Source organism: Narcine bancroftii, chromosome 6 (assembly GCF_036971445.1).
Source record: "Narcine bancroftii isolate sNarBan1 chromosome 6, sNarBan1.hap1, whole genome shotgun sequence".
In the NCBI taxonomy this organism is placed as follows: domain Eukaryota; kingdom Metazoa; phylum Chordata; class Chondrichthyes; order Torpediniformes; family Narcinidae; genus Narcine; species Narcine bancroftii.
The window spans coordinates 144,260,511-144,404,689 of NC_091474.1; the positions used below are offsets into that span (position 1 = coordinate 144,260,511).

Here is a 144,179-nt window from a genome sequence, read left to right on the forward strand (position 1 = left end):
TGAAGCAGTTATTGGACAAATAGGCTTAATTTTAAATTTTGATCCAGATAATTGTGGAGATCATAATGCAGGCATTGGATTGAATGTTCTGAAACTAACCTCAACTTCAATAGGACATCAGAGCAAATTTTCTGCTTCTGAAAGATGAGCACTTGCCGAGGAACATATCATTCACTTCTGCAGAGCCCCTGTGGATTTTGTCCATGCAAAGAGATTCACAGGTTGGGGGGTCAACAAATCTTCATGTAACATCTTGCATGAATGCTGAAGTTGAAAATTTATCCTATCCCCAATCTATGAAAGCCAGCTCGGTAATTAATTCTCTGGTTATGTGACTTTGCACAGCCAAGGTTAGAAAAGCACTTTTGAGGGTCCTGCCTTTCCAGTTCTTTCACTTACGCAGCCCTGTCCTCCCCCCTCCCCTTAGTACTGTTGTCCCCTCCCTCCCTTCTCCACCCATCATCTCCTGTCCTGCCACTCCCTTCCCCCTCCCACTTTTTTAGTCTGACGTTCACCAGCATTTTCTCATACCTTGCTGAAGGGCTCAAGCTCGAAATGTAGGTTATGCATCTTTGCCTTTGCTACATAAAGGACACTGTTTGACCTATTGAGTTTCTCCAGCATTTTGTGTTTTTACTTCAACCATGGTGTCCACAGAATTCTGTGTTTTACTTTTGGATGGTCAGTGTATTTCAAAATACTTCGGATTTGTTGATCAGTAATGAGCTTGTGCCATAAAGAGCCATAGAGCATGGAAATAAGCCCTTAGCCCAACTTTCCCAGCTGACCAAAATGTCCCACCTACACATTGCATTTGGCAATATCCCTCTAAACCTATCCTAACCATGAATAATCTGTTCACATTTTTCAAATGTTGCAATAGAATCTGCCTCTGCCATCTCCCCCATCAGCCCATTCTGTGCATTCACCACCCTTTGTGTAACAAAATTATTCCTCGAGCTCCTACCAAATCTCTCCCCTCCTTGCCTTAATGCAATGTCCTCTGGTTACCAATTCCCGTACACTGGGCAAAAGACTACCTGCATTCACCCAATCTAATTCTCCACGAGATCATCCATCATCCATCTGTGATACAAGGAATAAAGCCCAGCCTGCTCAACCTCTTCTTCTAGCTCAGGTACCGAGTCCTTGCAACATTCTTGTACGTCTTCTCTGCATCTTCTCCAGCTTGACATCTTTCCTGTAGCCCAGTGATCAAACTGAACAAAACGCTCCAAATCGGGCTCACGAATATCTTAGGCAACAGCAACATGGCTCACCCCTTTTTATTTTTCAGGGGTTGGCCTGATTTACAGCACTCCAAAAGAAAGGCTCAAACCTAAAATATTGACTGCCTTTTACTTTCGATGAATGCTGCGTGACCTGCTGAGTTTTTACAGCAGTTCTGTGCACTGCACTAGACTCCAGCATCTGCTGCTAAGAACATTCTTAAATGTTCTTGTGCACATCCTTTTGTCTATTCCACGGTGAAGATGCCTTCCTTGAATGACCCCCAACTTATATCTCAATTCTTTGATTGATGAAGGCCAATGTGCCAAAAGCCTTTTTGACCACCCTATCTACCTGTGTTGTGACTTTCTTCTAGATCCTTCTGCTTTACAACATCATCCAGATTCCTACCCTTCACTGTGTAAGTCCTACCTATGTTAGATTTCCCAAAGTGAAACATCTCACATTTCCCTGTATTAAATTTGATCAACCATTCCTCTGCCCACCTACACAATCAATCAACATCCTGCTGCAAATTTGGCCAACCATCCCATACCAGTTCAGTTTGACATTTAATCATCCATAAATGAAGCAATTCAAAAGCAATAGGAACTTGCATCAAATGAATAGAGTAGCGAAAAACAATACTTAAAAGACTATTTGTTGATTCCTCCACATCATTAAGGAAGACCAGACAAGGCTTCTCTATAGCCAAATGTAAACCATCCAGGAGCCCTGGGAATTGCTCTGGGAATGCCTGGTGTCGATAATAAAATAGAGGCTACTTATTAATATCAAACTTTCATGTTTGATCCTTTTATTGCCATGTAATACATTAAAAATGTAACATCCTCGATAACTTTTGCCTGCCCGAAGGCAGATAAAGAGTTGCCATTAGAATTGGCTGGGGCCCCTTACAGCACGAGAGAACCAAAAGAGAGTCCCTTCAGTGTCACTGAGTAAACGGAACTGGTTGATAACACCCTCTGCTCAGAATAATACCAGTGCAAAATGGGCTGAATTAAGAAGACAGGCTGTGCAGAAATATTTGTTTTCCCCTGAATGTAACAGAAATATGGACATTGAAAAAGATGTCTTTAAGATGAATAAATAATGCAATAAGTTTGGTGGAGACAAAGTGCTCCATCAGGTGAACGTGCTGAGGATAAAGAAGGGCAGCCTTATAGTAGAATCAGGCCGCTAAATGATGTCAGGAAGTGTTATACACTCAGAAGCTTTTATTGCTTGCTTCTCATTCAGTTGAAAGCTGAAACTTGAATGCTAAGACTGATAGATTTGTTTTTCATTGAAGTTATTATAATGCATTTAGAACCCAAGGCTGATATTTTTAATATTCTCAAGCAAGGCATGAGAATATTATGCCTATTTGAAAGGCAAAATATTTGAGGGCCTACTAAAGTTTGTTTGCTTTCTAATTTAATGAATATCTGTTTGATTATAATAAAATACTTTGTGCCATATATGTCCAGCTGGTGACTCATACATAACCATGCAGCCATTATTGTCAGTTAATTATATAAAACCATTAATGCTTGAGAACTCTCCAGCAGCTGAGGTTCCTCAGAGATGGTCCTCATTCGTCATGACCCATTGTAGGCCTAGTTCTGGGAGTTGAGCGAAGGGGCAGAAGGTAGAATAGCTACCACACTTGCACAAGATGACAGATGATATACAGCTAAATTAGGTCATGGCATTACCGTTACAATCTCGATGTCGCATCAAAATGATTATTTGACATCAAAAGGGTTGTTTTTATCTAAGGTAGATTCAAAGTTCTAAAATTCAATTTATAGATTTGAAAGCTCTCGATGAAGCTTCATTGTCAACTTCTGATGGAAGTGAGATCATGTGCCCCAATTTAACAGCCTCCACCTTCTTGGCAATCATCAACCAGAATTCTCTTCAGCACACTTTGATGCAGAACATCCCTTTGATGCAGAATAGATCCAGAATTGGTGGTTCTGATTAGAAAAGACTAAGCATTAGTATGCCAAATTTGCATATAATTTAGGAAAAAATGAAATAAAATGGATTTAAAAGTCAGCGATAATATAATTCCATTTTATAAAAATCATCTGATTTGTAAGTATTGGCAGAAGAATGCCTTGCCACTTTTCCAGCAATTTAAGGAATGTTTCTGAAGGAATATCTTATTAAAATAATTCCCTAAATCTGCTTCATTCCTCATATTATTTGATTGATGTGACTCTTCAAAGAATATCAGAGAGTCTGCAGCAAAAAGCCCGGGGGCAACATTTAGAGCCCCATTAACATGATGTTCTTTTTCAAAATTAAATGAGCTAAAATCTCATTACCTTGTCCAGGTAATGTTGCCATCAAAAAAATGTGAAACCCACAAATGCAATATTCTTCAGACCTAAATCCTGGATTTAGCTGAACCCATCAGGCGAGAATAGGAACTCTTCCACTGAGGATTCATTGATAGTTCCAGAAAAATATGGAAAAAAAAATTTTTTCCTACATTGGCCACAAAGAGGTGCCACCAACACGGTACCCCTGTCAAGACAGAGGAGAAACAAGTGAAAATCCCTTCAGAGACACTGAGTATCCATAGATCCCATCACTTCCTCTGATGCCGCTGGCTCCTGTGCAGCCCAGCGGGGATTGATCTCGAGGCATCCATCACCCTCTTTGGCCCCTTGTTCGAATTCCCTGAGCTGATTAGGAAGCTGGCAGTGCCAGAGGCTCCTGATGAGCCTTGTTTGCCATCGCTTCCCTGGCGAATCGCAGTCCCGACTCTGGTTTCCAGAAGCTGGTTGCCAGCAGCCTGCTGTGAGCTGGAGCCTTGTCCACTACTGTCATTAACTACTCTCCTTCTCGGGGGATGGAGGTGAGAGTGGGGGGGGGCATGGTGGAGGTGTTCTCATGCTCTGGTGCCTTATGCTAATCCACATCTTCCTTAGAGTCTGTGACTTTCAAAGTCAGGGCTGATGAATGTGGGCGCCACCATTATTGGCACCAGACCTCCACAGACCTCAATGTAAAAACCATCTCCAGCCTCATTATACTGGAAATTTAAATCACAGAGGTTGTCTGGTGGGAAGGCCAGTACAGTAGGACCCTGAGAAGAAGCATTAACTGTTGCCCCACTGCCTGCCCTTTGTGCCTTTGTGGATCCACACCAGTGGCACCCCTGCTGTAAGAGCAGCTACAGCTGTGTTCTCATCTTCAATGGCAAAGTTAATGGAGCATACAAATGTACTGGGTATAAATCAGGCAACTGACTCTAAACTCTTTCTGTTTTTACTAGGCAAAGTTAAAATCAAGAACTTAAATTCTTCACTTGATAATGGAACACCTTTAAAGTCCTTTAATGTCATGGCTTTAGGTTAAGTCCTAGATTGACAAGTGAAAAGGCTTCGACAGACAAGCAGAGTTCTGGGCCACTTGAAGAAGTGTGCCAATAGTACTTGCATTATTGCAACTGACAGACACGAGAATTGAACTTTTTCCTTGGCAGATAGTTTTGAACATTTCTCTCCCACTGGTTAACACCCTGTGGTGATACGCCACTAGCCTACTGCAGAGGGCGACCTCTGTACCTGCAGAAGAGCACGGGAAGACAAGGCAACACCTGGCTGGATGTCAAACAGCCGACCTGAATGGACCAAGCCCCACCCGGTTGGCTGTGAATCACCCTCTGGGATATAAGCTAGATCCGGCCCTTTGAAACCAGTCTCAGAGCTTGCAACACCATTCTCTCTGGAAGTTTATGCTGAACCTAACATAGGCGTGTATTTGCTTCCGTTCAATAGCGCACCTCAATTTATTCAACATAAAATTGGAAGCTGCTATAGAGAAGCTCCTGAGCGCCGGGAGCCTCGAAATTGACCCACGTCATCTGGAAGCGCAAGCACGCTTCAAGATCTGGAAGCACATGGTCAAAGCAATCAGTGAGGCTCACGCCGATGACAGAAAAAGGCTTATTTTACTCCGATAGAAGCTGGGTCCCCGAGCCTTCCAGGCACTCAAGGACTGCACCGGGTACTCGGAAGCGATGATCACCCTTGAGACCATGTATAAACCTCCCACAAACGTGGTCTTCTTCACAAGGTACCCTTCTAAGTATCCGTGCCCAGCTGCCCGGAGAGCTAGCTGAGTCCTACCTAGGAGCCCTGCATGAGTTAGCCCGACCGTGTCTGGCAGAAGCCGGAGTGAATGAAAGGGAGCGCGAGAGACTGATCAGAGTCACCGACATTCGGGGGCTACATGCGAGAACCGTCAGGCAGAAGCTGCTAGAGGACAATATCTACTCCCTGGCCAAAACAGTGGAAGTAGTCCGAACCTTGGAGGCAGCTGCCCTGCACACCGAAGCCTTCGACTCCAGGCTTCCCCAGGCCTCCGTGTGGTCAGCACAGACAGCAGCTGTGGCCCAAGACCAGACGGTGGACGAAAACATTGCTGCTGCGGGCGCCCAGTGCCCTTGTAAGTACTGTGGGTCCTGGTGTGGGTCAGATCGTCAATCGCGCCAAAACTGCCTGGCCAGAAACCAGTACTGTTTAAGATGTGGAAAGAAAGGGCACTTTGCCAAAGTATGCCTTTCAAAGCCTGCTGGCAATTCAGTGGCCATCTGCGACCGGCCCCCCTCCTTCTCGGTCCCCACCACGTACGATTGCCGGGCGATGCCCTTGCCCTTGCAGCTACTTCCGGCATCCCCAACCTCAGCGGCCCAACTTCTGGCCTCGCTGGCAATGATTGCCATGTGCACGCCATGCGCCCGGACCAACCCTCACCCCCGCAGACTACAACGACATCACTTCCGGTCCATTGAGTGATGTCACTTTCGCTGCCTGCGATGTCGTCACCCGCACCAAAGGCACGACGTCACTTCCCCCAGCGTAACCAGTGCAGCTGGGGATGAAGGCCAGCCATGCCACCGCCTCGCACTCCCACGCGGTGCCACCATCTTCGGCCAGTCAAGTGCAGGCGCCATCGCCTTCTGGGCCCTTCCAGGCCTACAACGAAGACGATACCAATGACGATGACGACGTGGTCAACACGGGCACCCTATGCCTCTGAACACCGCCAATCGCCTCCCACCACATCCCATGTCTACAGAGAACACCACTGGTTGACACTCACTTCTCACGACATCTACAACTCGCCTCCACCATCGGGGAATGGCGACTCGGACCCCGAGATGGTCCTAGCAGCCACCATTCTGACCAGGAACATCCCTCACGGCCTCGGGCGCTCCATGATAGACGTCAAAATCAACAGGCAGGAAATCGGCGATGGGATCATCTCTCCCAGCATGGGTCATGTCCCTGGGACCGGTGCTCCTGCATAGACATGTGCAGGCACACAAGGCCAAACCCCTAGTCCAGCAGGTGTTCCTCCTACACACAAACCACAACTACGCCTATGTTAGGTTCAGCAGCGGCAGAGAGGATACCGTCTCAACCAGGGACCTGGCAGCAAAAGGAGCACCCACCACAACACACCAGCATTCTTCATCTCAGCACCATGCTGGCCTGACACACTCCCCCTGTCCTGGACAGCTATGGGACACTCAAGACCTCCCCAGGCACCAAGGACTCACACCAACCGTGGGGGACGAACCTGCTCCCCTGCCCATACAATGCGACACACACATCTCAACCCCGGCCCCACCCCCCCAGCTACCCCACCGAGCTACACCACACTAGCTGCTCCGACCCCTGCCTCCAGCCCCCACTTACCCTGACCGACCGACTTGTGACCAGGAGCCAACCCTGCTACGATCGCAGAGACACCAACGGCCACCGGACCGTCTAAACCTGTAAATAATGTATATATGTTTTGGTGCTCTGGTAGATCATGAACTGCAACCTCCCACCCACTCCCCCCCTCCCAGGACAATTTTAAAGAAGTGGGTGAATGTGGTGGTACACCACTAGCCTACTGCAGGGCCGACCTCTGTGCCTGCAGAAGAGCACAGGGCAAGACCTGGCCGGGTGTCAATCACCCTCTGGGATATAAGCTAGATCAGGCAAGTCTCAGAGCTTGCAACAGCATTCTCACAGCCAGCTCTGTGGAAGTTTATGTTGAATAAAGCCTGTAGAACAGACTTTGTTTTGTGAGTGTTTTGCTTCTGTTTGATAGCGCACCACAAACCCTGTGGCCACTAAAAGACGTTTGTGAACTTCTGACTTCACCATCAAGCACATCCATTTCTTAAGTTTTCCCTTTAGGTTGATCCAAGCAAATAAGGCCAAAGTATGTCCAGATTGATCGTTAATTGTGCTCTGATGCAAGCACGCAGACTGCAAAATATTGAATTAAAAAAAATAAAATGCACCCAAATGCTGTTTCTGTAATATGTGTTCAAAACATGAAAATGATATCGTTGCCTTAGAGCCTGCCCAGTGACTAGCAGCAGCCAATTATTATAGTGTGAGGACAGAATGAAGTGTTCAGAGAAAGTGTTGCATAACTTGTTGATTATTTTTGCAATTCATAAGCTGTCCCAATAAGTACTGGTATTTATTTCTTGATCTAGAAGTTCTTTGACTCACCTGGAATGATTCTAAACAGTCTGAAGCCACTATATGTGGTGAATGCCGATGACATGATGTAGACCACAATTTCCCAATGTTGCAAAGGCGCTAAGATTGTTCGTGTCAGGAAGGGGACATTCGAACAGGAATCCTGCAGAAGGTGCGAGCAGGACATATTCTTGGAACAGAACAGAAACCATGAGCTTATCTTGTGACATGTTGTCATGTCAGATTTGCCACAAGCTCCTCAGGTGTTTAATCCATAGCACAAATGCTGACCACTGCAGTTACGAAATTATTAGCAAATGTAGCAATATTGTTGCAACTGTACAAACTTGTTCCAAAATGTGGTTGCATTTTATGGTCCATGCTTTCATGCCTGCTGACAGGAAGCAAGTTTTGCTTGGAAGGGTCAAAATGTCTGTTAATTTTATTGGTGCAGCAAACATTTAATACTCTCGGAAAGGTATAGATGAACTGTTTGCCTGAACTCCTGTAGTTAGAATAGTGAAAGTTCTTCCATCCCATCTTTAGGTGAGCAATTCCAATATTTGTTTCAACAATGATAAAGAAACTGTGTTATATTTCCAAATTAGTATAACATGTGACAGAGTGAAATATATATATAAATATATCTAATGCTTCCTTCTATTCCTCTTGTCCTTCTCAATTGCAGAGGTGAAAAATGAGCTGTAACAGTCTTGTGGTCAATTGTACACATGGTTACATTTCATCATTGATCTCTCCCTTCATTGAGAGGTGTATTCCAGGATAGAGGAAAGCAGTTCATGTTTCCCAGTATTTTGTTAACATGTTGAACACCACACTCTGGAAATAGCCATTCTTTCTCGACCTCCACTGTGCAAGAGGCAAGAGCTTACCCAGTGGAAAGAGGGAATATTCAAGGACATACCCAAAGCTTCCTAATTTGTCATCGACCACTGTTGTCACATATAAAAGCAGAATACTTACAATTACCAGCAGTTTTGTAGACTGAGTACATGGTGACAACCAAAGCAATTCCTGAACATAGTGGGACATAAATCTTGGAATTGGTCTGCCCACTTCAGTGTTCAGCGGGCTCTCGTGATTGCAAATCCACTGCAGTGATTGCATGGTCACTGAAGCTGGCTCCTGATTGGTGGGACACTGCAGAGTACAAGGTCTTTGCCCATCCCTCAGAAATGCCACTCATTTCCCAGACTGAAGTCTGAGTAACTTTGACACTTGCAATTATTTTAAAGAAAAGTTATTCAAATGAACAATATTAAAACGATTAGAACACGTGAAACATTTAGAAAGCAGAACAATCACAACTGTGTAGCAGCCGGGCAGCGGGCCGAGCAGGCGCGGTTCTTCGGCAGGTGTGTGGAGCCATAAGACAGCTGGGTACTCACCCATCTAATGGACTGCACACGCGCGGTGCTGCATGCCGAGTAATGGCACGTTGATACACGGTGTCTCCTGCCGGAAGGCACAGGATTCTCACAGGGCTTAATTTAAACTTGTTGGTCCCGTGGATTGGCAGCAAACTCATAATGATGTCCCACCTTGTCCTGTGGAGCCCGGGATGCGAGGCATATAAAAGAAGCCTGTAAAGTCTAAAAAAACAATCTTGTGTTGACTAACCTGGTGTGTGTATATTACTTTAGTAGCTCTACCGAAATAGCCACTACAACTGTTTATATTAACTCAATTAATTTATGCGCATAATTTCACAGCACTTTGTATCTCCTTTGGAGCAATTCTTATCCACTTGAAGTGGAGCCATGTTTAACCTGGTGCAGGTTCAGTGCCCAGATTTTCCAATGTAATAGCCATGAAAAAAGTTATTGCGCTCACACACGGAGTTCGACATCAGGGTGCGGTGAAATTGACGATGGACCCCTCATGAAATTCAGGTGTTCCGTTTTTAAAAAAAGAGAAATGATAAATATCCTCAATCTGGCCTATTCCACAAAATAATGTTTATGTAGTACATTCTTTGGGCAATCCAAAGTTTGGTTCAGACAGTGATGATATTAATTTGTCCACCCACCCAGTTCCTGCTGTGTAGGCTTTGGCTGCAAGAGCCGATTGTTAAACATGGCTGGTTACACAGCCTCATTTATTCTAGACACAATTAAATAACATTCAGATGTGGTACTAATACAAAATAAATCAAATGCTTGCAAACATGTAATCCAATATTTTGGTAAATGATGAAATGCAGAGTTCATTGTCTGTTGTGTAACTTAAACATCTGGTGAACTTCATCCCCCTCTGCCAATTGGATGATGTAGTCATTTTCAATTGGTAGATCAGTGCAAGAAATAACAAACATTTAAGCAATCTGTTGCTTTGTTAACAGCAAAATAAAATGAATAAACAAGCTGTAAAACACAAAAATCTGCAGACAGTGTGGCTGAAGTAAAAACACAAAGCTGGAGAAATTCGGCAGGTCAAGCAGTGTCTAAAATATGCTATCTTTTGGTTGTCACCAGAACTGCTGGTAATTGAAAGTATTCTGCTTTTATATATGACAACAGTGGTCGATGATGAATTAGGGAGCTTTGCGTATGTCCTTGAATAGTTTCCTCCATCCACTGGGTAAACATGCTATCTTGTCAAAACCAGAAGTTTTTTTTTACTCACTTAGCTGATGATTATTCTTCAGGGACTTCTGCTTCCCCATCATCTCAGGTGGTTTCCTCTAAATGCAGTTGTTGGATAATTCTGTGATGACGCAATAAAATTTGTACTCTTTATTTCCTTTACATCTACAGCATAATATGAACTTATTGTGGTAAACCACTGTTGTACTGTGATTGGCTGCTAGTGACTGGACACGTCTACCAATAGTCCCTTGCAGACCACCCTTTTACGTTTGCTCTGATCAGTCAGGGAGGTGGACAATTATTTGATAGTGTTCCTGTCTTTAGCTAGTAAAAGCCTAATTGTTTCACTATTCAGACTTTTATGAATCATTGATGATACACCACTTATGTCAATAGTAAATGGTCAAAACGTGCTGCTTAAATAATTTTATGTAAAATCTCAAAGTGAAATTCAAATTCCTAACTTGTTTAATATTCAGTCAACAGTTTGCAGTTGAATTGTCATTTTACATAACTTCATGGAAATCTATTTCTTCATATGTCTCACTAAACTAACAAAAAAAAAACAGTTTTACTTTGGTCCCACCATTCTTCCACAACCAGGCATCTTAATTGTTTAATCTTTTCCACTTCAAAGTATTCCTTGTTTTGCAAAACACTAGCCTTTGCATGGAAAAGGGGTGAGGACATATTTGCTATTTTTCCCTGCAGTGGACTTGCTTTTTGCTATTGAAAAGAAAATGTCATACACTTCGACAAATAGAAGGATTGCATCTGAAAAAGATCCTAATACTTCCAGACTGAAAGATATTGGAGTGATTTCTTTCCAAACGTGATGCAAGCTGAAGCTTTAGGATCTTTTTGTTCATCAACCCTCATTCTCTGAACATAGATAAGGTTGGACAGAATCGTTTTTTGTGGCTGTGTGGTTTTACATTTGCAGTATTTCAGCTGCTGAACTACCTTTGATCAACTTAGTCAACATAAACCAACAAGTGCATAGAAAGAGTAAGAGGGGTGTAGTGAGCTAATTGCAGAGCAGGAGTCTAGGTAGTTGAAGGCACAGCTGACTTTTCAGCTAATTGCTCACTGGCCCACAAATGAAGGCAATGAAAATATATTTTACATATAGTAGGGATTTCATTTTCATTCTTCATTCTAATGTTTTTTTATTTCCTAGTTTGCAAGAGTGCGTGCTCTTGTGAATTTTATTTTAAGGAGGATGATAAAGTTTTAATGTAATCAGATTGCAAAGTAAACTTCGCTCACCTGAGAGTTGCGATAGGGATGGGAGGTTGCATGTGGCCAAGCTACTGTCAAACTGTAGTGAAATGGGATTCATTAGAAGTGTGCTGTACTGGTCCTATCTCCTGGCTCCTCCCCCTGGGGCCTGTATATAACCCTGGTTTCCTGCCTAAACCCAGAACCCCTCTGAAACCTGTTGATGAACCCTACCTGTGTTGTAAGCTAATAAAAGCATTTGTTCTCCATCCAGTTGAGTGGGAGCTTTTATTTATGCTACACATACTCTGGTTGACTAGGCAGGAGTAGAGGTACATTGTGTGTATCCTCACGAGGATCCAATCCTCATCGAAGGCTCAATTGTGGAGAGGGTCAAGAACTTCAAATTCCTGGACATCAACATCTCCAAGGAATTATCCTGGAGCCTTGATGCAATCATGAAGAAGGCTTGCCAGCGGCTATACTTTGTGAGGTGTTTGAGGTGATTCAGCATGTCCCCGAAGATTCTCATAAACTTCTACAGGGGTACCGTGGAGAGCATTCTGGATGGTTGCATCCCTGCCTGGTATGAAGGAGCCAACTCTCAGGACAAGAATAAACTCCAGAGAGATGTTAACTCGGCCTGTGACATCACAGGTGCCAGACTTCACTCCATCAAGGACATCTATTTGAGGCAGTGTCTTAAAAAAGCAGCCTCTATCCTCAAAGACCCCCACCACCCAGGCCATGCCCTCTTCACTCTGCTACCTTTGGGGGAAATGTACAGGAGCCTAAAGATGAGCACTCAATGGCACAAGGACTACTTCTTCCCTGCTGCCATCAGATTCCTGAATAATCAATGAACCAAAGATACTGCCTTACTTTTAGTGCATTTTTTTATTATATAGTAATGTTGTTAGATGGCTCTAATATGAATGTTTGCTCTACGATGCTGCCGCGAAACACTGAATTTCATGACTTGTTCATGACAATAAATCCTGATTCTGATGCTGTATTGTTCAGGGCAGAAATCCACTTCAAAACAAAGCACAAATTGTGCATTCCAGTAGTACACCAAAAAAACTAATTTCTCTGTAAAAACTATTTCCAAACAACAAATTGGATCGTAGCCATTTTGGCCATTAAGGGGACCCTGTGTTTTCTCCTAATGCCAAATCGATTATTATGAAAAAAAATGCAGACGTAGGTCATCCAACATTTTAAGAAGTCACCAATATGGTTTACTTCCATGTACAAGCATTAGAGGCATACTCACAATTGCTTGCCAAATTTTTAGCGACTGACTGCTATTCCTTAACATATGAAAAAATTGAGACTGGAGTTTCTCCCTTTTAAATTTTTTTAATGTTAATATTTTTTAGCGATGCAGTATGGGTTACGCCTTTCCAGACTATGAGCATGTGACACCCAAAGACACCAATTAGTTTACAAGCCCTGTTTGTTTTTGAAGGGTGGTGGGAATCTGAAGCACCCAGAAGAAACCCACGCAGTTACAGGGAGTGCTGGATTTGAACCCAGGTCACTTGCCCTGTAATGTCACTGCACTAACTGTGCTGCCCTGGGAAGTTTATTTATTTTCTTTGCTGAATGTACATGTCTGCAGACATAACCCTTACAGAGATCAACCAAAATGACATCTGACAATAATCTAATCAGCGATACAAGTTAAGCTGCCAGAAATATCGTGATCTAGAAGAGATCAACAATCAATAACGTAGATTTGTTTTCTGCAATTAGATTTCCTGCATTAGCCAAGCACATGCAGCCACTCCCTCCCCCTAGCCCACTAAGCTAATTCAATTTTATTTAATGAAACACAAGATACACTGGAACTCGCTGATGGTGTGTCTGACCTCTTTTGCTGTATACTGCCTGATTTCTACAGTACTGGAGACACAAGCAACTTCAGTTGCTGAAGAGACTCAGGCAGCTCCCATGGAGGGAAATGGACAGTCAATATGTCAAGTCAAAAACCTGCTTTGTCCACCATCCTTCATTCTTCATCAGTTCTCCTATCACCTACTGATCCCTCCTTTTTTCCTCTTTAATACTGCCCATCTTCCCTCGCCTCTCTCCGTCCTGAAACAAGGATATGACTTGAAACATCAATGGCTCATTTCCCTCCATGGGTGCTGCCTGACCTACTGATTTCTGCCAGAGGATGTTTTTTATTCATAGCACTTAAAGGCATAAAGCTCAGATGATCATCATTAGACCCTGTGTTCCTTTCTAGAAGCCACGAGGAGATGTCTGAAGTCATCTGCATTTCCATGACATTTACCTGTTTTGAAAACAGTTTTGTAAATGATGCCCAGCTTTAAATTTGTGGAGAAACTGAGGTGCTGGCTTTAGTTCATGAAACAAGGAAATCAGGGCTTAATGATCTGAGCAAATAGTGAATTAATGTCTCGAAATGTTCAACATGACAGATAAACCTTCTTTGTCCAAAAATATATTTTTTCTGTACAGCTGTCACTATTCTGGACATAAATCTGAAGAGTTTCAAACACATTCTCCCTGAGAAGCTTGTCACCTTCTCTTCACTTCTGATTTCATTGCATAGCATTCTATTGTTGGCTTGAAGAACTGTGGTAAAGTTTTAGGATAAACCTACATTTTGACTCCAATATGCTCAGCTTACCTTTGAAAATCTTTTGATGTCTCCTTTGCATCTCCTGGAATGTTGTGACTCTGTTAGGTGGAGTATTCCAAAAGATTTAAACTCACTTAATCAGAGGGTCAGAATTTGCCCATGTAAACATGTGATTAAATGGAGCTGGATAGGAATCTGGTGCCTATTTTCCCTGATGCTCTGATGTTTGAGTGTGCATTGTGTATGAGTACTATGGAGGAGCCAATCTCAATATATGTTCCTGTTGGTCCATATCCCACAAACACGAGCCTCTGCCTACTGCTTAGACTGGAGATTAACTCCTTGGGGAGATAGGCTCTTCTGGCCAGCTCCCTTCTTCCCCTCCTTCTCTAGGCATCAAAGGTACTTTATACTTCCTGTGACCTGCCCTCTGCAGCTTGTTGATTATCCAGCAGGATCAAAATGAAAGCACCCATAATAAGGATCTTAGGAAGCCCCATCCATGCTCATTGTAAGACTCGCCTTCTTGGAATTATGGAACTTCCCTCCTGCAAGTGGTGATCCTTGAATGGTGCTGACATCCCCACTACTAAGGCATGCTATTCTAAGTATGGCTCACGCTAGGTGTTAATTACATATTCAAGTTCAAGTTGACATTTATATCATCTGATTGTACAAGTACAACTGGACAAAACACGTTCTTCGGTCCTTGGTGCAAAAATATGCAAACACACATCCAGACATAAGATACATACAGACAAGTGATGCATATGCAGTATATATATATAATTTAATAAGTAGTAAAGTCTCATTGATTCAAGTTCACAGCGAAGCTGCCAACTGGGTGTTGGACATGGATTGACAGCTTTCATGATGCAGCAGATTATTGAAGATGAAGTTATGTGCTCGAATCCTGTATGATCATAATTTTCTGATCCTACGTTAATTGCACAGCACTTAAAATGAAATGTGCAATGCGATTGGATTTCAAGGCACAGCAACATCGTTGACTGCTGAATGCCCAAGTTGCTTCTGGAACTTCTGAATGAAGTCTGGGATTTATTCCAGTTTTATTGGCTAAATTTGACAGCTTGGGACTCAACAAACATCAGCCAAGTTGATCAAATAGGTTTGGTCTGTGGTGAATTGAGTTGATATAACCTCAGTTTTAAAAAGGATTTGGATGATGAGGTGCCAGGTTTGTGTCATGTGAGCTTTACAGTGGCACTCAGTGGTACTTTTCTGGTTGACAATTACATTCTATTGTTATACGGTTACAACATAATCTTATGGTCTCATAAAATAATAATACTGAAGGTCCAATGAAAATGCAGAAGTATCTGTCTAGCTACGTAAAAAGGATCTGACCCCAATAATTAACTTAATTAGTATTTTGGACAACTTTTAGCATACTTTAACAGGTCAATGAAACATTGCATGTAAAACAAGCTGTTGTAATAATCACTATGTATATGATTGGTGCCAGTAACAGCATTCAGCAATCATTTGTTAATGAACAGAACTATAACTGCATACTTAGTGGTTTTGCAATGAAAATCTTCCTTCAAAGCTGCAAACAAATTTGTCACGGTAAATGGTTTTAATCAATTTTAATTTGGATCCTGGCAAGGAACTAATTCACAGACAGACTAAAATATTAAGAATAATTTAATGGTAACAATTTTGTTGGATAAGAAAGGGCAATAAAGTCAGAAAATTTTACCTGAAGTGCATCAAGTAACAATATGGGAGGTGTTCAGAACATAACGTGGTTACTGATATTTCATTGTATTTCAGATACTGTTCAGGATAGTACTTTTAATGTCATCACTGATAATTTCACCATTCTTGGATAAGTTTGGAGTCCCGGAGATTATCAGTCTATAATCAAAGCCTTTTCTCTTATTGCTGAAAGGTGGGAGTTTGAGTGAGTTTCTGTTGTATTAAGTATTTGAGTTAATTGAGGAAGAGATAGAGAAGCATCTACAGTGACAGCTCACTTAGTTTCTATTTGAAACAAATCCAGGTCCTTTGTGGACATCAAGAACAGAGTATTCACAAAGAAATTGAGTTGTGAACATTTATTTATTATTATGGAATTAATGGTTCATTATATTTGTCATAAAGTTAATGCCAAAAAGTTGGATTGAAGGAGAGAAAATGATTGCAAAGGATGGTGGGACTTCCAAAAACTGGGTTTTTTTGCCTAGTCAACCACAGTTCGCAGATGGAAGACTGTGAAATCCAGGGAGAAACAGCAGAGACCTCCATTTAATAAATATCTCCTGCAGTTTTTCTCTGATTATGGATGGAGATGGGTGATTGCAGATGAAATAGAAACCAAGGATGTATAAACATAAAATTTCTTCCTGTGTCAGCTATTGATTGCAGCGCATTACTCCTTGCTTGTTTCAAAATTGGGTTGGTGGTATAATTAGATCTTCAGTGTTCATCACAAAACCAATAGTTTTGTGCAACTTGCTATATCAACACATGGAGAACTCCTGGCATTGCAAGGTTAGGATGGGAATTTGATTAGTTCCCTCCATACACTGGAAAATAACTTTTAGACAGAAATGTGAAATAATTGATACCAGCCCTCAGAGCTACACTGGAGTAATTGCTGTCCTGTACTACCCTCATACAACATCTCTCCATTGTCATGGGCAAGCTAGAACTATTTTGGTGTGATTCTATTAAGTATCTAAATGTGGAGATAGGACCACCTTTCCAATCCTTCTTTGTTTCCGTGTTCATCAAGGATATTTTTTCTTGGTCTTGATTTATATCCACATTCTGTCTCTCATATCAGAGCAATAAATATTACAAAGTTGGTGTCATACTTAATACTAAGATGAGCTTCAGATAACATATCTTCTTCACGATTAAGGTTACCCTATATCCATTTCCTTAACACCACTCAACACTCTTTGAGCCTGAGATGTGATGTTGATATCACCCTCTATGATGATGCTGCCCCTAGACTTGACTATTCCAGCATGTCCCTTACTAGTTAAGATTGCTCTCCCCTTCATAAACTCAAGGTCATCCAAACTTCTGCTCCCTTTGTCCCAACTTGCATCAAATCCCATTCATCAGTATTCAACTGCTCACTTCCCTAAATAATACTGACATCCTTGCTTTCAACTCCCTTTATGTCTCCTCTCCCTAATTTTGTACGTGTCTTTCACCCTCCCAACCCTACCATGTAAAAACAGAAAAGACTGAAACCTCTCAATTGAATATCAGTGGAGGGAGAATGCAAAATTAACATTTCAGGTTGCAATCTTTCATCACACCTTACTGATGAAAGACCATTTGCCTGAAACATGAATGCTACTTATCTATTTACTGAATGCATGGATCTATTAAGAATCCAGTATTTTCTGTTTTTATTTCTTATTTTCAGCATTTGTAGATTTTTGCTTCTCCTACACCACCAGGTTACTCCAGCAATTCTGACTGCTTGAACATGTCTGATTTTAATGACTCCTTCTGTAGTATTGTGTCACTGGCTACCATATTGACTACTGATGCCAATTACTCCACAGTTGGTGGCAGAATCACAAATGGCAATGAGGAAGCATACAGGAAGGAGATAGATCAGCTCGTTGAATGGTGTCACGCCAAAAACCTTGCGCTCAGTGTCAGCAAAAACAAGGAGATGACTGTGGCTTAAGGAGGAAGTCATGGGAACATGACCCAGTCCTCATTGAAGGCTCAGTAGTAGAGAGGGTCAAGAACTTCAACTTCAAATTCCTGAGTATCAATATCTCCAAGCATCTGTCCTGGAGCTTCCATGTTGATGCAATCATGAAGAAGGCTCGCCTTCTTTCAAGGTGTTTGAGGAGATTCGATATGTCACTGAAGACTCTTGAAAACTTCTATAGGTGTACCGTGGAGAGCATCACTGCCTGGTATAGAGGCACAAAATCCCAGAAAAAGAAAAAAATCCAGAGGGTTGTTAACTCGTCCTGCGATATAACAGGCACCAGACTTCACTCCATCAATGACATCTACATGAGACAGTGTCTTAAAAAAGCAGACTCTATCCTCAAAGACCCCCTATCACCCAGGCCACGTCCTCTTCACTCTGCTACCATCAGGAAAAAGGTATAGGGGCATAAAGACGAGCACTCAAATGCACAAGGACAGCTTCTTCCCCACTGCCATCAGACTCCTGAATAATCAATAAACCAAAGACACTGCCTTATTTTTCGTGCACTTTTAAAATATATTTATTGTTGTAAGATGGTTATAATATGGATGTTTGCACTGTGGTACTGCCGCAAAACACGGAATTTTGTGACTTGTTCATGACAATAAATTCTGATTCTGATTCTAAACTCAGGTTCTGGAGTCCTCTTCCTAAACTCCTCCACCTTTCCACATCTCTTTCTTCCAAACTACATGTTAAAATTGTTCCATGTCATCTTCCCTCATCTCCTTGCGGGGCTCAGTGTCAGAATTCTTTTTGATAATGCTGTGAAATATATTCAGCTATCTGACTACAAGTACAGTAAAAGGTGCTACAAGTTGTGGTTGTTGAATCTGTCTTTGTTGTGGTTCAGTATGAAGTGACTGTGATGACTGCTGCAAGATAAATAACTCTGCACTGAGCCGTTGCAAAGAAGCCACATAACCAAAGGATTTTGACCCACTTGACTGAAACCTGTGCTTAATTTCCATGCGATTCTGGTCATCAGCAAGTTTAATCTTTGTATTATGACTGGCTAACAATATGCAAACCCTAGTCCTTGATCTTTATCTTCTTATCTTGGCCACAGTTGGTCATGGCCGACCATGGGTACTGTGCCTCTGGTAGTCACAGTGGAGTGGCCTTCCCATTGGCACAAGCCATGGCAGAGTTTATATGGTGATCTGTCTGTAGGACCCCCCTCTCCATGCTAATGACAGGTCCAAAGGAACGACAAAGATCGATACAGTTGGTGACAGCAGCATCGAAGGAGTTTCCAAGCAGTCACCCTCCTTCTGGACTCCGACTCCGGATTTTCCCTTGGAGTTTACTCCCAAAGCCTCTCCCATGTGCGGGTACAGTCACAAGGCAATGGAGGTTTGAAATCGGAATTTTCCCTCTCCTAGATGAGCTACCATCTGTGGTTAATGAGCCCCATCTGCCCAGAGCTACTGATTTCAAGGCTTTGCCCCTTCACCTGTCAGTGAGAACGACTCAGCCAGACATAAGAACTATGCCACACGTGAAGGCTAAGAATTGGATGTTGATCATGTTGACCATTACTATGTTACAGCAGGGTTTGGAGGGGATATGGACCACATGTAGGGAGATGGGATTAGTTTAACTTAACATTATTATCGGCACAGGGGTTCTGGGCCTGTTCCTGTGTTGTTCTATGTTTCATAATTATAGCTTTGGCTGGTGCCATCCACAGAGTGTTGCAACCATTTCCCATTGCAAAATTAAATGGTAAATTCCAAAAACTATTCTCAGTTGTTTAGACTCAAAACATAGACAATTGACCCTGATTAAGGCATGTGATTCAACTAATTGCTAAACAAGGGCAGAGAACAGAGAACATAGAACACTACTGCATAGTATAGGCCCCTCATTGCATGATGTTGTGCTGATCTAGGTAAACTAATTTTTCTTGACTGTCCATCCATAACCTTATATCCACACACCCATCCAAGAGTCCTTTGAATGTCTCTATAGTACCAGCTTCCACCACCACCCATGGAAGGAACAGATACAGTCCTTGATGGGTATTTGGAAAGATGCTACAATGTTATATAGTAGTTCAGGTCGAGGAAAAGTGATTATATCAGAGTCTGATCAAATAGTGGCTGTCAACATTCAGATTTCCTTACACCACCAGATTTTATTTAGGCTCAGTGACAGTGAACACTGTTTCAATGAAAACAATTAATAAAATGATCAGCTGTATTATGAGTACCCCATCATTGTCCCTTTAAGTTACAAATTGATTGCAAAACACCTGCTTGGAACAAGGAAATGCTGCAGGAACTCAGCAGCTCAGACAACATCATGGATAGAAATGGTCGGTCGATGTTTCAGGTCAGGAGCCGTAAGGGAGACTAAAGCAGGAGGAGAAGATCTGAAGCAGGTAAAGGGGAGGGGAGCAGGGAAAAATTGGGGAAGGGCAAAAAGGTGATAGGATATTGGATCGAAGGAGGTAGGACAGATGAAGAGACAGATTGAAGAAGAGACCACTGGGGAATGGGGTGGATAGGTTAGAGAGAAAAGTAAGAACAGGAGCAGTAAAAAAAAAAAGAGATGGAGATCATGGAACCAGATAGAGGTGGGTGGGGGTGGGGTTACCTAAAATTGGAATATTCAATGTTCATGCATTTAAGGCTGTCCTGGAGCACTATGAGATGTTGTTCCTCAGGTTTACCTTTAGCCTCCCTTAGGCAACAGATGAGGCTGAGGGCAGACAGGAATGGTAAGAGGAGTTAAGATGGCGAGCAACTGGGAGTTATAGCTTGGACACATAGAAAGAGTCCAAGTACTCTGCTAAGTGGTCGCTCAATCTGTATTTGGTCTCACCAATGAAGAGGAGACCACACTAAATGCACAGAATGCTGCAGATTAGAGTGGATGAGGTGCATGTGAAACCCTGTCTTACCTGGAAGGTCCTTTTGTGGCTCTGGATGGGAGTGAGGGGGGAGGTGTTTCATTTTCTGTGGTTACAGCAAGAAGTTTCCTAAGGAAGTGGAAGGATGGGAGCAGAGGGGAGAGAGGATCATGGAGTCATAGAGAGGCTCACTCCTGTGAAAAGCAGATGGGAGCTGATAGGGGGCTGGTGGTGGGATCTTGTTAAGGTTGCGGAAGTGTTGGATGTGGAGCCTGATCCCATTCAAGGTACCCCTTCCCATTTCTTTCTCTGTTACATCAGCAACTGCCTTCGTGTTGCCACTTGTACCTGCATGGCACTCATCAGTTTCTTAAATTTAGCGGGACTGTTTCTGACCCCTTTCTTGCCTCTCTGGATGAGGCCTTCCACTCGAGGATACCTGAAATTGTCCCTCTTATCAAGGAACATGCCTTTTTCCTGCTGGCTGACAAAGCCCTTATCCACATCTCTATTTCTTACATTTCAGCTCTCATCTCTCCTCCCAAAGCAAAACAAGGGCAGATTCCCTCTGGTCCTCCACCCTCTACATCTGACAGGCTATCCTTTGATACTTCTGCCAATTTCAACAACATTCCAGCACCAGGCACACCTTCCCCTCCCCAGCCCTATCTGCTTCTCGTAGGGTTGTCTCTCCACAATTCCCATGTCCGTTCTTCCCTCCATAGTCACCCTTCCCCACCCCAGTAGGCACTTCCCACTTTAACTACAGAAAGTGCAAAAGAGGTAAAAAAGAAAGCATAAATTAAAAATAAATATTCAGCCAAACCTAAAATATTATTACATTCTGGCAAGATGGCTGTTTTTAAGTTATACAGAGTACACAATGCTGATAACTGAGGGCAAGTACTGAAAATTGCATATTCAATGTCTGTGATTGGGAATCACAACTAATTCACTGGTGAAAATGGCAGGTGATACAAAATTAGTACAAATGCTGATGTGATGTTATTTCCTGCTGTACTCCCATTCTCATCCATTAAATCAGTTCAAAATAGGTTAAATTGGTGATTTTTTTTAAATAGCTGACTATGTTATTTACTATGTGTGGTGCACTGTTGGACAGAATCAGATATACACAAGGTAAAGACTGTACAACAGGCTTTAATCCACAAAGACTTCCACAGAGCCAGGCTGGCTGTGGCTGCAGCAACTCAGTGTGAGGCCTCAGGAGGCCGGCGCAGGCTTATAACCCAGAGGGTGATTGACATCCGACCGGGTGGGGCTTGATCCATTCAGGCCGACTGATTGGCAGCCGGCCAGGTGTTGTCCTGTGCCCTTACACTCCTGCAGGTACAGAGGTTTCCCCCTGCAGTAGGCCAGTGGTGTACCACCACATTCACTCCCTTCTTTAAAATTGTCCCGGGTGGGGGGCACAGTAACAAGGAATCGCACCCACTATGTACGTACAATATTTACAGGTTGAGATGATTCAGGGGCCACCAGGGTCTCTGTGACCGTTGTAGAACTGGCTGCTGGTCACTGGTCAGAGGGGAAGTGGGGGGGGCCGGCGGCAGGGGTGTGTGTGGTTGGTGTGGTGTCACGCGAAGGGGTGGCCGGGGGGCCGGGGTCGAAGTATGCAGGTCGTATTAGATGGGTGGGGGGGGCGGGTTCAACTCCTAAGGCTGAAGTGGGCCCCTGGTGCTCAAGGGGGCCCTGCGTGCCCCATAGCTGCATGGGGATGGGGATGTATGCCCGGTCATCGTTGTCCTTGGTTGGAGGGTAGTGTGGTGTGGTGGTTGCGCCTGCTGGTGCCAGCTCCATGATTGAGACGGTGTCCTCCCTGCCAATGGCGAACCTAAAGTAAACGTTGTTATGGTTTGCATGGAGGAGGAAAACCTGCTCCACCAGGGCATCGGCCTTGTGTGTCCGTACATGCTTACGCAGAAGCACCGGTACTGGGGACATGAGCCATGCTGGGAGTGACATTCCAGTCACTGACCTCCTGGGGAATGAAAACAGACGTTCGTGAGGGGTCTCGTTGGTAGCCGTGCACAGCAGTGACCGAATGGCATGGAGCGCCTCGGGCAGGGTGCCCTGCCAGAACTCAACAGCCCACCCTTTTGACCTGAGATCCAGGAGGACTCCCTTCCAGACCACCCCATTCTCGCGTTCCACTTGCCCGTTGCCTCTTGGGTTATAGCTTGTCATGTGACTGGTCGCGATACCCCTTGCCGTCAGGTACTGGCACAGCTCGTCGTTCATGAAACTAGACCCCCAGTCACTGTGGATGAAGGCGGGGTAGCCAAACATGGTGAAAATCTGCCCCAAGGCCCTGATGACGGTGGCCGTGGAGGTGTCTGGACAAGGGACGGCGAAAGGGAAGCTTGAATACTTGTTCACTACCGTGAGGAAGTAGACATTTAGGTTTGTGGAAGGCTGAAGCCCTTTGAAGTCCACGCTGAGATGCTCGAAAGGCCAAGTAGCCTTTACATCGTGGGTCGGGGGGGGGGTCGGTGGCGGAAGAAATGGGATTTACACTCCGCACGGACCCAACAGGCCTCAGTCATTTCCTTGACATCCTTGATGGTGCACGGCAGATTTCAGGACTTAACGAAATGGTACAACCGGATGACACCCAGATGGCAGAGGGACTCTTGCAACGCCTGCAACCTGTCATCATGCATAGACGTGCAGGTGCGAGAGAGGGCATCAGGGGAGTCGTTAAACTTCCCAGGGCAGTACTGGATGTTGTAGCTGTAGGTTGCCAGCTCGACTCTCCAGCGCAGGATCTTGTCGTTCTTTATCTTGCTCTTGTGGGTAGTGTTAAACATGAACGCCATGGCCCGTTGGTCCGTGAGGAGCGTGAATCTCCTGCCGGCAAGCTAGTGGCGCCAGTGGCGGACCGCTTTCACAATCGCCTGGGCCTCCTTTTCAATGGCGGAGTGCCCTAGCTCAGAGCCGTGGAGGGTCTTGGAGAAGAAGGCAACGGGGCACCCCCCTTGTTTGATGGTAGCAGCGAGGGCCACCTCGGAGGCATCACTCTCCACCTGGAAGGGGGAGTCCTCATCCACAGCCTGCATCATGGATTCCGCGATATCTTGCCTAATGTGGGTGAAGGCTGCCTATGCCTCAGGTGGGAGAGGAAAAGTTGTGGCTTGGGCCAGTGGGTGGACCTTGTCCGAGAAGTGAGGGACCCACTGCGAGTAATAAGAGAACAGGCCCACGCACCTATGGAGGGCCTTTCGTGTTGGGGGAAGGGGTAACTCCATTAATGGGCGCGTCCTTTCCGGATCTGGGCCGACGACTCCATGGGCCACGATATACCCCAGGATGGCGAGGCGGGTGGTGCTGAACATACACTTCTCCTTATTGTAAGTGAGGTTCAGCACCACAGCTGTCTGTAGGAATTTTTCCAGGTTAGCATCGTGGTCCTGCTGGACACGGCCGCAGATAGTGACGTTATCCAGATATGGGAACGTTGTCTTCAGCTTGTGCCGGTCTACCATGCAATCCATCTCCCGATGGAAGATGGAGACCCCGTTCGTGACCCCAAAAGGAACCCGGCGGAACTGGTACAGGTACCCGTCCGCCTCAAAGGCAGTGTAGGGCTTGTCCTTCTGGTGGATAGGGATTTGGTGATACGCTGACTCCAGATCAATCATGGAGAAAACCCAGTAGTGGGCAATCTCATTGACCATGTTGGCGATCCTCCGCAGGGGGTAGGCATCCAGCTGGGCGTACCGATTAATGATCTGGCTGTAATCCATGACCATCCTTGGCTTACTTCCCCCTTTGACCACCAGGACTTGGGCTCTCCAAGGGCTGTTACTGGGCTCTATAACGCCTTTCTCCAGGAGTCGCCGTACCTCCGCCTTGATGAAGTCCCTGTCTGCAGTGCAATAGCATCTACTTCTGGCAGCGATCGGCTTGCAGCCTAGCGCAAGATGTGGAAAGAGCGCTGGTGGGGTGATGCGCAGTGTGGAGAGGCCATAGGTTGGCCGGGGCTGGTAGGTTAGCATGCTGTGCAATGTGAGTGGAGGTTGGGGCCCCCCAAAGGCAAGGATGACATTCTGCAGATGGCACTAGAAATCCAGGCCCAGGAGAAGTGGTGCGCAGAGTTTGGGCATGACCAGGAGCCTGAATCCTGTGTAAGTCTCCCCTCCCACCGTTATATCGACCGAGAAGCGCCCGAGGGTACCAACATTCTTATCCTTGGTGGTAAGGGCGATCGAGCAGGTGGTGGGGTGGACCTTTAACCTTAGGGAGTGGGCCATGCTCGGGTGAATGAAGCTCTCGGTGCTGCCACTGTCCAACAGGCACTTTGTTACCTGCCCGTTGACTCGCACGTCCATCATCGAACGCCCAAGATCATGGGGAATGTCCCTGGTCCACGTGGTGGTGGCCAGGACCATCTCGGAGTCGGAGTCGTCGCTATCCGGAGGGATGGGGAGTATTGATAAGGTGGCCTGGTCATCACCCATGTTGACCACGTCGATGTCGGACGTGAGGTGCAGCATGTGGTAGCCGATGGCCTCTGGAGGCATGGGGAGCATCATTAGGGTGGCCTGATCATTGCCCGTGTTGACCACGTCGTTCTCAACGTTGTCGGGTGCCCTCAGTGTCGGGCGCTGCCTGGCCCTAGATGGCGGCGGCACGTGGGGAGCTGCTGTGTGGCTGGCCTCCTTCCCCAGCCGTGTCCACTGCGCCGAGGGAAGTGACGTCATCATTGCCGGCGGCAGTGACGTCGTTATGTCAGCCGGAAGTGAAGTCACGTCGTGAACCAGAAGTGCCGTCACTGTAGTTCTCAGTGAGCGGTGAGGGCGAGGGCCGGTGCAGATGCTTGGCGCACACGCTGCGACAGTTGCTTGCGGGCCCGGATGTTGCGCAGTCGAAGTCTGATAAGTGTTAGGTCTGCTTTGTTCATGAATGAGTGAGACAAACACCAGACTGAGTCGAAATCAGGGTTCTTTGTTCTTTATTACCGGATTGTAACACTTGCGACTAACAATGTTAGTCGGAGAATGCATTCTGCCGTTATCAGCAAAATGGTGATTTTTTTATACCCTTGGATACATGCTTAGAACATCATCATATCATTACTTGTCCAATGACTAAAACTGTTGCTATCCTTTCCCTGCTAGCTTCCTGCCTCTCAATCCATCAATGTCTCTCTTATCTTGTAAGTACAAGGATGCATTCACATCTTGTTACAGCCCTGTACAGGGTAACTCCTTACACATTCCCATCTCATGATGTTTTACCTTACATAAGGCAGAAGTCGTTGCGGGGACAATAGTGCCGCCCGGCACGCGCACGTGGGGGGGTCCGCGGGGGAGGTAGGGAGGTCATAGAGGGCTGCTGAGCTACCAGCAGGTTTAGAGAGGCACATTTTTGCAAAGTGGCCTTTCTTGCCGCATCGGGAACAATACTGGTTCCTAGCTGGGCAGTTTTGAAACGATCGTTGATCTGACCCACACCAGGACCCACAGTAATTACAGGGGTGCCGGCTGCCTGCCACAGCAACATTCTCCTCTCCAGCTCCGCCTGGGACGGCAGCTGCAATGTGAGAGGCCCACGAGGGAGCCTGGGGGAACCTGGAATCAAAGGCTTCGACATGCAGAGCTGCTGCTTCCAGGGTTTGGACCGCTTCCACAGTCCTGGTTAGGGCATAGATGTTGTCTTCCAGCAGCTTCTGCCAGATGGCCCTCGAGCGTAGCCCTCGTACGAAGGCGTCCCAGATCAGCCTCTTGTCCTCCTCTACACCTACCCCGGGTTCAGTCAGACATGGTCAGGCTAACTCTCGCAAGTATCCCAGTAAGATTCAGCTGCCTCCCCGGGTTTTTGGGCTCAGGTGTTGAGGAGGTACCTTACACAGACCACATTCATGGGGGGCTTGTACAAGTTCTCAAGAGTGTCCATTGCGCTCTTGTACGTGGAGCAGCCTTTGGCTACCTGGAAGGCGCGGGGACCCTGCTTTGACCGGAGTAGGACCAACCTCTTCCAATCAGAGTCCAGGATGTCGCCCTTGTGTGCCTCGATGATTGCCTCAACCATATGCTGCCAGATGTTGAAGCGTATCTGGGCTTCTGGGTGGCATGGGTTGACCTCGAGGCTCCTTGCGCTCAGGTGTTTTTCCATGGCAGCCGTGGGAAAATTTTGTGGATTAAATTATGGTGCGCTGTTAGACAGAATCAGACACACACAAGGTAAAGACTGTACAACAGGCTTTAATCCACAAAGACTCCCACAGAACCAGGCTGGCTGTGGCTGCAGCAACTCAGTGTGAGACCTCGGGAGGCCGGCGCAGGCTGATATCCCGGAGGGTGATTGACACCCAACTGGGTGGGGCTGATCCATTCAGACCGACTGATTGGCAGCCGGCCAGGTGTTGTCCTGTCCCCTTACACTCCTGCAGGTACAGAGGTTGCCCCCTGCAGTAGGCCGGTGGTATACCACCACATGTTAGATAATGTAAGAGAACCTGAGAGAATTTTTTGGCTAGGCACTGACAGGCTACTTCCTCAGCCTGGAGTATCTAGAACTAGGAGACATATTGTTAGGGGAAGAGATTAAAAATTTGGAGCTAATGTTTTGTGAGTAAGGATATAAATCTTTGTAATTATAGGGCGGCACAGTTGGCGTAGCGGTTAGTGCAATCCCCTTACAGCGCCAGCGATCGGGACCCGGGTTCAAATCCCGCACTGTCTGTAAGGAGTTTGTACTTTCTCCCTGTGTTTTCTCTGGGGGCTTTAGTTTCCTCAAACCCTTCGAAACGTATCAGATAGGTTAATTGGGTGTAAATTGGGCAGCACGGACTTGTGGGCTGCAATGGCCTGTTACTGTGCTGTATGTCTAAATTTTTTAAAATTAAAAATTAGAATGATCTACCATCAAGAGCTGTGGATGCTTAGTTTCCGATTCCAGCAATGTTCAGAGATTAATTAACTTCTGCATACAAGCAGAATTGGAGCATTTGAAGACGTGTGGAGATCCCTCACCTGACTGAAAGATAGACCAGGTGTGTGGGACATGTGGCCTATTTCTGGTCCATTTTCTCATGTTCTTTTTTGAGTCTGTGACTACCATTCCCTGACGATTCAAGAAATTCTAAGAGAGTAAAATCTCACCAGCTGATAAGCTAAGTCAACTTTCAGATATGGGGAAATAGTTTGTGTGCTGTAGCTGTTTTCCCACTTATCCATAAATTCTTCTTGTGTTTATCAGGGCAGAATATTTTACCTTGTCTGATCTTTTCAAAATCATTCAGACTCATATTTTGCATATCTTCCAAAGTGTTATCAAACTTCAGGAAAAAAAAGCAAATAAGTTTGAATCAAGAGTGTTCTTGCATGTTGTAATTTGGGTTCTCTGTCTATTATCCAGTGTATGTTACAGCCACATTTTGTTAATGATACAACCAAAGGAATGGAACAGGCTTATAAAATAATCCATAAGGATTAGGCCCCTAATTGGGAATGTCGAATCATAGAATCATTGTCGCACAGATGTCTACTCATTCATGGTGTTTGTGTTGCTTTCTTTTCGTGGTGATTCCTTTATCCCATTCCCCAGCTCCATACCCATAGCAATGCAATATTCTTCGAGCTTTTATCCAAATCTTTTCTGAAAGTTGTGATTTGAAAGTGCTTCTCTTTCCCTTTAAGGCAGTGCATCCCAGATCTGACTTGTTGTGTGGAAAAGTCTTTTCCTCATATCTTCTGCCGATAACCTTCATTACTTTGTCTCCAAACTGATTCTGACTCTTTTCCCCTCAGTTAAAAAAAAATATTCTTAGAGTCATAGGATCAAAGCACAGAAACAGGGACTTTGGCCCAGGTCGTCCATGCTGGTCATGTTGCACATCCTAACTCGTCTTATTTGCCTGTGCTTGGCACATGCTCCTTTGACTCTTTCCTACCTGTGGAAAACCACTGTTATGCCATGATTGGCTGCAGCTGGCTGGACACACCCTGAGACCGATCCTACCCATAACCCCTTTCATGCTCCCCCTTTCTCTTTGCTTCAATCAGTCAATGAGGTAGATAGTTGTTCCATTCTTTAGTTAATAAAACCTGATAGTTTTGCACTTCAGCTTTTTGTGATTATTGATGGTACATCAATTTTATTAACTAAGCATTTCAAAAAAAGCATGGAATAATACCTGAAACCTGAGAAGCTTGGCATCAACCCTCAGTCGTCGGACATCCAAACACGTTTGAACTTTCTGCTTTGAAAACTTCCTGGACACCAGCACTATGGATGTTAACCAACTGAGACTACTCCTCCTGCATATCAGGCTCCAAGTGTTCCTGATGATCAGCGATGCCAGCTCATACCAAGCAGCTATGGAGACCCTCAAGACTCAATATCACAGGAAGATTAATGAGGTCTATGCCAGAGACCTCCTGGCCATCAGAAAACAGTGACCTGGTGAGTCGAGTGCCGAGTTCCTGCGGGTCCTCCAGATCCTGTGCAGAGTGTGTGATTGTAAGGCCGTGTCGGCTGCTTAGAAGGTATGTGTCCAGTATCGGCTCCAGGTACATATGGCAATGACTACTAGAACAAAAAGTACTCTATCTGAAAATGGCGGTTGAACTTACATACACACTGGCAGTGGCCCTCCAGAGCTCAGATGATTACTCGGCCACTTGGTCGCCATGGGTGCCGCTATCCTGCAACGGGGCATCATTCCGCCCCGTGAGTGACTGGTCCGCTACACCGTCCCACTACTCTAGTACACAGAGCTTGGCCACCGTTGCGGATGATCTCTTCTTCAGACAGGGTGCTCCAGGTGCCAGAAAAAGAGGCATTATGCCCAAGTTTGCCAGTCTGCGAAAGCTACCAGTGCCATGTGCAGAGAATCGTCACTCCAAGCAGCACAATCATCTTCCCTGCACCCTAGTGATGCCATGTGCGAATCCTGCGGGCTGCCATTTTGGACTGCGCGCCAAACGCTATCTTCACAGGCGTATGATACTACGAGGGGTTGAGGCTGGCCATCTTGGGGCTGAGGGCAGGCATCTCGGGCATGTGAGCACTCATCAGACTTGGACAATGAATCTATATTGGCCTCCATCATTCTGAACCAGGAGGCCCTGTATGAATTCACCAGGTTCATGATGGATGTCCAGGTAAATGGGGGCGGTATCAACTGTTTATTCGATAGCAAGAATACAGAAAGCTTTATCCACCCCGATACCACTAAACGACTGTCCCTTAAAGTACAACATGCCAAGCACAGGATATCACTTTTGTTCAAATCATTCATGGTAGCCACCCATGGGTCCTGTGTGGTGACCTTGACTGTTGAAGGAGTAGTGTACAAACACTTCAGACTGCTCATTATGCCTCAAGTCTGTGCCCCCTTGCTACTGGGGCTGGATTTCCAGTGCCAACTTCAAAAGGTCACTCTGCAATTTGATGGGCCTCTCTCCCTTCACTGTCTGCAATGAACAGTTCACAGAGGGCCCCCTGCATACAACGTGTGGTCTCTTGACCATCAAGGTTGACCCCCCTCAAGGTTGACCAGCCTCACCCCAGATTGCAAGCTGGTGGCCACCAGGAGTAGATGATATTGTGATATTGTGTGGCTCACAGAGCATTCATTAAGGTAGAGGTTCAATGCTTATTGGGCAAGGGTATCATCGAGGCCAGTAATAGTCCTTGGATGGTCCAGGTGGTCGTGGTAAAAAATGGGGATAAGAATAGGATGGTCATAGACGACAACTAGACCACCAACTGGTGCACACATCTCAACATGTACCCCCTTCCTGCATATCCAAAATGGTCAACCAGATTGCACAATACCGGGTATTCTCCATGATTGACCTGAAGTCAGTATATCACCAGGTCCTGATCTGTTCAGAGAACTGCCAGTGTACAGGGTTCGAGGCGGATGGCCGCCTCTACCACTTCCTTCAGAACCTTTTGGTGTCACAAATGGTGTTGCCACCTAGATAATGTAACTGTTTGCAACCATAACCTGCAGGATCAGGATGTGAACCTCCACAAATTTCTCCAGGAAACTAAATGCATAAACCTCACTTTTAACGAGGATAAGTGTGTGTTCCAGACAGCACGACTAGCCATACTTGGCTGTGTGGTCAAGAACGGCGTCATTTGCCCCGACCCAAACCGCATGCATCTGCTGATTGAGCTATCCCTCTCACATACCCTCAAAACTCTGGTGATGCCTTGGGTTTTTCTCATATTACGCTCAATGTGTCCCCAACTATGCGGACAAGTTTCACTCATTTCCCCTGTTAGCAGAAGCACAAGCTGCATTCAACTGTATCAAAGATGACATCGCCAAGGTGACCATGCATGCCATAGACGTGTCCACACCATTCCAAGTAGAGTGTAATGTGTTTGGCATTGATCTGGCTGCCACATTCAAACAAGCAGGCAGACCCGTCACCTTTTTCTCACACACCCTCCAAGGCCCTGAAGTTCACCACTTCTCCGTCGAGAAAGAGGCCTAGGTCATTGTGGAGGCTGTACGCTACTGGAGGCACCTTCTCTCCAGGAAACGATTCACTCTCCTCATATATCAGTGAACAGTCACATTCATGTTTAATAATAAGCAAGTATGATAATATCCTCAGGGGGAGAATTGAACTGTCCACTTACAAGTATGACATTCTCAACTGGCCTAGCAAACTTAATGAGCCCCTGGACGTTCTTTCCTGAGGAACCTGTGCTAATGTTCAGTTTGACAGACTGCAGGCTCTCCACAATGACCTTTGCCACCCCGGAGTTACGAGGTTTTTCCATTTTATCAAATCTCAGAATCTACCATACATCATTGAGGAAGTCTGGTCTAAAAACTGCCAGTTTTGTGCCAAAGGCAAACCTCAATTCTACTGGCCAGACAAAGTGCATCTGATCAAGGCTACCCATCCCTTCGAGCACTTTAGCATTGATTTCAAGGGACCCTTTCTCTCCTCTAACTGAAATATCTACTTCCTTACAATCAGTGATGAACAATCCTGTTTCCCCTTTGCCATACCTTGCCCAGATATAACCACGGCTACAGTTATTAAGACCCTCCATAATATCTTCACACTCTTTGGGTAACCGGCTTCATTAACAGCGACTGAGGGACATCATTCATGAGGGATGAGCTGCGGCTGTACCCGCTGGCCAGGGGCACCACCACGAGCAGGATCACCAGCTGCAAATCGAGGGGAGAATGCCATGGTATGGATGACTATCCTCCTGGCTCTGAGGTCATGGGGGTCTACCCGTCTCCCAATGACAAGAAGTCCTCCCAGAAGCATTCCACTCTGTCCAGTCACTTTTCTGTACAGCAGCAAAAACACATCTCACAAACGGATGTTTGCTTTCCCGAGGAAGTCTGCACCAGTGAATACGCTGCCTACCAGGCTTACCTCCCCTGGACCAGTACTGCTCTGGAAGCACATCAGGCAATCTAAGACCGACCCACTTAGATTGCCTTCTCCACATGAACTCTCAGTATATCGACATTGCCTTCCCGCATGGGCGCGAAGACATGGTCTCAATCCAGGACTTTGGTGCATCAGGGGCCTACCCAACCACCATTGACTTTCAAAAGACACCCCCCGAACCTCACCTTTAGGGGTCCTTAAACCTGCAACTGACCATCCCCTTCCCCTGGCCTTCTTATTCTCTCTGTTGCTGTGGACCCTGAACACCATGCCCACTCTACTGGCCTCTAAAATCTGTCTGACTGTCAGAATATTGAGCAACAGAATCATTTAAAAAAATGGGACACCAGGAGTTAGAATGTGGTGAAATATCTCAACATGGCAGCCACCAAAGCCAGCTCTCACTAGAGGTTGGACACCAGCCAACATGGCTTCCACCAAGGCCAGCTCTCATGAGAGGTTGGTCACCAGCCAATATGGTGGCCACTAAGGCCAGCTTTTGTGAGAGGTTGGAGACCAGCCAACATGGCGGCCACCATAGATAGAGCTGATTTTCACCATAATTTTTAAATATTTGGATGTAAGTGGCATAGGCCACAAGTTGGGGAGTACCTGTAGTTGCATTATATTTCATTGGGGAGTACCTGTAGTTGCATTATATTTCATTGATCTTAAGTGCGAGAATGCCTTTGTTTTTGGAATCTCAAATGTAAAAAAAATGTACATTTTAAAAATCAATTTTTAATTTTTTCCACGGGGCAAGCATCATTCATAGCCAGTAACACTTGGTGGCCTGAATCTTGGACAGTGCATCAACAGTGTCAAAATTGTTCTGCATTGATACAAGATCTTGGCTCTACTGTGCCTCATCAAAGTGCAAGGGGTCTTCACGTGGTAATGAATGAATAGACAGCGTAGCCCCGGGACAGGGAGCCAGAGATTTCAGGGCAATGGAAGATAGATTAGGCCAATAATATATTTACAAGATAAAGGACACTGTTTGACCTGCTGAGTTCCTCCAGCATTGTGTATTTTTATATATTTACAATACTTTAGTAGTACAAGTGACCATGCACTTTAATCATTTTTTACATCGGGCATTGCTGAGTCAGAGAAGTTTCTGTTTCTACATGGAAGAAGATGTTATGATTTATTACAACATTACTGATGAAGTTTAATGCTCTCCAGTGTTAAGAGAAAAAAAAGTTTATGCTTTCAGTTTTTCCCTGAGTTTGGAGAAGAGAGAGCAAGAATTATTTTTGTCACTAAAATTTCATATGTAATGATGAAGTGTTGAAGTGTTGTGAGAGGCTGGTGCTGAAGTATATCAGCACCTGTCTGAGCGGCAGCATGGATCCGTTCCAATTTGCTTGCGGTAGCAACAGGTCTGTGGCAGATGCCATCTCTGGCTCTACGCTAAAACCCGGAACACCTGAGCAGCAAAGATGCTGCAAAGCATCAGGATGCACTTCATTGTCAACAGTTTGGCATTTAACACCATCATCCCCTCAAAACTGATCACCAAACACCAAGACCAGGGCCTCAATACACCACTGTGCAATTGGATCCTGGGTTTCCTCACCTCCAGACCCCAATCTCCTCCACAATCTCCATCAGCACCATAGGGCTGAATAATTAGCCCGCTGCTCTACTCACTCTACACCTGCGACTGCATGGCTCTGAATGACAACACCATTTACAAATTTGTGGGCTGCGCAAAAAGGGGCGATGAGGGAGATCGAAAGCTTTGCTGAATAGTGTTCCAACAGCAACCTCTCACTCAATGGCACCAAAACCAAGGAGCTGGTTGTAGACTCTAGGAAGGGAAAAGCAGAGGTGTATGATCAGTGACCATTGGGGGAAATCAGAGATGGAGCGAATGAGCAAATTTAAATTCCCAGGAGTCACTATTGTGGAGGTTCTTTCCTGGACCTAAATACTAATATCATGAGAAAAGCACATCAGCAACTCTACTTCCTCAGGAGTTTGTGGAGGTTCATTATGGCATTGAAAACCTTGGCAAACTTCTACAGGTGTGTAGAGGTAAGTGTGCTGACTAGTTGCATCATAGCCTGATATGGGGGCACCAATACCACTGAGTAGAAACCCCTGCCCAGTGCATCACAGGCAAAACTCTTCCCACCTTCAAGAAAATGCATGTGGGACACTGCCATCAGAATGCAGCAGAATCATCAAGGATCCACACCACTCAGGACACGCTCTATTCTCGCTACTGCCACCAGGAAAAAGGTATAGGTGCCACAAGACTCGTACCACCAGGTTCAGAAACAGTTGCTACCTCTCTACTATCAGACTCCTAAACAATACTCAGAGACTCTTTTTAGGTCTCTTACTTTGAACATTATTTATTACTGAATATTTTTTTTCTGTATTTGCACACTCAGTTTATTAACATTTTTTCTTGGTTTGCATTTCTCTTTTATCTTTTCCTTGAGTACACCTTATGCTCCCAATATGTGGTAATTCTGTCAGGCCCATGGGATAAAGAATCTCAGTGATGTATGTGATGTCATGTGTGTACTCTGACAATAAATTTTTCTTGAATTTAAGTATCAAGGAAGATGTCATAACTTTGTAAAATCTAACAAATCTCCCCTAAGCCTCTTTTGCTCCAAGTAAATGCGGGGAGTTTTTTTCCCCAAATATAACATCTTAAAGGAAATATGGGAGATTCCAAGATAGCAAATTTTCTGATTACTGCTAACCATTTTAAAATCTACACTGGGATTGAGGGTGATGCATAAGGCTTGTAACAATTATCTTTTAATTATATGATCATAGACTGCATCTGCATTTTCTAATTTATTAAAACCTTTCAATTGGCTGTGAAACTTTTTGGGACATTCTGAAACCCTTCTCAATGGTGGTAGGTAAGTTCAATTTCCTGCTTTGCAGGCTGGAGACTATTTAGTCATCACAAATCAACAAATACCAAAAATAATTAGGAAAATAAGCGAATGTTAGTCAAAGAGCAGAGAAAGCTAGAAATACTCAGCAGGTCAGGCAACAACTACAGGAGAGAAGCAAAGTTAATTGCTTCTTTTAAACTGCAGCACCTGGGTAGCCCTCCTGGGACCCGAGTGCGATTACTGGGACAAAGATGCTAGAAGCACCTTTTAAATTGCAGGGGGGGGGGGGGGGGGATCCCGCCCCTGCAAATTACATGTCACCTATTCACCGGAAGTACTGCCAGATATTTGGATGCTGGCTGCCTGGTTATGCACGCACGCAAGTGCTGACGTCACCAAAATAAGCGGGTCAGCCATTTTTGTTTTCAAATCGCCTGTGGACGTGACCTAGATAAGTTTAACTAGGCTCCCTGACTACGTCAGAGGTAGGTCAGGGACCCGGTTGGATTCTGACGGGGTTGACTGGGTCAGACTCTTTCTAACTGCTGCATAACTGGGGTGCTAACCAGGCAAATTGACCGATTAACCCCATTTTACATGGCAGTTTGTAAGGGCCTAATGTTGCAGGTCCAGGGTCTCCATCAGAACTGGGGTAAAGTGGGGGAAAAACAAGTTAATCTTCAGTTGCAGAGAAGGTTTAACAGGAATGTGCATAGGGCATTTCTCTGATAGGTTCGGGTCAAATGGGGAAATGGTAACAGGGAAACAGAAACATATCAAGCTCCTTAGTCTACGTAAAGTGTTTGTAATATTATAACCCTAACCCTGTTAAATTCAAGAGTTGAGAGTTTAAGGAGATTTTAGTCCAACACTGTTGTCCTGTGATGAAGCTTGAATTGATACTTTGTTTAATTTGAAGGCCTTGCCTCAACCGAAATCAAAAGCCTTATTTAAAATGGGTAAAATAGTCAAATTGAGAAAGGACAACAGATGATTTAAAAAATATATAGTTGTCAAAGCAGCAGTGTCTTAAAGAAGAGGTGTTTTATCACAATATTATGTACAAATGATAGAGTGAAAGCAGTCAAGGTGATTTATGTTATTGCATTTTCAAGCTCCTTTGAGAGGCAATGCTCCTTTCGTATCATTTGGTATAATGCAAGAAAGCGAGGCAATGAGGCCCCAGACAAAGAATTTCCAGGGATTTTTGCTCAGGCCACCAGGGGGGCTAAAAAATGCCACTAAACTACAAAGAGATAGGACAGAGACTAACCCAAATCTGATGGAGAATCAGGCAGAGATTCTTGACATTGGTTGCAAATCATCAAGAAAGAAAGGTTACTCCATCAAACGTTATCTATGCATGCTGCAAGATTTCATATTAATTAAATATATCAAGCTAACGAAAGGAGACATTTATAAGCACCTTTCTTTTATTTTCACACATACAACAGAAATGAACTGTAATTCTGAATATTTGACATGGGCTAAGGTTAAAAAATTTAAGCTCAAGCAGCCATTATTGGGATCCATTAGAAGCCAAGCACTCTGACACAGATACAAACCTAATTAGCCCCAGGAAAATCTGTATTAATGTGATTTGGATGTAGATCAATTAGGCTTGAGAGTTCTAGAAAGCTGTCTTCAAAAAAATATAATTTTCCTAATGTTTAATGCATTGACAAAAAGCATAGAAGCACATTATTGATATTCCCAAAGCCTTTAATAAACGTTATAGCATGAAAGCTGACTTATATTTCTTTATTATATTATATTTCTAATTTCTTGCTTTCAAGAAATTAGATTATCTTTGTATCGCTGGCACCGCAATATCAATATCAGCTTGAAAGTTCCCACAGTGCAAAACTATAATTCAGCCAGAGTTATCGAATCCAGAACAAGGAGACAACAATGTTGAACACAGTACATGGAAGTGCTGGAGAAACTCAGCAGGTTATGCAGCATCAATAGAAAGCATAAGGCAGTCATTGTTTCAGGCCTGAGCCCTTCTTCAGGACCGAAAGTAGCGTAAGCTTACAGGCAGTAGGTGGATACAGGTGCCGGGGGTTGGGGGGGGGGGGGGTGGGGGGCACGGCAAGAGGAGAAAAAAGATGAGAAATTATAGAGGCCAGAAGCCTTGTGCTCTCTATAGATTCTGCATGACCTGCTGAGTTTCTCTAATACATTTGTGTACTGCACTGAACCCCAGCATATGCAGATTTCTTGTTAAACAATGTTGAATATTTCATTTCATTTTGCTGTCTTTTTAAATGATACCAGGTGTCTGAGGGATCAGCATTGAAAGTTAGAATCACCTCATGGGCTGATAAATTCAGACAAGCAACCATCGAGTTGTCAAGATAATAAATGTTGTAACATTCCTCAATCCAGTTGATGCAGTTTTTGATGGGGGTGGGGTGTGGGGGTGGGTGGTGGGGAGTGAGGGGTTGGGGTGGGGATTCAAGCAAACTTTCAAGACCCAGTTGCATTTTCTTTAGAGGAGTATGGAAATCATTAAGTATAAATAAATTAAGATGCAGCATTCACTGTGTTTCTGACGTATTTTGATGAGAAAGCAATACAAAATATTGGTCATTTGACATCTCTTTATCAACACAATTTAAATTAAGGGAATGGAATGCTTTAAGTTATAGGAATGTATTCAAATTTCCATGCACGTAAAAATAGACGATGATTAGTCATATATCACTTTTGAAAATATACTAAGGATATTTTAGTATATAGAGGATTAGCCTTGATGTTAGCGCTATGCTGTTACAGCACCAGTGATCAGAAGCTGTGTTTGAATCCCGTGCTGTCTATAAGAAGTTTGTATGTTCTCCCATGTTTGGGTGGGTTTCCCCCTGAGCCTTTGGCTTCCTCCCACTATTCAAAAAGTAACGGGGATTGTCAGTCAATTGGGTGAAATTGGGCGGCACGGTCTTGTGGGCTGATCTTATCTTGCTGTATGCCTAACCCAACCCCAACCAACCAATTTTCCCCTGCAACCGCTGCAACCGTGTCTGCCTGTCCCGCATCGGACTTGTCAGCCACAAACGAGCCTGCAGCTGACGTGGACTTTTTACCCCCTCCATAAATCTTCGTCCGCGAAGCCAAGCCAAAGAAAAAGAATGCCTAAATAAAAAATAAATGAGGGATTTGAGTGCTCTAAGTAAAGTGTTCACGTAATGTTCAATTTGTTAGATTAAGTATTTTTTTATCAAGTTCAGACCAACTGGCTATGTTGGTAAGAACAGGTTTTGTCTTGAAAATTTTTTTAACAACAAATGTTGAGACTTTCATCTAAACACTGGAGTAAAGCATGCTGAGGAATCCAATCTCTAAGGTTCCTGACCTCTCCCACTTGACCTTGTCATCCATTAGATTTGGACACATAGTTAGATAACTGTCTCTTTGTAAGCCTGGTCTTCTTTAATGTGTGTAAAAGTACTTAAACTCAGATTTCTCCTTCCTATCCGGAGAGGTTTGGACTAAACTTTGTTCAAGTAGCTGAAGATGACTCAAGATTGAATATTCTCTTGCAAGGTGTTTTCTTTAACTGAGGTTATGGATTTATGATTAAATAATTAACTGTCCTTTAATTTACAAGTTTTAATGTTTAATAATGTTAGTATTTCTGAATGTAAATTGTTCAGTAAGCCTGGATGTTTACAAAAATTAATTTTACTGCTTGTATACCATTTGTGGTAATACATTTACCACCCAGAGTGCGAAGAGTTTTGACTGCCCTATATTTTTCCATTTTCTGCCCAGGTAAATTAAAAAAGTGACCATGATGGTGCAAGCCTTTCTTTCTAAGACCATCTCTGCACCACATAAGCTCCCTCATTGGTAGTAGTTACGATAATGCTATATATATATATATATATATATATCCAGTACTATTATCAAGTACCAGTGCACTTAGGGAGAGATTACATAATGCATTTACCCAAGAAAAGTATTATAATAAAACTTCAACAAATCCTTATTTGATAATCTAATTTTATATAAATTCCCAGAGGCAACTATAGCATTTAATTATAAATGGTAATTAAATGGGAGGTTGAAGGGAGCATGAAAGGATAATGAAGATGCTCGCTGATTGGTAGAATGTGGCAAGTGGATTTCCTCAGGGATCTGCAGAGTGTTTCAACATTTTACCATACAGATTAATAATGTATTGGATAAGGAACAGTATGTTGTCAATCTGAGTTTGTAAATGAGTTATTAATCAGAGAAAAGTGTACAGGTGCAGAGGGGAAAGTTAGAAAGGATCATAGAGAGATTAAAGGAATGGGGAAAACTATGGCAGTCAGTGTTGAGGAGTGGGAAAGTGTAGTCATCAATTTTCGATCCAAGTAAAATAAAATAATCTTATTAATATTAAGAGACAAAAAAGTGCAGAGAAATTAGTGAATCCATAAACAGAGATCAGTAGACAGCGAAGGACAGATATAAAAAAAACTCAAAAGGGCTGATGCAATGTTGTGCCATCTCAAAAGTTGTGGAATTAATTCTTCAAACCAGATCATCCATCAGAAGGCATCTGGAGTCTTGCATCGAATTTGAAATAAGATATCATGAATCCCAAATATCTGTTTCTCAGGCTAGCAGAGAGTACAATAGATTCAGCAATGTGGTGCAGAGACTTAAAAGATCAAGTTAGTAAATTGAAAATTAATGAACAGATTGTAAAACGTGTTTTCCATTGTTGTAAATTCAGAAGGTCAAGGATGGTCTAATTGAATTCATGCAGAGAAGACTCTTGGCTCATACAGGAAATCCAGAACCAAGGTGGAAAGGTTTTTAAATTGTAGCTGAGCCATTTAGGATTGAAATTTTTTCTATGGAGATCTGGAAAACTACTCCAAAATGCTGTGGCTGCTCAGCCAAATGGTAAATTCATACCTGAGACTGTCAGACTTTTATTAGCACTTGGTACTTAATGATGTGGCCCAAAGGCAGTATATACTGTAGGTTTGAGTGAACTGAGCCCTGATCAATGGGAAACTCCTTTTTATCTGACAAAATCTCTTAGAATATTAAGCAATTTCATAAAATATGTGATTAGTATGAGCATGAGAGTTTATTATCATCGATATAAGTACAACAATAGAATTAATTAAATTGTCATAATGCACCATGAGACAGAAAGAGACATCATAAATATAAAAGGAGAATATAAATAAAGTTGCATTTAGCGCAAAAAAGTGATGCTTCGTTAGTGCAGGCAGTTCTTTTGCTGGTGCCAGACTAATTTATCGTTAAGTTTACAGTTGTTTGGTGAGATCTAAAGCCTGAGAGCAGTTGTAGAAAACTTGTTTTGAACCCATGGGACCTAGAGTATGGGCTTCTGTACCCATAGCCTGAAGGACCAGAGAGGTAACATGACCAGGGTGACGAGGATCCTTTGCTGCCTTCTTGAGCCAGTGCTTTATGCAGATGTCTTAAATGGTTGTTTCCCATGATGGTCTTGACTAATTTTGCCGCATTCTACAAATTACTGTGTTCCTGCTGAATGGAGTTTCCAAACATGGTCAAACAGTGAATTTTATGACAAAGTGCATGTTAAGAGACATGTATCTTGATACACATTTCAATTAAAAATTTAATTCAGTGAGTTTTTATGTTTTTTTACATGAAGGCAATGTATTGGTAGGTTGATCAGCAACAATATCCTCTTTGCAGATTTGTTACTTCATACATGATAAGCATTTAATGCAGTTTTGCTGTAGTTTACGTTAAATACAATTTATCAAACTGTAGAATTGCAAAAACTCTTATTTACCAGGGCAGCAAGATCACATATACTTTGGCAATTTGTTTGTAAGTTTTTCCAAAGAATGCTACTGTATGACAAGCAGTAACTTCTTGAGCAGTTGATAATGATACTGATGATGAGTTTATTGTCATATACATTATGCAATGTGCATATGCACCAAAATCTTTATTTGGTGAAGCTGAGCAGGTATTTGTAAAAGAAAACTATTATAGTAAACTTAATTGAATTTTTAAAAAAGGTGAGAAAATCATAAGGTAGATAAGTAATAAATATTCATAGTAATTCTTGTGCAATAAAAATAGTGACTTGCCAACAGTTCTTTTGTGCTTTGGAGCAGTCCCTGATTACTGTAACAAGGGAGATTCAAGGGTGACAGCTCTTGAACCTAGAGATGCTGGACTTCAGGCTTCTATTCCTTCCACCTGAAGATACCAGTGAGAAGAGGGTGTGGCCAGGGTGATGGAGCTCCTTTATGATGTTGGCTGCCTTCCTGAGGTAGCGCCTCAGATGGATGCATTTAGTGGATGGAAGGTCAGAGCCTGTGATGGATCTGGTTATTTTTGCTACCTTCAGCATTCCACGGCCAAGCAGTAATTTCTTGAGCAGTTGATAATGATTCTGATGATGAGTTTATTGTCATATACATTATGCAATGTGCATATGCACCAAAATCTTTATTTGGTGCAGCTGAGCAGGTATTTCCAGCCAGTCAGTATCCTTTTCACAGTACACCTGTGGAAGTTTGATTAAAGTATTCAATGACATGTCAAATTTCTTCAGATGCCCTAGAAAATTGAAACATTAATATGCTGACTCTAGGAATGGTCTTCTGAAGCATAGAGTCTCAGGAACTTGAAGCTTCTGACCCTCTCCACCTTTGTCCCATCAAAGGAGACAGGTGTGTGGTCCTTTGGCTTTCATTCAGCCATCATATCCATTCAACTGGCACCCCTATTCATCATGCATACCGATAGCTGAGAATATACTATGCATGTGTAGAGGAAGAAACTCAAATGGCCTATTCTAGATTCAATATTTTTTGCATAAAGGAGCATTAATTTTACAGTTAGAGATTCCTTTGTTGTTTTTATCATGATGGCATCCTGTATTGTGAATTTCAGTATAGTTTGCTTCATTCTGACATTTGTTTGAAAGCAAATTTTTAATTGTGCTGTGTCAAGTGTTGTTTTGTGAAAATAACTGCTTCGTCATTGAAAATTTATGTTAACTGTGGAATAATCAAATTCTTAACTGCATATAGAATAAACAAATGGAAAATATAAGCTAAAACATAAATCCTGAAAATTGTGCCCTAAAACAAAACCAGAAGTTGCGAGTATCTAAATACATCATTCTTGTAAAAGCTTGAAAAAAAAATGAAATTGATATTCCATGTGGAGCTGCTAAGCCTCCCTTATGAACACAGGAGAAAAAAAAATGATTGCAAGGAACAGAATCACAATGGGAGGTAAAGCAAAATCATTTATAAATGGTAAATCCTGTCATAAAATGGGGTTCAGTGCACAAGGTTGCAGGTGTGATTTATGAGACACTAAACTGGTCATAAATCAAGCCATGTGTTCCAAAAACAGTATTGTTTAAACATGATATATCAGCTTACGTGAAGAAAGCAACATGAAGAATGGTAAATTACACAATATACCTCAACTCCCCAACTTGGATTTGAGCAAGGTGTTTGACCCAGTGTTGGAAATACCTTTGTGTCCTCTTACCTAGATATTTTTCAAATGAAATTTTGTTTTTGAATATTATAATTTACCATATCATGGACTGAATGTTTAGAACTAGAAATTCTATCAATTGCTTGTTCAATTATAATGAATTTTATTAAACCAATATAATTTGTAATCTGATATGTTTTATGGATATATTGATTTTATATGGTCTCATTGTTTTTTAATGGAAGAACGTTCACATACAAATTTGGATTGAATGGTTCTGTCTCATTGTAAAATGTATAATAAATTAACTTTCAGGCAGTAGTTGTAATAATGTCCACATATTTGCATCCATTTACTTCAATGGAATCAAATGTGTCTAAGTACAACTGAAAGATTATATTGTCTTAACATTTAATTCAGAAAGATCTTATTGCATAATAATATTTAATCATTCAGAGAAAGTGATACCCAACAATCAGCAGTCCAAAGCACTCAATGCTGACATGAGAATGAGGAGCTGCAAAGTTATTTGGCTCCTTGTGCCAGCTCCTTATTTAGTAAGATCAATGTAATTTTCATTTGCAAGTTCACTTTCTCATCCGATCCCCATGCTCCTTAATTTCCATGAAGCCCAAAACTGGATGGCACAGTTGGCTTAGTGGTTAGTGCAAAGCTTTTACAGCACCAGTGATCGGGACAGGGGTGTCTGTAAGGAGTTAGTACATTCTCCTTGTGTCTGTGTGGGTTTTCCCCGGGGCCTCCAGTTTTCTCCCACCCTTTGAATCGTACCGGGGGTATAGATTAATGTGGTGTAAATTGGCCATGGACTCGTGGGCCAAAATGCCCTGTTACCGTGCTATGTCTAAATTTAAAAAAAATACAATTTAACTCAGACTTTAATATACTTAGAGTATCAATCCTTTTTGTGTGAAAGGTTAAAAGATTTACAAACCCTAGAAGGTATTTCTTCTCAATTGGAAATTGCTGACCTTTATCCTTACATTATATCTCGCAGTTCCAAACTCCCCAGTCAGAGGAAACAGCTTCCCAACAACCATTCCATTAAAGCCTCTTTCTTTTACGTTCTGATGAGTGTAGTAGTACAGCTTTCTTAACACCTAAAGAATCATAGTTATAGGCCCTCCTGCAGTAGGAATCCCTTTTACTAAATGACCTGTGAACTTCTAACTGCAGTTCAATGTCAAAATCTTGTTTCACTAAACTTTAAGGCTGTTAATAGGTGCTGTAATCTGCAGTGTGAACGGTAAAGGTTCCATTCCCGTCATGTAATTCTACATTTAGAATGTAACATATATGAAATTCTTTAACGATGTCTACCGCAAGGCAGACAGAGAGTTTCCACTTTGTCCAGTGCCCCTCACTTGAAATGAGGCTCCAGTGAGGAACGAACTCGCAACTCCTGGTTTACAAGACTAATGCTCTAACCACCAATCTATCGGAGCCTCAAATGAGTCAAATGAAATAAATTGAAGCAAAGGACTGAGTGGGTACAATAGTTGAGGCTGGCATTTGGCTGGAAAATTATTAGCTGCTAAAATTTTGAAGCTTTGCACCAAAGTTGTTTTTTTTTATATATAGGAAGGCATTCTACTTGCATTTTTGCTGGAGGCTACTGACTACATAAACATTTAAGCCTTATATTTAAGACTAATGGACATTTGGACTGACAGATTGAAATATTATGGCTACAATTCGACTACGGCTGATACTTAGTTCAAATATTGCAGAATTAGTGTGCCATAGGTGCAGCCTCATTAAATTGCTTGCCTGTGAATCTGACCTTTCAGTAATTTAAAGAGAGAGCTCTGTACAAAACACACAGATAGACCCACTCCGAGCTTGTAAACGACGAGAGTGTAAATGGGCAGAAAAAGTGCCCCAGTGTCTCTCCATTTGAATTAACTCCGAGAAGCTGTTAAATAGACTAGTTCAGTTTTCTTTTGATGAGATGAGGTTAAAATGATTGGAGTTAGGCCAGTTTTTTCTCAGATCTTCCACTGGTTCTCTGTAGCTGGGGAAATGAATTATACTTTCATTTTTGCATTGGTGAAGAACTAGCACTGTTTTAACAAGGCAGTGGCTCTTCAAACCATGCCTCTTTGAAGTACCTAACCTTTGTCTTTCAATTGTTGACGTGTGTTTTCTTCACTCCAGTGAGTCAAAGCACAAAGTAGACTTGGCACCCATTGTGTTCCCTCCCTCCCTTACCCCCTTTCTCATTTTGCATCTGCCATCTCTCTTCAGACCACAAATCTGCTTCTATCTGATTAGGAAGCTGAGCAGAATTGTGCAAACACCTGGTGTGGAGGGACCTTGCCACCAGCTCTAGATGTCTGCTTGTCCTAGACACCTAGAGCTGTTCAACTACCCTGATGTCTGGTGCTTATTCAGCTGCTGCCCTGATATCTGGTGCTTCCTGTCTGTATGGCCAAAGTTACAATGGGCCTGGAATTTCAGGTCTTCAGTATAAGCATTGAAGAACAATCCTACTATGTACACTCAATATGAAAGGCCATACCTTTTTCCTTGAGCTGATAGGATCCTTGCTTAATTTATGCATGCCTGCTTTTGTTGCAAGGAGAGAATTGGACATGGTGTCTTTGCACATTAAAACTCCAGTGTGAAATCAGCGTACTATTAGTGAATTCACAATGTCCAGTGTGGAGATCATGAAGGGAAGGGAATTTCAAGACAAATTAAAAGATTTGGAACAACCATTTTTAAGCAGAAGTGCTCTTCTAACACATCTAAAATTTGCATATTTTAGAAGCCTTTTTAGAACTACAAGTGCTGTGAGGTTTTCTTGCCTTGGACTTTCCCTGGGGACAGAAGAGGACTTGCTTCTACTCCTGTTTTGTGGGTTCTGAGGTGGTGAATGAAACCACTGTGGGAACCACAGATTCTTCCACAGATGGGGCTGGTGTTTTGGGTGGCTGGATAGGTTGTGAGGTGGTCTGCTCCTTCCACTGTATCTGCAGGGCTTCTGTGTGGTCCTGATCCAGGATTAGAGGCTTTCAGGGTTATTTTGAATGCTGCTTCTCACACTCTGTAGTCATGGGACAGATTCAATGGGATGTTGCGCACCTTCAAGGAGACTTTTGTGTGTATCCTTTTGAGTGGACAGTCAGACTTTTTCTCTAACTGTCTGGTCATCTCTTCCCACGAGTCAGAATAGAATGTCTGTTTTAGAAGCTCAAATGGAAGACCAGTCTATTTGATACTTTAGGATCCACCATTACAGAGTGGGTAGTGGAAGTTTTGTCTTCAGAAGGCTGTGGTCAGAGTGAATGCAAATGTCAACACCGCAGAGAATAAGACAGAAGAGCAAATGCTTTTGGCAATTATAAAAACATGTCTCAGTCATTCTAGCAATCATTTCACTTCAGCATTTCAAAAGTACTTCCTTGAACCGAAGATTTTTCAAAAAAATTACTTAAAATAGGACTAATTAATAAGAATCTATGGTACTCAAAACATTCCCTAAATGATTATTATTATTAATTAGCCCTATTTTAGGTAATTTCTTCCTTTTATCGTCGGTTCAAGACATCATTGGTCAAATTTAGGTGTAAAATCCTTTGTTTATATTTTTACTGACCAAAATCATGCCTCTTTTGAACAATTATCCACCAAATGTATAATACCTAGACATTAGTTTTTTTTCATTATTTACAAGTTAGGAGCTTTTTGAATTCTTTAATTTTGAAGCCCCTGAAGACATAGAACCTAATATGATGGGGATGATTTATAATTTTCAACCTAATTATAAAGGGGTGGTATCTGGCCTTTATTAATTACTTCTTAATTCTAGGGACAGTTCCCTAGACAGAATTTTTTTAAAAAAACTATGGGAACAAGATTTTCCACAGCCATTTTCTGAAACTACATGGAATTCTATTCTGAAATGAGTGCATTCATCCTCTCTTTGTGCTAGACACTCATTAATACAGTTTAAGGCAGTACACCGGCTCCACTATTCCAAAATCCATTTGGTTAAATTCTATTCTAATCTCTCTTCTAAATGTGATAAATGTATAACTGAAGAAGGTACTTTTATTATATGTTCTGGTTATGTCCGTCTCTTTCCAATTTTTGGGAAGGGGTATTTCATAGCTTGTCTTTAGTTCTTAATATTAATTTGACTCCAAATCCTTTTATTGCTCTCTTTGGAATGAGTGGGCCAATAGGTTTGATATCGAATCCATCACAATCCCATGTCGTTGCCCTTGCTTCCCTTATTGCAAGAAGGGCCATGATGACGAGATGGAAAGATACTATCCCTCCCACTCATACTCAGTGCTTGTCCGATACCATGGCATGTCTGGCTTTGGGAAAAATTAGATGTTCTACTGCTGAAATGAATCTTAACTTTTTTTTTATGGGGTTCCTTTCTTAATTATTTTCAAAATGTATAAGTTTAATTAGTTTCTGATTTTTGACCCCATTGTTTACATTTTTAGCAGACTGCTTGTGTTTAGCCAGTAGCCTCTGAAGGGATGGGATCGATAATGATTATAGTGGGGTTTTTAAAACTTTTTTTCAATGTCACATAGGTTTCAATATTATTTTATTGCTATATAAGATTTGTTAATATTTTAATTTATTGTCATGTATCTACGTGACATTTATTTATGAAACGAATGAAAATATTGAAAAAGAAAAGTATTTTCTTTCAACACATTTTGCACCATCTTTGATCGTGTGCATAAAATTTATATCGATTTAGGTCGAAGTACACAACCAAAAGCAGGCCATTTATTCTTATCATTAATTCCTGGAATTCACGTCAATCTTGAATCACGTTTCAGCCTTCCTCTTCAATCAGCTTTGGTTCATTCCTGAATTTTCATCCTATCTGTTATTCACCTAAAACTGCATGTAGGATCCAGTTCTACTTTCTCACCACTGATTTGAATAAAGGTGTTCCTTCTGAATTCCTACTTCATCTCTTGGTTGTGATTTATTCTGATCTCTGTCTATTCCATGAAAAAAAATCATTAAGACTTGTATGCCGCTGCACCCCTTCTCTTTTCAAAAGAAATCCAAACTATTTAGCTTTCTTCATGGTTGACTTTCATATTTCAGGCACTATCCAAATGGGGGAATAAAGTATCTGCATCTAAACCAATAGTTCAGTGTTTTTTTTTAAATCTAAGGTGTATCTGTTGAATGCAGTATGTCAGCTAGCAAAGTATACGCCTGGCCACTGAGTGAACAAAACCATTTTACTGTGAAAACTGGTGAAACCGTACTTACGATAGAAACTATAGCAAATCCTTCTGAAAAACTGAGATGTCTCTCAATGAGTATATTGAGTGGAGACCATATGCATATACAAGCTCTCCCTGAGAAAAACACTCCATGTGAAAGGGTGAGCAGGGATGTAATGTGGAAAGGTGCCATCTGGGTTGCACTATCAAACTGGTACAGTGCAGTGGTCTAAGTGTGTAACGCGGGCACAGCTTGGTCATTCTTTACCTTGCATTCAATGTTCCTGATTCAGATTCATCTGACAAGCTCTTCAAGTCCAGAAAAGATTTTGTGCATTCCAAAAATCCTGGCACCACAAGAAAATGCCATTCTGAGTGATATGTCATGTCAAAGAAATGCAAGAACTACAGATGCTGAGATCTTGAGCAAACAAAGCTGGAGGGACTCAACAGGACAGGCAGCATCCATGGAGGGAAATGGTCAGCCGATGTTGCATGTCAGGACCAAACATTTGGAAAATGACCCCACTTCTACCATTTTCATCTGTCCTTTACCTGTTCCCATTTTCATTTTTCTCTCAAACCTCCACCACTCCTCACCTTGTGGTCTCTGATGTACCATCAATAATCACAAAAGGCTGGTGATGCGAAACTATCAGGCTTTTATTAGCTAAAGCCAGGAATGACCTACAACCTCATCAGCTGATGGCAGCAAAGAGAAAGGGGAACATGCAAGGGCTTATGGGTAGGATCAGTCTTGGGAGGCATGTCCAGATGGCAGCAGCTAATCATGACATAACAGTGATTTACCACATTCACTCCTTTTTAAGAAGAGTCCTGCAGGTGAGGATAAAAGGAGAAGGTGAAATAACTCTACATATACACATTTTACAGTTAAGTCTATCAGGGGTCTCCTCTGTCGCAGCGAGTGATATAGCAATAGTTGGGGGGGGGGTGTGCCCTAGCATCCTGAGCAGCTTGTGAGGTGGATCTGTTAACTATTTGTCATGGGGTGGTGGGGGAGTGTGGACCTGGTGCATCATTGGTGACAACAGTGGCCTGGGGTAGGGGGTGGTCAGCTGCAGGCTCTGGGACCCCCTAAGTTTGAAATGCGGAGGGTTGTCTGTTGAAAGTCAACGGTGGTTGGGGAGGCCTCAATGGAGCAAGGTCCCAGATTGAGACCCTGTCTTTGCGTCCGTCAGCAAAGGCAATGCAGGCATACTGGGGATTCGTGTGGAGAAGGCAGACCATCTTGACCCAATGGGTTAGTCTTAGATTGCCTGACATGCTTCCATAGCAGGACCAGTCCTGAGGAGGTAAGCCAGGTTGGCAGTGTCGTCCCTGATGCAGACTTCCTAGGGAAAACAAACATCTATTCGTAAAGAGTATTGTTGGTGGCACACATAGGAGTGACCAGACAGAGTGAAGTGTGTCTGGGAGAACTTCCTGCCATTGGGAGACAAAGACCCTGTGACCTCAGTGCCAGGAGGATGGTCTTCCACACTATGATGTATTCCCTTTCTACTTGCCTGCTATGCCTAGGATTGTAGCTAGTGGTTCTGCTCATGGCTATGGCCCTGGCTAGTAGGTATTGCCTCAACTCATCACTCATGAATGAGGTCCCCTGGTTGCTGTGAATAATGAAGCCAGGGCATCCAAAGAGTGTAAAGATATTACGGAGGGCCTTGATAACTGTGGCTGTGGTGATGTCGTGGCAAGGTACGGCAAAGGAGAAATGGGAGTATTCATCAGTGATGATAAGGAAGTAGACATTCCGGTTGGAGGAGGGGAGGAATCCCTTGAAATCAATGCTAAAGTGCTCGAAGGGGCAGGTAGCCTTGATCAGATGTGCTTTGTCTGGCTGCTAGAGTTGAGGTTTGCATTCGGTACAGACCTGACAGTTTTTCATTATAGTCTGGACTTTCTCAACAGAGTATGGTGAATTCTGAGATTTGATCAAATGGAAAAAATGAAAAATACGGGAGCAGCAATGGTCATTGTGGAGAAGCTGAAGTCTGTCCAATTCAACACTAGCACAGGTTCCTTGGGAAAGAGCATCTGGAGGCTTGTTAAGTTTGCCCGACCGGTTGAGAATGTCATAGTTGTAAGTGAACAGTTCAATTCTTCATCTGAGGATCTGACCACTCATGATTTTGCCCCTTTGCTTGTTATTAAACATGAATGTGACCGGTCGCTGATCTGTGAGGAGAGTGAACCATTTCCCTGTGAGATAGTGCTTCCAATAGCGTACAACCTCCACAATGGCCTGGGCCGCCTCCTTGATGGAGGAGTGGCAAATTTCAGGGCCTTGGAGGATGCGTGAGGAAAAGGCGACGGGTCTGCCCATTTGATTGAGTAGCCAAGGCAAAATCAGACACATCACTCTCCATTTGGACCAGTGTGGACTCGTCAAAGGCATGCATGGTTGCCTTGGTGATGTCATCTTTGATGCTGTTGAAGGCAGTTTGAGCTTCTGCAAACAGAGAAAACATGGTAGTTTTGACCAATAGGCAAATCTTGTCCACATAGTTTGGGACCCATTGAGTGCAGTGTGAGAAAAACCTAAGGCATCTCTTCAGAAATATGAGGGTATTTGGGAGGGGTAACTCCATCAGCAGATGCGGTTCGGGTCGGGGCCAATGACGGTGTTCTCTTTTTTTTGTAACTTTTATTTATCAACACACATATTCCATTGTACATATTCCAAAAGAAAAAATATATATTTTTTTAAACCCCCCAAAAGAAAACTATCAAATAGTTCAGATTTTAATTTATTAAGTTTTGGGGGAGTTAAATATAAGTGGTGCAGGCAATTATACAGAACCATTCTATATCAAACATTAATAATGCCTTAAATACTATCAAAACATATCTTGGTCCAGTTTTTCAATGATGCCATTCTCAACCATGCAGCCAAGAATGGCTAGTTGTGCTGTCTGGAAGACACACTTATCCTTGTTTTAAGGGAGGTTCATGCATTTAGCTGCCCATAGGAACATGTGGAGGTTCGCATCCTGATCCTGCAGGTCATGGCTGCAGAAATGGGAAGGTGGCCTGTAGATTGCAGTGGTCCACCATGCGGTCCATCTCCCATTGGAAAATGGAGATCCTGTTTGTAATGCTGAAAGGGACCCAGAAGAAGTGGTACAGGTGGCCAACCACCTCGAATGCCGTATGTTGGGAGCTGGCTTCAAGTCAATTGTGGAGAATACCCAAAATTGTGCAATCTGGTTGACTATATTGGATGTTCAGGGAACGGGGTAAGCATCGAGCTGCGTGTACCAATTGATGATCTGGCTGTAGTCTATTACCATCTCATTCTTATTCCTATTATTTACCATGACCACCTTGGACCTCCAAGAGCTATTACTGGCCTCAATGATACCCTTGCCCAATAAGCATTGAACCTCTACTTTAATGAATGCTCTGTCATCCTCACAACCCAGCTTGCTATCTGGGGTGAGGTTGGTGAACAGTGAAGGGGGGAGGGTTAACCTTGAGGGTCGAAAGACCACAGGTCACCTGCAGGGGGCCTCTGTGAACTGTTCATTGCAGATGTTGAGGAGGGGGGAGGATCCCATCAAGTTGCAGTGTGACTTTCTGAAGTTGTCAATGGAAATCCAGCCCCAGTAGCAAGGGGGCACAGACGTGGTATGACGAGTAGTCTAAAGTGTTTGTACACTATGCTTCCAACAGTGAGGGTCACTACACAGGACCCCAGGGTGACTGCCGTGTATGATTTGGATGTGAGTGATATCCTTGTGCTTGGCAGGTTGTACCTTAAGGCGAATAAAGCTTTCTGTACTCCCACTATCGAATAAACAGTTGGTATCGTGCCTTTTTACCTGGATGTCCATCATGGACTTGGTGAGTTTGTGCGGTGTGTCCGGTTCAAGGTAATGGACACCAGTATTGATTCATTGTCCAAGTCTGATTGGTACTCCTGTGCCCGAGATGACTGCCCTCTGGCCCAAGATGGCTGGCCTCGATTCCTTGAAGTATCGTATGCCTGAGAAGATGGCATTTGACATGCAGACCAAAATGATGGCTTGCAGGATTCGCTCATGATGTTGCTAGAGTGCAGGGAAGATGGCGCCGAATGTGCTGCCTGGAGTGGTTACTGTCTGCACATGGTGCTGCTAAACCTCGCGAATGGTTTGGACTGGCCATCTTTGGTGTAATGCCCCTTTTTCCAGCACCTGAAACACACTGCATCCTTAGCAGGGCAGCATTTCTCGGATGCTGACCTTATCCACAAAGGTAGCACTTGGAGAGATGCCCCGCAGTGACAGACGAGGTCAGATCACTAGAATAGTGGGAAGGTGTAGGGGTGGGATGAAGCCCCGTCCCAGGATAGTGACGCCAAAGTAGCCGAGTAATCATCTGAGTTCTGGAGGGGTACCTCCAGTGTCTCTGTAAGTTCAACCACCCTTTGCAAATCAAGAACTTTTCACTCCGATAGCCATTGCCGTATGTACCCAGAGGTCCTCTGCCTTCTGAATGGCCAAGATAACCTTACAGTCACACGCCCTTCACATGATCTGAGGCGTCCGCAGATATTCGGCAGTTGGCTCACCAGGTTGTTGTTTTCTAGTGACCAGGAGATGCCTGGCGTATACCTCATTAATCTTCCTGCAATACTGGGCCTTGAGGGTCTCCATAGCTGCTTGGTACGAGTTGGCGTCACTGATCAACGGGAACACTTGGGGCCCGACACACGAGGAGCCATCTCAGTTGCTTAGTGTTCATGGTGATGGTATCCGAGGCTGCCACCAAGAAATTTTTGAAGCAGTGTAGGCACAGTTTGAACATATTTGGGGTGTCCAGAGACTGAGGGTCAATGTCGAGCTTCTCAGGTTTCAGATACTATTCCATTTTTTTTGAAAATTTTAGTTAATAAAATTGATGTACCATCAATAATTATAAAAGGCTAATATTGATAAACTATCAGGTTTTTATTAACTAAAGTTAGGAACTACCTACATCCTCATAAATTGATCAAAGCAAAGAGAAATGGAAACCTGCAAAGGACTATGGGTAGGATCAGTCTCAGGTGGTGTGTCCAGCCAGCAGCAGCCAATCATGACACAACAGTGCTTCACCACAGTCTCCTCCCCTACCTCTCTCCACCCCTCCCACCTTCATTTGTCCACTATCCTATCACCTCTTGACCCCTGCCTTTGTCTTCACCACTCACTTTTATTTTTATTTGCTTCTAGCAAATCTTCCCATTTTAAGTTTGAGAAAAGTTCCTCTCCCTGGATACACGCCAATTCTTTCCAGCTTCTCGTTGTTTACTATATATATATATATTTTTTTTTTAAATTATATATATATATTTATATATATATATTTATATATATATATATATATATATTTATATATATGTATATATTTATATATATATATATATATATATGTATATATTTATATATATATATATATATATTTATTTATATATATACAGGTATGTATATCATATTAGCGCTGGGACAAAATTATGTCCCTTGGTTTCCTCCATTTGCTGCTTCAAATATATATTCAATTCACTTCAAATACTTTTGATTGAATCTGCTTTGTCTCCTGATCATGACGGTGGATTTTAAGTTACAATTTCCTGCATAAAAAGCAACTGCATATCTTTGCTAGGATATTTGGCCCTACCCTCCATTGTCGTTGTCCAATCCCTTCTCATAACCTTTGTGCTTCACCACCAAGGCCTTCTCATCCCTCCTAAGAACAACACAAATTAATTGTTCCTTTACAAGTTTTATGTGGCCTGTGAGGAGGAAGGCGTTTTTTTCCCCCCATATCATCTTCGAATGTGGGAACATTTATTCAATTTCATAGTTGTGTGTTCACTCCACTGGCTGGGTGCTAAATGTCTCTGATCTGTTATTTCTCTGCCAACTCCTTTACTCAGCATGTAACAGAAACAAAAGTTGATATTCCATGTTAAATGTGGCAGACTGTGAACAACTGCCGCACTTTTCCTCCCCCCTTGGGGGGGGGGGGGGGGGAGTTGCTCCCCGAGAAGGGAGAATATTTAAGTTAAAAACTGCAGAAGTTGGAAGACAGAGAATCGATAAAGGCTCCAAACTGAAACAATGACTGACCTTTCCTACCCATGGATGCTGCCTAATCCCCTTGAGTCCCTCCAGCTTCTCATTGCTTGCTGCAGAATATTTAATTTGCCTGATTCCATTCTGACAGTTGAGTCCAGCAGCCGAGCTGACTGCAAGGGCATGCACAGCAGCAAGGAGTGTGTGGCCTACTTCCCAACTGGTTGGTGACTTTGGACTTTGTTCTTGTCAAAGTCATTCATTTCCTTCCGATGAACCAGTGACAGAGGATGTAATTAACCTGGGCCATCCCCTGCAGTTGCATGCTTCCCTCAGGGACTCCTATGCAACAAATTCGTTTGAGGTTCACAGAAAGCGTACCACTACAGAGAGTTTAAGTACAAATGTGATGGAGAAATCAACAGGTCATACAGCATCCATAAAAAGCAAAGGATAACCAACATTTCAGGCCTGAGATATGTAAAAGTACACTCTGGCTTCCATTACTGTATTTCCCTTTCCTTGGATTTCCCTTGTTTTGTTTACATGCTCACTGGGAATATTGCTCACTTGCTCACCAGGACTACTGAGGTTCCTTCACTGGGAGCACCAAAGATCCTTCACAGGGACCATCGGACCCATTCACCATGACCGCTGAACCCCTTCACCAGGACCACTGATTAGAAGCAATGAAGAATCTGCACCAAGAACTTTGTGCAGAACCTTAAATATTTTCTAAATTTTTTAAAATATTGCATTTAACTTATTAATATTCCATTTTCATTACCTTAAAACCTCTGTGCTATTTAAACAATCCTTGCAATTTGTGGTGTTATATAATTAAACTTGTTTCCAGCTGACTGGAACTGCCAGAGCGCTAAGGGAGTTGATGGAATAGAACTCCTTTGGTGTGTCCAGGCAAATTTCTGTAATTAGGATGTATGGCCTGACTAGAGAGAGGGGAATGCTCAATCCCTCTTGTGAAATGAGGCTGGTGTAGTGACTGAAGTGTCAATGGGGGAACTGCTGGAAACAGTGACCATGATACTATCATTTTTTAAAAGAGTTAGGACTGGTTCACAAATCTTAAATTGGGGGAGCATTAATTATGATGGCATTGGATAGGAATTTGCTGTTTGATTATGAGCCTATATCAAAGGGAAAGGGATGACTGGAGGGGAGAGGCTTTAAAAAGTGAGATGGTGAGATTTTCTCAACGTGTTCCTGTCAGAGTAAAGGGCAAGGCTGCTTGCATTTGGGGAAACAGGCTGAAGAGACTCAGATCAAGTGAGTCTCTGGAGGAGAACAAGGGATGAAGCAGACACCTAAGTAGGAAATCAAGAGGGGAAAAAAAGAGAACTGGAGATAGTTTTTGGCAGTCAAAGTAAAAGAGAATCCTAAGAGATTCCAGAAGTATATTAAAGAAAAAAGATAGCTAGGAATTAATCCCCATATGGATCAGCGTGGTCATCTGTGTGTGGAACCACAGGAGATGGACAAGGTCTTAAATAAAAATGCCTCTTTTGTATTTATGGTGGTGAAGCTGGTGGAAGATGGGGAATCCTGGGAAGAGAACAGTGAATGTCCTGAAACAGTCAGTATTATGAAAGAGGAGGTGATGGCGATCTTGCAGTAAATAAAGGTTGATAAATCTCCTGGGCCTGACCAAGTGTATCTTAGAACATGTGGAAAGCAAGGGAAGAAATTACAGTAGCCTGGCAGAGATTTTTGTATCTTCTCCAGCCACAGTTGAGATATAGTCACACTGCTCTCCAAGTCCCTCTCCCCTTCTCCACCAACCCATGACCCACATACCACTCCCACTGTATTGCCTCCCCTTTGTTCCCTCCAAACCTCCCTTATTTAGTTCCACCTATCTCCTTCCTTCAGCAGCTGCCTGCACCTTCAACCTCCCCTCCCCATTCCCCCACCCTCTCTTTTTCCATTTGCCTGCTTCCACCTATCACTGACTCCCAACTCTGCCCCCACTTGGATCCCCATCAGTCCATCGTCCTTCACCACTCCTTGTTTCACCTATCACCCAATGAGTCTTAATTCGGATGAGTGCAAAGAGATGCATTTTGGGGACTTTAAACTATGGCAGGACATACATAGTATGGGCCTGGATTGTATTTTAGAACAGGGAGACCTAGGGGTACAAGTATCTGAGTTCTTAATACTACATAATACCACAAAACAATTTTCAAATATATTAATTTTTTTACAGCACTTCAACTAATTGCTCCTCAAAGAGTTAATATTCAACGATGACAGATTTGGAATTTTTCATCCATTAGTTTGAGGGTATATGGATTCTGGAACAATGGGCTTTCTCATGGTATCAAGCTCTATCTAGGAACTTCTGGTATCTTCAATCAGGATTGTACTTCTAAAAGAAAGTAGCCTTTCTTATTATCTTTACTCTTTATCCAAGTGTGCTTGGCAAGCAAGATGTAATCTGAGGTTGTTCATTGAAGCTGAAATTCCTGCTTCCAATAAAATCAGAATGCACAGGCTGAGAGATTCAGTCATCGCTCTTTGTAACTAAAACCAGTGGGGGAGACAGTGATACAAAGCTGATATCCACTTGCCATGGTGGTTAACATTGAGGGATGGCAACATGGGGCACAGGATAATGACAGAAATGGCAGACAAAATGGGAAATAAGTAAAGGAGTGAATGTGTTCTAAATGGTGGCTGACACTGATTCTCAGTAGAACAAATAGAGGCTCCTCATTAAGGGTTGCTTCAGCTCCCAAAAACACAGCGATCTGAAGCCCATTTCACACTTGCATGTGGTCCCAGGAATTAACGGCCAATCGGCTGAAAGAGGGTCAAGTGTGAAACCAAATCATCTGAACGGCGGCAGGGATACACTGCCTTAACCCCCTACTGCAATCTCCGGCGTCTGCAGATGCTGGCTTTACAATCAGCCAAGTGTGAAATTGAGAATTGCATTTGGACACTTCCAATTGAAGGTAGAACAGTCCTAACCCCAGGGATAGCTGCTTGTAAATGTGAAAGTATGCAGTGTCCTGGTTTAGAATGGCCAACTGTGAACAGCAAAAACACCATTCCTAACCAGGACACTGAACAGCTGATTTACTGGAGCACGTGTTAAAGGGGATTAAGATGCATCGTGTACCAGTGCAGCAAGAGCAGGATAGATCGAGGGGCAAGAAGAGAATTTGAAGAAAAAAGAATGCTTGGAAAAAAAAAACACAGAACAACAGTGACTTTCTCCTGAACTTGCTACAGAATTTCTGAATATCTATCTCCTTAACTAAACACTTTCTAACCTGCTTTCACTGCTCTCGGCAGCATGCAGGTTTCCTCCTGCCATCGAGCTCCTGAACCGCATTGATGATTTTAGGATCTCGCAAATGACGGCTCAGTCAGGAACAGGCTGGCTGGAAAGCAAAGCACTTAAAGGGCCAGGTCACTGCCAAGGTCAAGGTTGGAAATGTGGCCTGATGGCTGGGATCAAAACAGACTGAAGCACAGGGGACTGCGACCTTCTGTGCCAACCATACTACTGGCGAAAGTACAGTTATTAGAAATTAAAATTGATGAACTCAGGGCAAGGTGTACTCTCAATGTACCCCCAAGAGTTCTCATCAGTGTTTCTCACTAAAGTTTATCAGGGACAGGTGAGACAAGTCTCAGTTGTTCATTGCACCAAGGCCTAGCTACCAGAGAACACACCAGATGCAGAGAACCTACCAGAGCATTTCACAATTCACAGACTGGATCAAGACTTGGATTCCAGTAAAGAAAGAGGGGAAAATGTATGCTTTTTAGCTAATGCTGGCTAGTGCATGGACATCGGAGTTATGTCGACCTCCTGTTCCACCTTCTAGCAAATCTTGATTAAATGCAGACCCTTCGATGTACCCCAAGAGTTCTCATCAGTGATTCTCACTAAAGTTTACATCCCTCCCAATGCCAATTAACAAAAGGCTGCATGATGTGGTCAGTGAATAAGAGACGGCCCACCCAGAAACACTACAAATCATCGTTGGTGACTTTAATCAGACATATCTTAAGAAAATCCTGCCCAACTACCAGTAGCACGTAACATGCTGAACCAAAGGTCCCAGCACACTTGATTACTGCTAGACTAAGATAAGGAAGGCCTATCGTTCTTTTCTGAGATCGTATTTTGACAAGTTGGATCATCTTCTGCCCACATACAGAGAGAACATAAAAAGCGAGGCTCCAGACATTAGGACAGGCACAAAGTGGTTGTGGAAAGATGAAGAATGGTTCCAGGCTTACCGCGAATCAATTAATTAGGTTATGTTCAAGAACTCAACCAGGCCTGTTACAGACTTTATCAAAACAGCTGTGGATTAGTGTGGCCCAACCAAATCATTCAGGGATTTCCCCATCTGGAAGTCCTGGAAGAGCAATGAAATACGGAACCTGCCGAGAGCTAGATCACAGGCATCGATATCTGGAGATCAAGTGCACAGCGCAAGGCATGGGGAATGCCTACAGAAAGTCATCTACATTAGAAAATCTACATGGAACATTGATGTCGGAGAGTAGCAGAAATCATCAAGGATCCACACCACCCTGCACAAGCTCTGTTCTTGCTGCAACCATCAGGATTCATGAGTCCAGATTCAGGAACAGTTGCTTCCCCTCCACCATTAGACTCCTGAACAAGAGATTCATTCAGAGACTCATTTATGGACTCTTACTTGGCTTCTTATTTATTACTAAATATTTATATTTTCTGAATTTGTATAGCAGCTTGTTTACATTTCTTTCTTTTGTATACGTATCTTTCCTCTTGAGTACAATTTACTGTTACTGGTAATTAGAAATTCTGCCTGGTTGGCCAGCATGAAAAATAATATCAGATTGTACGTGATGTCATGTATATACTCTGATAATAAATTTGAACTTTCAATTTGAACTTTTGAACTTTGAATCCATGAGCAGAATTTGTGTGACTTATCAGTCATGGTTAATTTTCCAAAAGGAATTCATTGATTGTTTGCTTGGGATCCAAAGCTAACTCAAAAGTTAATCCTTTTCCTTAGACAAGCTCCACAGACAAATTTGGAAGCCTAGCCTGTATTGGGGTAGGTTGTTTCTCAGATTCAGCTTCCAAATACCCAGATGGGGTCACAATCCCCCAGCTGGTAGATCTCTTGTCTCACAACTCCAGTCATCCAGGTTCAACCCCGATCGTCTGGGCTGTCCATGTGGAGTTTGCACATTCACCTTTTGAGTGTTCCAGGTGCTTTAACCCACTCCCTCTCCCCCCCCCCCCTCCAAATCTCAAGGGGAAAATTAATTTGAAATGTGGAGAGAATCTAAAAAACAAGATTAATGTGGATAGGGGTGCTTCATGGGCCTTGTGAACTCGATTTATGAAGGGGACCTGATCCTGTGTTGAATGACTCAATAATTCATGAACAGCCGTCCAATTCTTAAGGCATTTTCTGAAAGGTAAGTTTATGGTCTTGTTACAAACACTGTACAAGGATTGGCAATGCTAGTTCAAAGTTGCAAAAGAAAGCTCAGCGGGTGCAAATTGATGGGCTTTCATCTTATTGTTCTCCAGAACAGATGTGGACCAGGCACCGGGAGTCCTTTTCTCAGTGGGATGTTGAAAAGGTATCCCATGTTATATGATGGATTGATTTAGATGAATCATTACCCGGGCAAACAGCAGAAGCAAACCCTGACTGCACTGAATTTTGGGAACCATCCTATTCTTTTTTCCAAATATGTAATGTAGCCATTTGGAGATGATCATGAAAGCCAGAATATAATAGAAAGGTGTTTGATCAGAATTGAGAGGTGATAGAATGGACATTAACTTCTAGAATGGAACTTTGTCAAAACGGCTTTGTTCAAATGAAAGCACTCATCCAAAGCATCAAGTCTTAATCTTTTGAGATGTTGACAAGACTGCTGTGAATTCCTGGTGTGCTCGGTTCTGTTTTCAATTCAAATATGTTGTATTTTTCAATTCTATTTTCCCCACACCCACCAGCCTCCTGCCACACTGGAGCAGGAAGTATCTCTGTTTGCTAGGGTTTTATTTTGGGAATACTTGCTCTGCATTTGGTAGAACTGATTGAACAGAAAAGCACCACCATCTGCCCTTTCTTCCAAATAAAACTACTCAGGCAGATGCTAACATCCTTGCAGATGATTGATTCACTTTTGACAAGTAAAGGGGGCTCTCCTAGGAATTCAGCTGCCTAATGCAAACAATGTAAACTCAAGCTCCCAGTGTTTTGATTTGGATGCAGCAGGTGAGCAGAGGACAACATTAATAACAAGCAGCCATCCAATTCCCAGGAGCAAGCAACACTTGCACTGTTAGAAGCTGGGGGTTTTTTTAGTGTTGAAATTGTTATCATGGCTGCACCTTTATCTCAGGATGAAAACCAACAGCTTGCAATTAAAACAGACTGATATATGTAATAAACAATGCCTAAAATGCCAAAGATAAACCTTTATATTTAGATTCTGATCCAAGGGCAACCTTTCACACATTCATTACAACTATGCTTGGGCTTTGGTAACTGCAATGTATTTTTAAAAAAAAATTTTCTTGCAGTCATCTGCAGAGGTAATTTCATTCTTATGCACAGTCTTTTTTTTAATGCTGTTAGAAACAGAAGAACCTTCACAGAAATTGCTCGAGACAAAAATTGAGAACAAACATTTATTATACAACAGTGCAAAGTTGGGTGCTTCCCCTTACCCTGGGAATACACACATACACTGGGGCTCACCCAACTTTTATACAGTTGATTTCAGTATAGGAATACCCTCCCCTTTACATTCTTCTGCCTCATGGATGAGTTTGGCATTAGGCAATCCTGTCTGCCTACGTGCTGTTTCTGTGAACTTGGAGAACCAGGGGGTAACCTGTCGGTGTCCCATCATGTCATTGTCCTTATTCACACCTTCCTGACTCTCAGGGCTGACTAACTTCTTACATGGAGAACTTGCTAATTCTGTCTAAAAGGCTAGAAGACCCTTATCTTATTCAGACTAACTTTACTTCCTACATTCTAATATCCATTTCTTATCCTGTTCATACTGGCTTATTCATTTACCCATATATCTATACTAGTTTCCTCATCTTCATATTTTTATATCAGTTATACTCATCTCTCACAATCCTCACTTTTCTTTTAGATCAGTGTTACTCATCTCTCACAATGCCATCTGAGTCTCATTCAAATCCAATCTTGTCTTGATGCTGCTCTGAACAAACTGTGCCTGGATAGACACATGTCACTGGGTGAATTGGAAGAACGTACATCTGCTGCTCGATTTCAAAGTAATGGTAGTTTGTCTTTGGAGCTCGATTGGAGTAATATTCTCTGTACCATTTAGCACATGGCTAACTACGCCTTCTCATATCCATTGCGATGTTGAAAAGGGAAAAGCTAATGCTTAGTCATTGATCATCTTATACTGATTGATATGGATCTTCCTGAAGGACTTCCATATAAAGGTTGTGTTCTCTTAATACCTCACATTTTGTATGCTATTATTGTCTATGTATGCAAAATCTCTTGGTGCCTGCCACATTGACCACCGCCAGTGGGCTGATCTCGCCTCAAACCGTGCATCTTGGTGCCTCATAGTTCGGCGAGCAGCAACCTCCTTTGAAGAAGACCGCAGAGCCCACCTCACTGACAAAAGGCAAAGGAGGAAAAACCCAGCACCCAACCCCAACCCACCAATTTTCCCCTGCAACCGCTGCAACCGTGTCTGCCTGTCCCGCATCGGACTGGTCAGCCACAAACGAGCCTGCAGCTGACGTGGACATTTACCCCTCCATAAATCTTCGTCCGCGAAGCCAAACCAAAGAAAGAATGCAAAATTTAAGGAAATAAAATCAAGTGGTGATTTTATTTTTGGGTTTTGAACCCAATTTAATAGCAACAGCAATACAGTTGCCTTATGGATATTAATTGCAATATCATTCATTACTTGTTCTGATGCTCAAGACCAAACTAAAGGGACTATTGCCAAAGACTTGCCATCACCTTAACTGCATTTTATAACAGTTGGATTTTACTCGTGGCTTTGATGCCAGTAAATAACAATGTAGCATTGTAAACGTAGAAAGATGTTAACAAGTTAGTGTAGAAACAAGAAAAAGGCCTCAGCTACATTTGGGTATTCTCTGCTACCAATCCACAACCGCAGTACTTTATGAAATGATGTCCCTAAAGACATGTTTGTGAACTCTGATCCATGCGAACTCAGACCCACACATGCACAATCAATCCCTGGTCTTGATTTCCACTCTCAACTTTGACAGATCTCACAGACTAGATCTGCCGAGTAGGATCCTCAGGCTGACATTTCTGCTGTGAATTTCAAAGAATTAGATTAATGTCCCAAAGGGCAGTAATAGTAAATTTCTCCCTCTTCCCAATGATTTGTGAACCAAGATATCAAATCAACTGTTTCCACATCCATCTTGAGACTTGTCCACCACATAATCTAATTTCAGCTGATTTAATTCACACCATGGCAATATCCAGAAAATAATCAGTTCCTCTCTTGTAAAACTGCAATAGGAAATATTACATCAAATGTAAGTGCCATTTTATTAGACTTATTTGTCTACATTTCTTACCATGTGTGGCCACTAGCCCATGTGGCAAATTGAACCAAAGAAAATTTGGTTTAACATTACAGGGAGGAAAGTAGTGAAGGCCCTCAATCTTCAAAGATTCTAAGGGTTCAAAAAGTTTTTGTTTGTTGCAAAATAATGCATTAAAAATTTAATACACCTGATATACTTCAGCTTTTTTCTGCCATAAGGCAAAGAGTTCCAATGAGCATTGCCCAGAACTCCTAGCAAAAGTGAGTCCCTTCAGAGACACTGAGTGTCTGTAGATTCATCTCTCGGACTCCTGAAGCCTCTACAGCCGCACAGACTCCAGTTCAAACCATCAGCAACCCAAGCTCCAGATCCAAATATTCAACACAATCAGGAAGCCTTCAGTGTCAAGGTCCTTCCGGAGTCCTTCTTGCCTTCAGTGCCCTCTTGAAACATGGCTCTGATACTTGGTTCCCATGAGCCAGTCTCCAGTAGCCCGCAGCCTGTGTGAGTCTTTCAAATGCCAGTCAGCAACAGCCCGCAGCCTGTGTAGGTCCTTCAGCTGCTGAGCTGCTCGCTGGCCCACTGTCATGGTCACCATCCTGTAGGGTTGTCTCCTATGCTTCTCCTTCTGAGGGGGAGTGGGGGAGGTGTTTTCGGCACACTGTGACGGTCTGCTGCTCACCCCTCGAGGCTGCTGCACATCTTGGACACAGAACCCAAGGTTGCAGGGTGTAAAAAAAAAACTACTGTTGGCTCCTTTCATAGGCCATTTAAAGCCTGTACAATGCTGTCATCATTACAACCGGGCAGTAGGACCCTGCAGTGCAACGTTGTGTCTCCACTCCCTGCTCTCTCAGGTCCACACCAGCAGCACCTCCTTTTTTTTAACCATTTTTCTATTGCAATACTTTAATTGCTTTGCAATATTTGCAAGTAATTTCAGGTCGATGTATTCGTCGGTTCTTGAAGAATTAAAAGTCTTCAATCTGAAGCATCAACTCTGTTTTCATTTCCACATATGTTGCCTGACCTGACTAGTATTTCCAGGATTTTACATTTTATTCCAAATTGCCAGCATCTGCAGTTTTTAAAGTATTTTAGCTGTCTTGGCTGACACCATTTTACTGGAATTCCTCTGAAGATTTGCTAAGAGTTCATAATCACGTTACAATAAACTGGGTTTTATTGTAAGGAGCACTTCTGTCATTTCTTAATTTTGCAATCACTTCCTGGGACATTCCAGAAAACCCCAGTTCACATACAGCGACCACTAGTGTACACAATGAAAGGACACTGGCAACATGCTGAAGTGGGCAGTAAGTTTAATTCTGGTTGCACTCAGTGAAGACGACTGTCCTACATGACCACAGTATACCTACCAACCTGAGGTATTAGTATACAAGGAACTATTGCTATATATGCAGATTACACAACCGTTCTGAGCTTCACAAGTCCCAACAGAATGCGTTGACTGACCATTTCTCCCTGTGGATGCTGCTTGACCTGTTGACTCTCTCCGGATTCTCTATTTTAACTATTTTGAGCAGCATCCTGCACAAATTCATTTTATTGAAGATCATTTGGACCAGTTTAAAAAAAACTTCTGGAGAAAGTCAATGGGATGAACAGCAGATGTGAGATATTTCAGTCAGATTGCAGGGCCCAGAGCCTGTGGATGTGGAGGAGAAATTAGGTTCAGATTCAGATTTATTGTCAGAGTGCATGCATTGCATCACATGCAACCCAACCCTGAGATCTTTTTTCCTGCGAGGAAGGCAGATTTACCACTTATTGGCAATGCAAAAAAACTTATTGAATGTACACATGTATAAAAATAAAGAAATATGAACAAAGACTGTTCAATATAGAGGAAAAAAGAATCAATTAAGTGGAAAAGAGTCCTTAAATAAGTCCCTGATTGAGTTTATTGTTGAGGAGTCTGATGGCGGAGGGGTAGTAGCTGTTCCTGAACCTGGTGGTGCGAGTCTTGTGGTACCTACACCTCTTTCCTGATGGTAGCAGCAAGAACAAAGTGTGTGCTGGGTGGGTGTGGATCCTTGATGATTGCTGCTCCTCTCCAACAGCAGCATTCCCTGTAGATGTTCTCGATAGTGGGGAGGGTTTTGCCTGTGATGTCCAGAGCTGTGTACACTACTTTTTGCAGGGATTTTTGCTCGGGGCATCGGTATCCCCCATACCAGACTGTGATGCAGCAGGTCAGCATACATTCCATCACACATCTGTAAAAATTTGCCAGTGTTTTCAATGTCATACCAAACCTCCACAAACTCCTGAGGAAGAAGATGTGCAGGTATGCTTTCTTTACAAAGCCATTAGCATGTTGGGTCAAGGAAAGATCCTCTGAGATAGTGACTCCCAATAACTTAAATTTGCTCACCCTCTCCATCTCTGATCCCCCAATGATCATTGGATCACATGCCTTTGGTCTTCCCTTCCTGAAGTCAACAATCAGTTTCTTGATTTTGATGACATTGACTATAAGGTTGTTGTTGGTGCACCATTCAGCCAAGTTTTCAATTTCCCACCTGTATGCTGACTCAACGCCCCATTTTTATACAACTTACTATCGTGGTATCATCAGCGAAGTTGTAGATGATGTTGTTATCATACTGAGCTACACAGTGTAGGAGTAAAGTGAGTAGAGCAGAGGGCTAAGAACACAGCTTGATGTTCTTACCACTCCTCCCTCATTGTGGTGTGGAGGTGACGAAACCCAGGATCCAAATTACACAGTGGAGTGTTGAGTCCTTGATCTTGGAGTTTGCTGATCAGTTTTGAGGGGATGCTTGTGTTAAATGCCAATCTGTAGTCAATGAAGAGCATCCTGATATAAGCTTATATGTTATCCAGGTGTTCCAGGCCTTTGCGTAGAGCCAGTGAGATGGCATCCACCGTAGACCAATTCACCGCTCAGACAAGAGCTGATCTTTAGTTAGTTCTCTCGCAATCTCCACTCCTCATTCCCAGTCTCAGTAAAGGGGTTCATCCCGGAATGGCAACCGTTGGTTTCGGCCCAATGAGACCCTCCAGCAGATTGTGTTTAGCTTCAGGTTCCAGGCATCTGCAGTCTCCTAGATCAAGTTCAAGTTCATATTTATTATCATCATATTGTACGTATTCAACCAGACGAAACATAGCCCACGGTGCATACACATACACCCACAGTACAGAGCATGTAATCTTCACAATATAATTTCACAAAAATATATATATATAAATATTTTGGAATAATACTTGTGCTTTGCATTCTGCCTGCAGTTTGTTTTCTGATCTATAACCTCTTGTGTCATCGTTTAGATGAGATTCTAATAACAGAGCAACATGGGAAAGAACCTAAAGCGAAAGAATCTTGATTACTTTGCTGATCAATCTGAAGTATGTCTCATTTCTAATCTAGTTGTCTACAATAAGGCAAAATACTGGAAATCTAAAAGATTAGGAGAGACAGAAGGTCCAAAATAAAAACAGAAAACACTAGAGAGCTTAGGAAGCCTGAACTACTGTGTTGGCCCCAGTATTTTTTATTTTTTATTTTTATTCAGGCAAAATATTCCTCATTCCAACCACTCATTTGTATGGAGGTTCACAGGTGGCAATTATTTCCATGAAGAGCCATCTAATTTTACAGCCAGTACAATGTGTTCTTCAGTGGGTGATTAATAATTCTTATTCTCACCTTTGCAATTGTGAATCATCTAATTGTTTATCTAAGCGAATCATTTTAATACCCCATTATTCACGAACTAATGGGGTCTAGCCAGGCTACATGTTCGCCCATTAGGCTCTCCAGCATTGTAAGTAGCATTTTGCAATGCATACTGGAAGATACTTTATTGACCCTCCTCCCAGAAGTGATGAATTGATAAATAGTCGAGAGTGGCAGGCTCCTGAGGAACTGAACCCAAATAATGCACAAAGAGAATATCCATTTCAATTTTCAATCTCAAGGTCCTCAATTTGTTTTAATTCATTCTGTATGCAGGTTTTGCCAGCAGAAAAAAAGTGACAATTCAGAAAAAAAGATGATGAGAAGCAAGAAAATGCCACAGAGCCCTTAGAAACTTATTTTTGCAGGATGTTAAAGTAAAACTCAGTGCACTACGTACAAGGACATTGACTTAGAAATCCTATCCAGCAATCACATTTTATCTACAGCCCAATTGCAAAGGTTGGTGTGTGAGCTGAGCACTTTCAGGATGTTATATTGATTCCTCTATGAAAAGAATGGATTTCAGATGCTGAAGCAGGCATTGACTGAAGGTCTGTGGCCTGCTGTAGGATTAAATAAAGTGGGGATATGAGCTTATCTGGTTTACTGCAGGGTCTCCATTTGCTTCCAGCTAGGTTCACCATTATGTGCTTTTCTTTATGTTTGCTCTATTGTTCCCAAGCTCACCTCATTTCTGATGATGTTCTGAGGATAATGGCCCCACCATCCAAGCACCATGGACCTGTCTACCCTCCTGTCTAACAATTGCTCATTCCTTCCTCCAACCCTGAACTCTGAGTCCTCTCTCCCTTCCCCAACTCCCACTCCAGTTCAATTCTTTTTCCCACAGACATTGACTATAAGGTTGTTGTTGGTGCAACACTATGTGTTCTGCACCGTCTCCAAGTTGTTACAAAAGATAATATCTCAACAAGGGCTGCATTATCAATCATGTTGTCTTTTAAAAGAGGAAAAGACATAGTCCTACATTTTCAAGCCTGTTGCCTTATTTTTCTTCAAAGTACCAGGGTGATCCATTGACGTCAGTATCCCAAGCATACCTTTGGTTCTCAGGCACTTCCTGACTGTTCTTTAAACTTGAGGAGTTCACCAAATGCACAAGAGAGCAGAATGGTGACCCCAACATCCAGTGCAGTTTCAGAGACTTGGGTTTGTCATTGACCTTGGGTGCTGTCAGTTTGAAATTAATACATTGTCTCCATCACTGCATAGGTTTCTCCTGGGTGCTCTGATTTCCTTTCCCATTGCAAAGATGAGCTCTTAGTAAGAATCAGAGGGAATTGATGGCTAAGGAGGAATTGTATTAATGGTCTTCTAGGAGCTAGTATTCAACTGTTGGTTCTAACGGCTATATTATAGGTATAAAATTTATGGAGACTGGAATTTCTTTAGAATGGAGGGAAGGGAACACAATATTAAAGTATTTGTTTAGTGCTTACACCGACGATGTAGCATTATATTGGGTTCCCAGTATTTGGTTCCTTTGACATCACTGAGTTCTGTGGGTTCTATGTAAAGATGTCCATGCTGGAAGGTTAGCCAACACCTTCCTCCAATAATAGACAGAGAGTATGTGATAAATGCAGCGAGAGTTTGTTTGAGGGCATTCCTATGGTTATGTCTAACTGAGGCTATTGAATTAATGAGCCATGTGTTGGTGATACCTAATGCTTGCAAATGGAATTCAGATATGTGATAGTCTAGTTGCCAAATTGGCATTTGATTCCAATATAAAAGGGATATCTGGTAAATAGCAAAAGTAAAAGGTTCCAGATTACCAGCATAATGCTATAAGGACGAGGCATATTGATATGAAGGGATTATATCCACCACAGATTTCATATGAAAGTCCTTGAGAAAAAGCAACCGAGTTTATTAAAGACTATCAAAAAAGCAATGTTTGAAAACAGAGATGAAAGGAAGAAAAGTTCATGTTTGTTGATGTGATGACACTCCAATGGATGAGTAATGAGAGCTTAACATCATCTGTACAAGAACAATGTAGAACAGGAAGTTCTGACAGTGGCAAGAACTTTTGGAATAGAAGTCGAGGTCAAGATGATTCCTGTCTGTCATGGTAATGAGATGTTGATCAAAGAATGTGAGTGAAGGTCATAATATGCTGATCATTCAGGGTTCCAAATTCCCAGACTCTCATGTTCATTGCCATCTTCAAGGTCACTCATTCCAAACCCTGTCTTTTCCCTATTTTCCAGTTAAAATCAGGTCTTTACTTTGAGCAATATTAATGAATGAGTACCATTTGTTTAAGAGCATTGTAGCATGAACAAGGGACTTAAATGTTTGGTTATCAAAGTCACAAAGTGACCTTCAGGGTATCAAATATTATACTCTGAAATACCATGACACAATATTATAACCCTGCTTCCAATTACTTTGATATTTTTAGGCATAATTTTTTTTGTTTGAGATTACTAAAAGGAAATGAAAATTTCTCCCAGAGACTGTGGACCCAGAACGAGGTGGTCTGGATAGATTAAGCTGCTGTAATTGTCACCAAACAAAGACTGCAGCCCAGCAATATTCTCCCAGTTTGATGTTTGTAAAGTTCCTGATGAAACACGGGCTTCATTTTCCCCAGCTGCAATTAGTGTAAATGGGATTAAACCTATCACATTGCATGCAGCCAAGCCCTCCAGCCACCTGGGAAGGGCCTGATACCAAACTAATTTTTCACCAGTGATGCGAAATGTCCAGAATGATTGGGGCTGTGAGAGACTCCCTGACAACCTCAATTTAAAGGCTGATTCTGCCTGGAGTCTGTTTGTTCAGATAGGAGAAGAAAAATAATCTGTGCGTCATTTGAGAAAAACTGGAAATAAGATTCTGCACATTTATGCCCTTGCACTGTATGAAAAAAAACTTTTCTCTGCAAATTGAAGCAGTGTTATTCTTTTTAGTTATGCAGAACTTTGGTTCCTATTTAAATAGAACACTTCAAGTGACATCTTGACTTTATGCTAAAAAGTTATTTTAAAATACAATTTAATTATCTTTTTGATTTATTTGTAAAATCACGGTTTGAGAAAAATCATTGTAGAATTTAACATTAATTATAGCCCTTATTGACTGGCAACATATTTGTGATGCTATTTCTTGTGATTTAAATAGGAAGTGCATTTCTAGATTTAAATAGGAAGTGTATTTTCTCCTCCGACAAGTCCTGTTTGGGTCTGGTTGTGGCCCTGCGATTTCATGTCATCTCTCTGATTTTCACATGCAAACATGAATCAGTCTGCTATTTGTGTGCAATCCAACTAAAAAGGAGTCAAAAAATTTTTTGATATCCACGCCTCTTCCAAGGGGCAGCAACTCTGAATAAAAATGTGTTTTGTCTCTTTGTACTGGGACTCTGCCAATTGTCACCTCTCTATCATGAGCTGCCAGCTGCCTCCTTACAGAACAGGAATTCATCTCATGTCTAGTCGGTATGGCTGCACACCAGGCAAGATTTAGGGCTTTAAATTGGACGAAGAAACTCATGGAGATAGACTTCCTTATCAGTGGAATGCAGTTGGGAAGTGGAGATAATACATTTCAGATGCATTACAGGTGCATAGATATAAACAGGTGGATGCATAGAGGTTTGATTGTCTCAGCATCAGTTGAGAAGGATCAGTTAAAATTTGAAATCCTTGGCTTTATGAGAAATGAAAATTTATTGTCATATGGCATAAAAGCAATGTACAAATGAACCAAAATTTTTATTTTCTGCAGCTACACGGCTATGTAAGATATACCAACTTTATTAGTATATACAATAAAATCCTTGTTATTTTGAATTCAAGCAAATGGCAAAAAAAATGCAGAAAATAAATAGATAAAAATATGTAAGTTTAAAATTGGCACAGCTTACTGTTAATTTACCAATCACGGAGCACCCAATCTCATGCAACTGGAAAATTCACTCATCCGGCATCTAATAATCCCTATAGGTGCTGGAAGCAGGGGATTTAACTTTGATTTAGTATGCCAAGATAGAAAAAGAGATAATAGAATTAAAAGATTAAAGAGTCACAGATGCAGTTAGTGAATTAATTAAGTGACATTTCAGAAGTGCAAACTGATCTTTCAGTGGTTCTGAACTAGTTTATATTTCAGATTAGGATAGTACAGGAACATTGCATCCCAGTTAATTGGTCGTGCAGTGTCACGGGATAGAAAGCAGTTTGTGCTGTTTCCAGTGGGCTAGCTTTAACTGGGACAGTGACTGCTTTTCCACTGCACATACTCATCCCCGGGAATCAGAGTGTTCCACCTACAACTTGAAATGGGTGTCTTTCTGTCGTCCTTTTTCCACTGGTTTAATCGGCAATAGGGGTAGAGGCCGACAATGCCCGGTGTGAGATGACGTCATTTGATGCCAGTGTGCTGACTGTTTTATTTTTTCCACTGGACACTGTCCCAGTTAATTTACTGATAATTCCTGGGACAATGTGCCAGTGGAAAAGAGACTTCTGTTAACTGTTGGATAAAAATTGTTCTTGTCTTCAGGTTTCCTCATCTTCTGCCTGAAGGTAGCAGTAAAAGCCAAAAGCATGGAATATAAAAACAAATTGATGAAGCTCTGATTAGGCCCATCTGAAGTAAAGCAAGCAATTTTGAACATTACGTGTCAAGTGGAACACCCAGGACTTAAAGAGGAGACTCAATAGGAGAGTATCAAACATACAAGGTTTTGGTGATGTGGAAAGCCTGAGAAACTGGAATAATATTTCTGAAGCAAGGAAAGGTTAAGAAGAGATTTGACAGAAATCTTCAAAAATCACAAAGGATTTAGAAAAAATAAATAAGAAAAATTGCTTTCAGCGGCAGAAGGTCTTACTGTCAAAGACCAGAGGCCAAATAAGTGAAAATCCTATGTAGAAACATTTGATGTGATATGAAAAAATGTGCCTGATAAAGTCAGTGAAACAACTTTGGAAAGAGAATTGGATGAATACACATGAATGATGAAATTTTGCTGGAATATGAAAAAATCGCAGGGATTCAAGTTCTACAAAGATCTATCTATCACAGGCACCTTCTGGCTGAAGCAGAGATCTAATCTCTTGATATCAAAATAAAACTGTAGAACTTAAGGTTAAAGTTTATCAATCTCCAATGGAACTGAAGGCTTGGGAAACTATGGTCCCATTTAAAGACTGTACTTGATTTATTTTTGCAGCATGTGTGCATTGCTTGTATAGTTCTGTTCACAATGGTGCTCTGAAGAACATTCCATTGGCATTCACAACAACAATGAAAGAGCAATAATATATGCATGTGCAAGTCTGAAAATAATTATTAATTCTGTGTCAATTTCAAAAATAAGTTTGGTAATTGCTTCTCAGGCAACTGCACAGTAGGAGACACAAGAGACTGCAGAGGCTACAATCTAGAGCAAAAGAACAAGCAGCTGGCAGAGGAAAAGAAAGGGATGGTCAATATTTTGTGTCGCCAGAGAATGTAAATGGAAGATAGCCAAAACAGAGGGGTGAGGGAGGAGTGAATCAGGAGCTGGCTGACAACATTTGTTATCTCATCATTGCAGACCACAGGTCTGCAAAGTCATCACACGTAACAAGAGCCTGCAGTCTGAAATCAAGTCTTACAGAGCTATTTGATGTCATACTGCGATGCCCTCTGCTTCTTCCCTAATACAACTGTATTGGGGTTCACTAGACCTGTTGTAGTAACAAGGGGAAGAATTGCAAAGAGGGGGAGAAATAAGTAGCCATTGGTCCAGAGCAATCACTCTCAATGGGGGCAGTACAGCCCCCACTATTGGCCGCAGCACATTTAAGTAAAAATGTAATATAATTATTTTTTATGTTTTTTAGGTTGTCGATAGGAGAGAAGGAACCAAGATGACGGCTTCACAGGGAAGGAGCCCGATAAACTTTGAGCAGAATCCCAAGGGAGCTATACAGGAATGAAAAGTTGAGAATGGCTGATCTAGAGGGTGACTGACAGCCAAGAATCTACATAATGAAAGCATGGCTCATTTTGTTTTGGTTGGCTATAATACGTAACCCAGAATACATGGTGAAAAGAGGATAGTCGAGATATAGGTGAACACCCTTTTAGATTCTTGGAAAAATTATCCTCACCTGAAGCACTAACGGTCCATTTCTCTCCATGGACGCTGGATGATGCACTGATTGTCCATTTCTCTCCATGGACGCTCCCTGATGCACTGACTGTCCATTTCTTTCCATGGACGCTCCCTGATGCACTGGCTGTCCATTTCTCTCCATGGATGCTCCCTGATGCACTGGCTGTCCATTTCTCTCCATGGACGCTCCCTGATGCACTGGCTGTCCATTTCTTTCCATGGACGCTCCCTGACGCACTGATTGTCCATTTCTTTCCATGGACGCTCCCTGACGCACTGATTGTCCATTTCTCTCCATGGACGCTCCCTGATGCACTGATTGTCCATTTCTTTCCATGGACGCTCCCTGACGCACTGATTGTCCATTTCTCTCCATGGACGCTCCCTGATGCACTGACTGTTCATTTCTCTCCATGGATGCTCCCTGATGCACTGACTGTCCATTTCTTTCCATGGACGCTCCCTGATGCACTGGCTGTCCATTTCTCTCCATGGATGCTCCCTGATGCACTGGCTGTCCATTTCTCTCCATGGACGCTCCCTGATGCACTGACTGTCCATTTCTTTCCATGGATGCTGACTGATGCAGTGACTGTCCATGTTTCTCCATGGATGTTCCCTGAAGAACTGACTTTCCGTTTCTCTCCATGGATGCTCCGTAATGCACTGGCTGTCCATTTTTCTCTATTGATGCTCTCTGAAGTTCTGAGTCCCTTCAAGTGTCACTTTATTTGCTCAAGATTCCCAGATTTAGATGAACAACTAAGAGCAACCAGACACATATTTCCAAGTCAGAATTTGCACAACTTGCATGATCCCAGGATCTTGGTCCCCTTGTTCTTAACAGTTGTTATTGAGATAGGGTGACGATTTTGGAATAACACGTTACAGTAATTCCAGAGTGTTTTGTGGTGTACACACTGCAGCCACGATGTGCTGGTGTGGAGTAAATGCATGTTTGGGGTGGTGATGGCCTGCCAGTCCATCAGACAGCTTTGTTCTGAATAGTTTAAAGGACCTTGTTCATTGTTGGTGCTGCACTCATGCAGACACACAGAGGATATCCCATCACCCTCATTGTTTTTGCCTTGAAGATTTCATTCCCCGCTGTTTCTGTGTTCCCCACCTTTCCATTCTGGTGAAAATCACTTCTGAAATCCATTGACCTCTATCCAATTAATATTGACATTTAGTGCAAAGGATCTGATGCCACAGAGACGCCTCTGTTACTAGGATTTTGAGACTGCAGCTATTAGACTGAAGAAAACTTTTGAACAAATCGTCCAGAAAGACGCTCAAAAGTACAGCAGATGATGGTCATCTCTTTGACTTTTTCTGTGGAATCAAGCAAAGCATAAATTACCTATGATGGCAACATTAGCAGCAAAAGTGAAGTCGAATGGAGGAAAGAAGCACCTAATGGCCATTCTTAAAAATAACAATGAATGAAAGTCATCAAAGCCCCCTGAGGAAATGCAAAAAGTGAACCTAGTTAAAGTGATGAAATGCCATTCTTTGGACTGATGTTCCAAAATCCAGGTTTAAAACAAAATATACAAAGATATGTAAAGAATTATCCAGCTTCATTTTAAATGGGGATATAATTGAAATTGAACTGCAGTTAATAGAAATCTGAAATAAATAAAATTGGAAATAGTGAGCTGGTCGAGCAGCATCTGTGGAGAGAGTAAAGTTCAATCTTCATGGTTGATATCATTTAAATTAGTGGTTCTTCAGCCTTTTTCTTTCCATTCACATATTACTTTAAGTATTTTCAATGCCATCAGTGCTCTGTGATTAGAAAGGGATTGCTTAAGTTGGTATATGGGTGAAAAAAAATGTTTGAAAAACACTGTTTTAATCATACCTAATTGATTCATTATGTGCACAGTTTCATAACTCCAAAGGAAATGACAATTTTTCTCAAGCAAAATATTTCAATAACAATTGGATCTAGAGCGTTGATTCTCAACCTTCCCTTCCCACTCACAAACCACCTTAAGCAATCCCTTACTAATCACAGAACACCAATAGTATGGGGAATACTTAAACTGGTACATGAGTGGAAAGCAAAAGGTTGTAAACCACTGCTTTAAATGGTGATGTGATCTTTTCTGACAGCACCCCAATTTTTTATATGTGTTGCCAACTCTAATATTCTTTTGAAGGTAAACAACAAAAAAATCTGAAACAGCTATTACATCATTACAAAATAAAGGAGGGGATGCCAGCCATTTTGTTACATCCCCACGATAATGGCAGCAGTCACGGGCAGAAAGATTACCAAATAAGACAAGAAGCCAGACAATGGAAAAACACCCTCCCCCACCAGTCCTGGGGAATTTGGCAATAACCAACACCAATGGATGTCTTAAAAGAGCAGAAAGACTTTGACAGCTTTAGTTAAAGCAAGAAACCACTTCTGCCCTTGGCAGCATCCCGAGATTTCTTGGAAACTTGGAGCAGGCAGATGCTGCAATGCAGAAGCTGTAAGCTTCTAACCTTGCCCAGAGATATGTTAACAGAGTGACCTCATTCATACTACATAATCTCCCAAGGGGTTTGCAACAGCAGTTGCCAGTGAGCTTGCCCCAATGCACCAGGATAAACAGCTTTCAGATATTTAGAATCAGATTCAGAATCAGAATTTATTGTCATGAACAGGTCATGAAACTCTTTTTTTTTTGCTGCAACATCATAGTGAAAACATTCATATTATAACCATCTTAATACATTACTATAAAAAATAAAATAGTAATAACAATAATAGGACACAAAAAGCAAGGTAGTGTCTTTGGTTCATTGATCATTCAGGAATCTGATGGCAGTGGGGAAGAAGCTGTCCTTGTGCCACTGAGTGCTCGTCTTTAGGCTCCTGTACCTTTTTCCCAATGGTAACAGAGTGAAGAGGGCATGGCCTGGGTGCTGGGGGTCTTGGAGGATAGAAGCTGCTTTTTTAAGACACCACCTCATGAAGATGTCCTCAATGGAGTGTAGTCTGGGGCCTGTGATGTCCCAGGCCGATTTAACAACCCTCTGGAGTCCTGATAGTTGGTGCCTCCATAACAGGCAGTGATGGAACCAGCCAGAAAGCTCTCCACAGTACACCTGTAGAAGTTTACGAGGGTCTTCGATGACATATTGAATGTCCTCAAACACCTCTCAAGCTTTAGCCACTGGCGAGCCACCTTTGTGACTGCATCAACGTGGAGGCTCCAAGACAGATCCTTGGAGATGTTGACACCCAAAAATTTAGAGTCCGATCCTCTAACTAAACGGCATTTTGTAAAAATAGGCTTTTATATAATGTCTTTAATACAGTAGTTATTCATTTTTATTACAGCTATAATTTTTTTTAGAAAAGCAAATTACTCAAGTTACTTCAGATATGAAATAAAACAGAAGATACAGAGCCCGCAGTGGATCAGGCGGCATTAGCAGAGAGAGAGAGAAGCAGAATTCAATGAGAGTCCTATAGCACCTAACAGGCGCTTCCACCCATCTTGTCCATGACAACCAAGTTGGCATTTTGAGATAGTCCAATTTGCCAGCACTTGGTCCATATCCTTTTTAACAATAAATTTGTCCCAATGGATTTTGAAAATAGTACCTTCTTCTCCAGTTTCATCTGCCAGCTCATTCCAGATACAAGAAAGTTGCCACTAAGGTCCCTCTTTCTTGTCTCTCCTTAAACTTATGCCCTCTAGTTCAAGAATCGTGTACCTGTGAGGATTCATTTTTTCCATGCTCCTAGTGATTTTATATGTCTCTATAAGGTCAGACCCCTCCCCCCAGCCTCCAATACCCCAGGGAATCGTCAGCCTACAAACCTCTCCCTATATCACAAGCCGTCCAGTTCTGGCCATAGCCTGGTGAATCTCCTCTCCAACCCTTCCTGAGAGGAGCTGGAAGAGAGGCTAATTGAGATGGTAAAAACACTTCCATTTCTAATGGAGGGTCATTAACTCTTTTCCTCTCTCCATATACATTAACTACCTGATGTAGAGAATTTCTAGCATTTCCCTCTACTTATTTCAAACTTTGAGCATCTGCAGTTTTGTTTTTTATTTTCAAAAAAACGATGTTACAAATCAAAAAGAGATGGCAGTGGAACAAGAACCAAAGGATAAGACTAGGAATGTAAATGGGAATATCAGAATCATTACCAACATCCACCATCTAAAAACATATAGAGAGAATCAGAGAGTCATTGAGTTGTATTGCAGTTGGAGCAGACAGACAGGTGATTGATTGGTGGAGGTATGAGCAGGTGACCTGTTATAAACAGTCATAAAAGTGATGATCTGTGTCGCGGAGTAGTTATTGAGGGAGTGGTCATCAAAGTAGTCTGAGGCAGAGTGGTTAGGCTTTGGTGAGAACAAACAAGAGGCAAAGGTTATAGTGGGTGAGTAAATTAGTGTTAATAGATTAGGTACTGTTCTATTCGTTATACCCCATGGTTGTGTGGTCAGGCACAATTCCAATGCCAGCTACAAGTTTGCTGAGGACACCACAGTTGTTGATAGAATCACAAACGGCAATGAGGAGGGTGATAGATCAACTCGTTGAATGGTGTTACAACAACAACCTTGCACTCAACATCAGCAAAACCAAAGAGATGATTGTGGACTTCAGGATGAAGTCAGGGGAACACGACCTAGTCCTCACTGAGGGCTCAGTAGTGGAGAGGGTCAAGAGCTGCAAATTCCTGGGTGTCAAACATCTCTGAGGATCTATCCTGGAACCTCCACATTGACAAGTCTTGTCAGCAGCTATACTTTGTGAGGTGTCTGAGGAGTTTCGATATGTCAACGAAGACTTGTAAAATTCTACAGATGTACCATGGAGAGCGTACTGGCTGGTTCCATCACTGCCTGGTATGGAGATGCCAACTCTCAGGACAAGAATGAACTCCAGAGGGTTGTTAACTCAGCCTGTGACATCATAGCCACCTCTATCTTCAAAGACCCCCACCACCCAGGTCAAGCCCTCTTCAATTTGCTACCATTGAGAAGACAGGAGCCTAAATGTGAGTACTTAATGGGTCAAGGACGGCTTCTTCCCCGTTCCGATCAGATTCCTGAATAATCAATAGTTTTATGAACCAAAGACTCTGTCTGATTTCTCCCGCACTATTATTATTTCTTTTCTCCTTACAGTGATGTAATAAGATGGTATAAAATGAATGTACAACTGTGAAGCTGCCATAAATCACTAAATTCATGACTTGTTCATGACAATAAATTCTAATTCTGATTCTATTATGACTGCAGGTTTAGTGTTCTGCATCAAGTGTCAGGTGTGGGGTCCCTAGGAATCTCTGAACCTCCCAAATGCCCATATTTGTGCCTGGTACACTCAGGTGCAGTTGGTGCCAGGGAGGCCATTCACGGGCATTGCCCCCCAAGTGAGGTGCTGTGCCCCCATATATTCATGGTCATCACTTGCCATCAGACCCGTCCCTGCCCTGCCCGCATCACTAGCATATGTCAAGCGTCACCAGCATCTAGCTTGATGCACACTACTGATTTTCCATGCAATAAAAGCAGTGCTTTTAGCTGCTAACAATTCGTTGGGCAGGTACCAGCATTCACCAGCACCCCCACCACCCTCCCCCCCGCTGAGCGAATTTACAAGTGTTGGACTGGGCCTCCCCCCCCCCATTACTCTAATGCCCCCCTCTAACACTCATTCTGGCACCAACCCTACAGGTGCGCTCCTAAGAGACCATGTTAAGGAACTGGAGCTACAGCTTGATGACCTATGGTTCATTAGGGAGAGTGAGGAAGTGATAGACTGGACCACAGGGATTAAAGAATACCTTTGTGGCCATTCCCCCTCAGCAACTGGTTTATTGCTGTGGATACTATTGGGGAGGATGACCTGACAGAGGAGGACCATAAGAACCATTGCATGGCTCTAGCAGAAAGGACAAAGAGCCATGCAATGGTGATAGGAGATTCCATTGAGAGGAGAACAGACAGGAGATACTGTGAGCCCAATAAAGATACCCAGATGATGTGTTGCATCCCTGGTGCTAGGATACAGGATGTCTCAAATCAGGTCCAGAACATTCTGAGGGGAGATGGCGCTCTTGGTACATATGACATAGGTGAGATAAGTCAAGAGGTCCTGAAGAGGTAATGCAGGGAATTAGGGAGGAAACTGAGAAGCAGGACCTCTAGGGTGGTAATCTCAAGATTACTGCCTGTGCCAAGTGATGGAGAGGGCAAGAATAGCAAGATCAGACAGTTAAATGCGTGGCTAAGAAAATGGTGTAGGGGTCAGGGATTCAGATTCTTGGATTATTGGGTTCTCTTTTTAGGGAAGGTTCGACCTGCAAGAAAAGGATGGGTGACACCTGAATACCAATGGGACCAATATCCTGGTGAGCAGTTTTAATACAGCTGTTAGGGAGGGTTTAAACTACTTTGGCATGGGATGGGAACCAGAGCGTCAGGGTTGAAGAGGGAGGGAACAGTAGTAAAGTGAAAATATGTGCGACAAGGATGACAGGCATATGGCGAGACAAAATAATAGCCAGAGGGATGACAGAGACACCGTCCATTCAAAAACTGGTCTAAAGGTATTATACTTAAATGCACGCAGCATTAGAAACAAGGTGGATCATCTGGATGTACAGCTGCAGGTTGGTGGGTACGATGCTGTGGGCATTACTGAGTTGTGGCTAAAGAATGAATGTCATTGGGAGCTGAATTCCAGGGATGCACGATGTATCATATGGATAGGCAGGGAGGTGGGGGAGGGGCAGTGTGGCTCTGCTGCTAAACAACAATATTACAGTAAATCAATGGAAAGAAAGGACAAGGGATCAGAAGAGGTAGAGTCCTGATGGGTTGAGTTAAGGAATGGTAAAGGTAAAGATATACTAATGGCAGTTATATATTCCCCCGATTGCAATTGTCTGCTCTTGGACTGTAGAGAAGGATGAGGCGAGGGACCTCTTAGGGGCATTTTGAATGCAAAAGGACAGAGTAGATGTGGCAAGGATGTTTCTGAGGATAGGATATTCTAAGACTAGAGGCCACAATTTCTGGATAAAAGGGTGTACAATTTAAAACAGATGTGGAAAAAAGTCTTTAGTCAGAGGGTTCTGATTCTGTGGAGCTTGTCATAGGCAGCTGTGGAAGTGAAGTTAAGGCAGAGACTGGCAGGTATTTGATTAGTCAGGGCATCGAGGTTTATGGGGAAAAAGTCGGGGAGTGGGGCTGTGATCAGCTCATCATTGGAATGGTGGAGCAGACTTGATATGCCCCTATACCTTGTCATCTTGTGATTGAAAGTGCCCTTTGGCCACAATTTCCATGCCAACCATTTTGCTCAGCTGCACTAATCCCGTTTGCCCACATCAGGACCATATCCTTCTGTCCATTGCCTATTTGTGTGCGTGTCTAAATGCCTCAGTCACAGTGTGATTGTTGCTTCCTCCATCACCTCCTTTTTTAAACATACAAACATTATTCAATTACAAACACAAAACATACACAGAGCTACAACGAAAACCAAAAGCCACCCCAACATGTGGTAACAAAACCGTGCGAAGCAGTAATTACGACCACCTCTCTATTTCACAGTATTACACGTCAAATCAAAACATAGTTACCGTCGTCAACCACACACGCGATCTCCTCTGGGGTCCACGCACGCGATCCTCTCTGGGGTCCACGCACGCGATCCCCTCTGGGGTCCACGCACGCGATCCCCTCTGGGGTCCACGCACGCGATCCCCTCTGGGGTCCACGCACGCGATCCCCTCTGGGGTCCACGCACGCGATCCCCTCTGGGGTCCACGCACGCGATCCCCTCTGGGGTCCACGCACGCGATCCCCTCTGGGGTCCACGCACGCGATCCCCTCTGGGGTCCACGCACGCGATCCCCTCTGGGGTCCACGCACGCGATCCCCTCTGGGGTCCACCCACCACCTCCTCTTGCAGCACATTCCCGCTAATACACAAAATTGCCTTTAGACTGCCAAAAGGCAGAAAAGATTCACTATTAGCATAGCCAAACAATCAGAGAAAGAGAAACAAAAGAGAGCCCCCCCCCCACCCCCTTACCGAGTCTCCGAACGTCTGTGGATTCGCCTCCAGTGCTCCTGCGGCCTCTGCAGTGGCACAAAGCTCCAGTTCAGGTCAAATAATCAGCAACATGAGCCCAGATGCGATGAAGAAGCCTTCAGTGCCCAGAGACCTTCAGGAGCCCCCCCCCACCCCCCCTTGCTATCAGCATGCTCTAGAATCCTGGTTCTGACATCTGGCTCTCATGACCCAGACTCCCACAGCCTGGCATCAATCCTTTGACCTCAAGTCGTCAGCAGCCTGCAACCTGTGTGGGTTTGTGACCCACAAGTTGCCAACAGCTCAGTGCCAGTGAGGGTCCTTCAACCACAGAGCCCCTTGCTGGTCTGCCACTGTCTTTAGGGTGATCTCTTCTAATTCCCCTTCTCCCCATTCTTGGTGCTCTGCACCAGTCTGCTGCTTCTCTGGAGTCCACAGCCCCTCTAGGCCCACTGCTGAAGACAGGCTCCACCTTCTTGGGCCCAGGCCCCGCGGTTGCAGTATTTTGAATAATACACGGTCATCTCCTTTAACAGGCCTATCTGAAGCCATCAGCAGTGGAACTGGTCAGTAGGACCCTGCAGGGGAGCACGGTGTCTCCGCTCCCAGCTCTCCCTGCGTCCGCGTCAGCAAATTCACCATTTATTTGATCACCCCTCAGTCTCCTTTGCTCGAGCACAAATAAGCACAGCCTTTAGAATCTCTCTGCATTATAAAAGTCCCTCAGATCTGGGCAACAACCTCAGCTCTCTCTCCAGCACAATCACAACCTTCCTCTTATGTGGAAACCAGAACTGCCCTTCCAAGTGCTCTCAAACCAAGATGTAACATTGCAACACAATGTCCAACTCTAACACTCTCTGCCCTGATTATCTTCAGACATATCCTCTGATTGACGGTCTTTCTGCACAGTTTCTTTAAAGTCAGTAATGAAGTGAATTCACACTTGCATGTTCTTAATTTCTAAGGTATCCTATTCACATTCTCTCCAGACGTTTTGTAAATAGTACAACATAGAGGAGAGAGGAGACAATTATTGGTAACTACAGCATATGAAGAATACCTCTGAACAAATCAGTCACCAAGCAGAGAGTGGAGAGAGGACATGACAGACTTAAACAAATATTTTGCACTGTAAACAGTAAAAAACCAAGGTACAAAAGAAAATGAGAAACTTGAAATGATATCACAGAATAAAATATACTTGACAGATGTAAGGTAAAACATCATGAGATGGGAATGTGTAGGGAGTTACCCTGTACAGGGCAGTAACAAGAAGGGGAGGTGTCCTTGTACTCCTGTTAGGTAAAACATCATGAGATGGGACCGGAGAAGGAGTCACCCAGTACTAAGGAGTAACAGAATGCATCCTTGTACTTACAAGATAAGAGAGACATTGATGGATTGAGAGGCAGGAAGCTAGCAGGGAAAGGATAGCAACAGTTTTAGTCATTGGACAAGTAATGATATGATGATGTTCTAAGCATGTATCCAAGGGTATAAAAAATCACCATTTTGCTGATAACGGCAGAATGCATTCTCCGACTAACCTGGTTGGTCGCAAGTGTTACAATCCGGTAATAAAGAACAAAGAACCCTGATTTCGACTCAGCCTGGTGTTTGTCTCACTCATTCATGAACAAAGCAGACCTAACACAGATTAATGGCTATAGGGAAAGAAAGACCCTGATCAATGAAAATCGGTAAGCTGCACATACTGGAAATCTGAAATAAAACCAGAAAACTTGGACAGGAAACAGTCAGGTTTTCAGTATACATTGAGAAGCTGGAGGAACTGAACATGTCTAGCAGTATCCATGGAGAGAAATGGACAGTCAATATTTCAGGTGGGAACAATTTTCATTAGGCAGATAAAGTGGGAGAGGGAAGATAAAATACCTTTGAGGTGAGGTAAACCTTCGGACTACAGAGAAATCCAAGATAATTGGGATCAAGTAGAAAAGTGAAGGGATGAACACCCTTATCATGAATAATCTTGTTGAATGGAGCGGGCTGTGCCTGATTCAGACTTCACTAATCTGAAATCTATACATTTGAATGTGAGATGAGTCCATGATTGTCAATGGTTGCATGAGGAGTTGGATATATGTCATTGAGAGACTGTCAGGGTTTGAACTGCTGGCTGACATTTCATGTTTTTTTAGACTGCAATATCGAGAAAGTTGCTGAAAAAAATTAACATGATTACTGCCTGTGTGGTCGTTCACTCCTTTTTAAACTGCAAGTACCTGAGTGCAACAGTCCCGGGGTTGGATGTGGAGTAGAGTGAAGGACCGACAATGAATTTTTCCAGTACAATTTACACTGCAGGCTTCCGCCAAAAAGTTGTAGGGGTCCTCCAGGATAAATCGCGGAGCAGGGATCGACTCAAAATTCCTGCACATTCCTTTTTAGATTGTCGGTGTAGTGGCCAAATTCCTTGATTGTGCCGTTACGTGCTTGCAGTCTAAAACCGTAAGTGCCTCTTGATCCTTTGTCAAGTCACCTTTGTTGTTCATACCACGCTCACACAGTAAAGACGAGATAGTGTTCTCCAGGACCACGGTGCATATAAACATAGGTTGGAAGTTCAACACATTTAAAATATTAAGATTTATATATTAACATTCCAGGGTACCCAATCCCCAAATATTCTGGTAGTTCAGGAGTCTCTTGTCTTGGGGGAAAAAGGTTGTTGCCCATTCGGGATGTAAGGGCCTGAGTGTGACGGAACCTCCTACTAGATGACAGAAGGGGGATCCTTCACAATATTTATTGTCTTTCGCTTGCACTGAATGTTGTAAATGTCCTTCATGGTAGGAAGAGAGCCCCCAGTGATCTTCTCCACAGACTTCACTATCCTCTGCAAGGTCTTGCGGTCCAAGGTAGTACAGCTTCCAAACCAGGTGGTGATGCAGTTGCACAGGATGCTCTTAATGCTCTCTGTAGAATGTAGTGAGGATGGAGGGTGGGAGATGAACTTTCTTCAGCCTTCGGAAGAAGTAGGGGTGCTGCTAAGATTTCTTGGCTATGAAGCTTCTGGTAAGAAGCCATGTGAGGTTCTCCACCAAGTGCACACCAAGGAACTTGATACTTTTGAAGACCTCAACAGTGGAGCTGTCAATGGTCAGCGGAATGTGGTCTCCCTGGGCCCTCCTGAAGCCAACAACCATCTCCTTTGTTTTTTTTAACATTTAGATACAGGTTGTTGTCTGAGCACCAGTCTGTTAGTGACTGTACCTCATCTCTGTATGCGGATTTGTCATTCTTACTAATCAGGCCCACCACGTCAGCGAACTTGATAATGTGGTTTGAGCTGTGTTTAGCTGTACAGTCAGGGGTCAATAGAGAGAGCAGCAGTGGACTAAGCACGCAGCCCTGGAGATGCCCATGCTCAGTGTGATGGGCTTGGAGATGTTGTTACCGATCCGGACTACCTGAGGTCTCTCTGACAAGGTTGAGAATCCAATTGCAAAGGGAGGTGTTTAAACCCAGCAGGTTCAACTTCTTTATCAGATACTTGGTATGATTTTATTGAATGCCAAGCTGAAGTCGATAAACAGCATTCAAACTTACCAGGTGGGCAAGAGCTAGATGGAGGGCACTGGTGATGGCATTGTCTGTAGTGCGGTTTGGTCTGTATGTGAACTGAAAGGGGTCTTTTTATTGTTAGTTCCCCTTCAGCTGCCTGGATTCCATGCTCACAAGGTTTCATCTCAAACACCCTACCCTTTCTCCTTCTCCTCCTGGAAAATAACCCTTAAAATTTCTTTCTTTTTCCAAGCTTTCTGGAACTACTTTCTTCAGAGTATTTTGATGTGATTATGCTCTTATAAAACCCCAACAGGATCATTTTTCTGCATTGAAGACATATAAAATGCAATTTTTATTGAATGCCACCGAGGTAGAGGATCCCAAACCAGTGGACTGGGGCAAGTTCACAAGCAACCGCTGTTGCAGACCCCATGGGACATTCTGCAGTTTGGACGAGGTCCGTCACTTTGCCATTACAACATTGAGATTTCAAACAGCTGCAAAAATTAGGTCAACCTCAGTGCCAATTATTCCCCAGACTACAAAAAAAATGTAATCAAACAAAGCCAGGCTGCTCTGCATTTTCTTAATGTGTTTGCTACTGTTAAGGTGCCTTCTTATTTATAAAAATAACAAATGTCTATGAATCCCTGATTTAAAATAAATGTTGTTCACTGATCCAGAATCAGTGTGTTGCACAATTCCCCTTGGTATCACATTCCTTGTACTATTTGATGCTTCCTAATCACTTCCACAGTTTTTACTTTGATTCCGTTCTGAAGCTCCACTCATGAAACATTCTCATATAATAATTAGCAGGTTTATTTGTTTTGACATCTGTCCAAATAATTGCAGACTTTTTTTCTAAAAGTTCACAAGCATATAGTAAATTGCAGATTTAAAAAAAACACTAATGTGCCCAGCTCCCCACTTATGCAATGTTTACCAAAATTAATTGTTTTGGCATTCCTTATCCTTTTCCTCGGAGGAATCAATGGGTAAACAAGCAAACTCTCAACAAAATTGTGGATTCCACTGAATCCCATTTCAATGCCCTTAATCAAGTCTTGTTTGGTTCTTGCTACACTTGGAAGTGATTTTCCAATGCATTAGATCTCTGTAGTTCATTACCAATTTGATTGTTTACCATCATTTGAACTTTGGCTCACTTATGAGGAAGACCATTTTTAGTCCAGTTTTAAAAATGAAAGAAAAAGATTCAAGAGCAGTCTGGTATGAATTTAAGGAAGATCCTGCAAATGGAGCCTTGACTGTGCTATCGTTGCAAGACTAATTCTGCCTCAGCTCGTAAATAGAGGAGAGAGACAGTGGGAGAAGTGTAGGATGTAGTGAACTGGGATTCACTAGAAGTGTGCTGTACTGACGACTGGTCCCGCATCCTGGCTCCTCCCCCTAGATTTCCTGCCTAAACCCAGAACCCCTACCTGTGTTGTAAGCTAATAAAAGTGCTTGTTCTCCCTCCAGTCGAGAGTGAGATTTTATCTACACCACACAAGGTCAGTCAAACAACACGGATATAGGCCCTTTGGCCCTCCAAATCTAGGCCAACCTTCAAACACTATTTACTCTAATCCTGTGTTAATCCCATTCTTCTCATATTTCAATCACCTCCCCCCCCAATTTCCTGCTCTTGCCAACCATACTGTGGGCCACTTAAAGTGACCAATTAAAATTGGAAGGGTATTCTTTCAAAATACAACTTGATTTATGGTTGAGGCATCTTCAAAAAGTATGAATGTTCAAGGCAATATAACAATTTTTTTTCAACATACAGTCCAGTAACAGGCCCTTTCAGCCCACGAGTCCGTGCCGCCCAATTTACATCCCATTAACCTACAGACCCCTGGTACATTTCAAATGGTGGGAGGAAACTGGAGCCCCTGGGGAAAACCCACACAGCCAAGTACAAACTTCTTAGAAACAGCGTAGTATTTGGATCCCGGTCCTGATCACTGGCGCTATAAAGGCATTGCGCTAACCACTGCGCCAACCGCACAGTAAGACCAATGGTATCAGGAATTCAAGCAACTGGCAAAAAAAAATCAATGAAAATAAATTCAAAACAAAATAAATAAGAATAAAATAACAGGTAAATTATGTAGGTTTAAAATTGTAAAAGTAAATGTTCTTGGAAATAACACATGAACCTTTGGCAAAGATGGGAACAAATATTCAGCCAGCGGAGGGCTTTGGTCGTGCTTTGCTCATAGGAGCTGTTTGAACAAAGTTGTATGAAACAGCACTGGCGTTGCCCGGGATGAAGAGTTGGTTAATGCTGCTCACCGTTGGGGTGACTCTCTTAAAGTGTCTCTTTATCTCTGCTTAGTAAGAGTCACCCCAGTCAGAGGCTTTATCTGTAAACTTATTATCTATAATGTTATTGTTCATCTTTCGAGCAGCTCTGTAGAGGGGGAGGAACCTGTAGATGCAGTGATGGTTAAATGTTTTTGAAGAATATGACTGCTGTTTAAGGTTTTCATGCAAGTGAAGCTTGTTTAATGTAAGTACAGTATAGCATTTTTGTCTTTAATCAGGTTAATCTTAATACTTAGTTAGGCATTGTAAGAGTAAGTCTTAAGTAACCAGAAAAGACACTTACATGGCATCTACCAGTCCCCATAGGTGTCAGAAACCAGAGGTTGTATTATGCACTCTGAGGAGCCCTTAGACAAAGAGAAGTGAAGTTAAAGCAATAAACAGAGCTACATTTCTCAGACAATAACTTTAAAGTGCCAGACAGTTCTATCATTTTGGAATTTGTCACCACTGAGGACTATTGCTACAAAAGCATCTTTCAGAAGAACCATCAAATGAAAAATAAATCCCCAATGGATGATGTTTGATATTATTGCTTTCCAAAATGCTATTTAGATGCATCACAATAGAGTCCTGATACTTTATAGTTTTTTAAATATTTTATTTAAATCAATACATATATAATTAAAAGTTAGTATCAAATCACAATGTTACAGTGTTTAGAAATATATGCTGATAATTATAGTAAAGAAAAAAAGAAGAGGAAAAAGAAAAAAATCTATTAAAACTACTGAAAAGAAAACCTTTTAGGATTTATGTTAGTTAGTTTTCACAATGAATTACCAATGTTGTTTTTCTGTTAAATCCTGAAGTATTATTGTTGGGAAATTTTGAGAATATAACTCCGGTTATCTTTATCAGATTTTCAATTGAAATTTGTTAAGTTAGCAAGGTAATAGCAAGGAAATGTATTGCTGTTATTTGACAATCAGGCGGCGTTACATTAACACTAGGAAGATGACAAACAAAGATTCAAAGTTGTATCCCTTTACAAAAAAAATACATATAATTTAAGGTGTAAATATTCTGTATTTTTACAAGTTTGGAGCCTGTACACTAGAATAATGAGATTAAAATTATAATTTGTTTTTCTTTGTTTTGAATTCTCCAAACCCTGTGACTTTTTCCCGAAATGAATAATAGTCTCTGGAAAAATGTTCTTTTTGGGATCCTTGAGCATCATATGAAGCAATCCAAATTAATATATTGTTATATCATTATGCATTTTAGACTTAGATTTTAGTTACTGGGGTTAATTTAGGTTGGGTGGGGGGGATGGGTGGGGGGAGGGTTTGGTTGTTTTTTTTTCCCCAAGGGTTTTCTTGTTTTTTTTACTTTATAGAGTTGATCATGGTGTTCGGTTCGATAAGATATTCCATAAACTGGCAATATGCATAGCACTGACTTTTATCTTGCACTTGAACACAGAGACTGCTTCAAGGGAACAGACATTTCACATTTAAGTCATTAGCTTCCAAGTGATGGCAGATTCTGATTTTGACACTGGATTGATGAGATTTCACACTGCTGTGTATTCAAGTCCAGCTAATTATAAACTGTTTTGTGCTTTGCTCAGCATTTTGGCATTGTCTTTTCTCAAATGTTTTGTGGCATTTGATTAGGTAGTAAGCAGAGTTAGGAAAAGCAAGGTGCTTCTTTTTAGAAACAAAGCAGAGGTGCAAAGCTTCAACACCATCATAATTTCCACTTGCTTTATAGCCTTGTACTGCATGTTTGCAAACAAACGAACAAAGACTTCCTAAATAGAGACATGCCCTTTAAAGTGATTTGCCCCTTTAAAGTTGTTTGCTCGGCTCAGGATGTCTGTGCACTCTAAGGCAGAGAGGAAGTAGTTAAGTACATTGGAATTCCGGGAGGATTAGGTGTGCATTCATCTGAGGGTCAATGGCATTTGTCAAGCATTCCACTTGAAACCCGAGCCAGCTCTTTCTCCTGTCATTTTTGGGCTGCTTTTGGTAGCAGGGATCAATATCCTAAATCGTGTGTTTAAATTGAAATGTTGCTGACCTTTTGCTCTGGCCTGCCATTACCTGCCAATCACAGAGCCCAGTGCCAGCAGCATGCAACAGAGGTCAATGCTATTTGTAAAAATGTCGTCTGGTCTATACAAATATGAAGGCTTTTAAAATAGATTTCATTTCAAGAATGGTTTAGGGTGAAGTAGGTTTCAAAAGTGCAGCATTTGTTTCAGGAGCAATTTATCCAATTTTTGGAATATGCTTTGCTCAATAGCTGCTTCCAGAAAGGACGGTTTGGATTTCTATTGCCCGATCTCAGATTCTAATTAAATAATTGACATAGTCAGCCCCTTCTCACGCTCCCTCGACAATAAAACCATGGATGTTGCGGTTTTTGCCAGTGAATATACTGGTCTCAGTGCAGAATAAAAGAATTTCAAAAAAAGATCTGCTGTTGATTAATATTTACTGTTGCCACTTCTCCGTGTTTGAGGCCACATTAAGCTGAGAGCTGTTGAGACACTACAATAGACCGCTTTCACTTCCAGCTTTTGAGCACTGGGAATAAAAGACCCGCCACAGTTGCACAAATGAGCTTGTTCCCTCTCTTGACACCTCACGAATGCTTGCTTGCTGTGACAAGCACACAGAGAGAAAGTCCACAGAGAGTTCAAGCTGAATGTCAGCAGCATGTGGAAAAAGGGAAAACCATCTGACTGTGTTTACATTCTAATGGACACCTCACTCTGCAGTTTTCTGCATCTGTGCCACTTAATGTAGTCAGCTGTTCTTCAGTGAATCTGAGCCCTACGTGGAAGCTGAAATCTAAATACCCACTATTATACTTGAGCACCTGTGCTTTGCTTTAAGTATTTAGTGAGTAGCAGGACTGCTGCCAAGAGTTTCAGATTGGTTTGAAACGTACCCCCTACGTAACATTTGTGTTTCTCTTTCATCTTGAATAATCTACTCCTACAAAGAACTTTCAGTTATCACCACTGGCATCCTTGGCAATTCATATTGAGCACCGTCAATTTTTTTATTGCTTGGCTTTTGTTCAAAAAGGCATTCATAATTCAACTTAAATATGAAGCACGCTTCAACTTCAAGAAGGCGTCACCCGATGAAGCTTCAGACCGAGACTCTGCAGATTGCCCACTGGAGATATCAGCTGTGGAAGATGAGTAGACTGACAGGGATGAAAATGTGAAGGGCTGAGCCAAGTATAACTAAATGAGGAAAACATTGGTAGCAGTCCAGAAACCACCCTGAAATGAAAAGATTAGGAGAAAGAGAGCTTCAAGTTGCTCCCATTTCTAAGGTCCCTTTCACCACCACTGAACATCACGACATTTTACCACTAATGTCGTACTCCTGAAAAGCAATCTTGTTGTAATATAGAAAACAATAGCTCTTTTTCCACTGGCATCCCAGTTAATTGGACGTACAGTGTCCCGGGATAGGAAGCCATTTGTGCTGTTTCCACTGGGCCACCTTTAACTGGGACACCAACTGCTTTTCCACCGAGCACAACTCATCTCCAGGGATCAGAGAGTCGACCTTCGAATGGAATGGATGGAAGTTGTCCTTTTTCCACTGGTTTAATCAGCACGCCAGCATCAGCTGACACCAGCGATACGAGTCGGGGTAGAGGCAGTCAATCCCCGGCGTGGTTTGATATCATTGGACACCGGCGTGCTGATTGTTTTATTTTTCCACTGGGCCCTTAACCACTTAATTCCCTTTTAATTCCTGGGACAAGGTGCCAGAGGAAAAGGGGATAATGACTCAAATTTATGCATAGCAATATACAACATTATAGCATAGTACAGGACCTCCAGCCCACGATTGTGTGCTGGCCCATGTAAACCTCTTTCTTTGGCTTGGCTTCGCGGACGAAGATTTATGGAGGGGGTAAATGTCCACGTCAGCTGCAGGCTCGTTTGTGGCTGACAAGTCCGATGCGGGACAGGCAGACACGGTTGCAGCGGTTGCAGGGGAAAATTGGTTGGTTGGGGTTGGGTGTTGGGTTTTTCCTCCTTTGCCTTTTGTCAGTGATGGCAATCTAACCCACATTATTTTTCTTACATCCATGTGCTTAAGATTCTTTTAAATGTCCTGATTGTACCAGCTTCTACCATCACCCCTGCAATGTATTCCAAGCACCCACCATTCTCTGCATAAAATCTTACCTCTGAGCTCTCTCCTGAATTTTCCTCCATTCACCTTAAACAAATGCCATCTGGTGTTTGCTATTGGGGTCCCAGGAAAAGATTGCTAGCTTTCCACCCTATCTATGCCTCTTATATTCTTTATACGTGTATAAATCTATACGTGTGTGTGTGTGTGTGTGTGTGTGTGTGTGTGTGTGTGTGTGTGTGTGTGTGTGTATGTTCTTTTTTTTTCTTCTTTGGTTTGGCTTCGCGGACGAAGATTTATGGAGGGGGTAAATGTCCACGTCAGCTGCAGGCTCGTTGGTGGCTGACAAGTCCGATGCGGGACAGGCAGACACGGTTGCAGCGGTTGCAGGGGAAAATTGGTGGGTTGGGGTTGGGTGTTGGGTTTTTCCTCCTTTGCCTTTTGTCAGTGAGGTGGGCTCTGCGGTCTTCTTCTAAGGAGGTTGCTGCCCGCCAAACTGTGAGGCGCCAAGATGCACGGTTTGAGGCGATATCACCCCACTGGCGGTGGTCAATGTGGCAGGCACCAAGAGATTTCTTTAGGCAGTCCTTGTACCTTTGTATGTATATATATATATATATAAAATTAAAGTGCACATTCCAGATTTTATGTGTGTGTGTGTGTGTGTGTGTGTGTGTGTGTGTGTGTGTGTGTGTGTGTGTGTGTGTGTGTGTGTGTGGATTATCTTCTTTATCAAGATAGTCAGCTTTTTATCATATTGATTGAAAAAGAAATATTGGCCAAGACTGTGGCTGTTGCTCTTTGATAAGTGCCATGTAAAAAATAATACTGATTTTGACAAATCTACAGCACGATCAAGAAGTTTGCAGTTAATACAAACATGGGTGTGTGGTTTAAAGCAAGGAGGAAAGCTTGTGACTGCAGGAAAGTATTGATGAACTGGTCAGAAAAACAGCAAATTGAATTCAATCCAGAAGAGTGTTTGAGGAGGCACAAAACAGCAAAGGAGCATATAATGGAGGAAAAAAGGGATTTTGAACTGTACAAATCCATGGCATTTGTAGGGCATCAGGTATACATTCCTTGATTAGATGAGGCATTGAACATTGCAACAGGGAGCAATACCAGCTTCATCACAGCTTAAGTCCTGCACACGTTTCAGGCCAACCACGTTACAGGAAAGGGGTGGTTGCACTGGAGAGGATGCAGAGGAGATTACAATGATGTGGTTAGGACTGGAAAATTGTTGCTATAAGGAAATAGATTCAAGTTATATTCTTTAAATTAAAGGATCCAGATGAGATTTCAGTTGTGTAACAGAAGGACTTGTTTCCCTCAGCACAGACAACCAAAAACCAAGAGGCAGAGATTGAAATCAATTGGCAGAGGTTTGAGAGTGAGGACAATAGACAATAGACAATAGGAGCTGGAGTAGGCCATTTGGCCCGTCGGGCCAGCACCGATTTTAGATCATGGCTGATCATTACCATCAGTACCCCTTTCCAGCCTTATCCACATAACCCTTAACTCCGTTACCCACAAGAGTCTTATCTAACTCTCTTTTGAACATAGTCAGCGAATCCGCCTCTACCACCCTCTGTGGCAGAGCATTCCACAGATTCACACTTCTCTGGGTAAAAAATTGCTTTCTTCTCTCCGTCCTAAAGGGCCTACCCTGTATTCTTAAACTATGCCCTCTAGTCCTCGTCTCCCCCATCATTGGGAACAAGTAATCAGACTTCACCTTGTCTATCCCCCTGATGATTTTGTATACCTCAATCATGTCCCCCCTCATCCTTCTAAACTCCAATGGATACAAGTCCAGTTTTTCTAGCCTTGCTGCATATGACAACCCTGCCATCCCTGGAACTAACCTTGTAAATCTGCACTGCACACCCTCTATAGCTAGTATGTCCTTCCTCAAGTTTGGAGACCAGAACTGGACGCAATACTCCAGGTGGGGTCTCACCAGGGCCCTGTATAACTGCAGAAGGGCGTCTCTGTTCCTATACTCCAATCCCCTCTTTATGAAAGCCAACATTCCATTTGCCTTCTTCACAGCTTTCTGAACCTTACTGCTAGCCTTCAGTGACCGGTGAACAAGTACACCCAGATCCATTTGCACTTCCCCACTCCCTAGCTTGTCTCCATTTAAATAATACTCAGCTTTCCTATTACTTCCCCCAAAATGAATAACCTCACATTTGTTCACATTGAAATTCATCTTCCATTTAGCCGCCCACTCCTCCAGCCTGTCCAAGTCCCTCTGCATTTTCCTTACATCCTCCTCACACCCCACACCGCCACCCAGTTTAGTGTCATCTGCAAATTTGCTCATGTTATTTATAATCCCCTCATCCAAATCATTAACATAAATTACAAACAACTGAGGACCCAACACCAATCCCTGAGGCACTCCACTCGTCACATCCTGCCATTCTGAAAAAGACCCATTTACTCCAACCCTTTGTTTCCTATCTCTTAACCAATTTCCTATCCATGTCAGCACCTTACCTCCAATACCATGCTCCCTGATCTTGCCCACTAGACTCCCGTGCGGTACCTTATCAAAGGCCTTCTGGAAGTCCAAATACACCACATCCACTGGCTCTCCTGAGTCCACCCTCTTTGTCACATCCTCAAAAAATTCCAGAAGGTTAGTCAAGCATGACTTACCCTTAAGGAATCCATGCTGACTAGCCCTTATACTATTATTACTGACTAAGTGTTCTGCTATTTCTCCTTTTATGATGGACTCCAATATCTTCCCCACCACTGATGTCAGGCTAACCGGTCTATAATTTCCCGTTTTCTCCCTCCCTCCTTTCTTAAAAAGCGGCACCACATCAGCCACTCTCCAATCCTCAGGGACCTCCCCGGAATCTATGGAACTTTGGAAAATGTCGACCAGTGCCTCCACAATTTCCATAGCCACCTCTTTAAGCACCCTAGGATGCAGCCCATCAGGCCCTGGGGATTTATCAGCCCTCAGTCCCAACAATTTACTCATAACCTCCTGCTTCTGGATCCGGATATCCATTAGATCCCCTACCTCCCCAGTAAAGTTCCCCAAGTCTCTTGGTACCGCATGACCACTACCCCCTAACTGACTATAACCTATATCCTCCTTAGTGAAGACAGTTGCAAAGTATTTGTTAAATTCCTCTGCCATCTCCTTGTTTCCGGTAATAATTTCGCCAGGGGTCTGGAACATACTGGACGAGGAAGTGGAAGAAGTAGAATAGGTCACCTTATTTAAAACAACTTGTATGCATTCTTGAGGAATCGTGGCCTGCAGGGTCCAATGCCAAAGGGAGCTGGCGGGGAGATGTCTGCTGGAGGAATTCGAGGATCAAACAGCATCTGTGAGGGGAAGAAGGTATGTTCAATATTTCAGGTGAAAAACTTTCATTATGAATAGTGGTCACAGGGGAAGCCTATCTGCAACCATCGCATACACAATGGACTGAATACTCTGGAAAGCTTGATTTCTTTGATGCTATTTCACTTCTGTAACTTGCTGCATCCACCTTGAGTGCACCTGGAGAAACGAAGAACAGAAATACCAAGGCCTCCTCAGAAGTAAAGAACAGGAACTTAAATATTAATGGAGTAAAACAAGAGAGTCTGAAGATGCTGTGATTGTAGTAAATACCCAAAAGTGTTGGAGAAACTCAGCACGTCCAGCAGAGTCCATACGAGGCAAAGGTAGATTAGCAATGTTCTGGGCCTGAGCCTTTCTTCAAGAAATGAGCCTGACTAAAATGGTAGGGGAAGAAGGGACAGGAGGAGGAGCACAGGTGTCCACCATTGGACATGCAAAGGAGGACAGGAGAGAAAAATGAGAATTTATCGGTGGGGTGGGGGGGAGGGAGGGTAGTCCTGTGAATGCAGAGCTAGAAGAAAGGAGACAGAGAGATAGGGAAAAAGAGAGGGGAGGGGAGCTGGGGAGAAGGAGACATATGGATAACAAACAAGAGAAGTTGGGGGGGGGGGGGTAAGTCCAACAGAAATTGTAGATGTTAATACCCAAAAATGCTCTTAGCTAAGCAGGGTATGAATACCGTCTTGGAGATCCTACAATCTACTTGCAATATCCTTCCCTGCTTCCACTGGCAGCGGGAAATCCACAAAAGGGAGTGGGCAAGAACATGGCTGCAGGCTTCAGAGACCTCCTGCTGTATGAGAACCTACCTCACCTTCTGCCTACTTCCAGGAAGCAGGCCTGTACTAAGATGGTTCATTCAGGTCACACAAGTGACCCTGCTCAGGAAAGTTTGGCAGTTGTGCAGTTCTGTATCTGGTGTCCAGTGCCGCGAAAGAGCAGAAAAAAAATTGTGGTAAAACATCAAACCAGCGTAACAAATGTGTTTCTGAAGTAATGGCAGAACAGAGAAAGCTAATGTTGCTGTTGAGATGGAAAGCCTCAATTTCCCTATGATTAGGATTGCTCACTGCTGTATACAACATTTGTATTGTTGGGGTTGATTGACCAAATAAACCATGCAGAGAGTGGAATATCTTATACACGTATTCTCCATTGGATATGCCTCAGGCTTGATTCAGGTACATGAGACTCAGAGTTTGTATACCTCTTAGTGATCATTATTTTTTTAATATACAACAGATATTTTTACTATTCGAAGATATATAACTACTATGTATCATAAATTACAAAAAATAAAGGAAAAGAAGGATTGATACAAAACTAAATTGAAATGGGAACAGGATTTAAATATACAAATTCAAGAAGAAATATGGATGAAATTATGTAGCAATAGTGTAACTAATACAATTAAATGGTTCAACACATTAAATTTATTTATTTATATATATATATATATTTTTTTTATATATAAACACACCAAATGTATTATACACCATACAAGTTGAATAAGTTTAATTTGAATTTTTCTGCTCAATGTTTTAGATGTAAAAAGAGGTTGGTAATTTTTTGCATTCAGTGGTCATGTTAAAAGGTCAAAGATTTTTGGAGAGAATTATATGTGTTATTTTAGAGAAGATTTTAAAAGTGAAGATTAAATTAGATCCAAGAATTTTTTTGTTGGGTAATATATATAATGAAGATACTAAGCTGGAATAAATTGGAAAATAATGTTAGAATAGAAGAATGGTTTAACAAAATAAAATATTGTCTCCCATTAGAAAAAAATACTTATAATGAGAGATGATTATGATAAATTTTGTCAAATATGGGAGCTATATATGAGATTTATGAATATCAACTAATCCAGACCTTCTAATCCAATCCCCCCTGAAAATATGGTACTTTCATCAAGAAATGTATTATGGTACATTATGTGGTTATAATTATTACGATGAATATGTTCTATCTGTAAAGGTTTGGGATGGTGGGGGGTGGGGGGGGGGGTGAAAATTGAAAATTATTGACTATCTATTTCGTAATGTTATACCAAGTTAATTTGAAATGTATGTAGATACTATTAAACAGAATTAAAAAAAAACATTAATTTTTTTAGACTGCAATGTCGAGAAAAATCACAGAAAAAATTAACATAATTACTGCCTGTGTGATCATTCACACTGGGCTCCTTTTTAAACTGCAAGTACCTGAGTGCAACAGTCCTGGGGGTTGGACGTGCAGTAGAATGATGACCATCAACAAATTTTTCCAGTACGATTTACATTGCAGCCTTCCTCCAAAAAGTAATAAGGGTCCTGCAGGATAAGTCACAGAGCAGGAATCGACTCACATTCCCTCCACATTCCTTTTTAGACTGCCCATGTAGCGGCAACTTCTTGACTGTGTTGTAACCTGCCTGCAGTCTAAAAAACATAATTAACAGGTTTTGGAGTTATGGGGACAATATTGAAACATTCAGCCGGGCAACTGCACACTTTCTTTAGGGTGAGATGGGATCTTGGGAGATGTATGTTCCTCAGTAAGTTGTTTGTGAAATTATCTGTGCAAAGAAAGGATTCTCTAATCTGAATCTGCATTTGCTCGATCTCGCTTGAGAAAATGAGACTGAACCACTTTCTTGAACCATCATTCTCATGTCGGCACTGGAACTATGTTTTTGGGTAAGGATTTCGAGGATTTAGACACAATAATGGAATGGTGATGCATTGCTGAGTGGGGTTGGTTTATGACTTAAAGGATAACCTGCAGGTGGTGGTGTTCCAGACACCTGCTGCCCTTTCCTGGTGGTTGAGGCCCTGGTTTGGGAGATGCTGTCAGAATAGCCTTTGCTAAGTAATTATAGTGCACAGCCACACTGTACTATGGTAGAGGGGTTTAACTGTTTTGGTAATCAGTATTTTGTTGCAATATGTTTAAGGACATTAAAAGAATAAAGGATGATGCCTACAGATTTTATTTTACTGCAGATGGATGTGCACCTGTGCCCTTCGGAAAACCCAAATGCATTAAAACATCTGTTCTGCTTTTCTTTCTTTGTAAGAGTTGTATTGTTTCTTTCCATTCCACTTTAAGGGTTTCCAAATTGTGTTGGGATAAATGATATATAGAACAACCTCAGAAATTGGTCAGATAATAAATCAATGCTGTTCAAAAAGACACTACTTCCTCATACTGACCAGGGTTCCAAATATTTACCACAGCACCCAACATTTGTATTGGTGTCATCATAATCTTGCAAAGTTATCTATTTTTTTTAAATAAAAAATGGAAAATGCTGGAAACACTCAGCAGGTCTGACCAACTGATCATTTCAAGCATTTTCTGTTACATCATTTATCCAAGTTTAAAAAAAATACATTCAAAGCATTAAACTGCCCACCCCGAATTGGCCTTGGTGGTGGCAAGCTGCCTTCTTGAGCCACTGCAGTCAAAGAAGTGTAGGTGCAGCAGGAGAAGGGAGTGCCAGAATTTTGACCCAGTGAAGAAACAATTATTTTTTTCCAAGTTATATGATGTGTAATTTGGAGGGGAACTTCCAGGTGATGGTCTTCCAGCTGGTAGATGTTGAGGGGTTGAATGGGGCCATCTCAGCAACCAACCTGACCTCTGAGCTTATGATTAAATTCTGCCAAAGACGCTTGAAAATTTCTGCAGGTTTATCATTGGAGAGCAGACTGACTGGTTGCATCACTTTCTGGTATGGAGGTTCCAATGCCCTGGACAGGAAAAACTACAGAGGGTTGATAACTCAGCCAGTGACATCATGGACATCAGACTTCACTCCATCAAGGACTGTGCAATGACTTAAGAAAGCAGCCTCTGTCCTCAACACCCAGGCCAAACACTCTTCACACTGCTACTATCAGGAAAGAGGTACAGGAGCCTAAAGATCAGCATCTAGTGGCACTAGGACAGCTTCTTCCCCTCTGCCATCAGATTCCTGAATGGGCATTGACTCTTCAATTTCTCCCATCTTCTTGGACTATATCTTTATTTTTGAAATGTAATTTATAAGTATATTTGCACTATAAATCTGCTGCGAAACAAATTTCATGAAATATTCATGGCAATAAATTTGAATTCTGATTCTGAAGGTCATTGACAGAATAACTGAGGGTGGTTGAGGACACTACCCTATTTAACCCCTGCAGAGATGCCCAGTGGCTGAGTTGGTTGATCTCCAACCACCACAACTGTCTTCCTTTGTGCGAGGCATGATTCTAACCCAAGAGGGACATCTCCCTGATTCCCATTGACTCCAGTTCAGCCAAGCCCCCTTGATGCCATCCTTGATCAGTCGTTGCCTTGATGTAAAGAGCAGTTACCCTCATTTCACTTCCATGGTTATCCTCTTTTATCCACCCTTGTGGATAACAAGGCTGAATCACAGTCAGGAGCTGAGTGACTTCAGCAGAACCCAAACTGAGCTTGATCAGCAGGTTGTTGCTGAGTGAAAGCACCATCAATCCCTTTGCTGATGATCGAGGGGAGACTAATGGGGCAGAGGTTAGTTGGACTGAATTAGCCCTGCTTCATGTGGACAGGACATTCCTGTACAATTTTCCACGTTGTTAGGTAGATGGCAGGATTGTAGCTATACTAGGACAGTTTACCCCAGGGTTCAGCAAGGTCTGGCCTTCAGTACCATTCCCGCAACTTTCATTATTTATTTTGCAAGCTGGCAATGCAAGGTTAACCCAACTACCTGGATTGGAACCAGGTGGAATTGTCAAAACTCTCTCAGTTGACTTCAGTGGAGAATCAATTGAACCAACTGCAAATGAATGTTGAATCTCTTCTGCCTATCAGGTTAAATGTTCGCTTTAATGGCCATGGACAGAGCAAGAGGGAAAAGTGTTAACTGAACTCTCAGTTGTGCCACAAGGACATTGGAATGCATTTAAAGTTTCCTAATTTTTCCCCCCAAAAAACTTTAAAACTGCTGAAATCTGCTTCTTAGAGTTTCTTTTTAAGTTAACATTAACTTCCTCTTTTTGTTTATTAAGACCAATACAAATTCATTTTATTTTCTTGTACCTTTCTGACTTCACTTCTTGCAACTTCATTCTCATTCTATGATCAGCCCGTCACAGCGCCCTCCTGTGGTGTTCCCAACATCTTGGGGTCACTGCAACTCCTTCTCAGCAATGGGAAAGCTAAAATGCCCACACTGGACTTGTGCTTCATGTTTTGAAATATTGTGATGAATTCCCAGGAATCATGGCCCATCTGGAAACGTTGTTCCCCTTTCAAGAGCAGCAGGACAATGGGGAAAATTGTAAAGTATAACTTCAACATTATTCAATATACTCCTCAGTTCTTCCTCCCAGCTCCCCCTCGCCCTCTCCCCATCCCTATTACATTCAAACAAAATTAAGCTATATTAGATAAAATATGGACATCATTAGCATGAGTTTTGTAGCAAAACCTCCTGATTCATTTCACTTTTAAGTAGAAAAATTGGTGGAAAGAGACCGGAAATTATACCCCCACTACATCCTCAACTGTAAAGCTAAATGCTGTCCCAAGACCATCTCCAAATGATTTGATGGCATCACTGTAGTGGGTGGGTATCAAATAATTCAAAGATGGGATGCAGAGATTGAAAGTCTTGTGCCATGCTACCAAAGCAACAACCTTTCTCTCAATGTTAGTAGACAAAGGAGATGATCTCTGACTTCAGGAGAAAGGCAGTGTCTATACCCTGGTCCAAATTAATGATGCTGAAATTGAAAGAGTATTTATTTCATGTTCTCAGGAATAAGTATCTGGGAGAAACAGTGATATGACAGTCAAGAAATCACACCACTCATTCTATTTTCTACGGGTGAATTTTCAAAAGCATACTTGTTGGAGGCATCGTGAGTGGGATGGGAGTTGCTCTGTTCAAGATTGGAAGAAGCTACAGAAGGTAGTGAAAGCAGCTCAGAACTGATGCACGATCAGTTGCTCAAAGACTGAAGGTATCGGAACTGAAGGCTTTTATTAGCAAGAGATGGACAGCATCCCTTGTGTTGCTCGTTCACACTGACCCGGACTCAAACTGGGGGCAGGCTTGTGGCATGACAGCCTTTATGGGGAGGAGCTGGCCAATGAGAGCGGGGTCAAGCTGAAAAGGTCAGGTCATTTACATATACACATGTACAATAGTGGCATCACTACAAGAACATGATGAAAACTTACCTTCTCTTCATTGACTCTATTTACATCTCCGCTGTCAAGGAAAGGCAGTCAGATTGACCCATCCCAACCCAGACATACTCTCTTCTCCCTCCTCCCATCCGGGAAAAGGCTTAAGATTGTGAAAACAAGCACCAACAAATTGAAGAAGTTTCTTCACTGCAGCCCCACTGCAGTGCTATCATGCTGTACTTGGTTGGTGCTAATTAATCTTCCTTTTAATTGTAATTCTATACTCTGTATGAATGTGAGAGATTACCTGCTGTTCTATACACAGAACCCTTCTCTCAGTTATTTTGTGACAATTAAACTTGATGTTCACCTGGAACACGCAATGGACTTGCATGGAATAAACAGCCCACTTTATACAGTGCATTGTTTTCTTCTCCATTGAATGGCCAGTTTCACCCTCAGGGAATTTAAGAATATATTTTTAAATGCTGCTGGAATTTCTGTTGTGTACATGACATACCAGTGCAATAAGGCAGGTGTGCTGGGCAGAGAGCCAGCAGTTAAAAGTAGCAATGTGGGAATTGGAGACTTTCAGTTGATTGCCTTTGGGTATCGGGGAGCTATTGTGCAGGTGGGCTGGAGTGCAGTTTGTACATTTGTCTGGGTAAATCAGAGGAAATGTGTCTGATCTTTGTTACAGACAGGGATAGATGAGTGGCCTCTTTGCCAGTGTGCATACCCAAGGCTTTCTAAATTGATAGATCAATGAAACCATTTTGACCCAATGTGATAGTTTAAAATGAAAATACCACTAGTTACTCCTATTTTTATTTGCATTGCGTGGGTGAAGGAAGGTTTCTGCTCCTGTGGACAATAGACTTCTCACTGGAGGCGTGTCCACACTGCCTCCTCCACTCAGTGCTATCTGTGCAGTGCCTGATAAGCAAGGTAATTTCTGGAGCAATGTGTTCAAAAAGTACATGTAGGTCAGAGCTCACACTGAGGTATTAGATTCCATTTCCAAAATAATGACTGTAAATTTTGCAATACTAATGGTGACTGTCATTGCTCCAGGAAACTGATGCAAACTTTGGGTTGGCTTTTGCATGCATAGTTCAACACAAGTCCAAAGCTGCTGCAAGCAATTCTGTGCTCCACTGTAAACAGGTTCGTGCAGCCTTTCTTAGTGCAGTCAATGGATTCATTTACATTGGCATGCATTTAAAATATTTATGTATGAGGTGCCCTGTAAAATACACAGCAAATTTTATGCTCTGTTGTGGATTTGAATGAGTTTTTAAATGGAGTACATAGATGTACTTAAAGCAAATTATTTCCCCCTAAAAATTTTCCTCACACAAACATTGCAGTGAACTGGGATTCACTAATAGTGTGTTGTGCTGATGGCTGCCCTGCCCCCATCTGCCTACATATAACCCTGGTTTCCCGCCTCAACCCAGAACCCTTCTAAAGACTACTGTAGAACCCTACCCTTAGTTATAAGCTAATAAAAGCGTTTGTTCGCCCTCCAGTCGTGAGAGCTTTTATTCACACTACAATTTTATTAGCTTATTCCCAAAATGATGGAAGTGCTACTCATAGACGCTACTGATAGACGCACTGTCCCCGACACGGCTGAGGAGTTCACATACTGGCTAGACTGCTTCCAGGCCTACCTTAATGTGACCAGAGACATCTTCCACACCGATGAACTCAGGAGGTCCGCACTCATTTCGAGGGTAGGAACGAAAGGGTATGCATTCATCAGGAACTGCACTACATATGACGCTGCCATCAAGGCACTGAAGGGTCAGTACCTGAAGTCACAAAATGAGGTCCTAGCGAGGCACTGACTTGCTCTATGTTGCCAGTGGCCAAAAAAGACCATAGATGACTACCTGCTGGATCTGTGGATGCTTGCTAAGAAGTGTAGGTATGAAGCGGCTATGAAACAGATCCGGGACACTCTAGTCGGGTCCGCTCAAGGTACGAGCCAGTGACTACTCGAGTTGGGTAAGAAGGACCTGGCTAGTTATGTTGAACTCGCCAAATCGCTGGAATAGGCCAAGCTTGAGAACGACGACTTCTAAGCCAGCCAGCTTGCCCACCCAGGTGAGCCCTTCCAAGCACCAGCTGCTCCCACTACCCCTGTCCTAATGGCTGCCGCTTCCCATGCTAGGGAGTGTTTTTTCTGTGGCAAGAGCCAGCATCCCAGATCTTGTTGCTTGGCAAAAGATTCAGTGTGTTCCAGCTGTGGCAAGAAAGGACATTGGACAAGGGTTTGCCATGCAAGGGGAACCTGCAGTGCTCCCGGATCAGATTCCAGCCCCAAGCCATCTGCCCCAAATTCATCCAAACCTGCTTGCTGCGCGACACGCCAATGGAGGGTGGCGGCGAGGAAACAGCGCAAAAAGGCTCAGCGGATATCTTGTCATGACCCAAATACAAACTCAATGCCATCATCGTCAGAGGGAGGAGGAGGGCGGCCAACTTGCCAAGCCGCAAGGTCGACACCATCTTACCCATGCAGAGCAACCCAGGACAGTGGGGGTCAGTTAAGTGAGGAGCATGGAGTCTCGGAAACCTAGCTTCAATGGTCCTAGATCAGGACAGACCTCACCAGCTCAGCAAATCTATAGTGACTGTGAAGGTAAACGGACATCCCACTAGATGCCTAATCAACACAGGCTCTACTGAAAGCTTCAAAGATTCATGGACTATGCAAAAATACAACCTGAAGACATATCCTTCTAATTACTGCATATTTCTCGCATTTCAATTGCAATCTATGCATGTTCAACAACACCTGTCATTTGAAAGGGGGAATTCTGTAAATTTTGCTTGTATATCGTTGATGAATTGTGTGTTGCAGGGTTGTTGGATCTGAACTTTCTGTGTCACCTTAAAAGCGTGACCTAGGAGTATTTTGGTCCCCTCCCCCTATAATGGTTCAGAATGGAGGGCCCCTAAAATCAGAACTCACATGCAGCTTCTCCACACTGAATATCAATCCCCCTCCTCTCTTCCCAAATCTGTCCCCAGACTGCAAGCCCATTTCTACTAAGAGCAGGGGGTACAGTGCAGCAGACCGAGAGTTTATAAAGTCAGAGACTCAACGTCTGCTGGATGAAGGTATCATCGAACCGAGCACCACTCCTTGGAGAGCACAAGTGGTAGTGGTAAAGGGGGAAAACAAGTCCAGCCTAGTAATTGACCATAGCCAAGCTATTAACCAGTAAACACACCTGGACACATATTCCCTCCCTCATATTTCGGACATGGTGAATGATATTGCGCAGTATCGGGTCTATTCGACCATCGACCTGAAAGCTGCCTATCACCAGCTGCCAATCCATTCCGAGGACTATCCATATATGACGTTTGAGGCTTTCTGTTGTCTATCAATTCCAGAGGGTCCCTTTTGGTATTACTAACAGGGTTTCTATCTTCCAGAGGCAGATGGACAGAATGGTAGATGGGTATGGGTTGAAGGCTACCTTCACCTACCTCGATAATGTCAACATTTGTGGCCACATCTTGGAAGACCATGACGCCAACCTCCAGAGTTTTCTCCACGCAGCAAAATCCCTGAACCTCACTTATAGCTCTGACAAGTGAGTGTTTAGGACCAAACGTCTGGCTATCCTTGGCTACATGGTGGAGAATGGCATAATTGGCCCCGATGTCGATAGGATGCACCCCCTGTTAGATCCCCCCCATCCTCAGGACCACAAAGGCTTTGAGGAAATGCCTGGGGTTTTTCTCACATTACACCCAGTGGATCCCTCAATACGCTGATAAGGTTTGCCCTCTCTTAAAAGCCACTTATTTTCCCCTCTCAGCTGAAGCCCATACAGCTTTTAACTACCTCCAGAAACACATTGCGAAAGCCACCATGCACGTGGTGGATGAGAATGTGCCTTTCCAAATGGAAAACGACATAGCCCTGGCTGCTACCCTCACCAGGCGGGCAGGCTGGTTGCATTTTTCATGGACATTACAAGGCCATGAGCTCCAGAACCCATCAGTGGAAAAGGAGGCTCAAGCCATTGTGGAAGCCATAATGCACTGGAGACACTACCTGGCTGGTAGAAGATTTATGTTCCTCTCTGACCAGCGCTGGTCGCATTCATGTTCAATAATGTCAAGAGGGGTAAAATCAAGAATGACAAAATTGATAGGTGGAGGATTGAACTCTCCACCAACAATTATGACATTGCCTATCGGCCAGGAGCCCTTAATGACCCTCCAGAGGCCTTATCCAGAGGAAGCTGTGCCTCTGCACACACCAGCCAACTGCAGTCTATGCATAATGAGCTCTGCCATCCAGGGGTCACCTGCATGGCTCATTTTGTCAAGGCGTGCAATCAGCCCTACTCTGTGGAAGTCGTCAAAGAAATGACCAGGTCATGCCAGGTCTGCGCGAAGTGCAAGCCTCATTTTTAATCGCCCCTCAAAAGTGCACCTGATTAAGTCATCCAGGACCTTTGAACGGCTCAGCATCGATTTTAAGGGACCTCTCCCCTCCACGAACAGGAATGCCTTCTTCCTATCTGTCATTGACAAGTACTCTTACTTCCTGTTTGCCATTCCATGCCCAGACACATCCACTTCATCAGTTATGAAGGCCCGAGACACCATTTTCGCCCTGTTTGGGTATCCCAGCTATATTCATAGCGACCAGGGCTCATCCCTTGTGAGTGATGAGCTACATCAGTACCTGCTGGTGAGGGGCATCACATCCATCAGGACTACTAGCTACAAACCCTGGGAAAACGGGCAGGATGAAAAGGAGAATCCCGCAGTCTGGAAGACTGTCAAACTGACCCTGAAGTCAAAAGGTCTTCCAGACTCATGTTGGCAGGATGTCCTCCACATGGCGCTCCACTCCATCTGGTTGCTACTATGTATCATGACCAACACTACACCTCGTGACCTCCCATTCACTTTCAAAAGAAGGTGGGTATTGGGAACTACACTCCCAACCTCCAGTCCTTCTTAAGAAGCACGTGAGGAGAAGCAAGACTGACGCCCTGGTGGAAAGGGTGAAATTGCTCCACGCCAATCCCACATATGCCTACATGGAGTGGCTGGATGGCAGGGAAGACACTGTTTCCATCAGGGACCTGGCAGCCACTGGAACAGGGGGTCCGTTGCCTCAAGCGTCTCATGGAGCTCATTCTCACTGCCCCCAGTCAGGGCCTCAGGGGATTCTGTTCAGGAGGAAAGTGCACTCCTTTCCATCATCAAGCTGGAGACCCAGCCCACCTCTCCTCCCTCACAAAGGGACCAGGAGACCCAAGGAATCTAAGGCCCCCCAGTGCTAAGGTGCCCCTGGACCACTTAAATTTGTAAATAACTTTTTTTTTTAAACCACTTGTTTCTGAACCCATGTTCTCTGTCTTCATTCACAGACCCTAAATTCTGCAGGAAGAGATGAATGCAGTGAACTGGGATTCACTGGTAGGGTGTTGTGCTCCACCCCATAAAACCCTGGTTTCCCACCTAAACCCAGAACCCTTCTGAAGACTACTGTGAGACCCTACCCATAGTTATAAGCTAATGAAAGCATTTGTTCTCCCTCCAGTCATGAGCGCTTTTATTCACACTACAAATATTTGAAATATAAGGACTTTCAAAATAAACTCCATTTCTCCCTTAATTATATGTAAATGTTCATAACATAATATATATTATCATATTTAGCATAATGGTCTAAAATTAATTCAGTCTGTGCTATTCCCTTTCATGTTTTATTGTCTGTGAGAATTCTTTAATCACACCGTTAATCTAGTGAACTAAAGCCTGATAGCAGCAGTTGCAGGAATGCAGGATCTTTGAGCCGCTCTATCTTCATATTCCTTCATTTCACCACTGGCCAACAATTCTACACCTTAAAATTCTCCAGCCCAACAGATAGATCCATATTTGTGTGGCTTTGGGTGGGCACCCGGGTTGGTGTCTTTCCCCCCCCCACCCCCCCACCCCTGCCTACATATGTTTGTCACCATCAGTAATTGAATTACGACCAACTGTACAGATGTCCTAGTGAGGCATTCTAAGAAGGTAACAAAACGAAATAAATTTCTTAATCTGGGGTGACATTTCTTTACATGGGGTTAAGGATTATAATAATCTGAATCCAAGAGCTTTCCAGCTTGGCAGTCTTAGTTTTGATGCTCCTCTACCATCTACTGATGGAACTGGGTCAAAGATGCTGTGTGATTCATTGTGGGGATTCTTCGAGCCTGATTTAAGCAATGCTCCAGGTGAATGCCTTTAATAGAGGAAAGGGAGACCACCCCCCCCACCTCACCCCCAGTGATCCTTTTGGCCCTTTCATGATCCTTTGTATTTACTCCTGGTCCACGGCTTTGCAGCTGTCATGCCTCACACTATCAGTTGTACTTAAAATGCATGTGGAGTTTTGTGTGCAATTTTGGTCTCCAAGTTCGAGGAAGGACATTCTTGCTATTGAGGGAGTGCAGCATAGGTTCATGAGGCTAATTCCCGGGATGATGAGATTGTCATATGTTAAAATATTGGAGCAACTGGGGTTGTATACACTGGAATTTAGAAGGACGAGGGAGGATCTGATTGAAACATATGAGATTATAAAGGATTGGACATGCTAGAGGCAGGAAACATGTTCCTAATGTTGGGGGAGTCCAGAACCAGAGGTCACAGTTTAAGAATAAGGGGGTAGGCCATTTAGAATGGAGTTGAGGAAACACTTTTTCCACCCAGAGAGTTGTGGATCTGTGGAGTGCTCTGCCTCAGAAGGAAGTGAAGGCCAATTCTCTGGATGCTTTCAAGAAATAGTTAGATAGAGCTCTTAAAGATAGTGAAGTCAAGGGATATGGGGAGAAGGCAGGAACAGGGTACTCAGTGTGGATGATCAACCATGATCACAGAGAATGGCAGTGCTGGCTCAAAGGGCCAAATGGCCTTCTCCTGCACCTATTGTCTATTGTCCTCAGCTGCATCTTCCTGACTACTGAGAAGGTGTTAGGAGTCCAAAACCAAACAAGGTTAGATTCTCTCCCTCTCCCTCCCTCCACACAGTTGTACACTCACAGCACTTTGTTCTCTCAATGTACAAGGGACATTACACCTACAGACAATTTCTAGAATTGAAGAACAAACTGTACATGAAACAGCTACCTGCACAACTGCCCAGCCCCATTACTGTAGGCACAGTTAGTCACTCTTCCTGCAGCTACCGCTACTCATCAAAGGTCAGGTCAATATATAGTATTGCCTTATTGAAAGTGTGTACCAGGTGTGTCAACAATGGCTGTATCTCAGGATAACCCCCTTTCTGCTCACTCAAACGCGGAGCTGCAAAGTAGAGTAATATCTTGAGAGAAAAAAAAATAGAGAACAATGCCCCTTATTATAAAGGAATGAAGAAATAAAGTGACAGATAAACTTCCTGTGACGCTAAGCTATTGTGAACTAACCCTTGTTGGCCGGTTATTTTGGTCAGAAGGACAATAAACTGAATCAGAATCAGAATTTATTGTCATGACGTGTCACAAAATTCATTAATTTGTGGCAGCGTCATATAGTGAAAACATTTATATAAATGACCTGACAAAATAAATAAAAGTAGTGCAAGATAAAAAGTAAATGTAAGGAGGTGTCTTTGGTTCATTGATCATTCAGGAGCCTGATGTTGGTGGGGAAGAGCTGATCTTGTGCTGCTGAGAGTTTGTCTTCAGGATCCCGTACCTTTTTCCCCGATGATTGCAGAGTGAAGAGGGCATGGCCTGGGTGGTGTCCTTGAGAGTAGAAGCTGCTTTCTTGAGACATAACCTCATGTAGGTGTCCTTGATGGAGTGAAGACTGGTGTCTGTCATCTCACTTGCCTCCAGAGATCGTTATTCTTCTGAGGATTGGCACCAGAGAGTGATGCAACCAACCAGAATGCTCTCCATGGCAAACCTGTAGATGTTTTTGAGAGTCTTCAGTGACATACTGAATCTCCTCAAACACCTCACAAAGTATAGCCGCTGGCAAGCCTTCTTTGTAATTGCATCGACATGGAAGCTCCAGGACAGTTCATGGAGATGTTGACACCCAGGAATTTGTAGTTCTTGACACTTTCTACAGCTGATCCCTCAATAAGGATTGGTTCATGTTTTCCTGGTTTCCTCCTGAAGTCCATAATCCTCTCCTTGGTTTTGCTAACATTGAGCGCAAGGCTGTTGTCATTACACCATTCAACAAGTTGATCTATCTGCCTCCTGTATGCTTCCTCATTGCCATCAGTGATTCTGCCAAAAACCATGGTGTCATCAGTATATACATAGATAGCATTTGATTTGTGCCTGGTCATACAGTCATGGGTGCTCAATGAGTTGAGCAGTGGCCGAAGCATGCATCCTTGAGGTGCGCCTTTGTTGATCATCAGTGAGGAGGAGATGTTGTTTCCAATCCATACGGATTGTGGTCTTCTGATGAGAATGTCAAGGATCAAGTTGTGGGATGGGTGTGGGGAAATTCAGAGGCCCAGGGATTGGAGCTTGTTGACCTGCACTGAGAGAATAATGTGTTGAAGGCTGGGCTGTAGTCAATGAAGTCTAGCGGTATATACGAGTTGCTATTTTCTAGGAAATCCAGAGCTGAGTGGAGAGCCAGTGATATTTTGTCTGTTGTGCAGCAATTGTGATGGGAGGTGAATTGCAGTGGGCCCAGTCCTTTACCTAGATACTTGAAAATTCTAGGTATGATCAGCCTTTCAAAGCATTTCATCACAGTGGATGTGAGGGCTACTGGGCCGTAGTCATTGAGATAGCTCACTCTGCTCTCCTTGGGCATTGGGATTATTGATGTCCTTTTGAAGCAGGTGTGAACCTCGACTGCAGTAATGAGGATGAAAATGTTCATGAACACACAGACTATTGGCACAGACTATTACTGCCAGGTACACCATTAGGACCTGATTCTTTGTGAGGCTTCACCCTCTTGAATCATATTCTGACGTCAGCCTCAGAGACAGATATCATTGGGTCCCCAGACTTAGTAGGGATTCTCGGTGGCACTGTTGAGTTCTCCATCTCAAAGGTGTCTTAGAAAATGTTCAGCTCATCGGGTAATGAAGCATCACATCCATCTATGGTGTTCGACCTTACTTGGTAGGATATTATGGCCTCCAATCCCTGTCATAGCTGGCGTGTATCTGTCAGTCTCTAGTTTCCTACAGATTTGCCATTTTGCATGAGAGATGACCTTCCGCAGGTCATATCTGGACTTCTTTTAGAGATCTGGATCACCTTAAACATCCTTGATCTCGCCCTCAACAGTTGTGCATCTTCTGATTCATCCACGGTTTTTCGTTAGAGAACTCCTGGAACATGCACATGAACGCACATTCATTCAAGCAGATCTTCATGAAGTCAATGACACATTTTGCATATTCATTCAGGTCTAAGGATGAGTTCTTGAATTTAGTCCAGTCCACCAATTCAAAGCAATCCTGCATACACTCCTCTGCCTCCATCAACTGGTCCTCAGTCTCTGCTTGTACACCAAGAGTAGAAGTGCAGCCAGGTGATAAAACTTACCCAAGTGTGGTTGTGGGATGGCTCGGTAGGCGCTTTTCATTGTGGTGTAAAAATGGTCGAGTATGTTCCCTGGACTCGCATGTGGGAGTTGATCAGAGACTTCTTCAGGTTGGCCTGATTGAAGTCCCTTTCAATGATTGGGAAAGCATCAGGATGTGCTGTCTTGTGGAGGCTGATCACAGTGCCCAGTCTCTCCAATGCCAGACTGATGGTAGCCAGCGGCGGAATGTACATTTGCAGTAATGAACGCCCTTGGCAAATAAAAAACCAAAGAACAGAAATGCAATAACTCTCATTTATTGCAGTAGCTCCTTATATAGAAAGAGCCTGTGTATTTGTTTGGAAAATTGCTCACTCAATGTTCAGAGTGACTACTTTACAACATACTCTGGTTAAATTGTGTACAATGCCAAAAAGATATTTTTAAAAATATTTATTATTATTTTATATTGTATTGAATGGATTAGAATTTAGAAGCTAGAATCACCAAATGGTTACAATTTTCAGGAGGCCATTTAGCCCATTGAATCAATGCTAGGTCCATGTAAGCATAAACCAGTTGGCCTGACACACCCACCCTCTCCGCACAACCTCGCAAATACATTTGGATATTATTTAGCCCTTCTGTCAATGAATTTTGGACCATATCCACTTGCTTCATAAATGGTTATGTTGCTGCAAATGATCAATTCCCGGTTCCATTCGACACTTTCATCTTAAGGCCCATTGAGAAATTTATTCTAATTCACTGTAACATTTATAAACATTCATTTAATACCCATTGGGATAGTAACTGTATTGTTAGCAATCATGTTTGCATGGCCACCAGCAAGGCCTTGATTATAGTTACTATTTGAATAGACTTGGCGGCCAGCAAGGGGCTGACACACAGTATGCAGTATCTGTAATGGAGGCTTTCAGCATCCTGGCATGCCTCATGGTGATGTTTACAACAACTTTTAAAGTAAAGAACCTTTTCCTTCATCCATGTGTGGTCTAAGAACTCACACATATGAGTACAAGATTAACCATGGTGTCAGAAGTGGAATGAAGGAAATGAAAAGAAAATACTTTAAAAGGAAAATCTAAAGTCAGCAACTGATCAATGAAGAGAAACTAACGAAGTGAAAAATGGAAGGATTACATCCACAAGCGAAACTTCAGCTGACAGTTAATGTAGCTGAAAATTGGAACAGATTAAAACAGCATTTTGGTTTGTATTTAGTGGCATACACTCCGGGTAAGCTAATGTACGCAGCTGATTTTGTCTAGAGCTGTTGACACAAGAGTGCCCGCAAACACCAAAATGGATGAAGACGTGAATGCTTTTGTGAACATGATCACAAGTGCACTGGCCATATCTGATGCAAAAATGAGCTCATAAAGTCAGAGACAAACAAAGATGAAACACTGAGAAAAAACATCTTGGATGGATGGCCCAACATGAAGCAGGACTGCTCACCTGACGTTTCAGAGTACTGGGCCCACTGGAATCAGTGGTTGAAGACATAATCTACAAAGGAAGTAAAATTCTTATCCCAAAGAGTCTGAGAAAAGAGACACCAAAAAGGATCCATGAAGAACATCTCAGAATTGAATAGTGTAAGAAAAGAGCACGAGAGGTGATGTACAGACCAAGAATCAACAATGATATAACAAATGAAGTGTCAAACTGTACAATATGCTGGAAATATCTGGCAAGCAATCCTGCAGAACCACTAAAGCCACACCCAGCACCATACAGACCTTACCTGAAGGTAGGCACTGATTTATTCAAATGTCAAGGGAAGGACTATCTTGTAGTCACAGATTATTACTCCCTGTATCCTGAGGTGAGTAGACTGAACACCACCACTGCAGATGCTGTAATAACAGGTATGAAAGCTATATTCTCCAGACATGGCGTGGCAAGTGAGGTCTTCACTGACAATGGACCCCAGTTTTGCAATTTAAAGTTCTGACAGTTTTCCAAAGAGTGGGAATTTGTATACACTATGTCAAGTCCTTATTTTCCACAGTCCAATGGTCTAGTGGAAAAATCAGTGCAGACAGTGAAAAGACTGAACAAGGCAAAATACTGCGGAATAGACTTCTACCAGAGCATGCTAGTATACCGCACAAAGCTGCTCAAGTGTGGTATGTCACCAGTACAACTCCTTATGAGACGTAGGCTAAGATCAAACCTACCCATTCAGGAGAGCTTCCTAAAAACAAAAGGGGGGAGAAAGTGAGGAAGTTCAAAGAACAACAGAAAGAAAAGCAAAAGTATTACTTTGACAGAGGAACAAAAAACCTACTGGAACTCTACACTGGTGACTAAGTAAGGCTAAAAGACAAAACAAACTTATGGACTTAGAAGTGAACCAAGTCCAACCAAGATCATACACCATTCAGACAGATGAAGGTGTTGTTCTGCGAAAAAATCGTTGAGATCTTCAAATGAGACCAGCCACAGTTGATGGAAAGATGGATACTGTTGAACAACCTGAATGCACATCTGAGAAGACATCGTCTGAGGCAACAACTCAGATTCAAGGACAATCAATCAGGAGGTCGTCAAGACACGTGAATCCTCCTAAGAGACTTATTGAGCAAATTTAAAGACTCCTGTTATAGAATGAAGTAGTGCTATCTTATTCACTCTTCAAGTTTCAGTGTATGTAAATGTAAACACAAAACGTTTAAAAAATGTTAACAAATATGTAAATAATAATGAAAATGCAAGTTCCTGATTTTAAATTTAAAATTACAGAGTTATACAAAGAAAACATGTTAGTTAAAAGTAAGCTACTTTTGTTTTAAGAAAGGGAAATGTAATGATGTTGATCATGTTTGCATGCCACTAGCAAGGTCTTGATTATAGTTTCTGTTTGATTAGACTTGGCAGCCAGCAGGGGGCTGACACACAGTATGAGATCTGTAATGGAGACTTGCTGTTTACAATAACTTTAAAGAACCTTTCCCTTCATCCAGGTGTTGTCTATGAACTCACGCATACGAATACAAGATGAAACCGTAACAGTAATAACATCCAATATTCCAGAAAATCTGCCAATCAGCAACCACAGTTCTGAGTGTGCCAAATTAACAGAATTTACGGTGTTAATTTGTCATTATAAGGTTCACATTATTAAAATCTCATTTTTAAAGTTCAAGGAAAAAATGTTTTTCAGTGGTGTATTTAACACCAAATTCTGCTAAAATTGTCATTAGCTGACACACCTTGCTTTGTCTTCCTTCCTAGGGTGAATTGTGGGCTGCCTTCATGAGAGTGAATCTAAGGAAAGCATCAGGTCTGGATGGAGTACCCGGCCGAGTATTTAAACTCTTGGTACTCTTGTGAATACCAAGGTATTCATGGATACCGGCAGGGCACGGTAGCCACGTTTGAAACAGGTGTCTATCGTACTGGTGCCCAAGAACCTGCCTAAATAATCATCGACCAGTAGCACTTGCATCAACAGTGATGTAGTGTTTTGAAAGACTTGGTGTTGAAGCAGATCAGCTCCTATCTGAGCAGTGACATGGGTCCATTCCAGTTTGCCTATCATAGTAACAGGCCTACGGCAGATGCAAAGCACTGGAACACCTGGACAGCAAAGATGTATTCATCAGGATGCTCTTTATCGACTACAGTTTGGCATTTAACACCATCAACCCCTCAAAACTGATCAGCAAACTCCAAGACCTGGGAATTAACTCCCCACTGTGTAAATGGATCATGGATTTTCTCACATCCAGACCACAATCAGTGATAATTTCCTCCACAATCTCTAGCACCATAGGGCTGTGTTCTTAGCCCCCTGCTCTACTTGCTTTACACCTATGACTGAGCGGCTCAGTACGACAATAACACCATCTACAAATTCACCATTGATACCGCAGTAGAGGGTTTTATAAATAGAGGTAATTATTCAGCATACAGGATGAATGATGCACCACCAACAACAACTTTGCATTCAGTGTCACCAAAACCAAGGAGGTGATTGTTAACTTCAGGAAGAGAAAACCAGATGTGCAAAATCAAGTGATCATTTGGGTATCAGAGGTGGTGAGGGTGAACAAATTAAGTTCTTGGGAGTCACTAACTCTGAGGATCTTCCCTGGAGCCAACACATTAATGGCACCTTGAAGAACGCACGTCAGCATTTCTACTTTCTCAGGTGTTTGCAGAGGTTTGGTAATAACATCGGATACCCTGGCATATTTCTACGAATGTGTGGTGGAAAATGTGCTGACCAGCTGCATCACAGTCTACTATGGGGACACCAATACCCCAGAGTGTAAAGCCCTGCAAAAGGTAGTGGATACAGTCCAGGACATCACAGGCAAACCCCTTTCCCATCATCAAGAACTTCTACAGGGAACGCTGCTGTCAGAGAGCACCAGCAATCATCAAGGATCTACACCACCCACCACATGTTCTGTTCTCGCTGCTGCCATCAGGAAAGAGGTATAGATACCACAAGACTCACAACATCAGGTTCAGAAACAGCTGGTACCCCTCCACCATCCTCAATGACAAACTCAATCAGGGACTCATTTACAGACTCACTTTTGCTCTCTGTTGATTGTTTTTTTTTTAAATTCTCCTCTCTGCATTGCACATAGTTGTTTATATGTGTACATCGTGTACAGTTTTCACTACCAATAAGTGGTAATTCTGTCCTGTCCACAGGAAAATGAATCTCAGGGTTGAATGTGGTGTTCTGTATGTACTCTAACAATAAATATGAAATATGAAAAAATAAATCTGTTCAGTATTCCGAGAAGACCATTCTCTCTGAAATGTTCTGGTCTGCTCTTCCATCTCACCAATAACAACCAATTATCGTTGTTCAAGCACCTTCCTACGTAAATGCAGGCGCCATACACCTTCTCCTTCTTCACCCTCACAAGCCCCAGATATCCTTACCAGGGAAGCCATGATTTACTTGCATTTCTTTCAGTTTAATATCCTGCAGGGTCACAATCTCGTCTCTTTAATTTGCATGAATTTCTTGTTATCTATCCAACTCATCCCTGGGTTGGCCTCTCAATCCTCACCATTCTATATTGATCGATGCAAGATAAGCTTGGAGAACTAATATATAATTTTTCAGTTAGGCAAATTACAACTTAGTCATCCAAAACTAAGTTAAAACATTTCAGACACTCAGCCATTTATTTTACACTTTTGGAACTCATTCCATCTTCAGGATTTTAAGATAATTGTTCTACATTCACACCTCCCTTGCACACAGACTCCTGCACCTAGCTCTATCGTCACTTCAGTCATTTCATCTCTTTATTTCAGGCCTTCCTTCTTCATTTCACCTCTGATGAACCTCCTTTCCCCGTGTCCCCTTCCCGCCAGCACCTTTCGCCGCACCACTGCAGCTCCCAAAACCTGTTTGCTTTCATGTTCATGGTTCAAGTTGAAGTGGTGATAATTGTTCCTCTCTCTCCACAGATGCCACTTGACCTGTGTGTTCCCAGTGTTTCCAGTTCTATGAACAATTACTGCCACGCTGCAAATGGCTTTTTCAGGCTATGGGTTCAACATGGTAGGGAAGACAATTGGTGGAAAAGGGAGCCCGCCCACCACTACCAATGATCTGTCATACGATTGGACAATTCTACGGCACAAACTAATCATAATGCTATCGTGGAAATGCCTTGAAAGAGTTAAGCTGCTTTATAACACTGATGTCCATGAAGTAAGCATATACTGGCATAAATGCATTATAAATGTATTGCAAGACATGATTTATGAAGAGAAATGAATGCCAAATCTGATGAAAGGTTCAAGTTCCTCCCACAGGAGTCAGGGGCCACCATTCTAAATAGGTTCAGTGTGTTAGTGGCACTCCAGCTCCTATTGCATGATGCACCAGCAATCAAAGGTTAAAATGTTTGGAGCGAGTAACGGGTGTCTGCTCCTGCTGCTATCCATGATATGCCAGTGGAATACAGGACCAGAATATGGAGGGTGATGATGTTGGGCGTGTAATTTGGTTGGGGTTGAAGGTGGTGGGGGAAGGACCCTCAAATGCTGGAAGCTAGTTAAACCAGTCAAAAAGGTAGTTAGAATATATACAAATCTGTGTCTTCATGTGTAGATGCCCTGAGCACAAAAGTTATTCCAGCTTTTATAAATCACTGGCTTTACCCCAACTGAGCTTGGTGTAAAATTTACAGCACCTTACTTTAGGATGAATGCCAAAGGGCCCAAGAAAGGTACAGAAGAGATTTATTGGATTGGTACCAAGGACAAAAGTCAGTTATATAAAGAGAAATTAAAAAGTTGGAATTCCAGAGATTTGTCGAAAATCTTTTTTTTTTGTGTAATCTCTCATAAACCAATTCAGTGCCTATACAAATACAGATTTAAAGTAGTGAGCAAAAAAGTGATAGGTTTTTTTTTAAGCATACTTTGCTATTCATCTGGAGATGACCAAACTTATTAAATGAAAAGATATCAGAAGTTTATGCCAAATTTCAGTGCATAAAACACGAAGCTGGGAGCCAGCTTTGTGCTTCCAACTGCCTGTTGCCCCAGGGTGAATTACTCACCCAGGAGTTTACATTATTAATTCCAGTCATTTACAGACTTGCAAAGAAAAATTAAAAAGGTTCATTTGTTTATTCGATGTTTACTGTCAGATACACGAGTACAAAGTATAGGAGCAATTAAATTTTTACTTTTTTAGGTTCTTTTAGATTTCTAATGTTTAATTCAATAATATATTAAGGAGTTGACTGCAGTACCCAGTATAACTGAGGAATGGTTCTATATGTTGTATAGAGGTCACATTCAGTCTTCTAAATTCAGGTTTATCACAGATATAATAAAAATTGAAAATACTGGTATTATTCAACATGTTATGAAGAATGGAAAAAGACGCTGATGAACATCAACCTATAGATTAACTCTCTCTCAAAAACTGTTTGAGAATTTACGCAGAATGTCCTTAACTAGATTACAAATGAATCCTTATTACCAACCTTACATTTAAACAAAAATTAAATTTAGACATATAGCACGGCAACAGGCCCTTTTGGCCCACGAGCCCTTGCCGCTCAGTTATACCCAATTAGCCTACAATTCCCAGAACATTTTAAATGGTGGGAGGAAAGTGAAGCCCCCATGGAAAACCCATGCAGACACAGGGAAAATGTACAGACTCCTTACAGACAGTGTGGGATTCAAACCCCAGTCCTAATCGCTGGCATTGTACAACATTACGCTAACCACTACAATGACCCATGCCACCCCTAGAATGTGTTTGAAGAAAAACTTTTCCTGCTTGCATTGGCCCATGGAAGATTTTGCTTTTGCTTAATAACAAACGAGTTTGAGGGGCAATTTGAAAGATTTAAAAAAATAAATTGTGGAGAAGTTTTGAGTGTAGCCCCCAAAAGTGAACAGCCTCCTTATGTGATCTCTTCAGGACATTGACTAATTCCAGTATTTCAGACTGTTCATTATTTCTATCCTCTTCCACAAAGATGAAGAAGGATGTTAACAAAGAACTGCAGATCAATCTAAAGGGATTCGCATTTAAGGAATCTATTCTGTGATGCAAGAAATGTTTTTGTGTCTTACAGACACTTCTTCATTGCTGTTTTGTATGATGTTACTCTACAAAAAAAGTTTCTAATTATTTCCTATACCAATCATCACACAATGATCTATACCACCCCCCCCCCCACCCCACCCCCTTAGGAAATGAATCAAGATACAAACTGTCCTGACAGATAAATAAAAAAGTGACTGAATTAAAGTTGTGATACAGACGACGTGTTTCAATTTTTAAATTTTTTCCCTTTTTCTCTTATAGTTAATATTTGGGGAAGGAGTAAAATCTGGATTCTGTATATTATATTGTGTGATAAAATGTCTTATATTATTCATACATATTTGCTCGAGTCTTTTAAAATAAAATATTCAAAAAAATAATCATACAATATTAAATCGATGCATATCAAAATATAGTGAATTTTATTTGCATGCTATTCAGCCAAGTCAACCTTTACAATGCTTTGCGTGAAGTGCAAGAAAGAAAGCAATGTAACAATAATATACAAGTGCAGGCTATAATAATCGCATAAAACAAAAAATGCAAGATATGGTGCTAAAGTGAAAATGTACCATTAGTCAGTGTAAGCCATCATCTCGCACTACTGGAATGTCAATTCAAAATCTGATTTAAAAAAAAAGAATCTTGAATCTGGGCTGCATATTTTCAGACTTGCATTTTTTCTGCCCAAAGCGAGGGGGAAGAAGAGAGTGTGACTGTGCGGCAATGGATCCTTTCCCATGTTGGCTGCTATCTTGAGTCGATGAAGGAGAGGCTATTTTGCATGATGGCTTGAGCATCGTTCACGCTCTGAACTTTTTTGTGGTCTTGGATAGAGTGAGCTGCAATGCATTCAGAGAGGATTCTTTCTATGGTGCATCTATAAAAATTGACCAGAGACCATGGGATATGTCAAGTTTTCTCAAGCTTCTGAGGAAGTGACTCTAGCTTGGATTGGTATTTCTAAGGTCATTTAAATAAACACCTGAATAAAAATGGGGTGGGGAGGGGGAGAAAGAGAGAGAAGGGGCAGAGGAGGTACACAGTCCAAAGAAAAGTGGTCACAGGTGGTTATGAGTGGGAGGGTAACAGAAATAAAAGATGAGAAGAGCTAGGGGGAGGGTAATTCACTGAATGGAGAGGGAAAGGGTCAAGGAGGTGGAGGAATAGAGGACAGGAGACAGAGGGGTAAGGGGGGAGAGAGAGAGAGAGATCGAGAGAGAGAGAAACTAGAAAAGTTGATATTCATGCCAACTACTTGGAGAGTGTCCAGAGTGAATATTAGGTGATGTTCCTCCAATTTATGGGTGGCCTCAGTTTGAGGCCATTGAAAAAAATGTCGTTGTGCAAATAATCACAAAGGTCTGAAGTTGTGAAACTAATAGACTTTTCTTAACTATAGACTGGAATAGGCATCAACCTCATTGACTGATCAAGGCAGAGTGGAACGGGAAGCATGCAAAAGGCTATGGGTAGGATCGGTCTTGGGAGGCTCATCCAGCCTGCAGCAGCCAATTATAGCAAAACAGTGGTTGACCATGGTGCAGGAATGAGATGTGGAATTGAAATGGTTGATTACTGGTAGTTCCCCACTATTGAAACAGACAGGGCGACAGTGCTCAACAAAACGACTTCCCTGTCAGTTCCAGACTCTATGATGAGGCCACGATTGGAGCACTGGATACAGAAGATGGCCCCTGAAGATTCACAAGTGAAGAATTGTTTCTCTTGGAAGAACTGTTTGGGGCCTCGAATAATGGCTTATTCACTGTTCTAATCTCACACCCTCAGAATTCTCTACCTTCCTCACTCATCTCAACCCACAGACAAAGGTGGTGATGTTGTGGTCTGGTGCACTGACCTCTGCTTTGCCAAGGCCAGACATCTGATCTCATATACCTCCTCTTACTTAAATACCATACCAAAATACATCAAGTCACTGTTCTATGCACTATTTCTGACCTCATCGCTTCCAATCATCTCTCTCCCACAGCCTCTAACCTCATTGTTTACCAACCCTGCTCTGCCTGGTTCTATCTCCTACCAAAGGTCCACAAAACCAATTGACTCAGTAGACCCATTGTTTCCACATGCTCCTGCTCCCCCCAAACTGTAGCACCTCACCTCAACTCCATTTTGTCCTCCTGTTCAGTCTCTCCCCACCTACATCCATGATACCGCACGTGTCCTCCAACAAGTTACAGTCCCCGAATTCGACCACCTCATCTTTACCACGGGCACCCAATCTCTATTCACCTCCATCCCCCTTACTGAAGGTCTCAAAGCCATTTGTTTATTTTCTTTTATTTTATATTTTTTCTTTGAAAATTATTTTTATCGAGTTTTATAAAAAACAAAAAAAGCAGTAAATCAATTGCAATGAAACCTTTGCAGATTTACAAATAATAACATATGGTACGGTAGCAATACTACTTAATTCTAAATCCAATAAATGGTAATACATACAATATGATAAGAAAGAAAAAATGGTCTGATGGCAGTGAGTGATCGTTGATATCTGCTTACAAAGTCAGTTACAGATTTCCATTTGTTTATTTCTCAACAATAGACCCAACCAATCCCTCTCCTTCACTTGCCTGGCAGAACTTGTCCTCACCCTCCATAACTTCTCCTTTGACTCATCCCACTTTTTCCAAGTCAAAGGGTAGCCATGGGTACTCACATGGATCCCAGCTATGCCTCTGTTTTATTACTACGTGGAGTACACAGTCAGGGTTCCTCATCTCTCTTCCTCCGCTACATTGACGATAACTTTGGTGTTGCCTCATGCACCCATGATGAGCTTGTCAACTTTATCTACTTAGCTGCTAACTTTCACTTGGTCCATCACTGGCAACACTCTCACCTTGCTCGATCTCTCCATCTCCATCATGGGAAACAAAGTCTCTACAAATATTTTCCACAAACTTACCAAGTTACCTTGACTACAACTCTTCACATCCTGTAAGGATTCTTCCTTTCTCTCAATCTGCTCTCAGGATGAGTTCTTCCATTGCAGAGATGCATTTGTGAATCTGCAGGGGTCATCTACAGCATCCAGTGTTCCTGTTGTGGCCTGCTCTACATCAGAGAGACTTGAAGCAGCCTGGGAGATTGTTTCATGAAGAACCTTCACTTTGTCCACTGCAATAGCAGGGACCTCCCAATAGCCAACCATTTCAATTCCGCAACCCATTCCCACTCCAACATGTCAGGCCATGGCCTTGTGCACTGCTAAACCAAGGCCACCCGCAAATCTGAAGGAATACCAATATTATGTCTGGGCACCCTCCAACCGAATAGCATTAACATTGACTTCTCCGGTTTTTATTAGCCTCTTCCTCCATATCTCTCTTTCCCTCTCCAACTATCTCCTATCCTCTAGCTTCCCATCCCCTTCCCTCTCCATTCAGTGAGCCAGCCCCTCCCCAGCACTTCTCGGCTTTTTTCCTCCTGCTCTCCCACACATATCCACCTACGACATCTTGCCTGTAGGCCTATGGTCATCCCACTACCCCTTCTTCCCTCCTGCCCCCACCATTTTATTCAGGCTCCTCCCTGCTTTCTGCTCATACCTTGATGAATGGTTCAGGCCTAAATCACTGGTAATAAATCTTTGCTTGTCTGAATGCCACGGGACTTGCTGATTTTCTCCAGTATTTTTGTGTATTAAACTATAATAACAATGTCTGTTGACTTTCCTGTTTAACTCTATCTAACGTTATACCTTTTTTTCTTGCATGGGTCAGGATCATCAGACTTGAACCTTTGTATTAGCTGGTTTGGAAAATCTGTACATTGTAAAGGGCAACATCGAAATGCAAGTTCTTTATTTTACATGATGTGCTGACGTCCAGAGCTGAGGTTTAAACCCACTGTCTCTTTGTCGGGTCCACTGCCAGTTGAACTAAGGTGACATGAGCAAAAATCACTCAGATGATCCACCAGGAAATAAAAGAACAGCAAGAGGGCAATGGGCTTCACGGACAAGCAGATGGAGCCAGGCAAGGACATTGGGAACCCTGCTACCATTGTGTTAGACAGCAATCAAATTTACATAGTTTGATGTCAGCTACATTAACTTTGCCACTCCATAGTTTTGAAATTTAAGTTCTGTTCCCTCTCATTCTTCCTTCTCTGCAGTTAAATCCAATTCAGCTGTGACCATATTTGACAGTAACAATCTGAGTGTGTGTTTTCAAAGCTAGCGAGTTTGCCGTACTCAGTGCAAACTTTTCAAATCTGCCTTTGTCAACAGAAAACACAATGGAATTTAAAATGCTTGTATTTAGCCACAGGATTAATCAGTAGAAATGTGTGCATCATTCTGTTATAGATCCTCCTCCACAAATGGCTGAGGTTCTGTCACAAATAACAACACTGATTAGGACCCACTCCTTAATGTGTGAAGGATCGGACTGTTTATACTTAAACTTTTAGGAAAAAATGTTAATGCTTCAACCAACATAGCCACGCAAGAGATTCTCACATCAAAACAGTGATGAAATAAATTTCTATCTGTACTTACTAGCTGTGTATGTCATGGGACCCACTGGATGCATTTATTCAATAATTGGCATTTTCTCCAGAAATGTTAAATGTTGCCATTTTACCTTAAGATTAGTTATTTGTCACTTTATACCTGGTACAGTGAGATGGGTTCTTCCACAAGCAGTCTAACTAACTTGATGAATGGCTCAGGCCTAAATCGCTGGTAATAAATCTTTGCTTGTCTGAATGCCACGGGACTTGCAATTGGATTTAACTGCAGAGAAGGAAGAATGAGAGGGAACAGAACTTAAATTTCAAAACTATGGAGTGGCAAAGTTAAAGTAGCTGACATCAAACTATATAAATTTGATTGCTGTCTAACACAACGGCAGCAGGGTTCCCAATGTCCTTGCCTGGCTCCATCTGCTTGTCCGTGAAGCCCACTGCCCTCTTGCTGTTCTTTTATTTCCTGGTGGATCATCTGAGTAATTTTTGCTCATGTCACCTTAGTTCAACTGGCAGTGGACCCGACACAGAGACAGCTCTGGACGTCAGCACATCATGTAAAATAAAGAACATGCATTTCGATGTTGCCCTTTACAATGTACAGATTTTCCAAACCAGCTAATACAAAGGTTCAAGTCTGATGATCCTGACCCATGCAAGAAAAAAAGGTATAATGTCAACTAACATTCATACAGCTGCACAAAGTGGAAGGACAAGAGCACAATAACCGAGTGCAGAGTTACAATGAGAGAAAGATCAAATAGCACAAAGCAAGGGTAACATGTCAACACTCAATGGGAGGAAGAAAGAGAGAGCATGCCCAGAACGTGATGAGTCCTTCAGTATGTTGGCTGCCTTCCATTGGCAGCAGCAATATAGATGGACTCCATGGAGGGGAGGGAAGTTTGCATAATGTTCTAAGCTGCATTCACCACCTTCTGCAGCTTCTGATCTGGAGCAGAACAGATCTCATTCTACTCTATGACAATCTCCAGCAATTATGCGCAACTCTTTGTGCCAGGCACTCATTATTACAAGTTAAGGTAGTACACCGAGCCCACTTTTCCAAGTCCATTAACCTATTCCACAGGATTTATATAGCATTGGCAGAGCCAGAGTTTTCACCCAAGTAAATCTGTAACATTCACGTGGTTAGCTCAACAACACCAAGATCAAGGAGCTTACTGGGGCCTTTAGGACAGGAGGCAGAGGAACCCGGCACCTGTTTTTATTGATGGTGGTGGAGAGGGCTAGTGACTTCAAATTCCTGGGAGGGCACATCTCAGAAGACCGCTTCAGGAGTCAACACATTGAGACAACCATGAAGAAGGCATAACAATCCTTTTGCTTTCTAAGAGGAGATTTGGAATGTTGTCGAATACTCTATAAAACTTGTACATGTGTACATTGGAAGGTTTACCTATTGGTTGCATCACAGCCTGGCTTGCAAATATCGCAAAGGATTTTCAAAACACAAGTGCAATTCTTATCAACTATGGAAACACACCTTTGCAAAGATATGATCTCTGTTAGAATTTATTCCTCAGAATAAACCATGCTTTATTTCAAGGAAAATAGCTCTGTTTAACCTGCTTCTTTTGCTGCAAGTATCCCTCCTGGGATGGGAGGGGTACACACTACCTAAAATAGGTATGTCATATCTGAAAAGAGGCTGGTTATTAAGTAAGCCTGTTCCTGAAATAAAGGTTGATACAATATAATCTCCCTAAAGTGGAATGCTATTATAACAGACAGGACTTAAAAGTCTTGACTCTAGAATTGATAGATCCATTATCAGCACAGCACCAGGCACCTCCCATTCTGTGGAAAAAAAAACTTGCCCTCAAATCCTCAACATAAAGTGATGCCAACTAACATTTCGGGCTTCCACTCAGGGGGAAAAAAAAGGCTCTGTCTACTCTATATATGCCTATCATAAATTTAGAAACTTTTTACGGTTCTCCCTTGGCCTCCGATGCTTTAGAGAAAACAAAGAGTTTGTCATATTTCCACTCCGACCTCAGATTTATTGAGTACATACAACCCTGAGATTCTTTTTCCTGTGGGCGAGGCAGAATTACCACTTATTGATAATGCAAAAAACTGTTCACAGCACATACATCCAAACAAATTAAAAACTGTAAACAGATAACAAATGTAAACAAACTGCCTGGGTGATGCAAAGAGAATTTTTTTAAAATCAATAAAACTCACAAGTAAGAGTCATTAAATGAGTCCCTAATTTTGTTGTTAAGGCTGTTCCTGAACCTGGTAGGGTGGGACTTGTGGCACTACCGTTATACCTCTTCCCTGATGGCAGCAGTGAGAACAGAGCATGTGCTGGGTGGTGTGGATCCTTGATGATGGCTGCTGTTCTTCAACAGCAATATTCCGTTAGATGTTCTCAATAGCATGGAGGGTTTTGCCTGTGATGTCCTAGGTTATGTCCACTACTTTTTGGAGGGCTTTACACTCAAGGGTATTGGTGCCCCTATACCAGACCGTGAAGCAGCTGGTCAGCACACTTTCAACAACATATCTGTAGAAATTTGCCAGGTAATACTTTAGATACTCTACGAAATTAGTCCAGGAGGTAATGCCTTCTAATCCAGACAACAATCTGGTGATGAAGGGTTCCAAACTGAAACATTGACCATCCTTATCCTCTCACTGTTGCTGCTCAATCCAAAGGGTGTCTCCGGCAGTTTTTTCATGATTCTAGATTCCAGCAACTGCAGTCTCTTGTGTCTCCAACACCCTGGTGAGCCTTTTCTGCAGTCTCCAAGCCTCCACATCCTTACTGTCGTCTGATGATCACCAATTCAAAGGTTCCTTTTATTGTCACATAAAAAATGTAATATACATGATATGCTTCAACTTTTGCCCGTCGTAAGACAAACAAAGAGTTACAATGAGAAAATGAGAAGCAAAAGAGAGTCCCATCAGAGTCACTGAGTGTCCGTGGGTTCACCTCCAGCCCTCTCACAGCCTCTGCATCCGTGTGCACTCCTGGTCAAACTATTGGCAACCCGAGCTCTGGATCCAAACCAAGCAAAAGGGCACATAATTCTCCAAAGATGACTCACAAATGTTTCATGCAGCTGCAACATTACTTCAACTTGTTTGCAGCTTCACAGAAATTGCAATTAAAATTGCATCTTTTACTTTTCACTTCATCTGGTGATGCAACTCAATCAAGGAAAACTGGAAATATTTTTGTCGATTCACACAGTTGTACAAAATAGCATACTAATGGACACACTTCGCATACTTCTGAAATGCCAGTAATTTGGCGACTGCCAATATCCATGCTTTAACTAACCTCTGTTGGTGTGCCTATAACTTAAATCCTGCACAAAACCATATTACATTTTCTGTACTAATGAAAAGCTCCTATAATTCATGGATCTGCATGTACAGTTTTTATTTTCCAGTTGAACCTGTGACATTCTCCCATTTTTCAGTTCATTTTATTTGAGTGGAGCTGTCCCTTTAAGAGAACATATTTAACAATCTGCCTGCAGGTTTTGAAGTGACTGTGAAAATAGCAGCAAGCTTTGAACATCATGTTCCTTTTACTGGTTGCATTTGCAGAATCAACACAGAAGCTCTGGAGAAGCCAGGTGCAGAGACCATGTGACCAGCTTATTGAAAAGACAGAACACAGTTTGTTCAGGAGGCCAATTTTAGGAAGTAGCACAAGAGTAAACAGCTCTTACACTGTTCTTTGTGGGAATGAGAAACCCACTTGGGTTCATTGCATGGTTATAGACAAAATGTCAGATTTCCTCCTTTTGCTTATAGAGGGATGAGAGACTACTACAACTGACCTACTAAAAGGGTTTTAAAGTTGCAGAAGAAATACTGCACTCTACTTGACTATCCCATGAAAAAGGTTCTAACTGCAGAAGAAGGCACTCATCTAAAAAATCTTTTCTCTGAAGCACCTCAACAAGGGTGCCATGAGTAATGAACATTCTGCCACCCCTGGTCTCTTTTACCCACTTCAGGAACTGCTAATTTCATCTTAAACCTTGCATGTCTCACCCATCTTAAAGCCAGTGGGTCTCATCAATTTCAAGGTCACAAAATAACTATTTAAACTGTTGCGCTAGCTGAAAGTATCACTTCCTTGGATGGAGAGGGGAGCCCACTGCTCATGTCAAGACAACATAAACTTGTTTGCAAGTTTGCAAGGTTGGTGTAGGGTAGAACGGTTGGCGTAGTGATTAGCGCAACACCTTTGCAGTGCGAGTGATTGGAACCAGGGTTCGAATCCCATGCTATTTGAAAGGAGTTTGTATGTTCTCCCCATGTCTGCATGGGTTTTCCCTGGGGGCTCCTGTTTCCACCTACAATTCAAAACAAACCTGGGGGGGGTGTGTAGGTTAACGGAGTGTAAATTCGGGGGCACAAACTCATGGACCGAAATAGCCTGCATATCTAAATTTTTTAAAATTTAAACGTTCATGTAAATGCCTTTAGTGGTTTCTGAAATCCTAATTTGGGCAAAACATTTCTTTTTGTTGCTTCTTTCATGAATTTTATGGTGCTATCAGCTTTTATAGTGACATTATACAGGGCACATCACATTTGTGGCAATAGATCAATTCATTCAGCCTTATAAATTTAATAATTAGCTCTGTAACAGTATTAAACTCATGTAATATTGTAACAAGCAAAGTCTTCTACCCCTGCACAATATCTTGTTTTGGCAAGATTTTCAGATGGAGCCAAATAGTCACTGGATGATCCAGACTGTTCATCATCACTCAAAATCATAACAATGTTGGTAGAGCTTGTAAACATCACACCACTGCACCTGGAGATCGCAATGTCTTGTCTATATATATCACTGCATGGAAGAAATTCATTTCCTGTATTTTAAATATAAAAGTTTGCCTTCATTGTCACTAGTTGCATCGCATGCTGTTCATTTTACTGTCAGATAAAATTAAAACTCTTCTGAAATCGACTGTCCACTACACCCACAGACTGAATATCTTTGTGATAATACCCTATCTGTTGAGGAGAAGCTATCCCTTCAATGTGATACTGTCAAACGCAGGCAAACGTTGATGTGTGACACAACATGTGAGAACAAGTTAATAATTTTACGGATTTAAAATTTAAAAAAAAGTAATCAGGCAAGCATTTTCATTTGGGGCACCACAGTTCAAATGAACTGTACCGATTCCAGAAGTGGAGGCAGCTGGGTTCTTGTCATGAGATAATTAAGGCACTGATAATAATGCAGTATCACACATTAATATGTGACTGCAGATAAATATATCACTTCCTTCATGAAGTGACAGCTTGTAATGATCAATACAATGGAACACAATAATAATTTGACAAACCGCTGAAATGGTTTGATTCTAAGAATCGGATTCCCGCTTTGGGTGCTTCGTTAAATACTGCTAGGCACTTTGAGTAGAAAATTAATTAATTGTTTACCAGCTTCTCCCATTTGGTGACACATTTTATCCCACATATTCTCTGAAGCACAGCTAAGGTGTTTAAAAAAAAATGAGCCAGGGCTTTATGCTTAATGTGTTGATTTAGGGGCTGTTAATTTGACTAATGAGATGAGAGGGGATTCAGCTGATAAATCGCCTGTTTAAGGAGCTGGCCAACACAAAGCACGAGTGCACAGTTGAGAAAAACTTGTGCATGAAGTGGGTTGAATTTGGCAGTGATGCTGAAGTCATACAATCTGAACAATTCGTGAAAGAGGTGAAGAATAGAAAGAAAGAGAGTGAAAGAAATATCTTGCATTCATGTAGTCTCTTTCACCTCCCTTTCAGGATTTCTGATGAGTTTTACAGCCAATTAAGTATTTTTGAAGTGTCGTTGAGGGAGCAGCTTTAGTTTGAAGTGAATCTATGTTTCTGATAGTTTATAACTCTCCCTATTGCAGCCTTGATTACAGTTGCTTGCTAGACAAGCTTTATATAGACATATTTCACAAACCCACCGATTCCCACAACCACTTTCTCACCCCCAGTCCCCTGTAAGGATTCTATTCCTTTCTCACAATTTCTCCATCTCTGCCATATCTGTTACTATGATGGGGTCTTCCAGTCCAGATCTGAAATGCCTGCCTTCTTCCACAAATGTGGTTTCCCCTCCACCACCACCAACTCAGCCCTCCCTCACATCTCCTCCATTTCCTGCTCATCTGCACCTGGCCCTTCTGCCCCTGGATATAACTTACCACCCCAACTGCCTCCATATCCAACACATTATTTTCCATAAATTCTGCCACCTACAACATGATCCCACTATTAGACACATCTTCCCACTCTCCTCCATAGAGACCACTCCCTCCGAGACTCCATTATTCGCTCATCCCTCCCCTTCTGGCACCTTCTCCTGTGGCTACCGGAAGTGCCACACTTACGTCCACAGCTCCTCCCTCACCATAATATGGGGCCCAAAAAACAGTCCTTTCAAGTGTATTTTTGTGGCCTTCTCTATGTCAGAGAGACTGGGTGCAGGTTGGGAGATCATTTTGATGAGCACCTTTGCATCAGTGACATGGATCTCCAAGTGGCCAACCATTTCCATTCTGCGTCCCACTCCCATACTCCCATGTCTGTCCATGGCCTCAAGTATTATCCCATCAAGATTGTGATTGGAGAAACAGCACTTGATTTTCCATCTGGGCACTCTCCAAACTGGATAGCTTTAACATCGACTTCTCTAGTTTCTGCTAACCTACTCTCCATTTTCCTTCCCTTCCCTCTTTGTCTTCTTTCCCTTAGATCTCCATCCCCCTCCCTTTTATACTCATAGAACCATCCATCCCTTATCCACCTATTACCTCCTGCCTTTGGGACTGTGCTCCTCCCATTCCATTTTTTTCAGGCATGTGCCAATATTTTTCCATACCTTGATGAAGGGCTCAAGCCTGAAACATTGGTTATATATCTTTATCTTTGCTATATAAGGTATACTATTTGACTTGCTGAGTTTCTCCAGTTTAGTCTTTTTTGCTTGCTCGTCTTGATTGCTGATGCATTTCCTGTAGCGAGTTAGATAGCAAGCCTGGTTAATACAAACATTCCGCCAACCAATGAGTAGCTACATCACTAGTCATGTTCCAGCCATTTAACGCCCCATGTATGATATCAGTATGGGGGTAGGTCTTTAGGCATTGATGTCCTTGTGTAAAACTTGTTTTATTTGGAGTTTTCCATCTTATTAAACCTGGACAAATAGTTTGCTTTAGTTTCAGTGGTTCTCAACTTTTTTCTTTCCACTCACATACCACTTTAAGTAATCCCTGCTGTGATTAGTAAGGGATTGCTTAAGGTGGTATGTGAGCGGGAAGAGAAGGTTGAGGATCACTGCTCTAGACCCAATTGTTACTGAAATATTTTGCTTGAGAAAAATTGTCACTGGCCCATTTCCTTTGGAGTTATGAAACAGTGCACATAATGAGTCACTTAGGTACAATTAAAACAGTGGTTTTCAACCTTTTTCTTTCCACTCACACGCCACCTTAAGCAATCCCTTACTACCCTTACTAATCACAGAGACCCAATGGCATCAGGAATACTTAGTGGTGTGCGAGTGGAAAGAAAAAGGTTGAGAACCACTACTGTGAATTCTAAATTGAGGCAGCCTGAGCATTCTCATATTGTAGATCTTTTTTTAATTCATTGAATTGATATGGGCTTCACTGGAAAGGCAATACTCTACATCAGTCTCTCAATGTGAGTGGAGGGCAGCTTTCCTGAATCAGGAAGTGGGTTTCAGGATTTTGTCCCAACAACACCCATTGAATGATGATATATCGGGATTGTTATAAGCGGGAGGGGAATGTGAGATGGTGGTGTGTTCCCATGTGACTGCTGGTCTTATCCAGGAAAGTGGTCATTGTTGATTTGGGAGGTACTGTTGAAACTGTGGCAGGTTGCAATGCAACATCTCATGTTAATAGTATCTTGTGGTGGTGGGGAGAATGTTAACAGTGTAGAATGGGTTTCTGGATTGTTTGTACTTCTTGAATGAAGTCTGAGGAATGGCCTTTCAAGGAAATGGCAGAATTTTAATCAGACTCCTGACCTGTCCTGTATTGTGGGAGTACAATCTTCGAGAACAGGATACACAGTGTCTGACATACTCCTGTAGTCACTGTATTTGCATGGCTGATCCATTCAATCTCTGATTATTGTTGACTTCCAAGACATCGATACAGATGGTGTTCCATGGAATTACTCTGGTAAGATGGTCAGACTCTATGGCAGAGATGATTATTCTTTCATAACTTTGTTCTATCATCTTCTCACTTACCAGTGTGAGAATGATAGCTGCCTCAGTCTTCCTGCATGCAGATGTGGCTGTTTCATTATTTGAAACATTAGAACTGAAACAGAATACTGTGCAGCAATTGTGAAATATTCCTACTTCTGCCCAAATGATGATGGGACACACATTGATGAAACAATTGAACATGGTTGGGCTGAGATCACTGCCATCTGAGGCCTCTACATCATTATCCTACAGTTGGAAAGATTAGCCCACAACCACCAAAGCTGTCTTTCTTTGTATAAGGTAGGACTTGAGCTGTTTTCCCCATTTTACTTTGACTCTGACACCACACTCAATCAAGACTGTGGAATGGCTACAAATAGTATCACCAGTGCAGATGAATCTAAATACTCACATGATTTACATCTTTAATGATTTGAACCAGGCCCACCAAATGTATTTTGCATCTACCGATGACCACCTGTGAGTTGGCCTGTGCTCTCCACCTCCCCCTGGCCCACCTCACCTTTTTATTCACCTGCTTTTCCAGATTACCAAGGAAGGCCTCAGGCTGAACACGTTGATTGCCTTTTACTTCATATAGATGCTGCATGACCTTCAGAGGTTCTCCAGCACTGCTGTGTATTGCACTAGATCCCAGCATCTGCAGATTGTCTTGTGGAAGCTGGATCGTTGGGAGAGTTTAATGGGGAGATTGATTGGTATCTAATTAGTCAAGGCATCAAGGGATATGGGGAAAAGAAAGAACTTGGAACTAGATGAGAGGACAGTTTAGCTCAGGGTGGATTTGCAGAGCAGACCCAATGGGCCAAATGACCTACTTCTGTTCCTTTTTCTTGTGAGCTAAAGTTATTTTGGATTTCTGAAGCTGGACTTTCCTCCACCTTTCCATCCCAACCTTATTTCGCTCCACTCGCTCACACCCTACATCTGATCTTGGAGTTGCATTTAGATCTTCTCATCCTTTCTTGTCTCCAGATTTGGTTTCTAAGGGAGGCTTCAGAGAAATAACATGTCTAATATTTGGGCACCAGTCCTATATTCCTTTCGATCCCATAACTTTAACCATCTCCCCATACTTCGCATTTCCCTTATGATGAAGTTCCCAGTCAGTAATAAACTTTTGTAGTTCTAATAGCAAATATTAATCATGATAAATTGTTCAGTTAGGTGGCACGGTTACAGCACCAGCGACGAGGACCAGGGTTCGAATCCCATGCTGCTGGTAATGATTTTTTACATTCTCTCCGTGTCTACATGGGTTTTCTCTGCAGTTTCCTCCCACCGTTCAAAACATACCGGGGTTGTAGGTTAATTGGGTGTCATTGGGCAGAATGGGCTCATAGGCCAAAAGGGCCTGTTACTGTGCTCTGTCTAAATTAAGAAAAATTTGAAATTAAAATTTAACAGAAGACAGAAAGCCAAACAGCATATTTGAAACCTGAAAACTCAGTATTTGTTTCTTTTTCTTAAAAGTCCATGTACACGATCAAAAATTTAAAAAATCTGCCAGTTTTATGGCCAGTGAGGCATTCTGCATGCCTAGTTAACTGTGTAAGCTCCATACACATGGCACTGTCTGTTTCTAGACTTACCTAATGTCCTCCAGGGTATTTTGGCCATTTACTACAATCACAGATATCGGTCGTTCTCAATATTTTTGCATTTAACCAAAACATTACAGTAAAGATGAAGGTTAAATATGTTGGATGCAGTTTTCCCCAATGACTAACTCATCAATAACCCTAGTAAATGACATAGCAGAAATAATTCCCGCATATCCAGTTGCAAATTAGCGACTTGCACAGGGAACGGCTGAGATGTAACCAGTCACAAGTTATTTACCTGATTGCAGTTCAGGGTTCAACCTCCCAGTGCTTGTTACTGGATTTAAACCCAGCTGTGAAATAGAAAAGCTGTTGCTATTGTTTGATGAACTATTTGTAATGTCGTGCACCTGATCCTGATCTCCTAATGTATCCTTCAAAGAGGAATACGATGTTGGAAGTGTTTATTTGGTGAGAGTGGCGTTGACTGAGAGCTTATTTTGCTGCAGTTTTTTTTAAGCAGGCTGGTGCATTTGTATTCTTCATTCTGGCTAGATAGTTTACAACTAAGGCTCAACTCCAGTCAATCAGAATATATTTGATTGACCGCTTAATAAAATGTTAACCATACGCTATCAGTTCAACCTGTAAAATCTGGTCCTTCACTGTGGAACTTTTACTACCAGTGAGAATTTTGTGCATTTACACATCATTCCAGGAAATGATCGTGTAATCAACACTGATGTTCCATGCAGGATTGAGGGGAGTGGCATTGGCACAAAATGAGACTTTAAACTGTCAATTTTTAAAAAATCTTTCCTTCTGCCTAGTTCAGACAAAACTAGGCAACCAGAATATTTTGCATTTGTGATTAAAAATAGACAAATCTTCTCATTCAAGATTTAGGTTTCAATAAATTTTAATTATTTTCTAAATAATTTTTTGTAGAAATTGCACTGTGCTGTGGAAAAGTTAATATTAAAAATATTTTAAATGAAATGCTACACTTTAAAAAGTCTTGTAATTCTGCATACATTTAATGACTGAAATAAGAGGATGAATTTAAGGATATTTCAAAGATACATTTTGAAGGCTCTTCTAAACCAGAGAGGTTAGAGATTCTGGATGAGAATTAGAAATCAACTTGTTTTGATCAAGTTGGATGGCCCACTGATTTTCTCGTATATTCATCAGAAATCAGTATCTGGATTAAATTAAATGGCTTATTTTAAACAGCTGTTTTATGTATTTAACTCAGTGAAATAAACTGACGTTAGAAATTTGTATCTGGCCTTTCCCACCACATATTTTGCTCGACCTGCATTCAGAGATAGTGAAGAAGCAATGTCATAAAAGAATAATTTGGTTCAGGTGACGTGGTGTGCCAATATTGCATTCCAAAACCACACTGGGGCACAAGCATCTCACTGCAGGCAAAAAGATCACTTCCAGGAACAACTGAATTCACTGCATAGATCTCTCCAGCAGGCCTGAATGTGTGACACTTGCCATAAAATTATTGAAAATATACCTGGCTGTCCTCATTTTTAAACACAATTTTAAAGATGCCTCTGCATTAACTCAGTGAGAACAGGTATCTTTCCTAAGTTGAAGCTGCAAAGTAATGTTTTTCAACCTCACATGACAGAGATGAGGAAAAATATATGATTATATGCGAGAGGTGCACAAATTTAATTCTTCTTCTTGTTGAATATATTTTGAATCTGGCCAGTGATGGGGCCTTCTACAGATCCCTTTTGGGTGTATGGTGATGAGTATTAAGCTTGGGAACCTCTGTTCCCTTTTTGTCTTGCCCATGACTCATGCAAAGGACACATTGAATGGAATATTTGGGATCTGCTCCTATAGTGGCACTCATAGTCATCGGGGGCTCCACCTCTTCTGGAACACTGACAGAATGTCAGATTACCAAAGGACTGAAGAGAAGCAAATATCTCAGCAGGTCCATTGACTAACTTGAGCAGTACCCCACTTCCATCTTATCAGCCAGTCTGTTTTCTGTCGAGACTCTCTGGGAAGAATTCTTGGAATAGCCCCAGAGTGACTGAGCCTGTGGAGTGCAATGCACAAGAGGAAAGCTGCAAGGGGCTGATGCACTCGGATTCTGTTTCGATTACACACGGCATGCCCCTTCACGGACAGTGACTCTTCTTGCTTTATAACCATATAACCATCCTTTTACTTAAACTTTTAGCTTGAAATCTCAAGTTTTCTAAATATCTTTTTATATCTTTTATTTTATTAAATTTTCCATGCTGAAATTTTTTTTAAATACAAGTAGTTATTTGTTGGTTTCTTGCAGCTTCTCACTGGAATACAATCCAGTGATCCTTGGTGGATCAGAGGTGGAGAGGGTGAGCAAATTTAAGTTTTTGGGAACCACTATCTTGGAGGATCTTTCCTGGGCCCAACACACCAATGGCATCATTTGCAGAGGTTTGATATGACATCAGAAACCCTGGCAGATTTCAAAAAGAGGTGTGGTGGAAAGTGTGCTGACCAACTGCATCACAATTTCAGGATGGAATTGTATGGAAACACCAATAACCCTGAGCGTAAAGCCCTCCAAACAGTAGCTCAGGACATCACAGGAAAAACCTTTCCTGCTATTGAGTACATCTACAGGGAACACTGCCATCAGAGAGCAGCAGCTATCATCAAAGACCCTCACCAACCAGCGCACACTCTGCTCTCGCTGCTGCCATCAGGAAAGAGGTATAGCTGCCACAAGACTCGCACCATGAGGTTCAGGAATAGCTGCTACCCCTCTGCTATCAGAATCCTCAACAACAAACTCAGAGACTCATTCAAGGACTCTGACGTGCACTTTATTGGTTTTCTTTTTGTTCTCTCTGTATTGCTCAGTTTGTTTACATTCATTATCTGTTTATAGTTCTTTGTGTGTTTACACTGTGTACAGTGTTTTCCCCCACTACCATTTAGTGGCAATTCTGCCACCCCCGTAGGATAAAGGAAAAAGGAATCTCATGATTCTATGTGATGTCATGCATGTACTCCTACAACAAATCGGAAATCTGGAGCCCCAACAATAGCAAAGGACTGTCCTAATTTCAGCAAACATCTTCCCAAAAATTACAACTTGTAAACACATCTGATTTCTATTATTTTTTTAGTGTCAGCATGGATGTCAGTGGTAACATATATTCTATGGACCAACATACAAGACTCCATGGCATTCTCTTCTCAAAACATCATATAGCGTGGGGTCACTCACACTCTCCTGTCATTCTAACCATTTGCCTCTGTGGAACTTGTCTGCTCCAGGTTAATTTGCTTCATTCCCTTCATTGCAAGCTCATACTGTAAGCTTTCATTACAATCTCTGGATTAAAGCAGGAAGACTTCTATTGGTGTTTTAAATCCTTCAATGAAACAAACATTCTAAATATTGGGTCTGCGAACGGCCGTGCCTCGCGAACGGCCGTGCCTCGCGAACGGCCGTGCCTCGCGAACGGCCGTGCCTCGCGAACGGCCGTGCCTCGCGAACGGCCGTGCCTCGCGAACGGCCGTGCCTCGCGAACGGCCGTGCCTCGCGAACGGCCGTGCCTCGCGAACGGCCGTAGGGATTTTTTTTTTTTGAGGCTAGCAAAAGTTAAAACTCTTTTTTTTTGTGATGTGTGTCCTATAAGTGAACTCTGCAGTAGAAATGAATAATGCACAAGCATAGAGGAGGTCAATTCCTGGGGTAGGGCTGCTACTCTCATTTACCATAGTGCACTAGAAAACTATAGCCAAAGTCTACATTCACTCTCTTCCATTTCATAAAATAAATAGTTTTTCTAAATGTACATTTTCAAGAATTCAAACAGAAATATTATTGCATTAGAATCTAGCTTTCAAACAAGAAAACAATTGGATAGAAATGTTTTGGATAAGAATACAAAATTATTCAACTTCAAATATAGTCATAATTTTTAACAAGATTTGGATCAGTCTTGTATGATGAACACTCAGTTCACAGGGCACTAATTTTTCCTCAAACCAGATCCAGTATGGCCATACTACACCCATAACTACAACCCTGTATTTCCTGCACCACTCCAAAATCTGCCTGCTTATCTGCTCCTCAATGTCCTGAAGGCTTTTTGGGGCCCTATAGACTACTCCCAACACAGTGATAGCTCCCTTCCTATTTCTAACTTTCACCCACACTGACAGTGGACACTCTCTCTGCAGTGTCCTCCCTTTCTATAGCCATGATGCTATCCCTGACCAGTAATGCTCCTCCCTCCTCACCTTTTCTACCTCCCATCCTATCCCTTTTAAATTCCTTAACCCCAGTACCTGCATCAGCCAATCCTGCCCTTCCTCAAGACAAGTTTCAGAAACAGTCACAATGTCATAGTTCCACATACTGATCCATGTTCAAAGATTTTTTTGTTTTTTAATTTTTTAATTTTATTTTTCACACTGTGAACCATATCAACCAAAATACATACAAACATTTCCCTCTTGAATATACACAGTGTCATTTTCTCCCCTTTTCCCCCCTCCCTTCCCTCCCTCCAAACCCATTAAACGTTCATCATATACAATAAAACCATTAAACAATGTCATCACACAATGAAAATAAACAAGAAAATTGTGTCATCTACTTTTACACACTGGATCAAGTCATTTTGTCTTCTTATCATTTTAGGGGGTGGCGGTCTGAGGCAAGCCCTCTCTGTTAATGTTCCATGTACAGCTCCCAAATTTATTCAAATAATGTGACTTTATTTTTTTTAATTATATGTTATTTTTTCCAATGGAATACATTTATTCATTTCCATGTACCATTGCTGTATTCTCAGGCTCCCTTCTGATTTCCAAGTTGACATTATACATTGTTTTGCTACAGCGAAGACTATCATAATAATTTTTGTTTGTGCTTCATCTCTGGATTTTTTTGGTATGTTGTTTTTTGTGATTTTGTTTAATACCTGATTTAGATCTTCCCAAAACTTTCTCACATGCCCAAATTGAATGTACTGTTGTTCTCATTTCCTTCTTACAGCAAAAACATCTATCTGATAATGTTGGATCCCATTTTTTTAACTTTTGGGGCGTGATATATAACCTGTGTAACCAATTATACTGTATCATGCTTAACATTGTGTTTATTATATTCTTCATAGTTCCAGAACAATCCATGCTCCAAGTTCATTCCCTTTATTCCTAATATGACACATTTCATCTGGCTACCTTTTGTTTTGTCCCCTGCCTGTCCTTCCTCACCAACTCAGAGCACAGAGCATCATGCTTTTGTCCTTCTACCATAATCTCTGCACTCACATTCTGATTCCCACCCTCCCTCCCCCCACCCCCGCCAAACTAGTTTGAAAAGTCGCCAACATCTCTAGCAAACCTGCCCACCAAGATATTGGTCCCTCTCCAGTTCAGGTACAGCCCTTTTTTTGTACAGGTCAGACTTTCCCCAGAAGAGGTACAAATGATCCAGAAACCTGAACCCCTGCCCCAATTCGTCAGCCACACATTCATCTGCCACAACTTCCTGTTCCTACCCTCTCTAGTGTGTGGCACAGGCAGCAATCCTGACATTACCACCCTAGAGATCTTGCTTTTTAAACTTCTTTCCTAACTCCCCATATTCCCTCTTCAGGATCTCATCCCTACTCCTATCTATGTCATTGGTTCCCAAGTGAACCACGACATCTGGCTGCTCACCCTCCTCCTCCAGAATACTGTGAACTCAATTAGAGATGCCCCTGACCCTGGCACCTGGGAGGCAACATAGCATCTCGGAGGCTTTATTTCATTCACCAAACCTCTTAACCAACGAGTTTCCAATTACCATAGCTCTCCCTTTCCCTTCTGAGCCAAGGAGCCAGCCTCTGTGCTAGAGATGTGACCACCAGGACTTCCCCCTTCCCACAGTATACTTGTGTTGAGGGGAATGGGGTGCTTTGCACTATCTGCCTATTCCCCTTCCCTCTCCTAACTGTCACATAGTTACCTGACTCCTGACTTTTAGGGGGTGACTGTTTCCCTGAAGTTCTTATCATTGCCTCTGCCTACAAAATGATCCTGAGTCATCCAGCTCCAGCTCCTTAACATAGTCTCCCAGGAGATGAACCTGGATGCACCTCTTGCAGATGTAATCATCAGAGACCATCGTGCTGCCCCAGATTTCCCACATCCTGAAACCAGAGCATTCAACTGGCCTAGCTGCCGTCTCCATTAACTCATCCTAATTTAAATTCAAATATCTTACCTTATTGGAATCAATCTCATCTTCAGCCTCCAAAGCCTTGTGAGCCAAAGTCTCCAAGTTCCACTTGTACCCTAAGCCACTCACACACTGGCTGCTCAGCTTGAGCTACCCCTCTTTTTATTTGTCCCAACCTCTTATCTTAATTACTCCTCCCACCAATCACGTCTGTTTAACCCTTAATTTGCTTTTTAAAGACACTCACCTCCAGCTGGCTCCAGCTCTCTCGAGTCCAACACTCCTTCTCTTTCAGTAATGGTCCCAACATATAACAGATCTGTAAGACATGACTGGGTAACTGAGGGTGCATTCAATTTCTAGAGTAAATGTTATATAACAAGATCAAACAAAGAAACATTGCTGACAGGATGCAGAGATGGGGGTGAAATTGGATCTCATTCTCAATTGTTTTAGTCAAACTATAAAACATGATGGTTGAATACAGCTGACTGACTTAAACACCACCTTGGACCAGAATTTAATGAGATAATATTAGCACAGCTAATGATGCCTGACAATTATTCATAGTTAAATCAGACAAATTCAGGTGAGAACCAGTTACTTGGTTAAATGTGAATTGCTAAACTTCCCACAGATGATCTTTGCTTTTCCTATTACAATAAAACTCCTGTTATCCAGAATTCAAGCAACCGGCAAAAAAAAGCAAAAATTAAATAGATAAAAAGTTTAAAACTGGCACACTTTGCCATTAGTTCACCAATGACACAACACAAAATCACAAGCAACTGGAAAATTCACTTATCCAGCATCTACTGATTCCGATGGGTGCCGGATACCAGGGTTTTTTTTACTGTACTTTCAAAAAATGGACGTTTTCTATTAATTGTTGCTGTAGAAATCTAGGTCATGTCATAATTAACAGATGTACACTGTGATTTGTGTTAACACCTGCCCATCAAACTCCATAGTACTATAAAAAAGACTCTTTGTACAATTAAGAATCTTTTTAAAGAATTGCAATTCTTTTTCTTGTTTATCTTGTTCTGCAGTTATGTTTTGCAGTTTCATCAATTTTGAAAGGAAAATTCATTCAGGCTGACAGTGCAAAGGGGAGTCTTGCTGAAGACAAATGTTGGTAGATCTCCTGCTGCAGCAAATTCAAGTGGATTAGTATGCACACCCCATGACATATGCAAGGTTGTGTCACTGCCCCAACATTAATTGTACACCGAGTGTGATCGAGCAGAAAACAAAACTACTGGAAGAATTGCACGGATCAGGCATCTGTGAAGGGAACTGGGTTAGTTAATAGCCCCCTTTAAACTGCAGCACCTGGGTAGCCTTCCTTGGACCTAGGTGTGGTTACTGGGGCAAAAGTACTGGAAGCACCTTTTAAATTGCAGGGGGATCAACCTATTAAATCACCAACCCGGTGATTTAATAGCGAGATCCCACCCCACAATGTCGTGTCATGCACTCACCGGAAGTACCTCTGGATGTTCAGATGCTGGTTGCCTGGTGGCACGCGCATGCAAGTGCTGACATCACCAGAATAAGCAGGTCAGCCATCTTCTTGTTCAAATTGCCTGGTTAACCCCATTTTACATGGCAGTTTGAAAGGGCCTACTGTTTCAGGTTAGGACTGAGAATGTAAGGGGAAAAGGGAGCTGGAGGAAGGGTTGATTGGTAGATGGAACCAGGTGAGGAAGGGAAGGGTGGGGATAACAGCAAAGGCTAGGAGGTGATATGGAGAAAGAAAAGGGCTGCAGATGATGTAATCTTTGAGAAGGAAGGTTATGAGTGGAACCTGAAAGAGAGGGATGGTGGAAAGAAGGGAACAGTCAGGGTAAGGGACAGGGAAGCCTATGGGAGCATTGCGCAGGTGATGGGCAAATGGAGGCAGATGCGACAGAAGAAAAAAAATTGAATGATGAGGGTCCTTGGGGTTCAGGAGCATGGAAAGAAGGGAGTAAGCAAAAGAACCTGGGTAGATCTGAGGGGTGAAGGTTATCTGAGATTGAAGAATTCTGTATAAATTCCACTGCCCAAGTGGAATACAAAGGGCTGCACAGCAGTTTTATACAACCAACTGTCATGTTTGAGGTTAAAATGTTCCCAAATTCAAATTACATGATTTCCCTTTAAAAAGTTTTTAAAAATCTAAATTAACAATAATCATATACATGCATTGATTCATGTTATTGATTAGCTATTTGCATAATCTATAATTCAACAGGCATATTTATATATACTCAATAGATAATTATAGGTGAAGTTAACCTCTGTGATCTGAATAACAAGGGTGCTTGTATTATTCCACTTAAGTTTCCCCAAGAATTCCTTGATTCTCTTCCTGTAAGATTGTAGTCATCTTTCTGATTTTTGGGTCTCCAGCATCTCCACCCAACACCCCCTCAAGACAACCAATCCTGTCACTCCAACTCATGTTCATTTTCTTTGCACGCCATGTTCTTGATTAATATTCTTTTGGGCATTCCATGCCTTCAGCAACTGACTGGCAAACACCCATTTTCACCATACATTCCCTGACTCCCAGTATTTTTCTCAAGCCTTCGTGGACTGGCTGATGATCTCTCCCTCTCCTGTGACTTACACCACCCCGGGCTATGCTGCACCAGATTAACTCTGTCTCCAACCAATGACCCACTGGAAAATCTGCCAAAGAATACAGAGTGGTGGAATCAGGATCAATGCCAACTGGTGACTCATGGATAGTTTGGGCTCCTGTCAAGTGACTGTTGCTTCACTGTGCAATAGGTTTGTTAATACTCCCCTACCCCCCATAGGTGCTGAGAATGAATTTGATTTGCCTGTTAATGATCAAAACCCATTTTACCATTGTCACGATAAATCTTGTTTCTATGTTTTCACCACCTTTCATGATTGGATAGCGTGTAAAACTCAGATTTTCACTTGCATCTCTGTATATGTGACAATAAACTAAACTCCAACACTGAGGTATGTTGAATTCTATTCCCACGGAGAGATGTGCTAACCCAAGCACTGCATGATTATCAAAAGACCATTTCTTGAGGGAAGCAACAGCTGACTGCAGAACATGGATGTCCTAGCTATCGTGATGCAAGCTTTTAACAATTGAGTTGTTATCTTGCAACAGGAGGAAATGGTCCAATTTCAGCCAAAAGAAACATCAGTGTACCCCTTGGAAGGAAGGGGTGGGCCATTTCCACCTTTGGGTCACATCACACACCAAGCAGGACCTTGGCAGATGTGTGATGATCAGATGTCAGAAATGCTGCCACACTGCAGATCTGGCTGTTCGGAAGATACCAGAAGTTCCTGACCCTGCCTTAGCTGTTTGCAGCACACACCAGTGTGTGGAGCAGCTCTCCAGGGACCCTTATGATCTGAGGGTTGTCTGTTGAATATACTTTCAGTGAATGCTGTGGACCACCAACATCATCATTACCTCTCACCTTCCTGACCTGCTGCCTCACCTCACACGAAAATGCCTTGTATATATCCTTCACTTGGGAGACCCAATCCAAGGCCCACCCTCACATATGAATTAAAAGAAATAGAGATACAGCATGGTAAGAAGCCCTTCTTGCTCACAAGTCCACACCACCCAAATACACCCATGAGGCCAATTAATCTACCAATCCTGTATGTCTTTGGAATGTGGGAGGAAATTGGAGCACCTGGAGGAAACTCACAGAGAAAAGGTACAAACTCCTTGCAGATAGTACTGGATTAGAAACCGGGTTGCTGGTGCTGTACCAACTTCGATTAAGCTCTCCATTCAATTGGTCGATACACATTGTGTTGTCTGATCTATAAAGCACTTGACATCCATCTCTTCATCAGCCTCACCAATCAGTTCTTCCAGTCTCCAGTTGTTCCAACAAGATGTGGAGCTTGCAAAAAATTCCTGGAGGAGATGGATTAAAACATCCCTCCACAATTTGACAATATTCTGAGAGATCATATCTGTGGTTAGTGACATTCATTAATTGATTGGTGCTTCATGTGTCTCTGGCCCTGCTACCAGGGATGGCAATGCCTTTTTCTCTTGCTCGGCTGCTCCACTGTGCTCTATGCTGAAATCTCATCAATCCTACTTACTCTTTGGTGCATTTCCATCCATTATGTGCATGCAGGAAATGCTCATGAGCTCCCATACTTTTCCATCTCTCCCAGACATCTGCTGCATTGTCCATCACATTACCATTCTACCAAGACAGCTCTGTTCCTTTTCCCCTTGCTCTTCGTTAATACAGTAAAATCCCTCATCCAGAATTCAACCAACCAGTTGCTGCAGTATTGCTCAAAACCTACATTTTAAATGGAAATTTTGGGGTGTCTTATACATAAGTCAACTTATACACTGACATATACGGCATATAAAACAGAAATATAAACAAACTGAGCAAATACACAAAACAATTCATAATAACTGATGTGCAAAATCCTTAAATGAGTCTCTGAGTCTGTTGTTTAGGAGCCTGATGGTGGAGGGGTAGCAAATGTTCATGAACTTGGTGGCATGAGATTTGTGATATCTGTACCACTTTCCTGATGGCAGTAGTGAGAACAGAGCATGTCCTGGATCCTTGATGATTGCTGCTGCTCTCCGACGATAGCATTCCATGTAGATTTTGTCAATGGTGGGGCGAGTTTTGCCTGTCATGTATTGGGCACTACCTTTTGCAGGGCTTTCCACTCAGAGGTATTGTTACCACCACCCCTTCCCCACCCCATACCAGTCCATGATGCAGCCAATCAGCACACATAAACACACAATGTACGGCACATAATAATTACATATATACATTAAGATATAATTAAAAAATATATATATGAATATTTTTGGGGTGATTTATTCATGCTGTGCCATTTTTCATTCTCTCCACCCTTCCAATTCCTGTCTGAGTTATACACTTCTTTCAGGCTCCTAATATTCCAAATGGTTGAATATAATCACCTGTCTTTCATCTAAACTCCAAGGAATATCAACCCCTAACTATTTAGTTTCTCTTGATAGGACATCCCTCTCATCCAAGGAATTAGAGAGGTGAATTTCCTTTATATTGCCTCCAATGTTGTTACATTTTTTTTAAGTCAGGGGACTAAATTTAATGCATTATTCCAGGAGTGGCCTTCATAAACACCCTAGCCCCTTTGCAATGAAGCCAAATACCTGTTGGCTTTATTAACGATCTGTTGGTCCTTTCTCCTAGCTTTTTGTGATTCATGGACTGGAACACCTAGATCCCTTTGCACTTCACTCATTGCAGGCTTCTGCCTTTTAATTTCTCTTACCAAAGTGCATGACCTTCCTTACATTAAACTCCATTTGCCAGTCTTTTCCCTACTCGCGCAATCTATTAAAATATCATTGTAGAATTACATGATCCTTATTATAAGTATGCATAAGATGGAAGAGCAGATTGACAGAGAGAGAGGCATATTCTGTACATGTGTTTCCCACAGTCATTTTTGACTGTCCATGGAGCTGCAGTATCATACATTTAAACGTGATTTCATTGATACTGGTCTCTTCAGTTGATACTGTAACTCTGTTGACATGAATTAACCTAAATGTAACTGTTGAGATTTTATATATCTACCTGGAATGTAATTCAGAACTGTGATTTTATTGCAGTAAACAATGAGTTAATGACGAAGACAGCATCATTGATGAATCACACTACAGAAAAGAGATGGAAAATCTTGCGGTATGGCGCGAGAGTAAGAACCTGAGCCTCAGTGTGGACAAGACAAAGGAGATGATCGTGGACTTCAGGAGGACCAAGAATGATCACCTTCCACTACACATCAACAACTCTGTGATGGAGAAAATGGAAAGTGACAAGTCCTTGGAGTTCACTTAACTGGTGACCTCTCATGAACACTCAACATCTCCTCACTTGTCAGAAAGACGCAACAGCGGCTGTACTTACCTGAAAAGACTGAAGTGGACAAGGCCACTGGCCACCATTTATCAACCTTCTTTAGGAGCTCTATCAAGATCGTCATGGTTGGCTGCATCACAGTATGGTACAGTTGCTGCAGACAAATGGATCTGAGATCAATCCACAGGACCTTAAGAGTGGCAGAGAGGATCACTGGAGACTCCCTCACACCCAACCCCACCCCTTCCCTTTGTTGTGATCTACTTTATCGTTGTCTGAAGAGGGCACACAAAATTATTGAGGACTCCTTCCACCCCACATACAGCATCTTTCAGCTGCTCCTGTCGAGAAAGAGATACCGGAGTATCAGAGCCAGCACCGCCAAACTGAGGAACAGCTTCTTCCCATGGGCAGTAAGAATACTGAACAACCAAAGGAACTGCTCACATTAACCATCATATTCATAAAACAATTTATTTGTATATATGAATATTTGTCCTGCATATGTATTGTTTGTCTATATGTGTGTTAAGTCTGGTTGTGTGTCTGCATGTTTTGCACTGAGGACAGGAAAATGCTGTTTTGTCGGGTTGGACACGCAATCAGAAGACAATAAACTTGATTTGAAAATTGTATCAAGCAGTTGATACATACAAATGCTGGATAGGAGAAGGGAAACAAGCTGAAGCACTCTTCACTCAAGCCAATAGTGATTGAGATGTGTGGATGGGATGCCCAGA

The 144,179-nt window shown here is 42.4% G+C and overlaps 1 long non-coding RNA gene across 1 annotated transcript; it reads left to right on the plus strand.

The window, feature by feature from the left end:
- The first annotated feature begins 20,195 nt into the window (after window positions 1-20,195).
- LOC138736555 (uncharacterized) lies at window positions 20,196-73,934 on the plus strand. Its single transcript, XR_011340392.1, has 2 exons — window positions 20,196-20,287; window positions 71,993-73,934. It is a non-coding gene; the product is annotated as an uncharacterized lncRNA (long non-coding RNA).
- The last annotated feature ends 70,245 nt before the right edge of the window (window positions 73,935-144,179 follow it).